At 43.0% G+C, this 121,896-nt stretch overlaps 1 protein-coding gene across 1 annotated transcript; it reads right to left on the bottom strand.

Annotated features, from left to right (window-relative positions):
- Positions 1-269: 269 nt before the first annotated feature.
- On the bottom strand, positions 270-75,031 carry LOC126426562 (uncharacterized). The gene is made up of 8 exons (XM_050088461.1): positions 75,019-75,031; positions 65,978-66,265; positions 44,888-45,161; positions 22,344-22,510; positions 11,379-11,506; positions 10,141-10,316; positions 5,287-5,495; positions 270-2,055 (listed from the first exon to the last, which is right to left on the bottom strand). Exons 1-8 carry the CDS (start codon positions 75,029-75,031, stop codon positions 554-556), a joined length of 2,757 nt encoding a protein of 918 aa, XP_049944418.1. The 3' UTR covers positions 270-553.
- Between the last annotated feature and the right edge of the window lie 46,865 nt (positions 75,032-121,896).

The following is a 121,896-nucleotide window of genomic DNA, read 5'->3' as shown; positions in this document are numbered from 1 at the left end:
GGCAAGAGACAAGCCATGACTCTGCAATTAATAATGTACTAAATGATTACATAGTTCGAAAAAATTAGGTAAATACTCAGGTCTGTTAACAGTTTAATATGAATCACGGGAAAGGACTGAGATACCAGTACATCCACTATAAGTGTACATTAGTTTGCCTTCACTTTATATAACAGTGGTTACAATAATTTACAGTAAACAGGAAGTTCTTGTATCGTTTTCGTCTTTGACAGACGTTAGATATAAAATGTCTTTATTTAAATTCTATAGTTTCGCCATATAACTGGTTAGAAGAAGCAGAGCAAGAATTTTCCTCTTAATTTAATACAGAATCAATTTCAGTCAGTAAATACTTAATCACAGTGCATTAAAATACGCATAGAAACTCTGGCATGTACAAATAAGGATTAAATGAATTATATAAAGAACAAATTAGAAATCTGAGGCACTGGTTGTACCATATTGGTCACAGTTAATGTTGCCGTATTGGCTAGATTCTACCTTTATACGCTCTACAATGAAGACAGTCCTTCGAGGAGAGCTCTCACGGCAATTACAACGATGCTTCTGCAGCCAGAGGCCGTTCATTCCTCCTTTTTGCCAGATTTCTCTCAGCTGAAGAACACAACTCCTGCCCTAAACTGACGATTTCTGGATTCCAACATGCTAGTATTCTGTACTTGAGAACAGGGAGCGCTGTTTCGTTACAAATGAAAAACACAAACAGCAGTGGTCCTTGCATCATTGTGGCAATATGCACGTAGTACACAATCTGTGCTATGTCTTGTACCTGGTGGAAAGCAATTCTAATGATTATACCAATCCCACTTAAGAAAACGGTCTTAACTGACAGGTAAACGAGTTGTTTCTTCGAGCCGAGTTTTGTGTTACTGGAAATACTGAGTTTACGCATGGATTTTTTGGTACGCAGGTGCATGCATCCAATCAGTCCGAGACAAACCAAATTGAAAATTATCGACAATGAAATCCCCGTGAGGTATACTATCCGGCTGTGTAAAAGAAAATATTTGCTGGTACTTTCCATAACTATACTTGCTGTGCACACTATAGTCCAGGTTATTAGCACACACAGCACCTGACGACAGAATACTTTTCTCGCTTCATCAGGTAGCAGGTCGTTAGGTAACCTGAGATGGCGAATGCATGCGTACATTTGGTAGCAGAACGAGTTTAGCCAGATACAGCTGAGAAGTGTGAGGGCGCTATCGATTAGTACCATCGTAGATAAGTCGGGGACACCTGCCACACGATACACGATCTCAGAACACAGGATCTGGACTATACCCGTAATCTGAAAGGACAAGAATATCATACCGGGCAAATTACGTAACTGGGGAAGGTACACATACACTCCAGCAGTCAAAATGCGGAAAATGATGTTCAGTCCTATAAATGACATTTCTAGAGGTTTTAAGTCGTCAATTTTAAAATCTTTGTATTTCAAAGTGGCACTGTTTAAAGTGTCTTTGTAACGCAGCGTTCTCTCCGTTGGTTTTCCGTACCATTTGTGGTTCGTGTCACCCCACGTTGCATTGGCCGTCGTCGTGTACGATCCATTTGTGTAAAATCTGACGACACACAACTCTGGCGGCGTAGAGGAAGAAAAATCGCGACACTTCAGCAGCAGAATAGCTCTGGAGACAGAGCAGATGGCGTCTGTGGCGTTCGACTGCAGGCAGGACTGATTGTCAGGGCTGTCGAAATAGCAGCGAGCATCATGGACAGACTGTACCACACTGAATGGGACGTCCTGGCAAATGCCCAGTGAGTTGACAGCCATCCAGGCTAAGAGGCAGAGGTTGACGTTCGCCCTCTGCGTGTAGGCCAAGTAGCTGGTGACGGGTATGTGGGGCGACCTCTGCACCACGTCGTCCCACAGCTGCTCGCGGCACCGCTCGCGCTGCTGGATGGTTTCCGGTGGCAGGTCTTCCAGTGGACAGCTGGGGTGGTCCAGGGCGTCCGCCAACAGCTGCATGCAGCCAGTCTCCACTGAGAGCGTGGCGCTGCTTTTGTCCTCCAGCCGCCACTCCTCATCTGCAAAACAGTTGCAGCAAGCAGGTGGTGCTCATGGACTTACCGTAGCTCAGCTCAGACTCTCCTTCAGGCGATAATATTGTGTCCTTGTTTAATTAAACAATCGATGGGCTGTAGTTAAAATAGGTCACAACCAACAAATATGCAGGGTATTTACCTTAGATGATTTAAGGTCTAATGTCAACATACATTTGGGAATTCAGGATGACAGACATCAGATATTCATTGAATGACTAGCACGAAATTAACTTCATCCATAGGATATACAGGAAGTCTCCCTGCCCCTCCTGACCTTGCAAAGTAGCGGAAATTATCAAGTTTTATTGATATCCCTGCTTTGAAGCTGAAACAATGATTGCTGTCAGTACTGTATTGTTTCGATTCAGTGTTACATTCTTTGAGCTGTGAATACAAGGCAAAACAAAAGCAATTTTGATTACCAGGCACAGATAAGACCTAAGAAACCTAATGATCATCAGTAACACACACGTTAATTTGACAAACCGAATAAGATACCTCTAAACAATATTAGACAAAAAACTATTACTGAAATCACACAGTCAGACAAAAAGCGCAAAACTTATGAGACTGATATATAAGATATTTCATCAATAACAAGTACTTAAGTGAATGTGCTACAGAGTTAGGACTGTCCTAGTTATACTATACGGGTGCACGGTGTGGGGTTACACAGCTAAGACCAACGCCAGAGCCCTTCAGATTCATCAAAGTAGATGTTTCAGATTAATTTTAAAAACTCTCAGGTCGGTGCCAACGACAGATTTCCATCAAGAACTTGAAATGGATACATTCCAGGACTTAATAAAAAACGCATACACGACAAATTTTTGAAGAAGTAGAATTATTAAGACCAGCTACATGCCACCTAGACTGCACTGACATAATCGCCCCTGAAATATGGCACAGTATGAAAGTTCAGAGATCGGTCTCAGAGGACCCACACTAACTTAGTACAAGGAAGCAAATACTGCATGTGTAAAAGTTGAACACAAAAGTAAAAAATATTGAAACACATAGTTTTTGCATTGATCAGAACCTAGGAGCATATGCTTTTAAGTTATTAGTGCAGAATACTTCTCTGTAGATCTCATCTAGGAAACTTTCTGCTACTTATGAGATATCTAGAAGCATTATTGAGCTACCCATCAGACAAGAAGAAACAGTGGTTTGTGGAGATTTAAATGTAGATTTCTTAAAAGATTTGCACACAAGAAGGAGCTAGAGTTATTATTTAGATGATTTAATCCAGTATCAATTCTTAAACTGATGTGCACTAATATAATGGGACACTGATTCACATTATTTTTATGGACAGTTTTCAGGCAGGAACAATTAATATGTAATGATGCAAAAAGTTAATGGAAATAATATGGCGCCTTACAACATTGAGGCAGATTCATATAAAGCTTTGAGGCAGTTCTTTAAGAGGAAGTTAAAAGGGGGTATGGTATGAGATATATATAGAAAAAAATGCTAATGTGAGATTCAGTCTATTCCATAGGAAATTTGAGTCAATATATTAAAGTTACTCTCCTAAAAAGTATCGAGAAGATCCACTAAAAAACAAGTAAACCATGAATAACCAGCAGTATTAAAAACTCATGTAATAGGTGCTAAATTTAGCTTCGCTGAGGTTGTTTGGTAATAGTTAGTTGCTATGGAGGAGAGAATAGTATGGAGTAAGAATACTTTCCAATACTTTGTTTAGTTCATAGGAAATGTGGTGTTAGTTTCATACAAGTACACCAATCCCATAGTTTCTTGGCCTCTACAAGGGTACAGACGTCTCGCTATAGCGCCATGTGAGACTGTCTCTGACTCTGCTGTAGAGGAAGGATTGGTAGAGCTGAGGGAATTTCGGTAAGAGGAGTGTGAGTAAGCTTGGCTAAAGGTGTGTTGATTGGATGCATTTCAAAGTGGTAATGGATGGAGACACAGTTGGTCATCCAAGTGTTGTGGGAGGAGTATTGTGGAAATGTTTGGTCATCACTTTCAGTTGGATTGAGGATAGGTGCAGCGATGCACCCAAAGAGGTTGGGTTAGGCAAGTATGATATGCATGATTGTGTTACTTCTAGATTGTGTGTGTTGACATAAGGTAATCTGCTAATCTTGCAGGCTGCCAATGAACTGACTCCATCACACAACTTTGGCAGGAGAGGATCTATTGATTTTCAGGTCTATGGTAGTAATATACATGAAAATTATGTGATTAATGTGAATGAAGAAATCATAGGGTCAGATACAGATTAATGTTAGATTCTTCAGAATACTATTAAGGATGAGGTGCTACAATGGGGATACATGACATGCATCCAATGGCAACCCCTCCTCAGGGATTCTGGTGGGGATTATGTGTCATTTTTAGAGTTATGGATGACAGTTGGATTGTGCACTATGATTGTAAGAATGTTTCATTAATGCATGGATGTCATGTTGAAAGAAGACGTGGCTGAAGAGGATTTTATTGGAGCTAAGAGAACAGACATTATGGACAGGATGTTATGCTGCTGGCATACCATGATGGGTTAGCTGATGATGCACGTTTAGGTGCAGGATTGTGTCTTGGACTAGGGATAAACAAAGGAGGAGTGGTTTTGGAGGTAAGTGACTTACACATTAACATGGAAAAGGAATAGGTCTGTTATCGTTAGCTGGTGGACACTATATATAGGTTTAAGCGACTTGATGTTGCAGAAAACAGTGTTTTTAAAACGTGTGTCTTTGATAGTGGGGATGGGACACAAGTAGTTGTTGAGATGAGAAGAAGGTAAGATCGATTTAGTGGATGATATCCTCACTTTGCATGTATGGAGTGATGACTGTAGATGATGCAAGTGAAAAATCATTGTACATTTCCACACAATTTATTGGGGTGGCTTTGTTTGTAATGGAGATAGGTTGGACGGTTTCTATAATTTTGGGTCTGACAGTCATTACACTGGATGAATTTTTACATCTATATTTTTGTAGCTAGGATTTAGATGATTCTACACAGTGGCAACGACAGATTATCAACACTTGGTTAATGATACGATTGCATATTCTAGGCGTGGATTTGGTAAAAATATGTTGTGTGACGAAGTATCTCACGAAAGATCTAAAGCTGAACATGTCGATAGCATTTTGAAGATCGCTTCTCAAATTAGTAAGTTCTCAACAGCCATGAGTGTACAAACATGGAGTGGGTGCGTCCCAGTGCTGAACCTACCTACAATGCTGATATGAGCTGGAATACGCCAGCTGTAGTACACTCCTTGCTTGAACCAGTGCTCCCGATAGAAGGAGTAAACTGCGTCAGCTAGACCAAACATCTGTGATGCTTTTGGCTGTTGCTCCTCACACTGTGCACTAAAGTCGTCGAGAAATGAGAGGTAAAATTCATGGTGGAACAGCAGCTCATGATTTAGCAGTGGTTTCCTGTAACAAACAAGCTCAAAGCTTAAAAGCAAATAAAGAAAGCTAATAAAATCAGCATACAAAATCATGAAATGTATATGCATTGATGTAAAATTATCCAGAATGTGACTTAGACATTAACATAGAAAGCGAATAGGTCTGTTATTGTGTGCATAAATGAAACTTCCTACCATGTGGAAATAGTATACTTGACTGGGACAGAGACTAGAGCAACATGGTATCACTCCAGGAGCACACATAAAGTAAGCGTTCCAGCTAATGGATCAACTTCGGATTATGAAAGCCCAGCGTGCAGCAGAGGAAATGACTAAAGAAGCAAGAGGCACGAAAGGAAACAAGCTTTTAGGTTTGCAGCATGATCAAGAACAGGATCCAGATAACGCTTATGGGCCTGGCGTTTCTAGGAGCTGGCAGGCCTCCAAGTGTGACTTAATATCAAAGGAGACGTTTCAACCTAATTTCCTGAAAATTACTTTTTTTTCTAAATATTTAACCCATTATCTCAGGAACTGTTACAGATAAGTACGTCTAATCGTAAACTATGTTACCTCTTAGTATACTGCTGCTGCTGAACCACCAAAACATTTCTACCTATGATGGTTTTTTTTTACTCACAGAAACAAACGTGGACTTAAAGAAATGAACACGTCATAAGTAACTAATTATTTGTCCATATAGTATGATTCTGGCCCTGTAATCAGCAAAGGAGTGAAACTATACTTCCCAAATATTTCAGATCTCTATCTGTCAAAGGTTCTTAGATAATGGGTCATCAGTATTGCAAATCAAATTTAACACTGTAGGTACAGAATGTACATACTGCCCTTAAAAGTGTGACGTGTTATTATGAATTGGGGCAAGTGTCGTTTAATATATGGGTGCTGTTTTATTTTGAATTATGGCTGGTATCTAAAAGTTAATGGGACGCATTATACCAAGAATCCTGGCTAGATAAAAGCGGGGGGTTTGGGGGGGGGGGGGGAGGTTGTAACACCAAAATCGATATTCACTGGACTCTGAAATACGAAAATGCAACACTAACAGAAAAATTTTCGGAGCCTGTTATACAGTGGACTCTGAAATACGAAAATGCAACACTAACAGAAAAATTTTCAGAGCCTGTTATACAACAAGAGCCATGGATACATATGCCACCACTTTGTTAATTTGTCACAGGAAACCGACACTGCCACTGCCTTCATCTCAAATTATTAGTTGACTGCTTTATAACCACATGAAACAGTTATGTGTTTTATTATTCAATGATAAGTCAGGGTTGTGCAGAATTTGTTTTCAGCAACCATACTTTTTCCTTAATCGTTTACCTAGACAGTTTCTACCCCATGTGCTATGACATTTCCGAATATCCGATTTTAATGAACTGAAAAGTAATTGTTTTCATTCCTTACAATTAATAAACTTTGTGAAGTAGTAAATTTCATAACTATTCTGTGGGCCTTATGTTTGAAGTATGCCAGATATTTTTTATATAAGGATAGTTAAATTGCAAAGTGATGATGTAAAGTGTTTTTCATAAGTGATGTTCTTATAGAAATCCCAGTACTGTATCAAAGTTACATGAATAAAACTGGGATCCTTCACAATAGTTTACTAGCTAATTAAATCAAAACGCCAGCACCAGGTTTAATTACTGTGCAGGTTTCTATATAAGAGTGTTTACCTTTTCATCCACACAGTTAAAAGTATTTCTCATATTGTGGATTAACTGAAACTTTTAACTTTGGTCTGAGTCAGTTTATAGAATAGTTTCTGGGTCCCCACGCCAGTTTTTGTGGAAGTTTTGTTGTATACATTGCAATAAAAGTGCTAAAGAAGTGCAGCTGTCATTCTTATAACTTGTGTGTTCTATAATAACTGATTCACTACTATGGCACAAGCTGTGACAGATCTACATATCACATGTTTCATTGCAGCTGTATAGTACAACGAATTGAATGCTCCTTGATGATACAAACAGCAATTAGAATAGAGAATCCAATTATCTGAATACAATTCCATTGACAGTATTTTCCAATAATGAAACGGACATGGGATCCTCATTTCAAAGTTAGTGCTCCACTGATAATAAACTTTAACTTGTAATCATCATTAGCTTTCTGCTTTAACATTAAGGCAGTATGTATTAATGAGAGTCAGTTGTAGCGAAATATCTGGCGACTGTTCTATTCACATAACTGCAATTTACTTATAATTAACAGAACCTTGGTTCGAATTCCGTTTGTTCTGTTATTGCCTTTTTTCAATAGTAAACTTCTCAAGCAACGAAACTCAGTCTTATACCTTACCCACTAAGCACAGTCACTATGATTTCCCAATCCATTCAGAGGAGTAATATTATGGGAGTCTTGTTAATTTGGTAAGAACCAGTAGTGTCGTACTTTGCTCTTCTCGTGACAGGGTTATAACACTGTCAGGTAAAGCGCTACATGATATTTTATTAAGAGATGTTTGTAGTATGATGGAGACTTACTTTGGCACGTTAATATTTCAAGAGAAAGCATTGTTCAGATCCCTATTTTTTTACACTGATGTACTATGTGCGCGATGTAGGGCGAAACCTTCATTAAATTCTCCTGTTAAGCACAACAAAATTGATACATTCTTTTGAATCATGCAACTGATAACGCTAAGGCTTCGCTGCGATCATTTAGTGATGATTCACATTACAAGAAATTGTAATTTAACATATGCAGTCTTATATTTCTTCCTGAGAATCAGTTCTGAGCATTTTTTATTGTCTCAGAGATGATCTGATGGCGAGAATAAGGAAAGGTGGCAAGTGCATAGAGAGAGATCAAACAGAAGATTACGGCAGAAAAAAGTGGGCACTTATTAGAATCATACATTGAACACTTCACAAAACCGTCCAAATAGTGCACAAAGAGAATCATGAATTAAAATCGGTTCCAAAACATACATGTCTGTTGTAAAAAAACTTTTTTAGGCTAATACCATCATCATCACTTCACTAGAAGGCTGGGGAGCAGATTTAAGGAGACTCCAACTAGTGTATGGTTCTGCATCATGTTTCGTTCAGTCATTCACACAAGGGAAGCTACAGGAGTTTCAGCACAGAACTACAGTATTATGCCAGTGGAAGGGAGGGGGAGGGAGGGGGGCTTCACAGAATGAAAGTTGAATTCAAACCGCCACCAAAAAGTTACCTTAAATTCGACAAATCCTGACTCACGAAAGTTTCTTCATGCATGCAGTGGTTTGTTTCACTCGAAGTTATTCATCGTATTAAATAAACAGTTACAATTAATAAACAAATGATTTGACTGCACATGACTGAATGTCCATATAAAGGACAAGTACAGCACACAAAAGAAATAAGTGTAAAACTGCAGTAAATTCAACATAAAACAGGTGCAAATGTTACAAGAAAGTCGCTGAAGGTGACTAATTTACTGAGTACCCAAGATCTCTAATGACTTTACCTATTTTGAACAAAAGCGTAGGTGTAAATCACTCATGGATCAGGGGAAATCACACTGAGATCAAAAAAGCAATTACTCCGCGGGTCTAACACTGCAGAATAAAATATATTGGGTATCTAGCTATATAACGGTCGTGTTGAAGACACATAGTCACCTGAAGACCAGAAACAAAGTGCAACTAGAAGTTCACAAATCACGCCCCGATCTTACGAAATTTAAGCCAAAATACTTCCTAACATGTACTTGAAATAAACAAAGTTATTCCGGAAATAAATGTAGCATTTAAGCTTCACAAAAAGCGTCCGAGATTATCTTAGCCTACGTTCCAAGAAACAGTGGTACTTACACGCGAGCGACAGCAGCAAGAGTGTTGGTACTGTCGGACAGCGGTGGTTCACTGGAGCGCCCAGTGGTGTTCCCGTATGGTGGGAGATCTTCCCGTTTCCTGAATGTAGCCAATCGCACACAAGGAACACTTGGAAAAGCTGAACGGGCGGCACGTTACACTACAGAATGGACCCAAGGAAGGTTCGTACAACGTCCGACATGGAATACGTCTCTCTGAAAGAGGCTGCTGACTTCGAAATAAAATAGGGGAACTCCAGCGCATTCTTTTGCCAAGCGCTTAGCCACTGCTCAACCAGACAACAGCAAAACATCAACTGCGTTGTACAACAATGAAGGATGTATTTTAAATATTTAGATGATGTAAATTCTGTATGCCAGGCAGATTGCAAATGAAGTAGTGTGAACAGTTGAAGAACAACTGCAATACTGAAGCACTTTATTTAAGTAAGTAAACCAGAAAATTTTAAGGAAGACGATTTTAAATTCAAACTCACCCAGGTGTTGATACTGGCATCTTTGTCGCCTTAAAGGCATTCCTGAGTAACGTCAGTTCACCCAGTCGAAACTCAAAGGTAACTAACGGTCACAGTCGTTATAGTGTGTATTCAAAGCAAACCTGATTTGGATCTTCAGCCCCGCGCTCATGGCGCCTGACGCGAAATATGAACAGAGATCAACTTTCAGACGTAGAAACAGGTCTACTAACTTTCGTTTATGCCGCGCAACTCCTTATTGGTGTTGCGATTTGTTTCCATCAATGTACGTCCCAATGGCTAAAACGAAATAAACTTTCACCAATGAGTACAAGAAATATTTGTACGTTCGCTGGCTCATACCTGACTATGTACCTCCCAGGGCTCTTCTGGTCTTCTTCCACCTTGTAGTTCGTTATCTGCTCGCTGATGGACTGCACGTCCTGTACCCAGCCCCTCAGTCTCGTGTGCAGCATGTCTGCCAGCCGTCCCATGTTCTCAATCCATTCGTGGAGTCGTTGGTCATTCGGGTGTGTATCCTGAGACACGAAGAAAAGAGTTAAAATAGCTTTCATCACTTCATAAAGAGCAGCCAGTTCGGATGTTGGCTGAAAATGACTTACAAGTTCGTGGAACCTTCCATCGGTAATGCTGGAATTCAAAATGGTGTTAGCCCACCCTTAGTCTTGATGACAGCTTCCACTCTCGCAGGCATACGTTGACTCAGGATTTGGAAGGTTTCTTGGGAATGGCAGCCCATTCTTCACAGAGTGCTGCACTGAGGTGAGGTGTCGATGCAGGTGTTCTATAAGATTCAGGTCTATCTATTTTATCAATCCGGCAGCCATGTCGTGCCGGGCGTTAGATTTTCGTCACCTGACTTTTTGCTAGTCTTATTTCCACGCCTGCTTCTCCAGTCATCACCTGGCAAGTATTTATTTATTTTGCAATATCTGCTCACTATCCTCCCATATGATCCCATCGACTGCATATGCTATAGTTTTCATATTATCTACCGTCGATCCTTGGCGATTTTCCTTACTGTGTCTTATATGGAAGCATCAGTATCAGTGCACAAGGAGGTATTCTTGCGGTCCATTATTTGAGTACTGTAGCTAGGCTGGTTGCTTAATCCCTGACTGCCTCCTTCCACCTACTCGTTAGAAGTAACACATTCCAATTAAGCAGATCCGCAGTTGGCGAGATAAAATACGCAACTGGAGAATCTAGACCCATTTCCACTAGATATGTAACCAAGAGACTTGGGATTGCAAAGTAGTACCTAATAGGAATTTCCAAGCTCTGTTGGGACAGTTCTGGGGAAATACGAAAAAACTATGCCGACGACCTATCCTGGTCAGTTTAGAGGTTGCCCTCTTTGTGTAATAAGCCCATGTGGATCCCAAGCGTAAGGGTGGGTCAGAGCTCTTGCAGAGAGGTAACATTACAGTTGGACAGACAATGACCAGGACAGTGTAAGGCATATAAATCAGGAAGTGGACTCCAAGAACTGACCACTTATGCGAGGCTGTGTGTGTCATTCTCTGGCAGCTCGTACATAAGACACAGCTAAAAAAGGACATAAAAAAAACATCACTTACCAGGTGTTCGAATGCGAGGGGAACGAAGAGTTGAGAGATGTGCTTCACACCAAGTGAGAACAGCTGCGCCTTCTCTCGCCAGTAGTTGGAGGCGTGTTCTTGGTAAACCTTCATCTCGGTCAGCAACTCTGGGCAAGGAGAGAGACGAAATAGTAGAGAACAGTCACATGCATCAGGTTTCCGTAGAAGCACAGCTTTCACTTTGTGACTACACCAGCTTACAGTTTGTATCGAAATGATATTCACTTTTTGAAACTAGATCAGCACTCAACTTCTGAAATGGTAAGAGTTGCAGCAGGGATACCTTGACCCAAAGTTACCAGACTCATACAGCTGGGATAGAGCAGATAAGGCATGAAGAGGTCGTGTTGGTGAACATTTAAGGGAGGACCGATGTGTCTGCAGCTTCATGCCTACCAGACAGCAAGCAGTCGTGGCCCGGCACCAGCATCAACCATTGCAGACAGCTTAGATGGCAGCAAGCCCATCAACCAAGTGACGCGTGGCTCACATGTTACTGAATATCCCAGACGGCAACCAAACGGCCTGAATTGTTGTCGGCAGAATATTCGGCAGTCGCCACGACAGGTGTCAGGTTCGCCAACGGTAGCGTGTGCACATCTACGACCACAGCTCTTGTACTGTGCCCACTATTTCACCTCCACGTGTCACGTGCCCACATGTAGATCGTGCGATGCGACCTTATTTACGGCGCTGCGACCTTATTTACGGCGCTGCACAGCCTCGGATTTGCAGTCCACAACGACATGTCTACGGATCGCTGACAAGTCGTCTGGGCTTTACACTGACCACTACTGCGGCTCATCAGTCAGAGACTATCCTGGGACCTCTAGCAGCCTGATCTCAGACGTCACCCTGTCTGCCGACCTCGGATCTTCGTCTACGATGCTACATTGACCCGGCAGCAGCCTTCACCATTTCACACCGTGGCGTGGCACCTATCACAGCAGACCACCAGGAATTTGGTATTCTAATGTGTCGTAGTGTTCTAGTAACCAGATACAGTTAGTGCTCCTCGTGAGACAGTACCCAGTGGTTGTGATTCAGCCCTACGTGGCTTACAGTGTACTGGACTTACGAGGCCTCAGGAATTCCATACAGTGGTTTGATTGACAGATATTTTTGTGTTTTTGTAACTAGGCTCCAAACAAGGAGAAGAGAGGCTTTTGTGTTTTCATCAATGATTCTTTTACTCACAGTCTACCTAGGTACCAATTCTTCCACAGCGAACCCGTATTGAGTCATCCCGACAACGAACATGATTTTAATAGTATCGTTCCAGCCCTCAACGTTCTTCATACATTGCCTAGAAGTAGAGGTAAGTTGAAGAAATTGAAATACACAGACAGCTCAAAGATCACCGTCACAACCTTATCGACAATCAGACAGATTTAATACATAACATAAGGTCATGGCGTCAGTTGCTTATTCTTCGAAACTCTTTTCACAGTAATGTTTTACATAACCTCAATTTTTGTAACTTTAGCATAAAACTCTCTCTTTTTATGCAAGTTACCCGAATCCTTCAGCAAAGGTAAATCTATTATGTTCACAACATCTCTCTCTGCCTTCTTCCAACTCATCAAGTCCGCCTCTCTTCTCAACCACTTTCCCCCCTTTCCCCTGAGCTTCCCTCCCTCCATGAAATACCAGTTCGAAAACACGGACCAGAGTTGCATATCACAATATTTTGATGTGTGGTTCTGATAGCAGTTGGTAACTAAGCTACATAAGTAAATTCTACATTTATGGACAATACTTTGTTTTTCTGAAGAATAACAGACTGTATGTAGTCAACTGGGACCAGAAACAAACTATACATCAGAACTGTTTTAAATATTAATGCCGATGGTGTCATCTTGGTGACGAATTTGTCAGCTGTAATAAAATGTCATATATTTAGTTTGTTTTTGCCCCAATAACAGTAACAGCCATGAGGATGTATAATTTGTCTATTTGACGTAGAGTTACTGACATGTATGAGATACAGCAATTTGTACAGAATAATGAGTAGCTCAGTTTTTTATGTGAGTGGGTCTTATAACGGTTTCAATGTGTTGTACTGTTAAATATGAAAACGAGAGAGAATCATGTATACACACACTCACACACACACACACACACACACACATTTTTATATTCTCTATATTTAGAATGGAAATTAAAGAGACCTTTGGAAATAAGAGAACGACTTGTATGAATATCAAGAGCTCAGATGGAAACCCAGTTCTAAGCAAAGAAGGGAAAGCAGAAAGGTGGAAGGAATATATAGAGGGTCTATACAAGGGCGATGTACTTGAGGACAATATTATGGAAATGGAAGAGGATGTAGATGAAGATGAAATGGGAGATATGATACTGCGTGAAGAGTTTGACAGAGCACTGAAAGACCTGAGTCGAAACAAAGCCCCCAGAGTAGACAATATTCCATTGGAACTACTGACGGCCGTGGGAGAGCCAGTCCTGACAAAACTCTACCATCTGGTGAGGAAGATGTATGAGACAGGCGAAATACCCTCAGACTTTAAGAAGAATATAATAATTCCAATCCCAAAGAAAGCAGGTGTTGACAGATGTGAAAATTACCGAACTATCAGCTTAATAAGTCACAGCTGCAAAATACTAACACGAATTCTTTACAGACGAATGGAAAAACTAGTAGAAGCCAACCTCGGGGAAGATCAGTTTGGATTCCGTAGAAACACTGGAACACATGAGGCAATACTGACCTTACGACTTATCTTAGAAGAAAGATTAAGGAAAGGCAAACCTACGTTTCTAGCATTTGTAGACTTAGAGAAAGCTTTTGACAATGTTGACTGGAATACTCTCTTTCAAATTCTAAAGGTGGCAGGGGTAAAATACAGGGAGCGAAAGGCTATTTACAATTTGTACAGAAACCAGATGGCAGTTATAAGAGTCGAGGGACATGAAAGGGAAGCAGTGGTTGGGAAGGGAGTAAGACAGGGTTGTAGCCTCTCCCCGATGTTGTTCAATCTGTATATTGAGCAAGCAGTAAAGGAAACAAAAGAAAAATTCGGAGTAGGTATTAAAATTCATGGAGAAGAAATAAAAACTTTGAGGTTCGCCGATGACATTGTAATTCTGTCAGAGACAGCAAAGGACTTGGAAGAGCAGTTGAATGGAATGGACAGTGTCTTGAAAGGAGGATATAAGATGAACATCAACAAAAGCAAAACAAGGATAATCGAATGTAGTCTAATTAAGTCGGGGGGTGTTGCTGAGGGAATTAGATTAGGAAATGAGGCACTGAAAGTAGTAAAGGAGTTTTGCTATTTGGGGAGCAAAATAACTGACGATGGTCGAAGTAGAGAGGATATAAAATGTAGGATGGCAATGGCAAGGAAAGCGTTTCTGAAGAAGAGAAATTTGTTAACATTCAGTATTGATTTAAGTGTCAGGAAGTCATTTCTGAAAGTATTCGTATGGAGTGTAGCCATGTATGGAAGTGAAACATGGACGATAAATAGTTTGGACAAGAAGAGAATAGAAGCTTTCGAAATGTGGTGCTACAGAAGAATGCTGAAGATTAGATGGGTAGATCACATAACTAATGAGGAAGTATTGAATAGGATTGGGGAGAAGAGAAGTTTGTGGCACAACTTGACCAGAAGAAGGGATCGGTTGGTCGGACATGTTCTGAGGCATCAAGGGATCACCAATTTAGTATTGGAGGGCAGCGTGGAGGGTAAAAATCGTAGAGGGAGACCAAGAGATGAATACACTAAGCAGATTCAGAAGGATGTAGGTTGCAGTAGGTACTGGGAGATGAAAAAGCTTGCACAGGATAGAGTAGCATGGAGAGCTGCATCAAACCAGTCTCAGGACTGAAGACCACAACATATTTAGAATGATTATATTGTAACATCAGTAACATATTTAACTAATTCGTTATAGGTGTTATACAACTAATGTTACAAGTGCAAATCAAATATGCCTTCCTCAATAAACATTGTACAGACCATGGAATTGTATTACTGCATTTATACATATGCCTTACATATTTACAGTACCTTATATATATTACATGAAGCTACACATAATGATCTGTAATTAATGTGAAGTATCACACCACAAACTTTTATCTCAATTTTTTGTTTAGTTGTTTTACCAGAAAAGCTCAAGTACAAGCATTTTCTGTATCACAACTTCCCATTTGCTATCCTGACAAACTAAGTCAGCACCCCTCTGTAATAAGTGAGATGTTGAGCTCAGAAAGAGGAAGAGGTGCTAGCATTGTGCAATGCATAGCTTGGGGGTAAGTTTTCTAGAAAAGGAAAAAAGAAGGAAAAAACATAATGTGAAGGTGTTATGTGGAATGTTGGATGTTTTATAATCACTATTATTATTTATATGCATAAGATTTTTTTTACCAAACCCCTTCTCTGTTCCATCTAAGTAATCTTTCAATGTATAAAATGTATTGCATAACAGGTACTTTTTAGTTACCTTTTTAAAAAGTGTATTTTTGCAATTTCTTTTATCTGTTTTGGTAATTTATTGTACAGTTTTATTCCTGGTAGAAAATGCTGTTTTGAGTTTTATGTTTATTTTTCTTGGCAAATGTAATATGACTCCAGCTCTTGTTCTATGGTCATATACAGAACTGTTTGTGCAGTTATTACCAATGTTATCTTTGATGTGTACAACTGAATGGTAAATGTATTCACATGGAGCAGTTAAAATCCCCAGTGTTTTGAACAGATCTTTGCAATGAGCTCGACTACCATTTTTGGTTATGATTCTTATGGCTCTTTTCTGGAGTATGAAAATTGTGTTTATATTTTGTGCATTTGTTCCTCAAAGAAGAATACCATAGCTAAGAACTGAGTGTACTTATGAATAGCATGTAACGAAAAGACACTGCATGTTACATACTGATGATGGGATTCTAAGGGCATAACACACTGATGACATTTTGTTTGCAAGTACCTTTGTGTGTTCACACCCCTTCAACTGAGAATCAATATTCATTCCTAGAAATTTTGCATTTGTTATGCAGTCTATAGAGGTGCCATCTACATTTAATTTAACATTGTCATTCTCCCTCTTCAAAATTCATGGTATTAGTTTTCTTTATGTTCAATGTCACTTAATTGCTTATTGACCAATCATAAACTTCCTTGTGAACTTCATTTGCTTTCTCTGCAAGTTCCCTTGTTTTCTCAGTGACTGTAATTTTGCTGTCATCAGCGAAGATAATTTTTTCACCATGAGTAGCGCTACTGAGAAAGTCATTGATGTATATTAGGAATAGTATTGCTCCTAATATGCTACCTTGCAGAACCCCTATATTAATGTATTTTGGTTTTGATAAGTGTTTTACTAAATGTTTAGATCTATTTGAAGTATGTGTTATCTCTACTCTTTGTACCCTACCTGCTTGGTATGATCGAAACCAATCATTAGATACCCTCTTATTCCTAATGTTTCTAATTTATTTAATGGAATCTTGTGGTCAACTGTATCAAAGGCCTTAGAAAGATCCAAACATATGCCTGTGACACACTCACCTTTGTCAAGAACATCAAGTACAACTTCTGTGAATTCTGCTCTGGCTGACTCTGTAATTTTGCCACTTTGGGAACCAAACTGTGATTCACTTAAAAGAGTGTATCTGTTCAAGTAATTCATTAATCTGTCTTTCATAATTACTTCTATTATTTTTGAGAATGGTGACAGCGGGGAAATGGGCCAGTAGTTTCCTTTGTCTTCTCTGTTACCTTTCGTAAGCAAAGGTACAACTCTTGCCCGATTTAACTGCTCTGGAAATGTCCCTGATGTGAAGGATTCATTTATTATATTTGTTAAGGGGCCTTTGTATAATCTCTATGCATTGTTTCAGTACACACATTGGTACTTCATCTAAGCCTACTGACTTTTATTTCTTAATTTTTGAACAGTTGTATTGACTTCATTCTCTGTGGTTGGAAGTAACATCATTGTATTTAGTGCAACATTATTTACAGGTGTTATATTTATTTTGGGGAATTTTTGCTGTAACTTCTCTGCAATACTTGGAAAATGCTCATGTACATAGTTTGCTAAGTGCTGTGGATCATTTATTACCTTATCCCCATCCCTTATCAGTAAGTTATTATGCATTTATTTGCCTCTCCCCATTTCCTTTTCTATAACATCCCAGACTGCTTTGCTTTTATTCTCTGCATTATATAATATTTTGTCATTAAATGATATTTTGCAGCAGTCAGCACCTTCCTATAGATCTTTTTGTATCTATGATAGAAATTTAAGCATTCTGAATCATTGCAACTCTGTTTCATTGAAATGAGGTATTTAAGTGTTTGGTAGGAGTTCTTAATACCTGCTGTTATCCATCTGTTGTTGCGAGGTGTTGATACAGACATGCATACTTTTGGATATGCCTTTTCAAAGTTTATTTTCATTTCTGATAGATGTCGTTTGTAGGCTTTAAGTTTAGGGAATGATTCGATGCCTGATTTTATTGTTGTTATTTGACAGAGATTGTCTGATAGTCCGAGATCTTTTAAAGCCACATCACATTTTTCCCTGTCCTAATTTGTGGCCTCATGGTCAATTACTGATGCAGTCATTGTAGTAACTCTTGTTACACTATTTACCAATACGGACATGGCAAAACTTTGAAGGATATTTATGAGGGTGCTACTGGATTCATTTATGATATTAGTGTTAATGTTAATGTCCCTGCACAGAACTATGTTGACCTTTGTACTTCAGACTTCATCTAGAACTTCTGTTAATTTATTGAAAAAAGTGTTCACACTACCACTGATAGATCTATGCATACCTAAATTGATTAATTTCTTGGTGATGTCAAGCCCTGTTAATTCAATAGCTGGTATTTGAAAGTGTTTGTCTTCATTTGCTGTACTGAGGTCATGTCATGATTTGAACTGTGTTCCTTTTCTGATATAAAGGCATGATCCTCCACCCCTTGAAGTAGCTCTGCAATGAGAGATTGCTCTTTCATATGATGATAAGACTACATGTTGGATTTCTGTCTCACCAGTGCCCAGTAACACAAATTACTGTGCAGTTCAAAGATTGGAGCTCAACTTCTAATAGTAGTATTTTATTTTTTATTGATTGCATGTTTTGATGGAGGATTGTTAAGTCTGTGAAATGCCCCATGTTACTTTTCCAATTGTTTGTTTTTCTTTGTGACATCTGGTATGTGTGATATTTGGAGTGTTAAAATCTGTCTTGTGAGAGACTTTTTCAGTATTTTTTAAAGTGTATGGATTTGTCCTAAAAAAGACTTATTTTTCCTGCCCACGGCAACAGGCATTTGGCTATGTGTGGGCCAAGTCCGTCCCATCCTCCCCCCCCCCCCAACTCCTATATACTTTCATTTTAAGACATCATCAGGTTGAATCTTTGTAGACAAAACGCGATACCAAGATATTGAGGAATTATGAGCTGCGTTTGGAGTTCTCTAAAGTTGCAGATACTGTCATAATGAATTCCACAATAGGCAGTTCATTCGAAGAGGAATAGAATCTCTAAAAAGGGAAATCACAGAAATGGAACAGAAAAATGTAGGTACAAGGAAGGTAGCTGTGAATAAAACTTGAGTAACAGAAGATACACTTAAATTCATCGATAAAATATAGAAGTATACAAATGCTCAGGAAAGGATTACGAAATAAATGCGAAGTGCAGGGATTTCAAAGAGAAAAGCGACCTCGAAAAATGTGAAAAATTGAAGCAGAAATGGTCATCGGAAGGATGGAAAGCATGTATAGAAAAGCCAAAACAACTACGACGAAATTCAAAGCAAATTTGCAATATTAAGAGTGCTAGAGGAGTTCCACCATTGAAACGAAGAAAGAGAGCGGATAAGTGTAGAGTACAGTGAAAAGCTCTATGAGAAAGGGAACCATAAGGGACCCAGTATGAAAGTCAACACAGAGCTTTGGACGACTTGCAACCAAATTCGGAAAAAGGCATTGGGAACATTCCTTCGAAATTTTGAAAATCATTGGAGGAAGTGAAAACCAAAATACTATTAAACCTGGTTTGCAGAATCCGTGGATCTAGAGGTACACCATCAGACTTTCGCAGAAACCAGTCATATAATTCTGAAGACAGCAACTCATGCACCTAAGTTGTTAACAAGAATAACATACACAGAAGAAGGAGAAGAAAACGAAGAAAATGCTAGATGACGATCAGTTTTGTTTTACGAATAATATAATACTGAAAGGATGACGTGGATAAGATTGGCTGATGACATTACCGTAAACAATGAAACGCAGGGTCTGTTGAATTGAATGGTCTAAGGAGAATACATTATAAATCTGAAGGAAACCAAAGACAGGCGAAAGCTGCAGACATGAAATTAGCGATAAACTTAACATCTAAACTGGGGAGCACAAAAGAGATGAAGTAAACGAATTGTGCAACCTTGTAAGCTAAATAGCACATGACAGACGAATTAAGGAAGACATAAAAAGCAACCTAGAAAAGGTAAAGAGGCCATTTCCGAACAAAAGATGTCTACTAGTAACAAACATTGGCCTTATTTGGGTAAGATGTCTCTAAGAATGTACAAATACATTTGGAGCACAGGATTTTATGAAGGTGAATCATAGAATGCGGGATATCCAGAAAATATGAGAATCTAAGCGTTTAAAAAATGGTTTTACAGAAGAATGTTGAAAATTTGGAAGACAGATAAGACAAAAAATGGAAACGATCTGCACAGGATTAGGGAAATAAAGGAGCATATGGACAACACTGACAATCAGAAGAGACAATAATTTGTTCTTGGTCTTGTATTCTTACTGTCCCCCCTTTGTTCTTGTGCATATTGTTTATTACTCGTATTTACTTATAGCTTACTCCAATTTTTCTCAGAATTTAGGACAACTAGCACCATTTTACATTGTCGACCCGGTTTTCTCCGTCAACAAATCCTATAAATAGATCTTGCTTCTCTTAATTCTTGCCCACATTATCAACTCAAAAGTCAGAACTGCCTCTCTGGTGCTTCCATCTTTCCAAAAGCCAAACGGCTCGTCATATAGCACATTATCAATTTTCTTTTCCATTCTCTTTTTCATTATTCTTATCAGCAGCGTGGATGCATGAGATGTTAAGGTGACTGTGCGATAATTCGAGCACTTACTTGAACTTTCTGCCTTCACGATAGTGCACATACTGTTTTAACGGAAGTTTGACAGTATATCTGTAGTCTCAAAAATTCTATACACCAACTTAAGTTGTCGTTAATTATCACTTTCTCCAATGATATCCAAAATACAGAAGGCATCCTATCTGTCCTTCATCGAATGTCTTCCAGAGCCCTGTTCAACTCTTACTCTTATGCTGGAACCTGCATGTCTTCCTTTGCGATTCCCATTTCTTGTTCAATCAAGTCATCAAACAAGTCGTCCCTCTTGCACAGGCTGTGAATATACTCTTTCCAGCTATCCGTTCTCTTCTGTATGTCCACACATCAAAAAAAAGATTTGGATCACCCCTGTTCCCAGAACTGCTGAAGATAGACATTGCCTGTGGATATTGTATCACAGACACAGTTCCTCTGACAGATCAGAGATATCACTAAACCTGCCCAAAGATGTGAACAACCGTGCATGAGCAGCGCCTATTAGACGGAGGGGGTCCGACAGCCGTTCAGTTCCAGTCCAGTTGTCTGTAGTTTATCCGTGCCTAGACGGTCAATTACGCGGTTCGAACGCTTCCGCATTGTTACTTTGTGCCAGGAGAGGCTCTCAACAAAGGAGGTGCCCAGGCGTCTCGGAGTGAACCAAAGCGATGTTGTTCGGATGTGGAGGAGATACAGAGAGACAGGAACTGTCGATGACATGCCTCAGTCAGGCCGCCTGAGGGCTACTACTGCAGTGGACGACGGCTACCTAAGGGTCATGTCACGGAAGAACCCTGACAGCAACGCCACCATGTTGAATAATGCTTGTCGTGCAGCCACAGGACGTCGAGTTATGATTCAAACTGTGCCCAACAGGCTGTTAGGCAAAAAATGCTGGTAAAGTTCCGCAAGTTGTCTAGCAAAAACAATTAGTGACAATGTAGTAGGAATAAATAAGCTAAAATAAGCAAGTGAACATATAAAAGACCTGCTTATCATAGTATATGTATTGGATTTGGCTGACGTTAAAACTGGTGTTCTGGTGGTTCAAGTGTGTGAAATACTGCAGTAGCTGGCCATGAGAGCATCACAGCGGGCCTCTGTGGCCGAACGGTTCTAGGCGCTTCAGTCCGGAACCACAATGCTGCTGCGGTCGCAGGTTCGAATCCTGCCTCAGGGATGGATGTGTGTGGTGTCCTTAGGTTAGTTAGGTTTAAGTAGTTCTAAGTTTCGGGGACTGATGACCTCAGATGGTAAGTCCCATAGTGCTTAGAGTCGTTTGAATCATTAGAAGAGCCTCACAGAAAATGTCTGGTACCAGCGTGAGGAACGTAGTAGTCAACATCCCCGCAGTCCGTCGGCTCTGTGGGGTCCAGTGAGTGACCTCCGCTGCCTGTGGCACACCTGAAGACACTAGTGGACTCTCCACCTCGCCAGACTCGAGTCGTTATCAAGGCCGGACGCGGTGTGATGTACTGCGGTGTCAGAATGGACCTCGCGGAGGTGGACCAACTCTTGGTGAAATGAGCTTATCTGACATGCACTGAAGTTCGTTTTCAACATTCATCCTGACTATTCAGTGTAACAGATACCAGAGGTGCAACCACATGATCAGTAGATTTGGCGTTTTTCCGCCAGTGCCGTTATTATTATTAGTGTTTTCTGTGTACTTTTATTAGCACGCAGGCATCACATCGAATGCAGGCTCATCATGTACGTCCTCATTATCGTAGGCGAGATGATCTTCATAGCATACCTTAATGAACACACTACGTTTTATTTAATATACGTTCAAGAAATATACTCACCAGTTTTGTTAGCGTCCCTTAATTTCCATGGAAGTCTCCGAGTTAAGACGTCACTGATGATCATGACCTTTGTGATGCGCCGAACAGCATGCAGCAACTGGGAGAGGACTGTACGCCTAAGATGATCCGTCGTGAGCGTGTCCACGTTCCATGCCGTGTGGTTCAACCTTTCAGAACAAAATGGAATCACCTGATGTAACAAATGTTACTCTAAAACTTGATGTTATTTTCTAGATCAGAATAGTGAAAGCATAACTAGCCCGGTCCCCAGTCCCCAGTTCCCCAATTCCCCACATTCCATGCCATGTGGTTCAACCTTTCAGAACAAAATGGAGTCACCTGATGTAACAAATGTTACTCTAAAACTTGATGTTATATTCTAGAAAGGAATGGTGAAAGCATAACTAGCCCAGTCCCCAGTTCCCCAATTCCCCACATTCCATGCCGTGTGGTTCAACTTTTCAAAACAAAATGGAGTCACCTGATGTAGCAAATGTTACTCTAAAACTTGATGTTATTTTCTAGAAATGAATAGTGAAAGCATAACTTGCCCAGTCCCCAGTCCCCAGTCCCCAGTTCCCCAATTCCCCACATTCCATGCCGTGTGGTTCAACCTTTCAAAACAAAATGGAGTCACCTGATGTAACAAAAGTTACTGTAAAACTTGATGTTATTTTCTAGAACAGAATAGTGAAAGCATGACTAGCACGGTCCCCAGTCCCCAGTCCCCAATTCCCCACATTCCATGCCATGTAGTTCAACCTTTCAAAACAAAATGGAGTCACCTGTGTAGCAAATTTTACTCTAAAACTTGATGTTATTTTCTAGAACAGAATAGTGAAAGCATAAGTAGCCCGGTCCCCAGTCCCCAGTTCCCCAATTCCCCACATTCCATGCCATGTGGTTCAACATCTCAAAACAAAATGGAGTCACCTGATGTAGCAAATGTTACTCTAAAACTTGATGTTATTTTCTAGAACAGAATAGTGAAAGCATAACTAGCCCGGTCCCCAGTCCCCAGTTCCCCAATTCCCAACATTCCATGCCGTGTGGTTCAACCTTCCAGAACAAAAAGGAGTCACCTGATGTAACAAATGTTACTCTAAAACTTGATGTTATTTTCTAGAACAGAATAGTGAAAGCATAACTAGCCCGGTCCCCAGACCCCAATTCCCCACATTTCATGCCGTGTGGTTCAACCTTTCAAAACAAAATGGAGTCACCTGATGTAACAAAAGTTACTCTAAAATTTGATGTAATTTTCTGGAACAGAATAGTGAAAGTATAACTAGCCCGGTCTCCAGTCCCCAGTTCCCCAATTCCCCACATTCCATGCCGTGTAGTTCAACCTTTCAAAACAAAATGGAGTAACCTGATGTAGCAAATGTCACTCTAAAACTTGATGTTATTTTCTAGAACAGAATAGTGAAAGCATAACTAGCCCGGTCCCCAGTCCACAGTTCCCCAATTCCCCACATTCCATGTCGTGTGGTTCAACCTTTCAAAACAAAATGGAGTCACCTGATGTAGCAAATGTTACTCTAAAACTTGATGTTATTTTCTAGAACAGAATAGTGAAAGCATAAGTAGCCCGGTCCCCAGTCCCCAGTTCCCCAATTCCCCACATTCCATGCCATGTGGTTCAACATCTCAAAACAAAATGGAGTCACCTGATGTAGCAAATGTTACTCTAAAACTTGATGTTATTTTCTAGAACAGAATAGTGAAAGCATAACTAGCCCGGTCCCCAGTCCCCAGTTCCCCAATTCCCAACATTCCATGCCGTGTGGTTCAACCTTCCAGAACAAAAAGGAGTCACCTGATGTAACAAATGTTACTCTAAAACTTGATGTTATTTTCTAGAACAGAATAGTGAAAGCATAACTAGCCCGGTCCCCAGACCCCAATTCCCCACATTTCATGCCGTGTGGTTCAACCTTTCAAAACAAAATGGAGTCACCTGATGTAACAAAAGTTACTCTAAAATTTGATGTAATTTTCTGGAACAGAATAGTGAAAGTATAACTAGCCCGGTCTCCAGTCCCCAGTTCCCCAATTCCCCACATTCCATGCCGTGTAGTTCAACCTTTCAAAACAAAATGGAGTAACCTGATGTAGCAAATGTCACTCTAAAACTTGATGTTATTTTCTAGAACAGAATAGTGAAAGCATAACTAGCCCGGTCCCCAGTCCACAGTTCCCCAATTCCCCACATTCCATGTCGTGTGGTTCAACCTTTCAAAACAAAATGGAGTCACCTGATGTAGCAAATGTTACTCTAAAACTTGATGTTATTTTCTAGAACAGAATAGTGAAAGCATAACTAGCCCAGTCACCAGTCCCCAGTTCCCCAATTCCCCACATTCCATGCCGTGTGGTTCAACCTTTCAAAACAAAATGGAGTCACCTGATGTAGCAAATGTTACTCTAAAACTTGATGTTATTTTCTAGAACAGAATAGTGAAAGCATAACTAGCCCGGTCCCCAGTCCCCAGTTCCCCAATTCCCAACATTCCATGCCGTGTGGTTCAACCTTCCAGAACAAAAAGGAGTCACCTGATGTAACAAATGTTACTCTAAAACTTGATGTTATTTTCTAGAACAGAATAGTGAAAGCATAACTAGCCCGGTCCCCAGACCCCAATTCCCCACATTTCATGCCGTGTGGTTCAACCTTTCAAAACAAAATGGAGTCACCTGATGTAACAAAAGTTACTCTAAAATTTGATGTAATTTTCTGGAACAGAATAGTGAAAGTATAACTAGCCCGGTCTCCAGTCCCCAGTTCCCCAATTCCCCACATTCCATGCCGTGTGGTCCAACCTTTCAAAACAAAATGGAGTCACCTGATGTAGCTAATGTTACTCTAAAACTTGATGTTATTTTCCAGAATGGAATAGTGAAAGCATAACTAGCACGGTCCCCAGTCCCCAATTCCCCACATTCCATGCCGTGTGGTTCAACCTTTCAAAACAAAATGGAGTCACCTGATGTAACAAAAGTTACTCTAAAACTTGATGTAATTTTCTAGAGCAGAATAGTGAAAGCATAACTAGCCCGGTCCCCAGTCCCCAGTTCCCCAATTCCCCACATTCCATGCTGTGTGGTTCAACCTTTCAGAACAAAATGGAGTCACCTGATGTAACAAATGTTTCTCTAAAACTTGATGTTATTTTCTAGAACAGAATAGTGAAAGCATAACTAGCACAGTCCCCAGTTCCCCAATTCTCCACATTCCATGCTGTGTGGATCAACCGTTCAGAACAAAATGGAGTCACCTGATGTAACAAATATTACTCTAAAACTTGATGTTATTTTCTAGAACAGAATAGTGAAAGCATAACTAGCCCAGTCCCCAGTCCCAAGTTCCCCAATTCCCCACATTCCATGACGTGTGGTTCAACCTTTCAAAACAAAATGGAGTCACCTGATGTAACAAATGTTACTCTAAAACTTGATGTTATTTTCTAGAACAGAATAGTGAAAGCATAACTAGCCCAGTCCCCAGTTCCCAGTTCCCCAATTCCCCACATTCCATGCCGTGTGGTTCAACCTTTCAAAACGAAATGGAGTCACCTGATGTGGCAAATGCTACTCTAAAACTTGATGTTATTTTCTAGAACAGAATAGTGAAAGCATAACTAGCCCGGTCCCCAGTCCCCAATTCCCCACATTCCATGCCGTGTGGTTCAACCTTTCAAAACAAAATGGAGTCACCTGATGTAACAAATGTTACTCTAAAACTTGATGTAATTTTCTAGAGCAGAATAGTGAAAGCATAACTAGCCTGGTCCGCAGTCCCCAGTTCCCCAATTCCCCACATTCCATGCCGTGTGGTTCAACCTTTCAAAACAAAATGGAGTCACCTCATGTAGCAAATGTTACTCTAAAAATTGATGTTATTTTCTAGAACAGAATAGTGAAAGAAAAACTAGCCTGGTCCCCAGTCCCCAGTTCTCCAATTCCCCACATTCCATGCCGTGTGGTTCAACCTTTCAAAACAAAATGGAGTCACCTGATGTAGCAAATGTTACTCTAAAACTTGATGTTATTTTCTAGAACAGAATAGTGAAAGCATAACTAGCCCGGTCCCCAGTCCCCAGTTCCCCAATTCCCCACATTCCATGCCATGTGGTTCAACCTTTCAAAACGAAATGGAGTCACCTGATGTAAAAAATGTTACTCTAAAACTTGATGTTATTTTCTGGAACAGAATAGTGAAAGCATAACTAGCCCGGTCCCCAGTCCCCAATTCCCCACATTCCATGCCGTGTGGTTCAACCTTTCAAAACAAAATGGAGTCACCTGATGTAACAAATGTTACTCTAAAACTTGATGTTATTTTCTAGAGCAGAATAGTGAAAGCATAACTAGCCTGGTCCGCAGTCCCCAGTTCCCCAATTCCCCACATTCCATGCCGTGTGGTTCAACCTTTCAAAACAAAATGGAGTCACCTCATGTAGCAAATGTTACTCTAAAAATTGATGTTATTTTCTAGAACAGAATAGTGAAAGCAAAACTAGCCTGGTCCCCAGTCCCCAGTTCTCCAATTCCCCACATTCCATGCCGTGTGGTTCAACCTTTCAAAACAAAATGGAGTCACCTGATGTAACAAATGTTACTCTAAAACTTGATGTTATTTTCTAGAACAGAATAGTGAAAGCATAACTAGCCCAGTCCCCAGTTCCCAGTTCCCCAATTCCCCACATTCCATGCCGTGTGGTTCAACCTTTCAAAACGAAATGGAGTCACCTGATGTAGCAAATGCTACTCTAAAACTTGATGTTATTTTCTAGAACAGAATAGTGAAAGCATAACTAGCCCGGTCCCCAGTCCCCAATTCCCCACATTCCATGCCGTGTGGTTCAACCTTTCAAAACAAAATGGAGTCACCTGATGTAACAAATGTTACTCTAAAACTTGATGTAATTTTCTAGAGCAGAATAGTGAAAGCATAACTAGCCTGGTCCGCAGTCCCCAGTTCCCCAATTCCCCACATTCCATGCCGTGTGGTTCAACCTTTCAAAACAAAATGGAGTCACCTCATGTAGCAAATGTTACTCTAAAAATTGATGTTATTTTCTAGAACAGAATAGTGAAAGCAAAACTAGCCTGGTCCCCAGTCCCCAGTTCTCCAATTCCCCACATTCCATGCCGTGTGGTTCAACCTTTCAAAACAAAATGGAGTCACCTGATGTAGCAAATGTTACTCTAAAACTTGATGTTATTTTCTAGAACAGAATAGTGAAAGCATAACTAGCCCGGTCCCCAGTCCCCAGTTCCCCAATTCCCCACATTCCATGCCGTGTGGTTCAACCTTTCAAAACAAAATGGAGTCACCTGATGTAACAAATGTTACTCTAAAACTTGATGTTATTTTCTAGAACAGAATAGTGAAAGCATAACTAGCCCGGTCCCCAGTCCCCAGTTCCCCAATTCCCCACATTCCATGCCGTGTGGTTCAACCTTTCAAAACAAAATGGTGTCACCTGATGTAGCAAATGTTACTCTAAAACTTGATGTTATTTTGTAGAACAGAATAGTGAAAGCATAACTAGCCCGGTCCCCAGTCCCCAGTTCCCCAATTCCCCACATTCCATGCCGTGTAGTTCAACCTTTCAAAATAAAATGGAGTCACCTGATGTAACAAATGTTACTCTAAAACGTGTTGTTATTTTCTACAACAGAATAGTGAAAGCATAAGCATAACTAGCATGGTCCCCAATCCCCAATTCCCCACATTCCATGCCATGTGGTTCAACCTTTCAAAACAAAATGGAGTCACCTGATGTAACAAAAGTTACTCTAAAACTTGATGTAATTTTCTAGAGCAGAATAGTGAAAGCATAACTAGCCCGGTCCCCAGTCCCCAGTTCCCCAATTCCCCACATTCCATGCCATGTGGTTCAACCTTTCAAAACGAAATGGAGTCACCTGATGTAAAAAATGTTACTCTAAAACTTGATGTTATTTTCTGGAACAGAATAGTGAAAGCATAACTAGCCCGGTCCCCAGTCCCCAATTCCCCACATTCCATGCCGTGTGGTTCAACCTTTCAAAACAAAATGGAGTCACCTGATGTAACAAATGTTACTCTAAAACTTGATGTTATTTTCTAGAGCAGAATAGTGAAAGCATAACTAGCCTGGTCCGCAGTCCCCAGTTCCCCAATTCCCCACATTCCATGCCGTGTGGTTCAACCTTTCAAAACAAAATGGAGTCACCTCATGTAGCAAATGTTACTCTAAAAATTGATGTTATTTTCTAGAACAGAATAGTGAAAGCAAAACTAGCCTGGTCCCCAGTGCCCAGTTCTCCAATTCCCCACATTCCATGCCGTGTGGTTCAACCTTTCAAAACAAAATGGAGTCACCTGATGTAGCAAATGTTACTCTAAAACTTGATGTTATTTTCTAGAACAGAATAGTGAAAGCATAACTAGCCCAGTCCCCAGTCCCCAGTTCCCCAATTCCCCACATTCCATGCCGTGTGGTTCAACCTTTCAAAACAAAATGGTGTCACCTGATGTAGCAAATGTTACTCTAAAACTTGATGTTATTTTGTAGAACAGAATAGTGAAAGCATAACTAGCCCGGTCCCCAGTCCCCAGTTCCCCAATTCCCCACATTCCATGCCGTGTAGTTCAACCTTTCAAAATAAAATGGAGTCACCTGATGTAACAAATGTTACTCTAAAACTTGTTGTTATTTTCTAGAACAGAATAGTGAAAGCATAACTAGCCCAGTCCTCAGTTTTCACATTTTCCTTTGATAGAGGTGTACAGGTCGTTAGAGATGACTCAGCGTATTTGACTGAGCGATTCCTGTATGAGAGTTTGCTGAGTAATTTTGGTGAACCAAGCAGTGTCTGTTGGAATACACGAGTGCCTGTCCACATATTCGCCCGAAACTATGACATAGCAAGGACATGCTCCAGCTCGGGAGGATCATCATTATCGTATGACTCATTCTGGAATATTCTCGAAGGTTCCAGACTATTCCCAAAGATTCCAGAACATCCCACATCATTTGGAACATTCTGGAATGTTGTGGAACGCACTCTAATACTATATAATGTTCTTGAATGTTCTCTAATTCTCTCGAATGTTCTGGAATATTCTTAAATTTCAACACTGTGAAACTCCCCAGCCTTTATATCTTCAAAAGCACACTCTTCAGGTAAAAACAGGAACCTCCTTCATGGATGGGGGATAGAGGGCTATGGCACCTTATAACCCCTTTCATCGTACTTTGACTCATTTCTGACTTTTACCGCCGCGCATATTGTACACTTAATTTTATAATATACAGGGTGTCCCAGCTATCTTGTCCACCCAAAATATCTCTGGAACAATAACAGCTATTGGAAAACGACTTTCACCGGTATCAATGTGGGGCTTGGGGCCCATGAATGTACATATTTGGAAACATTCTAAAACGAAAGCATATTGTTTTTTAACACAAACTTATGTTTTTTTAAATGGACCTCCTATATTTTTTCTTCAGCAATCCATAGCATGAGAAAGCACATACACAATGGCGTTGATTGCATCGCAATATTCCCATTACACCCCGAAATATTAAGACGCGAAGTTGACGCTTGAAACACCCGACATGCGCTGCTAGCGTACGTCCTGAGGCTCAGGCATGAACCCCATGCTGCCCGTAATTGCGATGTGATTGACATGCGTAATCATACTTCCAAACTTATCAAGAGGTCCGAAACGAATAATAGGGTCTGCTGCCATCCTGCTGCGATTACGGGCAGCATGGGGTTCATGCCTGAGCCTCAGGACGTGCGCTAGCAGCGCATGTCGGGTGTTTCAAGCGTCAACTTCGCGTCTTAATATCTCGGGATGTAATGGGAATACTGCGATGCAATCAACGCCATTGTGTATGTGCTTTGTCATGCTATGGATTGCTGAAGAAAAAATATAGGAGGTCCATTTAAAAAAAACATAAGTTTGTGTTAAAAAACACATATGCTTTCGTTTTAGAATGTTTCCAAGTATGTACATTCATGGGCCCCAGCCCTACATTTATACCGGTGAAAGTCCTTTTCCAATAGCTGTTATTGTTCCAGGGATATTTTGGGTGGAAAAGATAGCTTGGACACCCTGTATATTATCAGAATTTACCGGTTCCCGTGAGATCACCGAAGTTAAGCGCTGTCGGGTGTGGCCGGCACTTGGATGGGTGACCATCCAGGCCGCCGTGCGCTGTTGCCATTTTTCGGGGTGCGCTCAGCCTCGTGATGCCAATTGAGGAGCTACTCTACCGAAGAGTAGCGGCTTCGGTCAAGAATACCATCTTACGACCAGGAGAGCGGTGTGCTGACCCCACGCCCCTCCTATCCTCATCCTCCACTGAATATGACACGGCGGTCGGATGGTCCCAGTACGCCACTCGTGGCCTAAAGACAGAGTGCTTATATTATCAGAATTTATATCTCGGTGAGTTTTCTTCTCACGTCTCTTTACGTGGCCGTTATCTGAGCTTACAGTCTCTGACGTCATTTCCAGATTATAAGACGAAGCGTTAGGCACCGAATAGCTTCTGTCAACGACCAGACATCCATAAAAGAAAATTCTTCAGTAGATTGTACTTTCAAGTCAGATTCATTATGAACTAAACGGTTCCTAATTAGTTAACAGTACGGGTTCTGATCTTAGCATCTGTAGGGAAAAAAGGGAGGAGCATTTATAGCCACTGCCCAGTTGGAACAGAATGATTCATTCAGCTCCTGAATGTTCAGCAGTGGCATAAACTCGACTGTGGACAGAGATTAGGTCAGGGTTATAATACATTCGGCGATGTTTCGCCATCATTACCCCTGTTTTTCTGCCGAACAAAGAGTGAAATGTCAAATGAAGATGAGTATATTTTTGAAATTGTGATGTTTGTATCAAAAACGTTGTGACAACCATGATGTCACTGCCGGCCATCTTCAGTATTGAGATAACAGCTGAACTGCAAATGCCAGACAGCAATGTCCTATTAATGAATTATGTTCGTTACAGCGTTTTGAATACAAATACCACAATTCCAAAACTCTTCGTTTTCTCATCCTACATTCTACATGTTCCACGGAAAAATAAGAGAATGGCACTGGTGGAGTAAAAGTTATTTCATTACGTAAAGAACTTGCGCTGCACTGTTCGTTGATTGATTTCTTAGCAGCAGTAACTGCACGCTCTACCTACTCACCATAGACTGACATAATGAACATCATCTTCCCTGCAAACCTGAGACAGCATCCCTTCATAATGAGCGAGATGCTCACCTCAGAAAGATGTTAGTATTTCCCATTGCACAGCTTTGGTATAACGTTCCTCATAAAAACGTAACATAGTGTGAAGGTGGGTTATTATTTACTTATAAATAAAAAGACATACAACACAAAAACAATCTTCTTCATTAAATCAAAATAAAATCATCCACAGCACCAAAACCACTATGCACCAATATCAAAAGTCAGGTCTGTAGCAACTCATTTGAAACTCACGGCCACGTTTCCGCATTGCACAAACTGGTAGAATCCTCACAAAAAGATTGAATGAGCATCTGGATGCACTCCGTCTGCACACCTGAACAAATCCGGTTTCGCCACATCTTGTCCAACAAACTGACTGTGCCAGCAGTATATAGCAGAAGCTCCAGGTTTGCTAACAGTGACATGATACATGAAACTGAAATCTTTATCAGACCCATACAGTATCAGACCACCTATTCAATTATCAGAATGAGTCAACAAATAAATTTGTCCTTCAGAATTTCGAAGCTAAACTAGGTCGAAACATGTAATCAATCAATCACCCTCCCCATACCCCTCCCCCTTTTAGATGCAAAATACATTCAATCTACGTCAGTATCGCAGCGGAGAATAAATCTTGAACTACGTAACTAAACATCCAAACGTTCTATCGTTAAAATAATTTTATACTCATATTAATATCATCATGTTAGCTACAATAAATCGGGAATGGTTTTACGGCAATTCCAGACGATGTTAATTTAGGAGTAGAGCTGAGTCAGCAGTTCACTTTTATTTTTGCATGTTCATATTGATGCCAGATCTGATCTCATGTTTGCCCACACATCGACTGTATTATATATAAACAAAAACAAGTAATACCTATGAGTGAGTGATATTACGTCTTTGCATGAAAATCTTTGTAACAATCACCAGTTGTACAGTGAATGCAGGATGCTGGCGATGTATCGCGACAGTCGGTATGTGGAGTCGTGTCCAGTGAGAAGTGTGAGATCTGTAGGCGATCGGCAACCACAGTGGAAGCTGCTGGACAAATACTTCATAAACGTGACTGGTTGCAGTTTTCTGAATATGTACTAAATAAACAGTCATTCGTTCTTAAACGTCCGTCAAAGATAAGCTTAATCTATTATTTAGTTGCTTTGCATAGCTTACTAAACTTCCACCCTGAGATACTTAAGCGATAAAGCATATTGGTTAACACACAGTTATTCACCGCTTTTTAAACAATCTTTAATCTCCTGAGGCAGTTTATTGTCCAGTTTTATTCCTTGGATAGGTATTGTTCCATTTTCACAGACAGGGCTGTTTGTGCAGTAATTATCAAGTTTTTATGGGTATAGTTAATTGATAAACGTACTCCCCACTGTTCTTGCTTTATGTTAACGATATACCATTTTATTTGCATCAGGAGACAGAGTTAGCTCTGTTTGCAGATGATACAAGTACTATTGCGAAGTCAGGCAACGAAGCATCAACAGAAAAATTATTAATTTAAGTTTTTGTGAAAAGTTATTGACTTGTTTTGGACAAATAGGCTGACTTTAAAATTTAAAAGAAAAAAAAAACACAGCTCATTCAGCTCTAAACTGTAAAAATATCCCACCACCTGTTTACCTCGTATACCAGCAAGAACTAATAGTAAATGTAGAAAGTGTTGAGTTCTTGAGTATGCATACTGATAAAAATTTAAACTTAAAAAACCATGTAGTAGAGAAGCTAAAACAATTAGCTGATATTGGCGTGAGCATAACTGCGAAATTTTTGGACATGGAGTTGGTAAGTTAACATATTTTGTATCTTTTCATTCACTGGTGACTTACAAGATGATATTCTTGGGTAACTCCTCACTTAGACAAAAATACTCATTGCACAAAACAAAGTACTTAGATTTATGTGAGGGCTTCACACATGTACTTCATGCACTCATCTCATTCAGCAGCTGGGAATGTTAACCAGAGGCCCATAGTAGACTTATTCACTTATGAAATTTGTTATAAACAATCCACCTGAATTTGAGAGTAACAGAGATCTTCACCAGTAATACATGAGAAGGAAAAATGTTTTACACTTCAATGAATCAAACCTTGACACAGAGAGGGGTACAACATGCATCTGTATAAGTTTTTCACAACCAACCCCTTGAAGTAAAATGTAAGGCAATCGGAGTGTTTTTAAAGAATACTCAAGGTGTTTCTCCTTAATTCCTTCTTTCCCATAGATAAAACCTTGAACAGCAAAAATGTTAACAAATTTATACAGAAAAGCCCTGCAAACGAAAACCATTTACCCTTATGAATAGTTTCTTTTAATTAAAAACAAAGGTGTTGTATACATCTTAAAATGAGATGTTATATATCAAAATGTTTATAGTCAGTATGATCTATGGAACTTGAGATGTTACACACTTTTCTTTTTCTGATGATATAAGTTAAGGACATCCTAACAAATGTAGCAGACAGCTTTGTAGTCGTTTCTCATGTTAATGACTATAGTTAGAGATTCCAGTTATGAATTGAATAACGCAGTAAATCATGTTCTGGAGGAAAGTGGCGTTTGCTTTACAGTTTATGAGCTAAGATGTAGAATGAAACAGGATACATAGACTTTCTTATGAACAAATAACGTCCTTTCTGGCGAACAACTCATACAGTGGTAGTTGATTTACATGTGACAACAGATTGTACTTTTGTGACCCAGTGTGGATTATTATCTGTCACGAAAGGGACCACCTAGAGACTGAATCAAACTACATTTACAATTAAAACATAAAGCGCCAGAGCTTCACTGAACACGGTTTAACGTGCCATTATGCAACATTTCAAAGCAGTTCATTTCTGTAAAAATATAGTATTTTAACAGAAAGTGAGTTACCTATGCCACGTGTGGTATCAATTCCCAAATATCGGGCATGCTTTCGTTTAATGAGCTGGGCGTTCACGTACCAACGTCACAGAAGCTCAGATCCCTTATGAGATTGTCGGTTGCCAATATGAACACCTTTGATAACAAAAGTAGCAGCCGGTCGCAGTAGGCAAAACAAAAGAAGGAGCTGTGGACAGTTTTGCAAACTGAAGCTATTTTTTTCTGTAGTCAGTGTCCCCTATCTTGGGGAAGTGCTTTATGTCCACTTGTATAATACGAACATACACTCCTGGAAATTGAAATAAGAACACCGTGAATTCATTGTCCCAGGAAGGGGAAACTTTATTGACACATTCCTGGGGTCAGATACATCACACGATCACACTGACAGAACCACAGGCACATAGACACAGGCAACAGAGCATGCACAATGTCGGCACTAGTACAGTGTATATCCACCTTTCGCAGCAATGCAGGCTGCTATTCTCCCATGGAGGCGATCGTAGAGATGCTGGATGTAGTCCTGTGGAACGGCTTGCCATGCCATTTCCACCTGGCGCCTCAGTTGGACCAGCGTTCGTGCTGGACGTGCAGACCGCGTGAGACGACGCTTCATCCAGTCCCAAACATGCTCAATGGGGGACAGATCCGGAGATCTTGCTGGCCAGGTTAGTTGACTTACACCTTCTAGAGCACGTTGGGTGGCACGGGATACATGCGGACGTGCATTGTCCTGTTGGAACAGCAAGTTCCCTTGCCGGTCTAGGAATGGTCGAACGATGGGTTCGATGACGGTTTGGATGTACCGTGCACTATTCAGTGTCCCCTCGACGATCACCAGTGGTGTACGGCCAGTGTAGGAGATCGCTCCCCACACCATGATGCCGGGTGTTGGCCCTGTGTGCCTCGGTCGTCTGCAGTCCTGATTGTGGCGCTCACCTGCACGGCGCCAAACACGCATACGACCATCATTGGCACCAAGGCAGAAGCGACTCTCATCGCTGAAGACGACACGTCCCCACTCGTCCCTCCATTCACGCCTGTCGCGACACCACTGGAGGCGGGCTGCACGATGTTGGGGCGTGAGCGGAAGACGGCCTAACGGTGTGCGGGACCGTAGCCCAGCTTCATGGAGATGGTTGCGAATGGTCCTCGCCGATACCTCAGGAGCAACAGTGTCCCTAATTTGCTGGGAAGTGGCGGTGAGGTCCTCTACGGCACTGCGTAGGATCCTACGGTCTTGGCGTGCATCCGTGCGTCGCTGCGGTCCGGTCCCAGGTCGACGGGCACGTGCACCTTCCGCCGACCACTGGCGACAACATCGATGTACTGTGGAGACCTCATGCCCCACGTGTTGAGCAATTCGGCAGTACGTCCACCCGGCCTCCCGCATGCCCACTATACGCCCTCGCTCAAAGTCCGTCAACTGCACATACGGTTCACGTCCACGCTGTCGCGGCATGCTACCAGTGTTAAAGACTGCGATGGAGCTCCGTATGCCACGGCAAACTGGCTGACACTGACGGCGGCGGTGCACAAATGCTGCGCAGCTAGCGCCATTCGACGGCCAACACCGCGGTTCCTGGTGTGTCCGCTGTGCCGTGCGTGTGATCATTGCTTGTACAGCCCTCTCGCAGTGTCCGGAGCAAGTATGGTGGGTCTGACACACCGGTGTCAATGTGTTCTTTTTTCCATTTCCAGGAGTGTAGTTCACTCAAGTGAACGGAATGGTGATACCTGAGAGCTTCACGTCTACGTCCAAGGAGTTGCTGGGAACATTCCTATCAAAACGCCGAAGCTGACGTCTTCGCATATCCAGGATCAGGTGCCAGAAGAGAGAGACAATGTAGAAGCTGCGAGTGTAAGCCAGAACTGACGTCAGTCGTGGCAGTCAGGCGGTGATCGTGGTGTGTGTGTGTGTGTGTGTGTGTGTGTGTGTGTGTGTGTGCCAGTCGCTTCTACGTAATCAGCACAGTGAGACGCGTTGAGGTAGAGAGGTTAAATAATGGCAGAAATCATCTGTTGTGTTTGGATGTGACCGTGACCATACTGCAAATGGAGTTAATGGATTTATTGATGTATCAATGGGAACTGCTGAAGTGCCCGCAGGTAATGACGTAACACTCACCGAGATGTAACACAGCATAATAACAGGGGCAATAAAAATATTCTTGCTGACAGGGACCGGAAAGAATGTCGCCTTAAGTCAATGACTGTGTGTTTCAAAGCTGACACAAATTGGTGCTGTCAGTGAATGAAAGCTCATCTCGACATGTTACAGAGCATTCATCACGAAGGGAATTGTGGAGTCTGGGCATTTCGAGTAGGATGCCTCGCTGAAGGTGGTTGCTAACAGCGGTACACAATGAGACACGACATCTACATCTACATCTACATCTACATCTACATGACTACTCTGCAGTTCACATTTAAGTGCTTGGCAGGGGGTTCATTGAACCACAATCGTACCATCTCTCTACCATTCCACTCCCGAACAGCGCGCGGGAAAAACGAACACCTACACTTTTCTGTTCGAGCTCTGATTTCTCTTATTTTATTTTGATGATCATTCCTACCTATGTAGGTTGGGCTCAATAAAATATTTTCGCATTCGGAAGAGAAAGTTGGTTACTGAAATTTCGTAAATAGCTCTCGCCGCGACGAAAAACGCCTTTGCTTTAATGACTTCCATCCCAACTCGCGTATCATATCTGCCACACTCTCTCCCCTATTACGTAATAATACAAAACGAGGTGCCCTTTTTTTGCACCCTTTCGATGTCCTCCGTCAATCCCACCTCGTAAGGATCCCACACCGCGCAGCAATATTCTAACAGAGGACGAACGAGTGTAGTGTAAGCTGTCTCTTTAGTGGTCTTGTTGCATCTTCTAAGTGTCCTGCCAATGAAACGCAACCTTTGGCTCGCCTTCCCTACAATATTACCTATGTGGTCTTTCCAACTGAAGTTGTTCGAGTTGGGCGAGTGACCATAGACAGGAATTGGACAGCAGCTGAGTGGAGGCATGGAACGTGATTCGACGAGACGTGATTTTTCACCTGCTCAAATGATGTGGGGTGTCGGCTGCACTGATAGCCACGTGAGGCATCCCACCTGGAGTGTCAACCTGAACCAGGATGATTATCTCCACATCTTCAGCGACCCAGTGCTGCACTACCTCCGACGTATTCATGATGAGTATACCGTCATTGCTCACATCTTACAAGATGACAACACCCTTTTTCTTAGGACGTCACCCACATGTTGAGGAATTGAAAAACACTCACACACCCCACCGCCTACCAGCAGGCTCTTTACATCATCTAATGTTGTAATTAGTGTGTGGTGCCATTTGGAAAAGCAGCTGTAGGATAGCAGTAGCCATACACACAGATTGGTAGCTCTCTGGGATCAAATCATCAATGTCTTCAACTGTATTCGTCGTACCTGGAAAAACTTATAAACTCTCTCCTTTGTCTAATACAGGTCATTAAGGATCCTAGAAGCCGTCTAACAAGGTTGAACCGTGTCGCGGCTCTCGGGCGCAAGACGCTGTCGATGACTCCTCTGGTTGAGGTTGGCACTGTGTGCGACCGCGAGCGCCTCCTGTAGGATTGGGTCCTGACGGGGGAGTGAGTGCGAGTAAAGGGAGTCTGGGGCGGACAGCAGGGGAGAACGGACATGGCGGCCGCACTCTGAGGCCACGAGAGAAGAGTTGTCGTGCATGGCCGAGAAGGGAGCGTCGAGCGAGGCGGCAGTCAGCATCGCTCTCCGGGGGACAGAGACTTGCGGCAGTCCAGCGAGCAGACACCAGCTCCGGGAGCAGTGCTCCGGTTTTTGGACGTGACGTGGGTCGTATTTTGGCGCAGTATAGTTTGCTTGGTACGCATCTGCTGCTCCCTCTATGCCCACGTGTGTTGTTCTGTCCGTATGTTGCATGGGGGCTTAATTATATACACTCCTGGAAATTGAAATAAGAACACCGTGAATTCATTGTCCCAGGAAGGGGAAACTTTATTGACACATTCCTCGGGTCAGATACATCACATGATCACACTGACAGAACCACAGGCACATAGACACAGGCAACAGAGCATGCACAATGTCGGCACTAGTACAGTGTATATCCACCTTTCGCAGCAATGCAGGCTGCTATTCTCCCATGGAGACGATCGTAGAGATGCAGGATGTAGTCCTGTGGAACGGCTTGCCATGCCATTTCCACCTGGCGCCTCAGTTGGACCAGCGTTCGTGCTGGACGTGCAGACTGCGTGAGACGACGCTTCATCCAGTCCCAAACATGCTCAATGGGGGACAGATCCGGAGATCTTGCTGGCCAGGGTAGTTGACTTACACCTTCTAGAGCACGTTGGATGGCACGGGATGCATGCGGACGTGCATTGTCCTGTTGGAACAGCAAGTTCCCTTGCCGGTCTAGGAATGGTAGAACGATGGGTTCGATGACGGTTTGGATGTACCGTGCACTATTCAGTGTCCCCTCGACGATCACCAGTGGTGTACGGCCAGTGTAGGAGATCGCTCCCCACACCACGATGCCGGGTTTTGGCCCTGTGTGCCTCGGTCGTATGAAGTCCTGATTGTGGCGCTCACCTGCACGGCGCCAAACACGCATACGACCATCATTGGCACCAAGGCAGAAGCGACTCTCATCGCTGAAGACGGCACGTCTCCATTCGTCCCACCATTCACGCCTATCGCGACACCACTGGAGGTGGGCTGCACGATGTTGCGGCGTGAGCGGAAGACGGCCTAACGGTGTGCGGGACCGTAGCCCAGCTTCATGGAGACGGTTGCGAATGGTCCTCGCCGATACCCCAGGAGCAACAGTGTACCTAATTTGCTGGGAAGTGGCGGTGCGGTCCCCTACGGCACTGCGTAGGATCCTACGGTCTTGGCGTGCATCCGTGCGTCGCTGCGGTCCGGTCCCAGGTAGACGGGCAGGTGCACCTTCCGCCGACCACTGGCGACAACATCGATGTACTGTGGAGACCTCACGCCCCACGTGTTGAGCAATTCGGCGGTACGTCCACCCGGCCTCCCGCATGCCCACTATACGCCCTCGCTCAAAGTCCGTCAACTGCACATACGGTTCACGTCCACGCTGTCGCGGCATGCTACCAGTGTTAAAGACTGCGATGGAGCTCCGTATGCCACGGCAAACTGGCTGACACTGACGGCGGCGGTGCACAAATGCTGCGCAGCTAGCGCCATTCGACGGCCAACACCGCGGTTCCTGGTGTGTCCGCTGTGCCGTGCGTGTGATCATTGCTTGTACAGCCCTCTCGCAGTGTCCGGAGCAAGTATGGTGGGTCTGACACACCGGTGTCAGTGTGTTCTTTTTTCCATTTCCAGGAGTGTATTATGCAAATACTTTTTAATTTTTTGATTTAGTAGCTGTCTGTCCGATTACGTAGCCTCGTAAACGGTTGGCCCTGACTAGTTTTAGTACGCAATCTGACTGCATAGAACAACAACAAAGAATGAAATGAAAATTTCCGTTAATACAATCAATTAATTAAGTCCCCAGCAACTATAAAACCTACGAACCCAACAAAGCACAAGTATAACTGTTCTGTGTGTGGAAGTGTGATTCAATGTACGCATCTGGCACGGTTTTTCTTCAATAAGACAAGAAATTTTAAATATCATCTATACTGAAGTTATTAAAAAATAGAAATACTATAATTGCGCAAGAAAACCAGAATTACACTCTAATACAAGAACACAAGCCAGATGCTTTGTTGACTGAACCTGTAATGACGCATTATTCAGGACATTGAAATAATGAGAAAAAAAAGAAAAGGAGTTTGTTACCTTCATTTATATTGATGAAAAGCACTCTAATCATTACAATATCTCCACACCGACTCGCTACTACCACATCTCAACCAGAACTCCCTACTACGACCTCTCGACAAGAACTCTTCACTACGACATCTCAGCAAGCACTGACTACTACGAGTTCTCAACAAGCACTGCCCTCCGCTACTTCTCAATAATCACTGCCAGTGGAGGCGGCGAAACAAAACTCTCTGGCGCTGTGGCTCAGTGTAGCCACCTTTCAATGTGCATTGAAAAGGTTACGCTCCGGCTGGAACAGTTGCTTGTGCTTTACGTTCGTCCACCATGACTCATTTGTTTTCCTGCAGACAGCTGTAATTTCAGAGATTTTTCTTTTTTCGTCGCGATTTTCTTAGCCCGGTGGTGCTTTAGTATCCGAGAACAAGACAGCTAACGTGTGACCTGTTTTGGGTTGTGGAGTCCTGTTGGGGCAACCTAGTTATCAAGCACACAAATATATTGCTGCCGAGTGACGTTAGTCCTAATCTTGTGGAACTGAGCTTTCAGTGACTGGCTCGCCTGGAAATTAATTAATTTAACCTTTGTGGTGTGTTTTTGCTCTAAATGGTGAATTTCTCGTCATTCATTTGTGTATGTTTCTCCGTTAATAACTGTAAGATAGCAAGGTCCTGAAGGGCTTGCGTATCGTGACTGTATTTTTGGCAACTGTTTAATTTGATTTCTTGTTTATCGGTCTGGTGAAAACTTATGCCAAGTTTACTAATTTCCGCCTGTGGCCCGGAAGTTGGTTTGAAGGTAAATCCATTGGTAAATCTTTACTGGACCTAACTGTTAGCCGGCCGCGGTGGTCTCGTGGTTCTAGGCGCGCAGTCCGGAACCGCGGGACTGCTACGGTCGCAGGTTCGAATCCTGCCTCGGGCATGGATGTGTGTGATGTCCTTAGGTTAGTTAGGTTTAAGTGGTTCTAAGTTCTAGGGGACTGATGACCACAGAAGTTAAGTCCCATAGTGCTCAGAGCCATTTGCACCATTTTGAACCTGACTGTTAACTGATCTTGCGTTGAACGAATGCCATTATTAAATCGTTTCTTGTGTGCTATAAATTGTTTCACCATAGACAAGGAGACAGGGCACATTCTGTGGTCGAGGGGTAGGCACGGTTGCTGCTTTTCGCGTGGCGTCTTGTCGCTCGCTATCATTTCCCGCGTTTGTACGGGCGGCGTGAGATTTGTTTGTTCGCGGTTGTACGGCCGCTAGTCAGCTGTGCCTGCTCCCGCTTCAGGGGGTGCCGTGTTTCGTAAGGCGTACGCCGACCGTCAGTCACTGTTACTCCTGTATTGCTGTCGGTCGCTTACCGAAACGTCAGTCTGTTTTGGCACGGTGGCCACTGGGCCGTGACGATGTCGGTTGATGACCAGCGGTGGGGCGGTCGTCCGCTCCGAGTGGCTTCGGTCGCTTGCACTTGGCAGTTACCTTCTGGTTAAGCAGATCAAACTTGTTTATTTGCTGTAAGTAGTTTGTGAGAAAAGTTGTAACTCAGCTTTTCATGATTTTACACAATTCAAGCATTTTGGTAAGGCATTTTCCTATCTGTTTTTTATTTAAATGAGAATTCTTTATTGGGCTTATTCACCTGTTGAAGCTTAACATAAAATTTGTAACTTAGCTTTCATGATTTTTCTTAATTTAAGCATTCTTGTAAAGCAGTCCTTTCTCTACGTTTTATTGATTGGTAATTCTTTATTGGGGTTACTCACTGGTTGATTTTTTTTTCTTTATTGTAATTTTTATCACCTTACACAAGGCGGGCTGTCAGCAGCTGGGTACGCCGCTCTTCAGCCTTGAGATTTACAATAAGTAATAAATAGAGGGGACACAGAGAATACAATCAAAAATGGCGGGCAAAACAATGTAGACACCAAAAAACACGGAGCCGTTCACGCCTGACGAGAAAACATCACTACTGACACTAGTTGACACGGCGCACAAAACAGGGATGATGGCGATGGTACACGTGAACAGTGGCGGCGTTCCGGCGAACAAACACTAAACACAAACGAAGGCACACACACGAGACACTAAAGGCGATGCCCTCCGGCGCGCGAATGTTCACTGGGCGTGTGCGAGTCCGGGGACCTGCCAAGAGAGGAGGAGGAGGAAGGGGGGTGGGAGAGCGAGAGGGGGGAGCAGAGATGACACGGGCAGGGGAGGTAGGGGGAGGGAGGAAGGGGGAGGGGAAGCCCGGGGCAAGAGGGGTGGAGGGACGGGACAGGGGAAAAGGAAAGAGAAGGGAAGGGAAGAGAAGGGAGGGAGGGTGCCTAAAGGAAAGGACACCGGAAGTGGGGGGGCAGGGTCAAAGTTGATAGGAGGGGTAGATGGAGGGGAGGAGGACATCATCAGGGAGGGGGAGCTGGTGGAAGCCACCTTGGGAGAGGGTAAGGAGGGTTGAGAGATGGAGACCGGGTGGGACGTGAGAATACAGGCGCGGCAGCGGGCGGGGGTGGGAGAGGATCGGGGAGACGAGTGCGTGAGGAGCATCGAGTTTACGGGAGGTGTACAGGATCCGTATCCTTTCAAGGAAAAGGAGGAGGTGGGGGAAGGGGATGAGATCGTACAGGATCCGCGTGGAGGAGGGGAGACGGATGCGATAGGCGAGGCGGAGAGCATGACGTTCAAGGATTTGGAGGGATTTATAAAAGGCAGGGGGGCAGAGATCCAAGCCGGATGGGCACAACAAAGGATAGGGCAGATGAGGGATTTATAGGTGTGGAGGATGGTGGAGGGCTCCAGACCCCACGTACGGCCGGATTCACTGGTTGAAGGTGAACGTATATTTGTAACCCAGTTTATGTCCTTGCTTAATTGAGATTTGTTAAGGGGACCCGGAGGTGGTCAAATCCAAAAAAATTACGATTTTTTTTTTTTGCTACCGAAAGTTAATTGGAACATTCCTCTTTGAATTATTGTTCTACTCGCCCTAGAAGTGGAGTTATTACCATTTTCCCCCACGCCTGCAGAGGAAATGGGCGGCCGCTGAATGCATCTAACACCCTCTCGTGACTTCCTGGCGAACTGCTTGGGATTTTCTCGGCCTGTTACGCGTACAGCGCCTTATGTTACGCATACAGCGAGTGTGCAAGGGTTGGCTACATTGTTTTCTGTGACAAATATTACCCGTATTTCCTTACAGCTTACTCCTATTTTCCTCAGAATTTCGAACATCTTGCTCCATTTGATATTGTCGTACACTTTTGTTCTGGTTACGGTGCCACGTTTTAGTAACCATGTATATAAGAAGAGGAAGAACGTAGGGAAAAGAAAATTAACACTAATACCAAGTTGCGATACTACAATGAATAAGAGCGCGGAACATCGTCTCTTTGCTGTTTACCGTTTCGAATTAGTTCAGTGCTGCTCCTGTTGTTGGTAGTATTATATTTCTTGTGTAAAGCGGGTAATATGCAGTATGTACAAGAATCAGGAGGGAAGAATAAAACCAATTTTTCATGACTTAGCACAGCCAGAATTGTTACACAAATGTCTACACGGAAAGACGCAGAATCCTAATGAGAGCGTAAACAATTTGATTTGGAAAGTGATTCCTAAAAGGGTGTTTGTAAGCATAAAAACACTGCACTTTGGCATTTATGATGCAATAGCAACCTACAACCAAGGGAACAGTGTGAAGTGTGAAGTTCTGAAGGCATTAGGATTTACAGCTGGCGTGAACACTGTACGATTGACAGAGAAAGGATAAGAGGAGCAGAAGGAAGAGAAAGGCATATCAAGTATGATGGAACAACAGGCCAGAAAAGAAGACAGAAGAGGAAGCTTTTGGAGGATGAAGAAGAAGACCCTGATAATCCATCCTATAGTGCAGGAATGTATTGAGAAACTTTGATAGCCATTTCCCGTAAATTAGAATTTTTCGAATATGAGGAACATTTTCTCAAAATCCACTCAAGCTAGAGACATGAAATTTTTATACAGCACTCCTAGTGGTCCAACTTACATTGTAAGACAGCCATTTGGCAATATGTACAGTAGTTTCATTGCAGTTTAATTATAAAGCAATTATTTGTAAAAAAATTTGGGTCATTAATAAAAAAAATAATTGGAAGGAAACTAGAAAAGATACTCAAAAATCCCTCTGTCATAACTGCAATACTAAACCACTCTATATGTAAAAAAAAATTTCAGATTTTTATATTTGGTAGATTATTCATAAATGTTCCTCAAACTTAGTGATTTTGACATGGGCAGCATAGGCACCACCGGCTCCCCTTAAGAGTCTTTATTGGTGGAAGATCATTAAAGCTTGAGTGCTTGTAATTGTGAATACTGTTGTCTGTCTGTGTTGTGGGCTACCCTTCCACTTCCACAGCCGAGCTGTCCCATCTACCAGTACAAAGGTATTAGCGTCACGTCCACCAGAAAGAGACCAATGTTTGGTCAAGTGTTCTTAGTAATGTATATTAGTCTCGGAAATAAGAAAAAGTAGATGACAGCATACAGAAAAAGTTTAAGAAGACGAGGAGAAGACTGAGTGTAGGATCAGTGTTTGGGGCCTTCAGTGGCGTACGTACCCCTGAAGAGAGCAGGCGCGAATGCAGTCGGCAGCGATGCGGCTCTCGAGAAACCTGGTGAGTTCGCTGGCCGTGGTGTTCCTGAGGCGGCGAACCGCCGCCAGGGCGCCGTCGCACCCCTCCCCCTTCCCCTCCCTGTCAGCAGGTGGTGGGTCACCCTCTGCAGGTGGCGGCTGTCCACGGCTCCAGCTGCGCGGTATCAGGCGTGCCACAGCCGGCACCGCAGTGGACGCTGGCTCCAAAGTCTCGCACGTTTCGTACAGAGGATAACTGTCTGTGAAACATAGTTGAGATTTGGAAGCTGACTACTCAGACAGGTTATAATGACAGCTGCTACCAACACTACCTGCCATTGAATTTGGAACACCATAAACGTGGCAAACAACAAATATCAGTATGTCAAAAACTGCACTCCACACTCCCACAGGCAGATGATCAGCACTTCAGCTGACTGTCAGCACAGAGACCTCTGCAGCGGCTTCCCTTGAGGCGGGAGCAGAGAGAGGCGCGCTGCAGGGATGCAGCTAACAGAAACACTGGACACAGGAGCGGCACCGCGTCCTCCTTTCAGACGAGTCCCCATTCTGAACCACAGCACCACAATGGGCATATCCGTGCATGGAGGCTCCAAGGATGGCAGAGATGGCCAGGTAGCATTAATCAATCTCACAAATGGCCAGAACATAGTCTAATTGTGTGGGGTGCCATTTTGTACACAGCACATGGTCGGTAAGTTCAAGAGCAGCCAGTAGATTTCTGACTCTTTAAGACTGTTAGCTGTGATAAATGATGACTAACTGAAAACCTCAGCTGCCGACAGGTGTTGTTGATATACCTCGATGTGGGCAGCTGAAAATGTGTGCCCCGACCGGGACCCGAACCCGGGATCCCCTGCTTACATGGCAGACGCTCCATCCATCTGAGCCCGGCCATTGACCTTCGTCTGTGCGAATGCGCACAGGTTGCCCAAACTCTTACGGGGATCGCCAAAGCGTGCGCGAGTAATGAGTGGCTGGGCAAATGTCTATAAGGTACAATACAAATGTAGAATTGTGGACAGTTGGGAATGTGAGTCGCACGGGAAGCGTGCACGGGATAAGTCCCTGCAGTCGCGCTATTCACGTGTGTCCTCGGTGGCTCAGATGGATGGAGCGTCTGCCATGTTAGCAGGAGATCCCGGGTTCGGGTCCCGGCCGGGGCACACATTTTCAGCTGTCCACATCGAGGTACATCAACAACACCTGTCGGCAGTTGAGGTTTTCAGTTAGTCATCATTTATTCCAGGAAAAAGCTGCACGGTCATCAACAGTAACTGTTCTTTCGAGAACAAGTTACTGTCTTCGTATATACTGTTAGCTGTGTTCTGTTTTCAAGATCTCTGTGACATTATACATATGTAGGCATCGTGCCTGTACTGTCCCAACCAACCTTATACAGAGACTGTTGAACGGTTGCCCTGATCAACAAATTCTTCCCATCTCTCACCCACTGAAAACGTCCAGTCACGGGGTTTCCGAGCGACCAGCACGCTGCCACTGACCAGCCTCGGAGCTCTGGCACAGAGATGGGGCAACGCGGGATGACAGGCCCGTATCTCTCATCCCAATTCAGTGCGATTCCATGCCGAACCGCGTTGCAGTCACTCTCCACGTCATGGGTACCAGCACTGCATACTAAATTTTGCACCTTGTATACTCCCCCCTCCCTAATCACATGTGAATGTAATCATTTATTTTCCTACTGTACTGCACATGCTCAATAAGTAAAACGCCGTCATTTGCTATCCATTCTGGCGTCACAGTTTCAATGGCAACAAGTTTATTCGCACGTCCATAATTTAGAGACACTTTGAAATGTCTGGCAAAGGGTACTCTCCACTGTGCTACCGAGCGAGGTGGCGCAGTGGTTAGACACTGGACTCGCATTCGGGAGGACGACGGTTCAATCCCGCGTCCGGCCATCCTGATTTAGGTTTTCCGTGATTTCCCTAAATCGCTCCAGGCAAATGCCGGGATGGTTCCTCTGAAAGGGCACGGCCGACTTCCTTCCCCATCCTTCCCTAATCCGATGAGACCGATGACCACGCTGTCTGGTCTCCTTCCCCAAACCAACCAACCAACCAATCCACTGTGCTACATGGCAGGGCTGCTTGCACTTTCATACCCTCAGTGTGCACTGGAGAAGTGATTTCTCAACTTACCCTGTGCTAATTAGTTCAATCTCGTCTTCAAGATCCCTAAGGGACTGTAGTACAGTTGCGGATTCTTAACGGAGTGCTGGTTCTTGCTACCTTGTCTGCTCTTATGGGATGAATGACCTTTGAATTTACTGCATTCACTTGACGCTCTCGCGAAACTGAAACAAGCCTGTGAACATTTGCCTACTCTCTTTGTATAATTTCAAAATTCCCTGGTTGTCCCGTTTTGTGTGATTCTCATAGAACCAAATGATATTCCAGGTTGGCTCGCACGAGCCTTTTGTAAGCAAGATCATATATAGACTAGCTGCATTTCCTCAGTATGCCAGCGACGAACTTTACTGGGCCTCCTACTTCAGTTACGATTGAGGCTGTGCGGTCGTTCCATCTCATACCTCCCCAAATCGTTTCACTCTGGTCTTTGTACGAGTTTACTGAGTTCACAATGTCGACTGATTTCACATTTCTGAACGTTTAAAGCAAGTTACCAGTCTTTCCACCACTTGAAAATGGCGTCGAGGACTGACTAGGTATATGAGCACCTTTTTCAGATAGCACTTCTCCTTACATAAGCGCATCACCCTAAAAATGTCTTAGGTTACTATAAGTATGGTCTATTACATAAGCTGCGACATGGTCGTGAAAGGAACAGTGACCCGAAAATGTAGAATAAATTACTCTTATTTCACGTCTGTGGTCACAAACTTGCAAGTCCACAGACTGCTGGTTTCAGTCAACTGTGACCGTCTTCAGATCTGCAGCAAAATATGGATTGTCTACAGCGTAAAACTATAAAATAGGGCATGACGGAAAGTATTTCTGGCATACATGCGAAAATTGTGCACCTTACTGGAGCCAAAGTCGCATCGTCAAACGCTAAATACGAAACCAGCGACAGCAACGTCACACAAATATAAGTTATTGTAGGCATACACATATTCTTCAATGATAATCGTACGATAAAAATAGGGAAACAATCGGTAAAATCTGTAGCGGGCTTATAAGGTCCTGTGTCACCGGTGGATGGCGGTCTTACTGTCTTGGTGTAAGGGTAAAATTTTTGTATCCTACAATGACATCATTGCAGTGACCGCCTGCTTAGCTAGGTTTCAGCGAGCTTGCCTCCCACGCCGCAGGCCCCGGGATCGATTCCCGGCCGGATTTGAGATTTTCTCCACTCGTGGACTGGGCATTGTGTTGTCCTCATCATCCGGCACGGAAGTCGACCACTGTGGCATCGACTGAAATAAGTCTTGCACTCGGTGGCCGAACTTCCGCAGATGGGGCCTCCCGGCCAACAATGCCACACGATCATTTCATTTCATTTCATCATTCCAATGAGATCATTGGAGTGGATCTGGAATGTGTGGCAGGTGGACTTGAAGTCCCATACCACCCTCTGAACAGTGGAAGTTCAAGATAGTGGGCAAAAGGTAACGCAACTACATAGGTACTGATATTGACGGTCGTGTTATGGTCGTCAAATATCGAGTGATCATATCAAGACAGAAATTTTATGAGTGGCCATAATTGGGCTATCTTTAGTCGTGGTGCGAATCTGACGCCTCGTGAGTGGTAAGAGGGACAGGGTGGCAGTGCCAGTACCGGGGTGTTGTTGTACTCAGGTGGTACAAGCCAGTGACTGCGTCACGCAGGACAACCACTTTGTCGTAGAGACGCCTTGCCTTCTCTCGAATGGACTTCTTCACAGATACCATGTTTGTTTCCTAGTGGAGGGGCATGCTGGCAGTATATCCAAGTCAAAAACGGAATAATATTCCGGGGTAGTTTCGTTTTGGGTAAATGCAATTGTGCAACAATATTATTTTCGATGAGTAGATTCCACCCCTATCTGCGATACAGAAGTCATTGGACCTAAATCGTTTCGATCCAAAAATTACGTTCTGTGCATATCTGTGTGGTGCTTACATTCTCGTGTTTACCAACGTCTGTCGTCTAGAATTTAGCTGCACGTCTCTTACTTTATTGTAGTTTAACTACGTGTTAGCTTTTTTTCGATTTACTGCAAGAAGTAGCATCATGTAGGATAAAGGTGTACGTGCTTTAATTTTTTTTTTTTTTGTGGGATCTAAAATTTAAAAAACCTCTCTCACACCGGCCTGATTTGGCTTCACTGATCAGGATAGTAAAAACATGCGTATGTTAAGGGAATTTTCAATCACAAAGCAGGCTTATCACAGTCACACAGTTCAACACTGTTCTATCCTGATTAAATTGAGCTTAACTCAAATTCCATAAGGCAGTGAAGCAATTTCGAAGTCTCGGTGCGACGAAAATTGTCAGTCGATCTCCTGGAAACATTTGTAATAATTATTAACTTTCGGTGACCACATGGGGAAGACCGGAGATCTGCTGGTAAGACCGTGTTAGCCCATTTATTGAAAGTAATAAACTGGACATCTTGAGTATACAAAACGGCAGGTTCGTTCAGTGTAAATCAGACGTTCCCCACCGATCCCGTGCAACACAGACACTGTCAATAATAATCAGTTAAATAATACGCGAACACACTTACTTTAGTTTAGTTCATGTATTAAATTCCTTCTCATACAGAATCTGATCAAGATGGCGACTAGCTCAACAATACATACATATACATCCTCCTACTTTCACGACTAATCGGCAAGAATTCCTCCATTCTTTTCGTAAGAGAAAACATAGATAGCAGAGAAGCTATTCCATGGAGTAAATGGACGCTCCAAGGAATAATTGGGTTTGAAACTACTTTGCATTGATAATCGGTAAGATAAGAAGAGATATTTCGAGATATGTACTGAGTTATATAATTTATAAAATTTTCTGAAAATATCGCGGAGAGACCGCTGCAAGAGACATTACAGTGCCATAGGCTAGTGAGTATGGGAGAAACATCTCAGAAGTATGGGTTGGTGTTTCATTGGGGCGATTGTAGCGGCGAGGCCAGTACAGTAGCAGATGAGGCCCTCCTGTGAACTTGGAGATTGTGCAGTCGCGAAAAGAGAATCGTAGAACAGGGAAGGAATATTTGCGATCCTCTGGCAGAATTACAAACGGCGTATTTTGAGTTACAAGTGACATGCAAAAGGAGAAAACCTCATAAATCACATCCCAAATTTCGTTTACCAATCAGCCTGACTTGTCATCTGAAATAGGAAGAGCCTCAAGAAGTTTATGGGCATAGTACTGCACAGCAGACACCTAGGAACTATTTTAAGGCTACGTCGAGAAAAGACAGAATGTAATTGATTCCTGCTGCTATGTCGCATTCACGGGAAGGGTTTCGATTAATGCTACAGGGAAAACTATATGTAGAATACCATGTCACAGGCAACGTGAAACTTAGTATCAAGCTTAGACAGGTGCAAGAAACACACAAGATTTTTTGCAGAGATTTTGATGAATGACTTCAGGTGCTTACATTAGGAAGAACAGTAAACAGCCTGGCAAGGAACTTAGGATATTTCACTGGAAGTGAGAGGGAAAAGATAGGAGAAGCAAGAGCACACAGTTATGTGGGGTTTGTAGAGGTTTTGAAGCGGCATGACCAGTCCTGATTTGAAACAGCTGTCGGCTGTGTAAACAAAGAGCTGAGTGGCTTGCTTTTGCTGCATCAAAGTCTCATATTTGTGATGTACCTGAGAAAGAGCTGAGTGGCTTGCTTTTGCTGCATCAAAGTCTCATATTTGTGATGTACCTGAGAAAGAGCTGAGTGGCTTGCTTTTGCTGCATCAAAGTCTCATATTTGTGATGTACCTGAGAAAGAGCTGAGTGGCTTGCTTTTGCTGCATCAAAGTCTCATATTTGTGATGTACCTGAGAAAGAGCTGAGTGGCTTGCTTTTGCTGCATCAAAGTCTCATATTTGTGATGTACCTGAGGCTGCAAGGATGAAATCACGATAAGCAAATGATAGCCAGTACGTTACTTGGAGGGGTCACGACTGTTAGTTGAGTATACTGCAGGAAGTGTGACGGGGCTACATGTATACGAGGTTGAATCCCTATAGTTACTGGCGCCAGACGAACAAATTCTTTTAGGTTGTTGACAGCTTAGATGCTGACAATCTTGAAAGAATTACAACAGAAAAGTTCCCAGAAAGATAAAACTAATTGTTTCGTCAGAACATTAAGGACTTAAAAAGAAGGTAGATGCTCTTCCTGTAGGCCTACAACATGTGGATAGCTCTGAAGTAATAAATTTCCTGTACCTCTTTGAACGCCTTGCAACTACATGGATACAGAAGCTCAAAATTTGGTATTGTAGACTAACATTATTTTTGACTACAATTAACAAGGAGAAAGGAAGAGTTGCAACATACGTAAAAGTTGAACACAAAGTGAAAGATGTTGATAGAAGTACTTTTTGTGTGGGTCAGAATCTAGAAGCGTGTGCGTTTAAGTTGCTACTGCATTATACTTCTCTTGAAACTCTAACAGTCCACAAACCTCTCTGGAAAACTCTGAACTATTCATCAGAAATCTAGATGCAATTTTGAGAAGAAACATTTAGTGGTCTGTGGAGATTTCAAACTAGAATTTTTAAACGATTCTGAGAAGAAAATGAACTGGAATTATTATTTGGCTGTTTCGATCTGGCTTCAGTACTGAATTTCCCAATTCACCTTCGGTAACGTATCAGGACCCTAACAGATAACGTTTTCATAGACCCTGAACAGTATGAAACAAGTAACCCATACCAAATTGTTAATGGGTTATCCGAGCGTGTTAAACAGTTAATGGAAATAAACCATATGGCAGCTTGCAGATCTGAGGCACGTGATGCAGAGTAGTGAGGCTTATAAATGAAGAAAAGGTTTGAGTATCTTCACAGTAAGTTAAAAGAGATGGAATGGGATGAGCTATATACAGAAAGAGATGTTAATGTAAAATTCAGTGTACTCCATACTAAATTTGTGTCAGTATTTGAGAGTATCTTTCCTAAAAAATTATCCAGGATATCCAATAAAAAAAGAACCAAATCGATCATAAAAATAACTGAGCCATGGATAACCAAATAGATTAACATCTCATTTAAGAATAAATGGGAAATTTATAAAAAAAACTGACGTTACTTGCATTCTACAAAAAATACTGTACTGTTTTAAGGAAAATAATTATAGACCTAGGACAACTGCCCAAAATTTAATCCTTGTACCACTGAAAAGATGAGTGAAATAAATATTAGGGATAGTGGTGCTGAGAAACCAGGTGAAATCGTTAAAGATGAACAAAGCTCCTGGACGCAATGGAGTCCCTATCAGATCCTATACTGAATTTGCGGTTGAGTTGTCTCCATAACCCATCGTTGATCCCTCGATCAGAAAACCGTTCCCAGTATTTGGAAGTAAGCACCCGTCACACCCTTTTACTGGAAGGGTAGTAGAATTGATCCATAAAACTAATGTCCAGTATCCTTGACATCGATTTGTTGTAGAATCTTAGAACATATTCTGACCTCAGACATCTCGAGCAAAATGACGTCCTCCCTGCCAATCAGGATGGTTTTCGAAAACATCGATCATGAGAAATCTAACTCGCATTTTTATCACATCACCTACTGTACTGTCAGTAAGGTAGATGCAGTATTCCTTGATTTTTGAAAAGCATTTGAGTGAGTACCGATCCTACGCTTATTGTCAACAGTACGATCACGTGGGGCATCAAAGGAAATTTGGGACCGGACCGAGGATTCTTTTGGTATGGACGACGGAGCATGTTATGTTTGATGATGAGTTGTCATCAGATCTAGAAGTAATTTCGGGTGTGCACCAAGGAAGATTGTTGGGATGGTTGTTGTTCATGCTGTGTCTTAATGACCTTGTGAACAGTATTAATAGTATCTTTAGAATTTTTGCAGAAGACGCAGTTCTATAAAATGAAATACTGTCTGAAAGAAGGTGCGTGAATTTTCCCGTCGGATTTTGATAAGAAGCCAAAGTGGTGCAAACACTGGCCACTTGCGTTTTATATTCAGAAATGTAAAATTGTGCACTTCACAAAACTTAAAAGACATAGTATCCTATGAATGTAAGATAAATGAGTCACAGATGGTATCGGTCAAATCATGCAGAAACGTGGATCTAACACCTTGTAGATATATGATGTGGAATCATCACATACGCTCAGCAGTGGGTAAAGCAGGTGGTAGACTTCAAATGGTTCAAATGGCTCTGAGCACTATTAGAACTACTTAAACTTAACTAACCTAAGAACATCACACACATCCATGCCCGAGGCAGGATTCGAACCTGCGACCGTAGTGGTCTCGCAGTTCCAGACTGAAGCGCTTACAACCGCACGATCACACCGGCCGGCACAGGTGGTAGACTTCTGTTCATTGGTAGAATACTGGGGAAACACAGTCAGCCTACAAAGGAGATTGGTTACTGATCACTCGTGTGTCGCATTCTAGAATACTGCTCACATGTGTGGGATGTACACAACATTGTAATAACAGAGGATATCGAAAGCATACAACTAAGGGCAGCACGAATGGTCGCAAGTTTGTTTGAAGCATGGGAGAGTATCGCAGAGATGCTGAGGAAAACTGAACTCGTACACAAAGCTAGATGTAAACTGTACCGAGAAGAGCTGCTAACAAAATTTCAAGAACCGGCTGTAAGTGATGACTCTAGGGATTTATTTCCAGTCCCTATGTATGGCTCACATAGAGACCGTGAGGACAAGATTATACTAATTACAGCACGCAGAGAGGCTTTCAAACAATCAAATGCCCCAATGACCACCTTAAAGTCAATTAAGAAAGAACATGAAGTAGGGAAAGTTATCTTGGCAGTTGCAACATCTTTGCCGACGAGCTAACACGAAAGAGTTTTGTCAACAACTACACTGTACACCACTGAGCATATTTGCTAGCGAAAGAGAAAGAAGAAACATCGTATTTCAGCAATGGAGAAATATCCATGTGACAAATGTGAAATTAATATCTCAAAAGTTAAGTCCAAAGTAATGTCATCAGAGATAACTTTTATGTGGAAGAGAGTTGTAAGCGCAACGAAGAAATTAAGTGCGCCTACAATGCTCTTCCACAGAAGAAGTCGCTTGCTAGAACTCATCCAGTGCAGGCGTACGAGGGCAGTTCTGATCTGAATTATTGAGATTGCGAATCGTGACGAGATTGTTTTCGAGTTTAGAAGTGTTTGTTGCGTGACGGGATTCACGGCTTAAGAAACTGATTTTATGAACTGAGGCAGGAACAGATAGACTCATTAAACGTGCACTACGGGTTAATTGAAATCTAATAACGGAATTAGTGAACGAAACTTCCTGGCAGATTAAAACTGTGTGCCAGGCCGAGACTCGAACTCGGGACTCGCGACTCGCAGGAGAGCTTCTGTAAAGTTTGGAAGGTAGGAGACGAGGTACTGGCAGAAGTAAAGCTGTGAGGACAGAGCGTGAGTCGTGCTTCGGTAGCTCAGTTGGTAGAGCACTTGCCCGCGAAAGGCAAAGGTCCCGAGTTCGAATCTCGGCCTGGCACACAGTTTTAATCTGCCAGGAAGTTTCATATCAGCGCACACTCCGCTGCAGAGTGAAAATCTCATTCTGGAATTAGTGAACACTGGACTTGACTTGAAATCAGTTGGACCTTAAGGAGAAGTGAACATTCTATGAAAGAAAACACGCAATTAGTCTTGAGTAAGACCCAAGTACACGACAGCATGAAGATAAAACATTTACGCTAAAGTGTTGGATTGTGGTAATTGCCAAGAGACTATAACTCAATCGGACTGACTTAACTAAACTATTCCGTGTGCATGTGCTGCCGGAGTTATACGTATTTAGTGACAAAATAACAATAAACTGTTCGTTACCAGTTAAATACCCGGTGTGGACTACATCATCAAATAGCTTGATAAATGACTAAATCAACGACTACTCATGAAAGACTATTTGATTGAAGTGCAAATATTCACGTCATTAGTTGAGGAGTGAACTTTACAATATTTTCGTATTACGACGCAATCTTACAAAGACTGAATCAAAGGGTATCTCTGGATCTCGCTGCATACCAGCAAAACAATTCCATAGCAACGAGACAACAGCGTAAAAAAAATGGCTCTGAGCACTATGGGACTCAACATCTATGGTCATCAGTCCCCTAGAACTTAGAACTACTGAAATCTGACCAACCTAAGGACATCACACAACACCCAGTCATCACGAGGCAGAGAAAATCCCTGACCACCCCCCCTCCCGCCCCGGGAATCGAACCCGGGACAACAGCGTAAGAAAGAACTGTTAACTAAAATATTTCCTCGCAATCAGTGGTGTGTGCTATGCGAACGAGAGAAGAATTAATAACTACTGCAAATCCGGGCAATTAACAATACAATATTAATAATAAAAAGCATCGATTATCCGAGTTCCTATAAGTGGAAACGCTGCGGACTTGTAATTGAGATACGACGACTACGCAGGGAACGCCTTTTCGGAAGTTTTTCAGGTTTTTCTCTTTTTTTCTTTTTTTTTTTCTCCCGTTAATCTACGGGGACTGGCGTTATATCGCATCGTGTCTCTAGTCTGGCGCGCGAGCTGTGGCAGTAGCAGCTCCACGGCGTCGACTACATCAAACCACGGTTTGAGTCCGGGCGCACGCTCCACACGCACCATTTTGGCGCCTACAACGCGGGGCTCGAAGACGCCAGCTGTCGTCTCATCTGGGAGACATCACAGCGCCTAACGTCACCAGTCGACGCCTCGACGAGAAGACGAAGCTAGACGGAACATTGCAAGGACGAAGTGCTAGTTATGAGCAACAACTACACATTGTTTGTTTACAGGACTTAACTGGACTTGACGACGCCGGACATCACACCGTCCGACGTTTCTTCTCAACGACAGCTGCAGAGACGATATGGGGGGCTGACTCCTCTACAACGCAGACAACGCTCCACGACGTCAAGTGAGCTACAAGCAGAACGACGCCGCGCGTCCAACAACAGTCAACAGTGACCACACCCCACGCCACGACAATCCATCACGACAGTAAAAGTAAGCAGTCCACAAAATAAGTGATCATTTGAGTATGTTAGAATAGATTTTCTGCTGTAGTGCTAATTGAGATTTCATTGTGGTTGTGTTCAGTAGTTATCATGATGCCTAAAAGAAGTTTAAAACCGCGTAGTGATGTAGAAAAGAGAATTCCTGGATTAGAAGAGGAGATTAGTGGTTTGCCAGAACAGGATGAAAGTAACAGGAATATTGTCAGTGTAGGGGGTGACACGTTTACTGAACAAGAGAAGGAAGCGATACCAAGTGTATCGGGGAGTAGAACAAGGGATAAAGTCGTAGAAATACCAGACAATAATTCTGATGTTAGCGAAGTTACCGATCGAGAGTGTAGAATTAATGCCGCACCGAACATCTCTGGAGGTGTAGACATATTTAGTACTATGTTATCAAAATGAAATATGATGAGTGAGCAAATGTCAGAAAAGCAGGCAATAATAAATTTTCTGATGTACTCGAACAGCAAGCTATTAAATTCTCAGAATAGCAAGCATCGTTTAATAGTAAATTTTCCGAAATAGCCGAACAACAGGCAATATTACAGGCAACCGTAAATAGTAAAATTTCTGAAGTAGAGAGTCGGGTAGAGGATGTTGAAGCTAGATTTGAGGATCAAAAGTTAAAGTAGATAACAAATTTGAAGATGTTGAATCCAGGTTAACCAAACAAGAAAAACAGGATGTCAAAATTATCGATTGTATCGATAAATTGCGAGAAAATCTGAGTAATTTATCGGAACAATGCGATGTGGTATCCATAAGGGTTAATTCATTAACAGATAATTATAGTAATATCACGGACCATCTGAATGAAATTCAACAACAGACTGTTAAAAGGATCGATAATTATTTACTCGGTCAAGGTAAACTATTTGAAGAATTAACATAAAAGTTTATTGAAGAATTCAATCAAATTAAAACTCAAGTTGTTCGTGATTGTTATATACAGCTCGCTCAAGTATCAGAGCGACAAGTTAACAATGACGCAAAACCAGAAAATGAAGATATAGGTAGTCCAAGGAAATTCAACTGCGAGACAAAGCGTCCATATATATATATATATATATATATATATATATATATATATATATATATATATATATATATATATATACAGTCTAACACCTTTACTAGTGATCCGTGGGAATTAGCTCACATTGGGAAGTAGAGGATGACCCGCATGTCCCACGTAGTTGTGTTTCTTCTTTAAAGGTGGAACACAGCATATTTAAGAGTAGGCAATTTCCTACATTCTCTAGTGAGAAAAACAACATTAATCCCAAAGTGTTCATAAATTCATTTAAGAGAATATTTCCGCGCAGTTGGTCAGAATGTGATAAGATCCATGTTAAAAGAATCTTCCGTCGGTTCTTGGTAGAACAACATTATAATAATAAATGAAAAGCACCAGTTTGCTTTTGTTCTACAATATTATTTTTATTGCTAACCGGTTTTCGGCTTACAAGGCCATCTTCAGGCATTTACTGAGTATTATCACCAAAGAAGTTAAATGTTAGCAGACAACATTGGAAGAGAAGTAACACATCTAGAGTAAAGTAGAAACATACAGTGAGTAACATCTTTGCAATGAAATAGTAAAAACTGAACAGTACATAAATAACAATGGAGTTGACAGGAAAACCCTTAGCACAAAATAAGAATAGCATGCCTACATAACAGTTTCTATTGATAAACATAACTATTGAAATAAGATAAAATTAGTACTAGACAAGGCTGCATCAAGAAGTATGAAACATGGAGAGTGATACACAACCAATTAAAAAAGAAGAGACAGTTGTCAATGTAAATACAGAATACACGAGGAACTTAAGCCATATCAATACGATAAACAGAAATTACTAAATGCAGGAAAATTGAGGTGTTTGAGGGAACCTACAGTTTGAGAGTGTGGTGGTACTGCATTTTTACATTAACATTATAATCAAAGCAGTGGCTGTATACCAGTTTACATTAAATAAATGAGCAAAGTAAAATATGAACAGTATTTGATGAGACAACTACAAGGGGAGTTAAACATGGACAGTAATACAAGTAATACTCAGTAAATGTCTGAAGATGGCCTTGTAAGCCGAAAACCGGTTAGCAATAAAAATAATATTGTAGAACAAAAGCAAACTGGTGCTTTACATTTATTATGATAAGATCCAATTTATCATGTCTAAGATAACAGGAGAAGCTGCATTATGGGCCGCGGAAATTAGCGAAACGTGTAATACGTGTTAAGAATTTGAAAGGGTTTTCTTGGCAAAGTATTGGTCCTTGAGTCGTCAAGAACGTTTACGGAAAGAAGTTTACCAACCCGAATTTTATAACCCTAGAAAAGAAATATTAAGGCAATATTTTGAACGCTATGTAAATAAAACTGGGTACTGGACAGAACCTATTTCAGGTAGAGAGGTAATCCGTATATAGAAGGGCAGGCTGCCTTTCAGTATAAGGGAAAAACTTATTCATGCACCGGATTATAACGTAGAACAGTTCTCAGCAGTAATTGACTCGATAGATGTGTTAATGGAAGACGCCAGACAATCGCACAACAACCATAGTAATTATAATAGTGGGAATAATGGTAATAACAACCACTGGAACCAAAATAGGTCTAATACTAATAAGAGTTTAATTAACTGCGACCACAACTTCAAAAACGGTAATGCACGAAACGATCGTAGGCAAAAAGAAACTCAAAATTGGAATGGAAATTATAATCGTACTAAAGGTGCTTTTACACCAAACAATAACCAAGGGCAGGGACAAAATAGTTTTCAACGAGTAAATGTAGTAACCATGAATAGGAAAAGAAAGTATGGAGGGCGGCAATCGCCAAACCACCAATGTTGTGGCGATGGTCAACAAAACATCTGTGCTCCGATGGCGCCTTCGAGTAAATCTAGATGGGGAACGTGTCAAATGACTAATGTAGATTGGAATAATCCCAATACTGCCAGTAGTCCACGTAATGCTAATCGACCTATACCATTACCTGATAATAGGAATGTAAGAGGAGATAATGTGTACCAACAAAATGGGAATGAAGTGATTTAGTTGAGATACACGAACCACCGAGGAACCTAGCTGGCGGGCGGTCAAACGAAAGGTAGTCATTTTAGGTCTTCGTCGGATGGCTGGTTATGAGGAGGGTGGCAAACTTAACGGGTTAATCAATGTCATTAATTAGAATAACGGCTCTGACATCAGAGACGGATTAATGAAGGAACCAAGGGCTGAAGTCACCAAAGAGGATTTTACGTTACAGGCGATAGTAGATGCTAAGATTAATAGTATTCCTATAAGTATTCTGATTGACACAGGTGCAACGGTCAGCGTAATGACGCGTAATTGTTTAAGTATGGTTGGTAGGCAACAGAAGCTACTCACTTTACCAGTGTCGGGATGTACCGTTTCGGGGGCTTTTAGCGCTAAAGCGCAAAAGATAATTAAACAAGTACGGGTAGCAGTAGAACTACAAGAAGCAACTTTGGAATGTAATTCCTTGATAGTGTCTAAAATGACTACACCGTGCATCTGGGGAATGGATTTTTTATGTGAATATGGTGCAATCCTAGACATTAAGGAAGGTGTTTGTACCTTAACTGTTAACGACAAGCCATTAAGAATAATGTTAAGAAAGAAGAGAATAATTTTAGGAAAATATTGTCAAAATTTGGTTGTAAATTATGTTCCAAGGAATACTGTGCATTACGTAGGTGACGACCGTGACAAATTAACGGATGTTGACACTGAGATGTTAAGAATTGACGAAAAGGTTAGGGAATCGGAATACTTGTCAATTCAACAGCAGATAGAGTTAAGTGAAGTGTTAAGATCATATTTGCCTGTATTTAATAAGAAGCCAGGCATAATTAAGAACTTCGAATATCACATTGAGATCTATCCTCATAATACGTTTTGTAAGACGACATACTCGGTCCCTTGGTCAAAAAGAGAAGCAGTGACGAAGGAAATCAAGATGATGTTAGACCGGGGTATTATAGAAACTTCAAATTCCGAGTACTCCAGCCCTCTTTTAGCTGTAACTAAACCAAATGCAGAAATACGTTTAGTTTTAGATGCGAGAGATATCAATTAAATAATTAAACCAGTAAGAACTCGTCCCGAAAACCTTGAAGAACTCATACAAAAATTCCATGGAGTGAAGTTTTTGACCTCTCTTGACCTCAAAAGTTCATATTGGCAAACAAAGATCTCTAAAGAATCAAGAAAATATACCGCTTTTATCTATTTAGGTAGAAGCTATCAATTTAAGGTAATGCCGTTTGGGTTAAACATCAGCGGTGGTGTATTTATATCAGCTCTAGACAAGGTGCTCGGTCCAGATCTGTTGGAACGAGTTACGGTGTATGTAGACGATTTATTAATTGCCACAGAAACCTGGGCAGAACACCTTGAATTATTAAATCGTGTATTTGCAAAATTCTTGGAGTATGGAGTGACAATCAATTTGGCTAAATCAAAATTCGGTAGAAATCAAATTAAATTTCTTGGTCATATAGTTACACCAGAGGGAATAGTACCAAACCCTATGAAGTTAGACGCAATTAAAAATTGTCCGAATCCTAACAATAGGAAGGAACTAAAATCATTCTTAGGATTAGCGTCCTTTTTCAGGAAGTTTATCTCGCATCAGTTGTTAAATAAAGAATGCTTGTTACAATTGTTGAGGAAAAGTATACCATTGCATTGGACTGATGCTTGTAGTCGAGCTTCTGAAGAAATACGTAGCGCTCTAGTTAATGCTCCGCTGCTGCATCATCCGCGAATGGAAGAGGATTTTTTCATTGCGACTGATGCATCAGAGACGGGATTGGGGGCTACGTTATTTCAGATGGATGACGAAACTAATGTAGATACTATTAAAATAACTGCCTTTGTTTGAAACTTCCTGCGCCCCATTCGTGAATGGAACGGAAAGAAGACTTAATAACTTTTACAATGGACCGTACCCTCTCCCATGTACTGCACAGTGATTTGCAGAATGTGCATGTAGATGTAGAAGATGTCCAGACATATGCCTATTCTAATACACATTAATGCTGAGGGTGATAAGAATAAAATTATATGGGGTATTGTGTAATGGGAGAAAGGGCAATCGGTCAGTGTACGAGACATTACCACAGTAAAACTAAATGCCAAGTTGTGACAGATAATTCACGAATTTCCAGTGTAATATGTCATCTCCTTAGAGACATATGCAGTGTGCCACTGGCACAGTCATATTCACCAGACAGGTCAAAATATGCAACTGATAAACCTCTTCATAAAAAAGGCGACAAGACAGACTATTATAGTTCAATTTGCTTATTGATATCCTTCTCCAAAATAATCAAGAATGTAATGTCCTCAACAGTAGCCTCAGACTCCAGTGGAAACAATTTGCTTAGGAAATCACAGTTTGGATTCTGGAAGGGCTGCTCAACTGAGCATACTATTTATACATTCACTCATGAAGTATTACAATCCTTGAGTAATAAGATATCGCCAGCTGGTTTTTATTTGTGAGCTTTCCAGGGCATTAAATTGTGTAGATCATATTACTCTCTGCGAAGAAGTTACATTTTATGGATTTGAGGGATTTACTCACAATTAGTTAGAATCTTACTTACCAAACAGAACAAAAAATTTGCGCTCAATAATTCAAATGATGTTGGGAGTAGAGAAAATTTTGTGACTGCAGGCAATCACAACAGGAGTGACTACACGTTCAGTTTTGTGTACACTCTTATTTCCTATATATGTCCCGTTAACATTCATCAAGCAGTATTAGTACTTTTTGAAGACGATAGTGGAGGTACAATAAATACTATAGAGACAAAGGAACATAAGAGATTGTTAATAACGTTTTCCAAATAAATACTAGGTGGTTCTATGAAAATAAACACTTTCCAAATTTTAAGAAAACACCTATTCAGTTGTGTAGCACAAATAGATCGATATCAGCAACCGATGTAGCACAGGACAGGGAGTCAGTAAACAGGGTTGAATATCACAAATATTTTGGTGCACATGCTGATGGAAAGTTGCACTGGAAGATGCGTGTCAGTGAACTGTTCAGACAGTCCAGCTACTTTTGTTATACGTTAAAATTACTTGTCTTGGGAACAAAGGACTCAGTCTCCTGAGATATTTTGCAGTTTTACGGTGTACAATGTCTCATAGAATAATTTTCTGGGGTATCACATCACTTGGTTGTAGAAAGGCGAGCAGTGAGATTTGTGTTCAGTGTTCCTCTGGGGTCGTCCTGTGGGTGCCTCTTCAAGCAGATAATCATTTTAACTGCACCATCACAACACACAATTTCACTAATGAAATACGTGATAAAGAATCCATCACAATTTTAGAAAAATAGTGATGCCCATAGCAAACAACATTACAAGAAAGAAATGACGTTTGCTGCTTGTTATAAACCTATGCAGCAGAAAGCGCCGGAAGCTCTTTACGACCGTTCGCAGATGGACCGGTTGTGTATAAGAAAGGAATAACGCCAGAAGACAAATAGGTTTGTAGAATGTCCCTGCAGGAGACTGATGAATGTTGTAGGCTCTGCCAGTCCACCCTGAACGTAAATAAATGTAGCATATTGCGCACACATAGCAAAAGAAATCCACTGCTCTACACCCACGTTCTTTATAACAAACTCCTGGAAACATTGTCTACAGTAAATAATCTGGGAGTAACTACCCAGAGAGACTGTAAGTGTAATGACCACATAAAATGTACAGCGTGTTACAAAAATGTACAGCACAAATTGGCTCTCAATGGCTCTGAGCACTATGGGACTTAACATCTGAGTCATCAGTCCCCTAGAACTTAGAACTACTTAAACCTAACTAACCTAAGGACATCACACACATCCATGCCCGAAGCAGGATTCGAACCTGCGACCGTAGCGGTCGCGCGGTTCCAGACTGAAGCGCCTAGAACCGCTCGACCACACCGGCCGGCAAAACAAGGTAAGAGAGGCACACAGTTTCTAAGTGAAGTTGCATGAGTAAGACTCAGAAATTATACGTTGCTTCATATCAATAATAATCATGTACACATATCCCGCAAACCGACTCGTTCCATATCATTTCGATAAAAGAATCAATGAAATTATATATGGAACATCTAATCAACTATGCGAATCACACACATCTGGAGATGGTTTTGAGCTCAATGAGGAGATATGTGTGACTGACATATAGCCTTTCCAAATTGCACTTTGTTACATCTTCTCACTCGCAAAAGGCTGAAGACGATGGACCTAAAATGTCGAAAATTAAGTGCTGTTTCTTGATAAGCAAAGCCGTCCTTCAGTGTCAGGCTGAGGAAGACTTATACTCCTGCATGACAGTTGTTGTTGTTGTGGTCTTCAGTCCTGAGACTGGTTTGATGCAGCTCTCCATGCTACTCTATCCTGTGCAAGCTTCTTCATCTCCCAGTACCTACTGCAGCCTACATCCTTCTGAATCTGCTTAGTGTCTTCATCTCTTGGTCTCCCTCTACGATTTTTACCCTCCACGGTGCCCTCCAATGCTAAATTTGTGATCCCTTGATGCCTCAAAACATGTCCTACCAACCGATCCCGTCTTCTAGTCAAGTTGTGCCACAAACTTCTCTTCTCCCCAATTCTATCCAATACTTCATCATTAGTTATGTGATCTACCCATCTAATCTTCAGCATTCTTCTGTAGGACCACATTTCGAAAGCTTCTATTCTCTTCTTGTCCAAACTATTTATCGTCCATGTTTCACTTCCATACATGGCTACACTGTATACAAATACTTTCAGAAACGACTTCCTGACACTTAAATCTATACTCGATGTTAACAAATTTCTCTTCTTCAGAAACGCTTTCCTTGCCATTGCCAGTCTACATTTTATATCTTCTCTACTTCGACCATCATCAGTTATTTTGCTCCCCAAATAGCAAAACTCCTTTACTACTTTAAGTGTCTCATTTCCTGATTTAATTCCCTCAGCATCACCTGACTTAATTCGACCACATTCCATTATCCTCGTTTTGCTTCTGTTGATGTTCATCTTATATCCTCCTTTCAAGAGACAGTGAACTCCGTTGAACTGCTCTTCCAAGTCCTTTGCTGCCTCAGATACAATTACAATGTCATCGGCGAACCTCAAAGTTTTTATTTCTTCTCCATGGATTTTAGTACCTACTCCGAATTTTTCTTTTGTTTCCTTTACTGCTTGCTCAATATACAGATTGAATAACATCGGGGAGAGGCAACAACCCTGTCTCACTCCCTTCCCAACCACTGCTTCCCCTTCATGCCCCTCGACTCTTATAACTGCCATCCGGTTTCTGTACGAATTGTAAACAGCCTTTCGCTCCCTGTATTTTACCCCTGCCACCTTTAGAATTTGAAAGAGAGTATTCCAGTCAACATTGTCAAAAGTCTACAAATGCTAGAAACGTAGGTTTTGCCTTTCCTTAATCTTTCTTCTAAGATAAGTCGTAAGGCCAGTATTGCCTCACGTGTTCCAACATTTCTACGGAATCCAAACTGATCTTCCCCGAGGTCAGCTTCTACCAGTTTCTCCATTCGCCCTATTTGCCCAAGACAGCTCGCCCTATTTGCCCAAGAAATTCACAGTGCCGTAGACACTGGCGAGCAGATTGATGCCGTATTCCTGGACTTCAGGAAGGCATTTGATACGGTTCCGCACTTACGTTTAGTGAAAAAAATACGAGCTTACGGAATATCGGACCAGGTTTGTGATTGGATTCAGGATTTCCTAGAAGAAAGAACACAACATGTCATTGTTAACGGTTCAAAATCTGCAGATGTAGAGGTAATTTCGGGAGTACCGCAGGGAAGCGTGATAGGACCTTTATTGTTTACAATATACATAAATGACTTAGTTGACAACATCGGTAGCTCCGTGAGGCTATTTGCAGATGACACGGTTGTCTACAAGAAAGTAGCAACATCAGAAGACTCGTACGTACTCCAGGAGGACCTGCAGAGGATTAATGCATGGTGCGACAGCTGGCAGCTTTCCCTAAACGTAGATAAATGTAATATAATGCGCATACATAGGGGCAGAAATCCATTCCAGTACGATTATGCCATAGGTGGTAAATCATTGGAAGCGGTAACGACCGTAAAATACTTAGGAGTTACTATCCGGAGCGATCTGAAGTGGAATGATCACATAAAACAAATAGTGGGAAAAGCAGGCGCCAGGTTGAGATTCATAGGAAGAATTCTAAGAAAATGTGACTCATCGACGAAAGAAGTAGCTTACAAAACGCTTGTTCGTCCGATTCTTGAGTATTGCTCATCAGTATGGGACCCTTACCAGGTTGGATTAATAGAAGAGATAGACATGATCCAGCGAAAAGCAGCGCGATTCGTCATGGGGACATTTAGTCAGCGCGAGAGCGTTACGGAGATGCTGAACAAGCTCCAGTGGCGGACACTTCAAGAAAGGCGTTACGCAATACGGAGAGGTTTATTATCGAAATTACGAGAGAGCACATTCCGGGAAGAGATGGGCAACATATTACTACCGCCCACATATATCTCGCGTAATGATCACAACGAAAAGATCCGAGAAATTAGAGCAAATACGGAGACTTACAAGCAGCCGTTCTTCCCACGCACAATTCGTGAATGGAACAGGGAAGGGGGGATCAGATAGTGGTACAATAAGTACCCTCCGCCACACACCGTAAGGTGGCTCGCGGAGTATAGATGTAGATGTAGATAATTCGCGTTAGTATTTTGCATGACAGTACGTGCAATAGAAACCGCATCTCAGTAGTTCGGAACCGCAAGGCGGATAGCGTCGTGAGGATCCAGACTGTACGAAGGAGTACTCACCAATATACTGACAGTAAGTCCTCTGCACCACTTTTTCGCCGTAACTGATCCGCTCCGGACCGCGGCCGATGCGGCTGCACACGCAGTCGAGCTGCGAAGTGCCATTGGCGGCCAGGAGGAGCAGCAGCGGCGCAGCGGGCAGCATCGTCGCCAGCTCAGGCAGTGCGCGCCTCGCGGCAACGCCGGCCCCAATATAGCGGCAGGCGTCGAGGAAGTCCTTCGCCCGGATGATTAAAACCACAGGAAGTGCGGCGTCCCGCGTCTCCTTCGCAGCTGCACTCCCTTTTCCTGTGTGGGTGACCAGCCGCCAACACACTCACGCACACGCCTACACGTCTGCCGCGCCTTTTTAGGACGACAGTGAGATCCAGGAGCAGAGCTGTGGGCGATGTCCAGCAGTACTGGTTCACAGTTTCGACACAAATATCTCCAGCGCTACCATTATGGAGAGTGTAGGTAGCTGCACTTAACGTAGAAACAAATTTAAGCAAATTCACAGTGACTGATGCTGAACCTGTCGTGCTGAGAATACACCGCTGTCCGCCCACTTAACTGAGTGGCTGCCATGCAGTGGGCCCAGGTTCGACTCCCGGCCGGGTCGGGGAGTTTCTCTGCTCCGGGACTGGGTGTTGTCCTCATCATCGTTCTTTCCCTGTAATATTAGATTTACCGCTCTGATTTGTGTCCGAGGCTCAGTATATGTTTCGAGTAGCTGTTCGCCTGGATGACGTCGAGTCCAGAATCGACGGTCGATAGGTTTCCATCGATCGACCGTCAGATCCAGACGACCCCGTGGCCAAACACGCAAGTCGTTTGACAAAGAGCAGATTGTAATGGTCCAGTGTGTGGGAACGAGCATCTCGTAAGCGACGAATCTGGTCGGCTGTTCGCGTGCTACTGTCGTGATCTGCGAACGCTTGTCGAAGGACGGCCTCACCACGAGTAGGGAGCAAAGTGCTGGAGGTCCGCGCATCATCGCAGGACATGGAGGTCGGTGGGCTGGCCGCTCTCCAATGCTGGACTGTGGCAGACCTGAAGACGGAGCACACTTGCGTTGCTGTCACAAGTGTTTCGCCGCACACCGTTCAGTAAATATTTATGAACATGGAGCGCCGCAGCAGACGACTCTTTCGTGTCTCCATATTGACCCAGTGACTGCACGAATTACGATTTTAGTGGCCAGGAGACCGTCGAGATTTGACCGCGGATCGATGGAAACCTGTCGACAGATCGACGGTCGATTGTGCATGCGACGTCATCCAGGCGAACGGCTGGTCGGAACGTGCATTGCACCCCAGACACAAGTCAGTGGGGCAAATACACTCCTGGAAATGGAAAAAAGAACACATTGACACCGGTGTGTCAGACCCACCATACTTGCTCCGGACACTGCGAGAGGGCTGTACAAGCAATGATCACACGCACGGCACAGCGGACACACCAGGAACCGCGGTGTTGGCCGTCGAATGGCGCTAGCTGCGCACCATTTGTGCACCGCCGCCGTCAGTGTCAGCCAGTTTGCCGTGGCATACGGAGCTCCATCGCAGTCTTTAACACTGGTAGCATGCCGCGACAGCGTGGACGTGAACCGTATGTGCAGTTGACGGACTTTGAGCGAGGGCGTATAGTGGGTATGCGGGAGGCCGGGTGGACGTACCGCCGAATTGCTCAACACGTGGGGCGTGAGGTCTCCACAGTACATCGATGTTGTCGCCAGTGGTCGGCGGAAGGTGCACGTGCCCGTCGACCTGGGACCGGACCGCAGCGTCGCACGGATGCACGCCAAGACCGTAGGATCCTACGCAGTGCCGTAGGGGACCGCACCGCCACTTCCCAGCAAATTAGGGACACTGTTGCTCCTGGGGTATCGGCGAGGACCATTCGCAACCGTCTCCATGAAGCTGGGCTACGGTCCCGCACACCGTTAGGCCGTCTTCCGCTCACGCCCCAACATCATGCAGCCCGCCTCCAGTGGTGTCGCGACAGGCGTGAATGGAGGGACGAATGGAGACGTGTCGTCTTCAGCGATGAGAGTCGCTTCTGCCTTGGTGCCAATGATGGTCGTATGCGTGTTTGGCGCCGTGCAGGTGAGCGCCACAATCAGGACTGCATACGACCGAAGCACACAGGGCCAACACCCGGCATCATGGTATGGGGAGCGATCTCCTACACTGGCCGTACACCACTGGTGATCGTCGAGGGGACACTGAATAGTGCACGGTACATCCAAACCGTCACCGAACCCATCGTTCTACCATTCCTAGACCGGCAAGGGAACTTGCTGTTCCAACAGGACAATGCACGTCCGCATGTATCCCGTGCCACCCAACGTGCTCTAGAAGGTGTAAGTCAACTACCCTGGCCAGCAAGATCTCCGGATCTGTCCCCCATTGAGCGTGTTTGGGACTGGATGAAGCGTCGTCTCACGCGGTCTGCACGTCCAGCACGAACGCTGGTCCAACTGAGGCGCCAGGTGGAAATGGCATGGCAAGCCGTTCCACAGGACTACATCCAGCATCTCTACGATCGTCTCCATGGGATAATAGCAGCCTGCATTGCTGCGAAAGGTGGATATACACTGTACTAGTGCCGACATTGTGCATGCTCTGTTGCCTGTGTGTATGTGCCTGTGGTTCTGTCAGTGTGATCATGTGATGTATCTGACCCCAGGAATGTGTCAATAAAGTTTCCCCTTCACTGGGACAATGAATTCACGGTGTTCTTATTTCAATTTCCAGGAGTGTATATCTTCAAATGAAATTCGTCAGTCTCATCGATCCGGATCCAGTTGTTTACAGAGGATAATTGTACGTGTGTGATCTCACAGACTGTCGTCGCCTCATCGCTGCCGTCGTCGCCTTCTGGAGCTGCTGCCTTCCGCCTGCCCACCCCGAGGAGTCGCCGCTGCCGCTTTTCGCTCCAGGAGGACCGCAGCTGCCACTACCTGCTGGGTGGCGCCATCTTCAGTGCCGTCGCCGCGCCAGCCGCCGCCCCGGTGGGGCTCTGCCCCGCCCCAGTTGCTGCCGTCGCCGCCGTCCCCAGCCGTTGGTCGTCGTCCTGAAACCCTTGTAACGCATTTCTATCTTCACGGCGCTACTCATCGAGCCACATACGTTATCTCGCATCTCTAGCTGCTTCTCTCACACAATTAATGATAAAAATTCAGGAATTCAAGGTCGCCACGAGCCCAAGCCCTTCCTAACTATTTAGAAAAAAAAAAAAACGGAGCTGGAAAATTATTAGTTTAATTACTTTAATAATTTAATTACAAGCACGCAAATTTCTTTAAGCAGCCAGATACATAGCACTCCATGTCGTGCATGCAGCAACTTGATTAATTCAGCCAGCCAGCCGGGGTGGCCGAGCGGTTCTAGGCGCTACAGTCTGAAACCGCGCGACCGCTACGGTCGCAGGTTCGGATCCTGCCTCGGGCATGGATGTGTGTGATGTCATTAGGTTAGTTAGGTTTAAGTAGTTCTAAGTTCTAGGGGACTGATGACCAAACTAACCTAAGGACATCACACAACACCCAGGCATCACGAGGCAGAGAAAATCCCTAAGCCCGCCGGGAATCGAACCCGGGAACCCGGGAGATCTAATAAACAGACTGCCTACACTACACTTGTCCATACTCTCTTAGAATACTGCTGCACCGTATGAAATCCTTCCCTGATAGGATTGACTGGGTACATCGGGAAAGTTCAAAGAACAGCAGCACGTTTTGCATTATCGCGAAATCAAAAGATACAGGATTCGGGGTGGATATCATTAAAACCAAGGCGTTCTTAATTGCGGCGGAATGTTCTCCGAATGCGAAAATATTTCGTTGACGCTGACCAACACCGTACTAAAATAAGGGAAATCAGAGGTCGCAGAGATTGGAGTAATAGAGAATTGTGATGGTCGTTCGACGAACCCTCTGCCAGGCACTTAAATGTAGATGTAGGTACACGTTGTTGAAGATCTCGAAATTCTATGAAAAGCACCAAAGATCACGCGATGAACGATTGTTTCCACTTGTTTTTGACGCCTGTCGGACATTTCAGTTCCTCTTAGGTGAGCGACTGACGATGTGACGCCCCGTACTGTGGCCGCGGTATTTTAGGGTGCCGGTACGAGCACGGTAGGAGCCGGAGCCGGTAGGAGGAACAAAGTTAGAACAGGTGGACGGTTTCAAGTACTTAGGATGCATATTCTCACAGGATGGCAACATAGTGAAAGAACTGGAAGCGAGGTGTAGCAAAGCTAATGCAGTGAGCGCTCAGCTACGATCTGCTCTCTTCTGCAAGAAGGAAGTCAGTACCAAGACTAAGTTATCTGTGCACCGTTCAATCTTTCGACCAACTTTGTTGTATGGGAGCGAAAGCTGGGTGGATTCAGGTTACCTGATCAACAAGGTTGAGGTTACGGATATGAAAGTAGCTAGGATGATTGCAGGTACTAGTAGATGGGAACAATGGCAGGAGGGTGTCCACAATGAGGAAATCAAAGAAAAACTGGGAATGAACTCTATAGATGTAGCAGTCAGGGCGAACAGGCTTAGATGGTGGGGCCATATTACACGCATGGGAGAAGCAAGGTTACCCAAGAGACTGATGGATTCAGCAGTAGAGGGTAGGAGGAGTCGGGGCAGACCGAGGAGAAGGTACCTGGATTCGGTTAAGAATGATTTTGAAGTAATAGGTTTAACATCAGAAGAGGCACCAATGTTAGCACTGAATAGGGGATCATGGAGGAACTGTAGAAGGGGGGCTATGCTCCAGACTGAACGCTGAAAGGCACAATCAGTCTTAAATGATGATGATGATGATGATGTTGATGATGAGCCGCTGCTGGACTTGTTCGCCCACAGCCGTCTATTGGCTAGCGTTGCTACCTGGGCATGACGGGGCCCCGGGTTCGATTCCCGGCCAGGTTGGGGATTTTCTCTGCCCAGGGAGTGGGCATTTCGTCGTTCATCGTCATGCGTGACAGTGGCTAGAACGGGCTGTGTAAAAAAAAATTGGACTGTGTAGAAATGGTGACTTCGTACGGGCGCTGATGGCCGTGCAGTTATGAGCCCCACAAACCAAACATCATCATCGCCCACGACCGGGCTGTCGCAAGCGGGAAGCGGCGGACAGCGCAGGCGAGCCCTCAGCTGCGGTCGCAGAGCGAACGGCTGTGACGCCAGCACTGGTGGCCGCGCTTCCTCCACACACATTCACACTCCTAGGCTATTCATGGCGCGCTTCGCAAAACGTCCGGTTTCACAATACGAGGTGTGGCTAGAAAAAACCGGACTAGTACTGGTGAAACAATAAAACGAATGCAATAAGGCTGAAAGTCGCGTGGCCTGTCACGTGACTCTCGCTCCGCCTACTGCTCGAGTTTCATCTGCCTCCTGCACTCAGTCTGCCCGTGGCGTCTGTTTTAAGTAGTTGACCTTTTGTCTGTGCGTCGGAAAATGTTGAGTGTACAGAAAGAACAGCGTGTTAACACCAAATTTTGTTTCAAACTAGGAAAATCTGCAAGTGAAACGTTTGTAATGTTACAACAAGTGTACGGCGATGATTGTTTACCGCGAACACAAGTGTTTGAGTGGTTTAAACGATTTAAAGATGGCCGCGAAGACACCAGTGATGACACTCGCACTGGCAGACCATTGTCAGCAAAAACTGATGCAAACATTGAAAAAATCGGTAAACTTGTTCGACAAGATCGCCGTTTAACAATCAGAGCAGTGTCTGAGTTAACAGGAGTTGACAAGGAAAGTGTTAGGCAGATTCTTCATGAAAGTTTCAACATGAACAAAGTGTGTTCAAAAATGGTTCCAAAGTGTCTCACAATTGAACAGAAGGAACGCCGAAGAATGATTTGTTCTGACATCCTGGAAAACATTGAAAGTGATCCCACCTTCTTACAAAATGTTATTACTTGCGATGAATCGTGGTTTTTTACTTACGATCCCGAAACTAAACGCCAATCGATGCATTGGAAAACTCCTGGTTCTCCACGACAAAAAAAAGCACGAATGTCAAAATCGAAATTCAAGGCAATGATGATTGTTTTTCTTTTTGACATCAAAGGGATTGTGCACATTGATTGGTTACCAGAGGGACAAACAGTGAATCAGCATTACTACATTAGCGTCCTGGCTACCCTACGTGAGCGAGTACGGAGAAAACGGAACGATTTGTGGAGAAAAAAGTCATGGATCCTTCACCAAGACAATGCCCCAGCTCACAGTGCGTTGTCAGTGAAGACGTTTTTGGCAAAACACAACATTCCCATCTTAGATCATCCGCCCTACTCACCTGATTTGGCCCCCTGTGACTTTTTTCTTTTCCCTAATGCCAAGTCAGCTTTGAAAGGAACTAGATTTGAGACTGTTGAAGCAGTAAAAGAAAAAGCGACGGAAGTAATGTATGGACTTACCGAAAATGATCTGCAGCATTGCTATGAACAGTGGAAAATCCGTATGGAGCGGTGTAGAGACCGAGGAGGAGAGTACATTGAAGGAGATAACATGAAATTGTAAATAATTGTAAATAAATGTTTTTTCCAGCATCAGTCCGGTTTTTTTCTAGCCGCACCTCGTACGACTTGGAAGGCGAGAAATCACAATCCTGCAACACTAGCTTCCTATTAAATGCTAAACGCACACTGGTAAGGTTCGTATGGCTCTGAGCGCTATGGGGCTTAACATATGAGGTCATCAGTCCTCTAGAACTTGGAACTACTTAAACCTAGCTAATCTAACGACATCACACATATCCATGCCTGAGGTAGGATTCGAACCTGCGAGCGTAGAGGTCGCGTGGTTCCAGACTGAAGCACCTGGAACCACTCGGCCACACCGGCCGGCACACTCGTAAACCAAAACATTATGACCCCCGCCCATTGTGAGGTTGGTTGCCACCTTATGGCGTTGCTCGAACCACATGTGGTGAGGAAAGTATGTAAGCAGGGCGAAGACAGATGGGGAATGATTCTAGCGATGATGGGGGCCGGAAATGGGGGAGTCCATGAACATGAAAGAGTACCTGGTAAACGGTGTATCTGGTAGAATGTTCACTTGCTACTATCATTAGCATCTACAGAAAGAGGTTGAAGAATGGTGAAAGTATCACTAGGCGATAAGTGGTTCGACATCCACAACTCCTCCCAGATGTGGGATTCGGCAGCTTAACGCAAGACAAGTGGTGACCTGTGGCATCTCTGCTGGTGCCAGCATCAATGTTTCAGAGCACACCATTCATCATACATTGCCGAACATAGGGTTGGTTGGTTTGTGGGGGTTAAAGGGACCAGACCGCGATGGTCATCGGTCCCCCAAACATACGGCTCCACAGCAGACGACCGCTACGTTTTCACGTGTTGGCCCAACGACATCGTCATTTACGATTGCGGTGGACTCAGGATCATCGAGATTGGATCAATGGAAACGTGTCGGCTCCACGGACGATTTACGTTTCGGTTACAGCAGCTTGATGGTCGTCTCCACAAACGTCGTCATCCAGGCGAACATCGGCTCAAAGCATGTGCCATGCCACAAACGCAGGCTGTTAGGAGCAGTATTACGCTATGGGAGACATTTTCTTGCGCTTGCTTGGGACCTGTGCTAGTAATCAAAGACACACAGACAGCTGCGGACCATCTACACCCTTTCGTGGCTGATATCTTCCCTGATGGTTATGTCGCCTTTCAGCAGAATAATTGCCCATGTCTAGAACCTACAGGGTTATTACAAATGATTGAAGCGATTTCACAGCTCTACAATAACTTTATTATTTGAGATATTTTCACAATGCTTTGCACACACATACAAAAACTCAAAAAGTTTTTTTAGGCATTCACAAATGTTCGATATGTGCCCCTTTAGTGATTCGGCAGACATCAAGCCAATTATCAAGTTCCTCCCACACTCGGCGCAGCATGTCCCCATCAATGAGTTCGAAAGCATCGTTGATGCGAGCTCGCAGTTCTGGCACGTTTCTTGGTAGAGGAGGTTTAAACACTGAATCTTTCGCATATCCCACAGAAAGAAATCGCATGGGGTTAAGTCGGGAGAGCGTGGAGGCCATGACATGAATTGTTGATCATGATCTCCACCACGACCGATCCATCGGTTTTCCAATCTCCTGTTTAAGAAATGCCTCTGCTTTAGCCCTTTCCGTAAGATTTTCCAAACCGTCGGCTGTGGTACGTTTAGCTCCCTGCTTGCTTTATTCCTCGACTTCCGCGGGCTACGCGTGAAACTTGCCCGCACGCGTTCAACCGTTTATTCGCTCACTGCAGGCCGACCCGTTGATTTCCCCTTACAGAGGCATCCAGAAGCTTTAAACTGCGCATACCATCGCCGAATGGAGTTAGCAGTTGGTGGATCGTTGTTGAACTTCGTCCTGAAGTGTCGTTGCACTGTTATGACTGACTGATGTGAGTGCATTTCAAGCACGACATACGCTTTCTCGGTTCCTGTCGCTATTTTGTCTCACTGCGCTCTCGAGCGCTCTGGCGGCAGAAACCTGAAGTGCGGCTTCAGTCGAACAAAACTTTATGAGTATTTCTACGTATCTGTAGTGTGTCGTGACCATATGTCAATGAATGGAGCTACAGTGAATTTATGAAATCGCTTCAATCATTTGTAATAGCCCTGTAGAATCGACCTACGCTGTTTTGCAGAGCATTATAGTGAAACCACTTAGATTTCTTGGCCACCAAATTGCTATGACGTGAATCCCATGGAACGAATCTGGATCGCTATCAGGCGCCTGACAGCGTACGCAAGTCAGCAGCCAGTTATGAGGATTACATGACTTGTGCGTATCCATCTGGTGCCACATTCCTTCAAAAATCCACCACCAACCCGTATAATCGATGACACGCAGAAATGGTGATGTATTGCGTTACAAAGATGGCCCAATAAGATATAAAGCAGACGGTCAATGTTTTGGCTCATCAATGTACCTTCAGGTCGACAGTTCGCTGATGCTGGGGGCGGTCTGTCCTTGAAACACTATACTTGTGACACTGTTGTCGCCTGTGTGATCTACACAAACCCAACTCGGTCATATCCCACTAAATAGATTTACCAGTTCAGCACGGCAGCTCGTAACGGGTAAGGAATGGACCCAGAACCACTTGCCATAAACTGTCAAAATTACTCCGCCCTTCACCACAAAAACAGCTCTCTCACTAGGATGATAAAGTGACTGGAAGATACTAAGAAAACTTTATTCTCGTTTGAAATAGATACCCCATGTAAACAGTTATAATTCACTGTGACAACAGTCTTACCCTCGATTTTGTTGTTAACGTCTTCAGTCTGAAGACTGGTTTTATGCAGCTCGTAATGCTATTCTATTCAATGCAATCCTCTCTGAGTAACTACTGCAACCTAAATCCTTCTGAATCCGGTTTATATGTTCATCTCTTGGTCTCCTTCTACTATTTTTACCCTCCATGCTTCCCTCCAGTGCTAAATTGGTTATCCCTTGATGCCTCAGAATGTCTCCTGCCGACCGATCCCCTCTTCTAGTCGGCTTGTACCACAAATTGCTCTTCTCCCCAATTCTATTCAGTACCTCCTCATTAGATTCATGATCTACCCTCCTAATCTTCAGCATTCTTCTGTAGCACCCCATTTCAAAACTTCTGTTCCCTTCTTGTCTAAACTCTTTATCATTCGTGTTTCACTTCCATACATGGCTACAATCCGCACAAATCCTTTTAGAAAACATTTCCTGACACTTAAATCTATAGTCAATGTTAACCAATTTCTGTTCAGGAAAGCTTTTCTTGCCATTGTCAGTCTTCATTTTATATCCTCTCTACTTCGACCATCATCAACTATTTTTCTGCCCAAATAACAAAACTCATCTACTACTTTAAGTCTCTCATTTCCTAATCGAATTCCCTCAACACCACCTGATTTAATTCGACTGCATTCCATTATCCTCGTTTTGCTTTTGTTGATGTTCATCTTACAATCTCCTTTCAAGACACTATCTATTCCGTTCAGCTGTTCTTCCAGGTCCTCTGCTGTCTCTGACAGAATTACAATGTCATCGGCAAACCTAAGAGTTTTTTATGTCACTTCTAAGAGTTTTTGTTTCTTCTCCCTGTGCTTTGAATCCTACTCCTAATTTTTCTTTTGCTTCCTTTTCTGCCTGCTCAATATATGTTTTAAATAACATCGGGGATAGGCTACAGCCCTGTCCCACTCCCTTCAAAACCATTGCTTCCCTTTCATGCCCCTCGACTCTTACAACTGCCATCTGGTGTCTGTAAAAATTGTAAATAGTCTTTCGCTTTCCGTATTTTACCCCTGCCAGCTTTAGAATTTGAAAGAGAGTATTCCAGACAACATTGTCAAAAGCTTTCTCTAAGTCTACAAATGCTATAAACTCAGATTTGCCTCCTCTTATCTATGTTATATGAGAAATCGTAGCGTCACTATTGCCTAGCGTGTTCCCACACTTCTACGGAATCCTACTGATTTATTCCTTAGGTCGGCTTCTATCAGTTTTTCCATTCATCTGTAAAGAACTGGCGTTAGTATTTTGCAACCATACCTTATTAAATCGACAGTTCGGTAATTTTAACGCCTGTCAGCATCTGATTTCTTTAGAATTGGAATTTTATACTCTTCTTGAAGTCTGAGGTTATTTCGCCTGTCTCATACATCCTGCACACCAGATGGAAGAGTTTTGCCACGGTTGGCTCTCCTGAGGCTATCAGTAGTTCAGATGGAATATCATCTACTCCCAGGGCCTTGTTTCAGCTTTAGTCCTTCAGTGCTTTGTCAAATTTTTCAGACACAGCGGACGCTTCTGAACCACTACCTACTAGAATATCTGCAATGACACCTACTAATTGGGCAGTAATTATGGGATTCGCATAATTCATAAAATTACCATTATCCTCTTCTTTTTCCAAAAGATCATTGATTATCTTCTTTCTACGAAAACCAGAACAATCCTTTGATTCCTTACTACAAGTAACAGTGGGTAAACAACGACGAAAATAGGTCAGTCTATCGTCAAGCGATAAATTGCACCGGTTTTGTACTTGAAAACTTCTTGTGCGTTCATATTACTAAGCTTCTCATCACTAATAACTATTCCGGGATCCGCCCCGGTAGCTGAGTGGTCAGCGTGACAGACTGTCAATCCTAAGGGCCCGGGTTCGATTCCCGGCTGGGTCGGAGATTTTCTCCGCTCAGGGACTGGGTGTTGTGTTGTCCTAATCATCATCATTTCATCCCCATCGACGCGCAGGTCGCCGAAGTGGCGTCAAATCGAAAGACCTGCACCATGCGAACGGTCTACCCGACGGGAGGCCCTAGCCACACGACATTTCCATTTTTTTTATAACTATTCCAGAAAAAAATTCATCTTTACCACTGTCTTCACTTCCAAAAATAAATTTCCTAACACCTTCCTTATTCGTTACAGGCACTTCATCAATTTCAGTACTCTGTTCATCGATCACATTGTCACCACCATTCACCTCTTTTAAACCTTCTTGCAATTGTTCTTCACTCTCAGGAGACCACTAACTTCATACCTCGTTGCTGAAATTAAGTGTACCCATTGTGTCATCCTTGAATGTACATCAAATACTTCTTCTGTTAATAAATACTTAAATAATTCTGAAATGTCACAAATGCTGTCCTAATTCTGTTTCCTCATCAGATTAACCTTTAATAGGAAGAATAATTTTTCTTACTTGAATGGAAACATGTGTCTGACAGACACAGTAATGAAGAAAACTTAATAAATTCTGCTTTTCTCGAAAAGTATTACTTTATGTGTTAGTACAATGAACAAACTGAGCAATAACTCACTGGAAACCTTTAACAAGTAACAATTCCAATACTTATTACTTTTATGAATACCCACATAAGAGCAAGCAAGGGATAAGCTTCAAACTCATAAATACTTTTAGCTAATTAACCCATTAAACAATTAACACTCATTTTTCTGGAGCATTTCAGACACGCAGGTCTATCACACTTCGCAGACTTATAAGCAGTGCTCCTGTTGTTCTGCACTTCCGCTTTGTTTCCAGTATGTCACTCTTCACCGTCTTTTGTTCTTTCTCCTTCTTCTATGAATATCTTCCAAGATGTTCAGTTATTATTTTCATACCTCCTACCAAATTGGAGATAAGTAACCTATTTTCAAAATGAGGCCTCATTACACCGACTGACAGTTCCTTGACGAATCTGTACCTGGTGAAAATTTTACTGCTTTTAAAGCAGAAGTAGAAAACGCAACTGTTCACCGTAATAATGTTTATTAATGTAAAAAAAACAATGCTGAAGGCCAAGGTCTGCATTTTCTGTTGGATGAGTAATTAGCACATTTTTGGGCCAGTGTGTCTACTCCACCCTTGGTGCTGCTGTAGAAGGACACAATTACCGTTTTCCTTGTCACTTCATCCACTCCTTTTGAGAAATGCATACTGGACAACAGTATTGCTGTTTTGTTCTTCCTAGGCACTACTCATAACTAAGTAATTTTATCACTGAATGCATAAAGAGAAGGGCCAACGAACCTATTCTCAGAAGGCAGGAATTCAATTGGAATTTCCGGTTTATTTTTCTATAGTGTACCTAGATACTCGTATGTTAACCGCTTGCTCTGAAGTTCTGAAACCAGTTCTACAGAGGAAAACCAATTTTCAGCAGTTACATTTCTGTTACTGTTTATAAATGGCTATCAAAGAACTGATTGCGTAAGAACACCAAATTTTATTTCTTCAGTCCAGCAGCATCAGAACGTTTACCAATATATATGTAGGCATTGTATAAGTATGATGTGTGGGCATCTGTCAGGCACAAGACTTTTATTCTAGACTTGATAGGCTTTTGGGGGAAATGCACTCTGAAGCCAGATCTTGCATGAAACGGTACGCGCATTTCATTTACACCGGTAGATTCTCCAAGGGAATACAGTTTTTGACAGTTACTGATACATTTGGAAAAATTTCTGAAATTGATGCTGTTTTGTCTTCGTTCTTCCATATTTCTCTTGATTCAGGGTCATCGAATCGCAAAAAGAGTAACAAGATTTGGAACACCTTTACTGACAATGCAGCTCTAAATATAGGTCTTCCAATACAGTCAGTAGAGAAGAGTGATAGCATATCTTCATGTCCAAACTTACAGATGGAAGTCAGCATACAAAGGGCCTAACTGCTTTTTATTTCATACATATCAGTAGATTTGTAGCTACTTTTCTGATGTACTTCAATCCTGTTTCTGTACTGTTCCAGTTTAACGTTTGCCGATTTCACGATTATTTTGACGAGTTTATCATCAAATATCAAAGACAAAAATCTTCTATTGTAGGATTATCACCTAAATTTTTTAACAGCCCTTGTTATACCCCCTAGTCCTCGGATTATGTTATGATGAGATAATCGTCTATCTTTAGTTGGTTCTCTTGATTCCCAACAAAATCCTTTTTTGCCTTTGAAAACAAAAGGAACTGTCTCCACAAGGCGTGCTGCCGTCGCAAGGCGTGCTGCCGTCGCAAGGCGTGCTGCCGTCGCAAGGCGTGCTGCCGTCGCAAGGCGTGCTGCCGTCGCAAGGCGTGCTGCCGTCGCAAGGCGTGCTGCCGTCGCAAGGCGTGCTGCCGTCGCAAGGCGTGCTGCCGTCGCAAGGCGTGCTGCCGTCGCAAGGCGTGCTGCCGTCGCAAGGCGTGCTGCCGTCGCAAGGCGTGCTGCCGTCGCAAGGCGTGCTGCCGTCGCAAGGCGTGCTGCCGTCGCAAGGCGTGCTGCCGTCGCAAGGCGTGCTGCCGTCGCAAGGCGTGCTGCCGTCGCAAGGCGTGCTGCCGTCGCAAGGCGTGCTGCCGTCGCAAGGCGTGCTGCCGTCGCAAGGCGTGCTGCCGTCGCAAGGCGTGCTGCCGTCGCAAGGCGTGCTGCCGTCGCAAGGCGTGCTGCCGTCGCAAGGCGTGCTGCCGTCGCAAGGCGTGCTGCCGTCGCAAGGCGTGCTGCCGTCGCAAGGCGTGCTGCCGTCGCAAGGCGTGCTGCCGTCGCAAGGCGTGCTGCCGTCGCAAGGCGTGCTGCCGTCGCAAGGCGTGCTGCCGTCGCAAGGCGTGCTGCCGTCGCAAGGCGTGCTGCCGTCGCAAGGCGTGCTGTCTCTTGCTGACGCTGATGACAATAATGAAAGTTTTTAAAATGTTAACGAATTTGTTACAGATATTAAGATGAGTATGGCAGATTTAATGATCATGAGATAAAAGCATATCTTGCACTGGTATGTTACACAGGCCAGTGAAGCCAAACTTCAAATGATTTAATGAAAATTGCTTCATAAATTTTTGTTGTTATTTACATGCAATTACACACACACACACACACACACACACACACACACACACACACACACACACACACACACACACACACAGTAGAAGTTTTCTCCTCTGTGCTGGTATTGAAAAACCTCACTCATATTGCACTTTCAGATATTTAGCTAGCTGCAAGAAGCAGAAAATGTGCTTTGTTGGTGCTGCACATTTTTCTATTTTTTGACTCATTAACACATGCTGCAGTGTTCTTCAGCACGCCAGTGTAGAAGTTGGCACAGAAACAGCTAACTAAAAAATCCGTGCAGTTGGCACGTTTATTTATATGTAAAAGTCGACTTCGGTATTTTACTTTGTGCGAGACTCCATGTGCCGAGTGTAAATTCTAGATTCGCATATTTTACTGATCACGTCAGTTCCACATAATCTTTTATTGATTATATCAATACCCATTTGTATTGTGGTCTATTGTGAAATTTGAACATTCGCGAATGTCACAGTAAACCCTTACAGTTATTGTTAATTGTAGGCTTAAACTCAATTGCGCTCTTATAAAACTTTTGAGAACAGTGGGCCTATCCTTTTGAAAACAATCTTCCTCTAATTGAACTGTATAATTACTTGAGAAATAGGTTACTTGTGAGAAATTTCTGCTACAGTCGGACGTTCGAATCCTGCCTCGGGCATGGATGTGTGTGATGTCCTTAGGTTAGTTAGTTTTAAGTTCTAGGGGACTGATGACCACAGCAGTTGAGTCCCATAGTGCTCAGAGCCATTTGAACCATTTTGAGAAATTTCAGTCGCTTACAAAACTATGTTTTCCCAAGATACCGATACGAGTGTTTTTGGATAACTTATTTCGTAGAAAATCAGCGTTTGTCATTCATGGCTACTGCCAAAGACTGGATCACCCTAAATTTCACCGTATATAAACGCAAACAAACGTGCATTTTTTAGACTTTTCATAACCTACTTCTCCTGTGCATAATCTAACTTCTTGTAAATCAATGTTTGTGATTTAGGTACTGTAGCAGATATACAGTGTTCCGTTAAAGAACCTTAAAATGTTTACTCTGCTGCCTTAATAGAAATGTCTTTTACTGTATTTACTTCAGTTCTCATGGAAATAAGTAGTTTTTTAGCTCAATGGACATAAAAGATTTTCACTCTGCAGCGGAGTGTGCGCTGATATGAAACTTCCTGGCAGATTAAAACTGTGTGCCCGACCGAGACTCGAACTCGGGACCTTTGCCTTTCGCGGGCAAGTGCTCTACCAAGTGAGCTACCGAAGCACGACTCACGCCCGGTACTCACAGCTTTTAATCTGCCAGGAAGTTTCATATCAGCGCACACTCCGCTGCAGAGTGAAAATCTCATTCTGGAAACATCCCCCAGGCTGTGGCTAAGCCATGTCTCCGCAGTATCCTTTCTTTCAGGAGTGCTAGTTCTGCAAGGTTCGCAGGAGAGCTTCTGTAAAGTTTGGAAGGTAGGAGACGGGATACTGGCAGAAGTAAAGCTGTGAGGACGGGGCGTGAGTCGTGCTTCGGTAGCTCAGTTGGTAGAGCACTTGCCCGCGAAAGGCAAAGGTCCCGAGTTCGAGTCTCGGTCGGGCACACAGTTTTAATCCGCCAGGAAGTTTCGACATAAAAGATAATCAGCAGGCTCAGTTTGAAGTTATTTGTTCACTGTCCTGTAATACATTGCACCAGCCAAAATACAGCCCCGCAGTGAATGCTGTTCTCAAACATGGGATAAGTTGGTTGACTTTTCTAGGCAGCTGGAAATCGCCTTGACTACTGTCAAAGGACGCAGCTGCTGCGAGTCAGTGTGGTGAAGAGTTCCAGAGAGTCATGTACCTGTGGTACGAGTACCAATGGTGACTCAAGTGCTGTCCTCTCCTGTGGACTCTGTCTCTTCTGCAGAGAGTACAGAATCTCTCATTACTCGTCCACTTGACTGTGAGTGGCGTTTCAGTGGTAGATCTAGGAATCCTCCACAGTGTCGACAGGGACCGTGGAGGACTCAGGGTGCTGTACTGATTCTCCTAAATAACAAGTTCGAGGTGCTGTCTTTCACTGAAACTGAAAGTAAGCCAGTGGGACTGACTTCAACTCTCTTTGGGAAATTGTTTTGTCCTGTGTCAGTAGGAGGTAAACGCAAAAAAATGTAGAGATCTATTAACTGTTGGCAGTTCAGTTGTACAGGGAATGATGGTAGCCCTTAGGGAAATGGCAGCAAAGGACAGGAAAGGGCATGAGGTGCACTCGGTGTGTATAGCTGGAGGCCTCATTCATGTTGAACAGGCTGTTCCAGGAGCCATTGAGGGAACGAGGTGCAAGCAACGGCAGATTGTTGCACATGCTGGCATAAATGAAGCCTGTTTTCTGGGCTCTGAGGTCGGACTTGGATCATTCCAGCAACTGATAGAGAAGACCAGCCTTGTGCACAGAGTTTCAGCATGTAACACCATGGCTCTAATGCCGTACAGATTTATTTTGCCTTTTGCTTTGGTTTAACGTTACATCGCTGAGCTTCTGTAAATGTGTTCGATTGAATAGATAACACAAGATTTTCCTTTTCCTTTTTTAAAACTTTGATGTCGTGGCTTGATTCTGCGCAATGTAGTATATCTGTCATTTAAATTCTTTGTCCCATTTGGAGGGAACAAAACTTACTGTATATAATTGTAATTTCTGTGTGAATAATTTTTTGTGGAAATGTCAGTATGTGCAAATGTTCTGTTTTATTTAATGTATTTGGTTACTGTTATGTAAACTGCTGATCCTCGCTCAGGGTTCTTAGTTATTCTGTGTATAAGAGGTAATGTGGTTCCCCTCGGGAACGGAACTGTGTAGCGCGCGCAAATTGTGGTTCGCCTAGGTAGAAAAGGTGGAACAAGAGTCAGTCGGGGACGAGCTACCAAACTGAGCACTACCATGTAAAAGTTGTATATTGTGCTGGTTCCGAGAGAGGCTTTTTCTGCTACTTTCCAATGCCTCGGATGGATAGAACGATTCTGGAATTGCTATTCATCATCGCCACCAAGAAGGGCCGCAGTCCAGCAATTCTGTCTGCAAATCCGCCTACCAACATGCAGTTGCCACCACATTACGCAATCACTGTAAACGAGTACTATAATAATGTACAGTGAAGGCTCAGCTTATTGGGTAATTTAGTGTGCACAAATATAAGGTAATTTATAACTGAAGTTATGTACCTACCTTGATTTTTTTTCTATCACAACACCTCTCAGGTTCTTCTCCATTTGAATTATGATTACCGAGTGTCTTATTTTGTGGAAAAAATGAAAGCCTCAAAGTTAGACAGTTAATTACATAATGTTGTTTGATCTTTGATAAGAAGGGAATATTCAGATTTACTGTGGATTTAGTGAAATTGTGGGAGGCAGTAAATGTAGTTCTGTGAAGTTTCAAAGTCACCTATTTAATCATTTACTTGGAAGTAGAAGACTGTGGTAATAAAGACAATTTGCTGTGTCTTTTATAAATTAAAGTTCTTAAAATTGAGGCTTACAAAGTTTTGCTTAGTTAATGATCATAGTGCTACCTGTAGTAAATTTTAAAAGGTGAGTCAGTTTCTTGTAAATTTGTCAACATTGTGTTTCACTGTAGTAAAAGTCGAAAACTCCAATAATAGAAAATTATATGTTCATGATTAGATTAGATTAGATTAGATTAATACTAGTTCCATGGATCATGAATACGATATTTCGTAATGATGTGGAACGAGTCAAATTTTCCAATACATGACATAAATAGGTTAATTTAACAACATACTTAAGTTAATATAACAACTTTATTTTTTGTGTTTTTTTGTTTTTCTTTATTTTTTATTTTTATTTTTATTTTTTTTAATTTTTTTTTCTTAATTTATATCTAAGAATTCCTCTATGGAGTAGAAGGAGTTGTCATTCAGAAATTCTTTTAATTTCTTCTTAAATACTTGTTGGTTATCTGTCAGACTTTTGATACTATTTGGTAAGTGACCAAAGACTTTAGTGCCAGTATAATTCACCCCTTTCTGTGCCAAAGTTAGATTTAATCTTGAATAGTGAAGATCATCCTTTCTCCTAGTATTGTAGTTATGCACACTGCTATTACTTTTGAATTGGGTTTGGTTGTTAATAACAAATTTCATAAGAGAGTACATATACTGAGAAGCTACGGTGAATATCCCTAGATCCTTAAATAAATGTCTGCAGGATGATCTTGGGTGGACTCCAGCTATTATTCTGATTACACGCTTTTGTGCAATAAATACTTTATTCCTCAGTGATGAATTACCCCAAAATATGATGCCATATGAAAGCAATGAGTGAAAATAGGCGTAGTAAGCTAATTTACTAAGATGTTTATCACCAAAATTTGCAATGACCCTTATTGCGTAAGTAGCTGAACTCAAACGTTTCAGCAGATCATCAATGTGTTTCTTCCAATTTAATCTCTCATCAATGGACACACCTAAAAATTTGGAATATTCTACCTTAGCTATATGCTTCTGATTAAGGTCTATATTTATTAATGGCGTCATACCATTCACTGTACGGAACTGTATGTACTGTGTCTTATCAAAATTCAGTGAGAGTCCGTTTACAAGGAACCACTTAGTAATTTTCTGAAAGACAGTATTGAAAATTTCATCAGTTAATTCTTGTTTGTCAGGTGTGATTACTATACTTGTATCATCAGCAAAGAGAACTAACTTTGCCTCTTCATGAATATACAGTAGAATGGCAAGTCATTAATATATAATAAGAACAACAAAGGACCCAAGACTGACCCTTGTGGAACCCCATTCTTGATAGTTCCCCAGTTTGAGGAATGTGCTGATCTTTGCATGTTATGAGAACTACTTATTTCAACTTTCTGCACTCTTCCAGTTAGGTACGAATTAAACAATTTGTGCACTGTCTCACTTATGCCACAATACTTGAGCTTGTCTAGCAGAATTTCATGATTTACACAATCAAAAGCCTTTGAGAGATCACAAAAAATCCCAATGGGTGGTGTTCGGTTATTCACATCATTCAAAATTTGACTGGTGAAAGCATATATGGCATTTTCTGTTGAAAAACCTTTCTGGAAACCAAACTGACATTTTGTTAGTACTTCATTTTTACAGATATGTGAAGCTACTCTTGAATACATTACTTTCTCAAAAATTTTGGATAAAGCTGTTAGAAGGGAGATTGGACGGTAATTGTTGACATCAGATCTATCCCCCTTTTTATGCAAAGGTATAACAATAGCATATTTCAGTCTATCAGGGAAAATGCCCTGTTCCAGATAGCTATTACACAGGTGGCTGAGAATCTTACTTATCTGTTGAGAACAAGCTTTTAGTATTTTGCTGGAAATGCCATCAATTCCATGTGAGTTTTTGCTTTTAAGCAAGTTTATTATTTTCCTAATTTCAGAGGGAGAAGTGGGAGACATTTCAATTGTATCAAATTGCATAGGTATGGCCTCTTCCATTAACAGCCTAGCATCTTCTAATGAACACCTGGATCCTACTATATCCACAACATTTAGAAAATGATTATTAAAAATATTTTCAACTTCTGACTTTTTGTTCGTAAAGTTTTCATTCAATTTGATGGTAATACTGTCTTCCTCTGCTCTTGGTTGACCTGTTTCTCTTTTTAATAATATTCCAAATTGTTTTAATTTTATTATCAGAGTTGCTGATTTCAGACATGATACACATACTCCTGGATTTTTTAATAACTTTTCTTAATATAACACAGTAGTTTTTATAATTTTTGATAGTTTCTGGGTCACTACTCTTTCTTGCTGTCAGATACATTTTCCTTTTCCGGTCACAAGATATTTTTATACCCTTAGTAAGCCATGGTTTGTTACAAGGTTTCTTACGAGTATATTGAACTATTTTCTTGGGGAAGCAGTTTTCAAATGCATTTACAAAAATGTCATGAAATAAATCAAATTTTAAATTGGCATCAGGTTCACGGTACACCTCATCCCAGTCTAGCTGCTGTAGGCTTTCCCTGAAATTTGCAATTGTTAAATCGTTGACTGAACGTACTACTTTGGAGGACTGTTTAGTATTGCTGAATGGAGCTATGTCATATATTGTAACTAGCTGTGCACCATGATCAGAAAGACCATTCTCAACAGGCTGAGCATTTATCTGGTTAAACTTATCTTGGTCTATAAAGAAGTTACCTATCAGTGAGCTGCTATCCTTTACCACCCGAGTAGGAAAATCAATAACGGGTGTCAAATTGAAAGAACCGAGTAATACTTCAAGGTCATTTTTCCTATTACCCTCTTTCAGAGAATCTACATTGAAGTCCCCACAAATAATAATTTTCTTCCCCCTGTCTGACAGATAGCACAAAAAGGAGTCCAAATTTTTCAGAAATGGATGAAAATTTCCTGATGAGGACCTATATACAGTTACAATTATAAATGTGCCTTTATTTAATTTAAGCTCACAGGCACCTGCTTCTATATGTTTCTCTACACAAAACTTTTTTGTTTCTATACTTTTTGCACAATGATAACTTTTGACATACACTCCTGGAAATTGAAATAAGAACACCGTGAATTCATTGCTCCAGGAAGGGGAAACTTTATTGACACATTCCTGGGGTCAGATACATCACAAGATCACACTGACAGAACCACAGGCACATAGACACAGGCAACAGAGCATGCACAATGTCGGCACTAGTACAGTGTATATCCACCTTTCGCAGCAATGCAGGCTGCTATTCTCCCATGGAGACGATCGTAGAGATGCTGGATGTAGTTCTGTGGAACAGCTTGCCATGCCATTTCCACCTGGCGCCTCAGTTGGACCAGCGTTCGTGGTGGACGTGCAGACCGCGTGAGACGACGCTTCATCCAGTCCCAAACATGCTCAATGGGGGACAGATCCGGACATCTTGCTGGCCAGGGTAGTTGACTTACACCTTCTAGAGCACGTTGGGTGGCACGGGATACATGCGGACGTGCATTGTCCTGTTGGAACAGCAAGTTCCCTTGCCGGTCTAGGAATGGTAGAACGATGGGTTCGATGACGGTTTGGGTGTACCGTGCACTATTCAGTGTCCCCTCGACGATCACCAGTGGTGTACGGCCAGTTTAGGAGATCGCTCCCCACACCATGATGCCGGGTGTTGACCCTGTGTGCCTCGGTCGTATGCAGTCCTGATTGTGGCGCTCACCTGCACGGCGCCAAACACGCATACGACCATCATTGGCACCAAGGCAGAAGCGACTCTCATCGCTGAAGACGACACGTCTCCATTCGTACCTCCATTCACGCCTGTGGCGACACCACTGGAGGCGGGCTGCACGATGTTGGGGCGTGAGCGGAAGACGGCCTAACGGTGTGCGGGACCGTTGCCCAGCTTCATGGAGACGGTTGCGAATGGTCCTCGCCGATACCCCAGGAGCAACAGTGTCCCTAATTTGCTGGGAAGTGGCGGTGCGGTCCCCTACGGCACTGCGTAGGATCCTACGGTCTTGGCGTGCATCCGTGCTTCGCTGCGGTCCGGTCCCAGGTCGACGGGCACGTGCACCTTCCGCCGACCACTGGCGACAACATCGATGTACTGTGGAGACCTCACGCCCCACGTGTTGAGCAATTCGGCGGTACGTCCACCCGGCCTCCCGCATGCCCACTATACGCCCTCGCTCAAAGTCCGTCAACTGCACATATGGTTCACGTCCACGCTGTCGCGGCATGCTACCAGTGTTAAAGACTGCGATGGAGCTCCGTATGCCACGGCAAACTGGCTGACACTGACGGCGGCGGTGCACAAATGCTGCGAAGCTAGCGCCATTCGACGGCCGACACCGCGGTTCCTGGTGTGTCCGCTGTGCCGTACCTGTGATCATTGCTTGTACAGCCCTCTCGCAGTGTCCGGAGCAAGTATGGTGGGTCTGACACACCGGTGTCAATGTGTTCTTTTTTCCATTTCCAGGAGTGTATATGGCAACTCCTCCTTTCTCCATATTTTCTCTCATTACATGTGCAGAGAGCTTATATCCACTTACATTTACCTTATCCATATCAGTAACAATGTGATGCTCAGACAGGCATAGTATATCTATTTCATTCTCAGCTTCTAAATCTTCTAAACAAACCAGAAGCTCATCTACTTTATTCTTTAAACTCCCAATATTTTGTTGAAATATACTTACATTGTTTTTAATTATACTTTTACGAGAACCTTTCCTTATTCTAACATTTGCAGTACTCTCCTGTCTGAGTTTCTCATTGTGCTTAGGCCTAGTTCCTATACCAGTGGTCACATGGTGTTCAGAGAGGCAGATTATGTCAACTGGGTTGGGTGACTAACTCATCAATGCAATTACCTAGGACTGAGGTACAACTTGTTGGAGATAAAATTTCTGGTGATTGGTGAAAATTTATAATTGACAGCTGTGATTGGTGATCCAATGTGCTAGAATTGTGCTGTTTAATTTCTTTCCTAAACTGAAGATTTGTTTCAATCCTGACCTCTCGTAGAACTTGACATCTTTCTGTCTTACCTATCCTAAAAAAGGTGCTGCTCCAACACCTGTAACCACTGGTATTTTACCATTCATGGCAGTGCCTCCCCCCCTTAAATTTCCTGCTATTACCCCAGCCAGTTTCCCCTTCCCTTTCCTGTTGAGATGTAGGCCGTGCCTGGTATAGTCCCACCTACTGAGATGATCAACAGGAACCACACCAATATGAGCCCCCGCACCCGACCCAAGCAGCCGTTCCAACTCCAAATTAACTCTTCCAACAGAAGAGTTCAAATGAGGCCGGTCATGGCGTCTCAGGACAGATACAAACTCAACATTGGTGTGTCTCGATGCCGACGCAATCTTTACCAGGTCACACTCTATACTGTACCCAGGATCTCTGTCGATGCTGTTCCCTGACCCTCCCACAATAACCACGGTGTCTTCCCTGGTAAATCCTTTACAGAGTGAACCTAAATCCTCTGTCACCTGATCCAGACTAGCACTTGGTTTGAAAAAATTTGTGACCTGGTATTCTGGTCCTAATTCCTCCTGCAGAAGTTGGCCTACACCTCTGGCATGAGAACTGCCTAACAACAAAACTTTCTTCCTTTTCGATGACTTTCCTACATTCTTTTTCAATTTCCTATTGAAAGTTTGTTGTGCCCTGTCTACACCTACCTCTGCTTGAGGCTCATCAGTTTCTAACTGAAGCAACAGGTCAAACTTATTTTTGACATTCACGACAAAACTGTCAGACTTAGTTCTAGGCCTGTTCCTTCTGCTACCTGTTGCCACTTCCCACCTCTCTTTGCCCTTCTCCCTCCTTAACCTGTCCAGATCTTCCCTAGCCTGATCTAGCTCAGCCTGAAGGGCAGCAATTTTCCCCTCCTGTTCCACTATCTTCCTATCTCTGCTGCAAATCCTACATAACCACTGATGAGCCTGATCCACTTTCCCAAGACCCACGCCACTGCAGTCCCCCCAGTGAAAAAAACTACTGCATCCATCACACCAAACCCCGGAACTAACAATTCTACGGCAAGTCAGGCACTTCTCACTCATGGCAAAAATAATACTTTAGCTAGAATAAATCAATTAAATTACCGAAAATCAAAAAAGACGTTACAAGAATTAAGCCTATTCACAAATGTATATAAGCAAGTTTCTGATTTAAAATTCCGCTGTTTTTCTGAGAACTGTATTAAAACAATGAAGGTATACGCTATTTATTATATATTTCACTCGATGGAATGAAAAAAAGGACAATTAAACGAGATACTTTAACTTTGATTCTCCAAAAACGTTACGAGAATTAGGCCTATAAACAAATGTATATAGGCAAGTTTCTGATATAAAGTTACGCTGTTTTTCTGAAATCTGTATTAAAACAATGAAGTTATACGCTATTTACGGTAGTTTACTTATTTGTTACCGAGAAACTAGTTAAATTACTGTGAAACAAGAAACAAACACGTTTACATAATTTAAGGGTAAGCGCGACTTCGCGAAGTTACGATCTTTTCGTGTTTTCTGAAAAAATACGCAAAGAAAAGTCAAGCCTTTAACGTCAAGACTAAACTATACACTAATGCACGTATTTAATTTGTTGTCGGCGTTAAACTAAATTATATTCCTGTCTAAATCACTTAACTTTCTGGAAATGGTTTCTGGCGTCACTTACTCGGCGGCCATCTTGGAAGTCATAGTGTGTTGCTAAGTGTTTGTCTCTCTTGTGTATTGGAAGTGCATATTAATAGTATAACAGGATCCACAGTGTGTCTATTGTGCTAATGCCAGGTAACAAGTAACGGGAAGACCACTATTTATGAAAACCATAATTTATTTATTCAAAAGATAGTGGGAAGCAATCTGTTAGTGGATTCCGATTAACTTTCATTTTAAATAGTAAAGTATTTAACTGAGAGAGACTTAACCTATATCCAATTTATGATCCTGCAGTGAATGTTAATAGTAATGTTATAAAGACCAGTCAGTTTGAACAAGCCCTGAAAGTAATAGTGTGTTTCGGTATCTGTTATATTTTTGCAAATAGTTTGTACTGCTCTAGCTGTTAGCTTCAATCTTACCATAAACATATGTATGTGTCAGAGTTCATTGCACTCGTGTGTGACAAAGTATAGGTTTTGTTTATCCGTTAAAGTTACTAATAACTATTTTCCTGAACAAGAATGTTAATCATTCTCTTGCCTAATTAGGCTGGCGACCGTTTTCTTTATCCATTAAACATTGCAGATAGGCAAAAATTTTGTTTGTTACTGTTCAAATATTTACGTAATTCTGACTTTCACTTCCGATAAGCCACCTCCGTTAGGTACAATGTGGTCAACACAACAAAATTCCTCTCAGAGGGTAACACTGCTCTGTTGCTTTACACCATAATTGTTTTAACTAGATAGTTATATTTCACGACCTGCCTCCTACTTTAAGGTTATGGTATAGCAGTAGAGGACAGGAGTGTTATAAGCAGAGCTCACAATTGATGGAGTCAGGTGAAAGGTTTTGCAGGGGCCCTAAGGTTCTGAGGATTCCTTGAAGCTACGCCTGGACATCGGGAATGGGATTACCTTGGCAAACTTTGTATGTGGTGGTGTCTGAAAGCTGACGCAGTCCCTCAGCCACATACTCCCGACGATCAAGTACCACGGTCGTGGAACCCTTGTCCGCCGGAAGAATGACGATGGGTCGGTCAGCCTTCAGATCACGGATAAGCTGGGCTTCAGCAGTCAGTGTCCCCAGGTTTCTTCCATGTATACAACCTTTTTTTATGATTCTTGAACCAAGTGTTAGCTGTGATTAAGTTGTGCTCTGTGCAAAATTCTACCAGGCGGCTTCCTCTTTCATTTCTCCCCCCCAATCCATATTCACCTACTACGTTTCCTTCTCTCCCTTTTCCTACTACCGAATTCCAGTCACCCATGACTATTAAATTTTCGCCTCCCTTCACTATCTGAATGATTTCTTTTATTTCATCATACATTTCTTCAATTTCTTCGTCATCTGCAGAGCTAGTTGGCATATAAACTTGTACTACAGTGGTAGGCGTGGGATTCGTGTCTATCTTGGCCTCAATAATGTGTTCACTATGCAGTTTGTAGCAGCTTACCCGCACTCCTATTTTTTTACTCATTATTAAACCTACTCCTGCATTACCCTATTTTATTTTGTATTTATAACCCTGTATTCGCCTGACCAAAAGTCTTGTTCCTCCTACCACCGAACTTCACTAATTCCCACTATATCTAACTTTCACCTATCCATTTCCCTTTTTAAATTTTCTAACCTACCTGCCCGATTAAGGGATCTGACATTCCACGCTCCGATCCGTAGAACGCCAGTTTTCTTTCTCCTAATAACGACGTCCTCCTGAGTAGTCCCCGCCTGGAGATCCGAATGGGGGACTATTTTACCCCGGAATATTTTACCCAAGAGGACACTATCATCATTTAATCATACAGTAAAGCTGCATGCCATCGGGAAAAATTACGGCCGTAGTTTCCCCTTGCTTTCAGCCGTTCGCAGTACCAGCACAGCAAGGCCGTTTTGGTTAGTGTTACAAGGCCAGATCAGTAAGTCATCCAGACTGTTGCCCCTGCAACTACTGAAAAGGCTGCTGCCCCTCTTCAGGAACCACACGTTTGTCTGGCCTCTCAACAGATACCCCTCCGTTGTGGTTGCACGTACGGTCCGGCTATCTGTATCGCTGACGCACGCAAGCCTGCCCACCAACGGCAAGGTCCATGGTTCATGGGGAGGTTATAACGGATATTCCTTATATACTTAATCCTAAATGTCAGAAATATCAACTTCTCTCCCTCAGCATAAATCCTGGGAGTAATAATAGACAAAAATCTGAGCACCTAGCTGCAGTGTGCAAGAGGACATCACTATTTTTGCCTGTCCTCCCCTCCCCTTTAGACCTCAAAAAGGAGCTTATACTTCCAATTGATTATAGAGATGTTTTACTGCAAGGTCACTCACAGGAGAGCTCACGAGTCCTGTTACTGGCTATGGGCGCCTGTGAATAGACATATATTGGGACATGGGAGCAGTTTCACTAATTGGGACATTTTATATACAAGTAACGACTCATTTTTCGATCCTGGCAGGATTATTGTGATATCGAATTATGAGAATCAACTGAAATCACATTTAAGAGACAAAAATTGGGAGATTACCCTCATATGTGGCATCTTGGCTAGCCTACTAGATGAGTGGCCTGCCAAGCGAGTGCTTTTAGTTCAAATGTGTTCAAATGTGTGTGAAATCTTATTGGACTTAACTGCTAAGGTCATCAATCCCTAAGCTTACACACTACCTAACCTAAATTATCCTAAGGACAAACACACACACCCATGCCCGAGGGAGGACTCGAACTTCAGCCGCGACCAGCCGCACAGTCCATGACTGCAGCGCCCCAGACCGCTCGGCTAATTCGCGCGGCGAGTGCTTTTAGTATTCGCACAACAGAAATATTTTTATGATCTATCATACCCATTGCAACTATGCTCGAAATTAGAGCCCTTGTACCTAGCAGTTAATTTATTCTCGTCTTTACTTCTTAACGCAACGGAATGGATAACGCATCTGACTAATAGCTTGTGCACATTTCTGATGGACTCACTCCACCCTGGCAAGACCACATTTCCTCTCTGTGGCATATATTTTAATCAAAGCTTGGGCATACTAGCCAAAAATGGAGCTTATGGTATAATGCCTCAACACAAATGGCTACCCACAACTCAATAATCAAGATAACCATTTGTTTCATATAGCTCCTCTTTTATTGTAGTAAAATCTTTCACGCTAATGTTGCATAACTTCTTGTATTACACTTAAACACTATAGTTAAACGCCGGCCGAGGTGGCCGAGCGGTTCTAGGCGCTACAGTCTGGCACCGCGCGACCGCTACGGTCGCAGGTTCGAATCCTGCCTCGGGCATGGATGTGTGATGTCCTTAGGTTAGTTAGGTTTAAGTAGTTCTAAGTTCTAGGGGACTGATGACCTCAGAAGTTAAGTCCCATAGTGCTCAGAGCCATTTGAACCATGTTGAACTATTATATGGTCTCGTAATGTTTCTGTTTATTGCTACTGTGCACTTTCTGGATTGGTAAGGAATCTTTCGCTACTTCATCATCTCCCATACTCTCATAAGCTCATTCATTAGCAAAATAACGAATTTACTGACTATCGGGCTGTTGTTGTTGTGGTCTTCAGTCCTGAGACTGGTTTGATGCAGCTCTCCATGCTATTCTGTCCTGTGCAAGCTACATCTCCCAGTACCTACTGCAACCTATATCCTTCTGAATCTGCTTAGTGTATTCATCTCCTGGTCTCCCTCTACGATTTTTACCCTCCACACTGCCCTCCAATGGTAAATTTGTGATCCCTTGATGCCTCAAAACATGTCCTACCAACCGATCCCTTCTTCTAGTCAAGTTGTGCCACAAACTTCTCTTCTCCCCAATCCTATTCAATACCTCCTCATTAGTTACGTGATCTACCCACCTACTATCGGGCAGTGCTAAAGAAAATCATGCTGGACCCATCGTATTTGAAACTAATTCGCTACTGTCTCATGCAAATCACACAAATATACAAAATAAATCACATTGGCAGTATAAAACACATCACAAAAACAAAACGTTTGGTTATCTCCTTTTTATGCTTTCCCACGTCAATCAATAGTCATCCCAGATTGACCTGTCACAGACCCACGTAATTTCCCTACCACAAACTCTGGAGGATTTTTGCACATCTCTCTCTGCAATGCAACCCACATAGTGTTGCAGGGTAGATGGCTCACTCACCTTAATTCTCTCTGAGTATCAGAATATCGAGCTAGTGTCACACGAATGTATCTCGTAATGGAAATTTTTTTGGTATCTTAATTATCTCACTTGTGTTCACTGAGACAAAATGTTTCAACTTGCTACCTACTCAGCGGGATCAGGAACTATGACTATAAATAAAGAAGTTTTAACTGATTAAGGTATTCAGTAAAAGTTCACGCGCACAAACACAATAATATTCCTGATATTAATAGTAACGTTCCTGTCAGAAACACTACTACGAGCAGTACAGAGGCGACCTCTGCGGTAAGTTCCAAGTAAAATGTTCCCTCGCCCTGACTTCTTATAATTGAAGTTAATTGTTCGCCACAGAAGTGGAAAATAATCGCACCGTTTACCGCGCGGTTTTGTCAACATTACAGGCGGCATACAAACAGTCACTTCCGTGACATCTAAGCGATCCAGGGCGGTGTACGGTCCTCGCGAGTTCACTTCATACTACCGTCGAAAACGCGTTTAGTAGGTGCCTACCTCAGACGCACTGCGTATGCCGGCGTTTCACAGACGGCGACAGATTTATAGCAGGGTGCGAATTGTCTCCGTCGCTACTCTCTCTCTCTCTAGCCGTATTTATTATGGATGGGCGCAGCGGACTGCTGTCAAAGGCCCTAGGCACAAATAGCAGCACGTGAATGGCCCCTGTCTCGGACACGTATTAATTAATATCTCTGTTATGTAACAATTTACAATGTTCGTAAATTTTATGTAATTAAAGTTAAGTTTGCTTTAGTTGCTGACAAACATTAGGCTCGACTGCAATTTAACTTTTCCGGCTAGAATGTTCAGAACGGAACCTACAATAGAACATGACTTCTGAACTACCTCTTTAAGTGTCCTCGTATTGATTGTTTTACACTAACGTCTTGAAGCTTGGCGCAGCTGTATTATTACATCAATGTAATCAAATGCTGCAATTATATTCTTCATTTGTGTGGCCATAGGGTCTGTAGTTGCTTTATAATTCTTGATGGTATTTTTGTTCTGTCGTTGCAACTACAAGAATGCGTGTCTTTTTTTTTTTTTTTTTTTTTTCACCAGACGCATTTCGCTTTATTGAGGTAAAACATCATCAGTGGTCTGGAATTAAGCTGTTTACATTTTGATCTGCTTTTAGATCGAAAAACAGTTCGATAAGAATAGGTTGATCTGTACTCACGGTGATTTTTCTGCTGATTTCTCGCTTACATCGAGAAATGCCGTCTGCTAGCAAATCGTAGTTTTTCTGTGTTTCACACTGATAATTTTGGTCTAATTTTTGGATGTTCTGCAGCACTATGCATTTCTTATGTTTTTCACAACACACTTTTATGCACACCACTGCATTCTGTTTGTTTTTGTACTTCAGGAATGTATTGTTGTTTGTGTTTCGTGTTATTGCCAACATAACCTTTCCACTACTTTGTCTTTGACCTACAAATTCTTTTTTTTTTAAGTTAGATTATTGTATTTGTGTAAGTCTGTTTAATTATGTTCCTGTTTACATGTACTGTGTAAGAGTAGAGAAGGATGTCCATCCATCAGCACGGCTTTAGAAAGCATCGCTCCTACGAAACGCAATCCACCCTTTTTTCACATGATATCTTGCGAACCGTGGATGAAGGGTATCAGACGGATGCCACATTCCTCGACTTCCGGAAAGCGTTTGACTCGGTGCCCCACTGCAGACTCCTAACTAAGGTACGAGCATATGGGATTGGTTCCCAAGTATGTGAGTGGCTCGAAGACTTCTTAAGTAATAGAACCCAGTACGTTGTCCTCGATGGTGAGTGTTCATCGGAGGTGGGGGTATCGTCTGGAGTGCCCCAGGGAAGTGTGGTAGGTCCGCTGTTGTTTTCTATCTACATAAATGATCTTTTGGATAGGGTGGATAGCAATGTGCGGCTGTTTGCTGATGATGCTGTGGTGAACTGGAAGGTGTCGTCGTTGAGTGACTGTAGGAGGATACAAGATGACTTGGACAGGGTTTGTGATTGGTGTAAAGAAGGGTACCTAACTCTAAATATAGATAAATGTAAATTAATGCAGATGAATAGGAAAAAGAATCCCGTAATGTTTGAATACTCCATTAGTAGTGTAATGCTTGACACAGTCACGTCGATTAAACATTTGGGCGTAACATTGCACATTGATATGAAGTGGGACAAGCATGTAATGGCAGTTGTGGGGAAGGCGGATAGTAGTCTTCGGTTCATTGGTAGAATTTTGGGAATATGTGGTTCATCTGTAATGGAGACCGCTTATAAAACACTAATACGACCTATTCTTAAATACTGCTCGAGCGTTTGGGATCCCTATCATGTCGGATTGAGGGAGGACATAGAAGCAATTCAGAGGCGGGCTGCTAGATTTGTTACTGGTAGGTTTGATCATCACGCGAGTGTTACTGAAATGCTTCAGGACCTCGGGTGGGAGTCTCTAGAGGAAAGGAGGCGTTCTTTTCGTGAATCGCTACTGAGGAAATTTAGAGAACCAGCATTCGAGGCTGACTGCAGTACAGTTTTACTGTCGCCAACTTATATTTCGCGGAAAGACCACAAAGATAAGAGAGATTAGGGCTCGTACAGAGGCATATAGGCAGTCATTTTACCCTCGTTCTGTTTGGTGGTGGAACAGGGAGAGAAGGTGCTAGTTGTGGTACGAGGTACCCTCCGCCACGCACCGTATGGTGGATTGCAGAGTATGTATGTAGATGTAGATATACATGTAGATGTAGAAGGAGTAGCGACGGAGGCTTTTTTTTTAGTGGGTGAAACCATGATGTGTAGACATAGCTATATAGCAGTGTGATGGAGTGTGAGTTAGAGGAGAAGGTGAGGAGCGAAGAGTGAAATGAAACTGTAAGTGGGGAGGGGGGGAGGGGAGGGGGGTTGTGGGAGGGGTGAAGGGTGGAAAAGGCTCTTTCCTCTTTCATGCAATTTCATGCAGTTTTATCAGTCTGGTTTCCAATAATTATCTGCTCACAGAGTAACTGTTCATTTTGTGTTAATGCTTTTTGTATATGGAAATTTTCTTGGAAAGGGAGGAGGTGTCTGTCTTTACTGATTTTGATGATATTCATATCTTTTTCAATATTGCTTGGTCTATGGTGTTCTTCTTTTAGATGACCCGCAGATATTGAATGATTTGTACCGTATTTAAATACTCTGATGTGTTCTTTATATCCTGTGTCGGATGTCCCGCCAGTCATTCCAATGTATATCTTCCCACAATCTCTGCAACTGAGCTGATACAGGGTGTTTCAAAAATGACCGGTATATTTGAAACGGCAATAAAAACTAAACGAGCAGCGATAGAAATACACCGTTTGTTGCAATATGCTTGGGACAACAGTACATTTTCAGGCAGACAAACTTTCGAAATTACAGTAGTTACAATTTTCAACAACAGATGGCGCTGCGGTCTGGGAAACTCTATAGTACGATATTTTCCACATATCCACCATGCGTAGCAATAATATGGCTTAGTCTCTGAATGAAATTACCCGAAACCTTTGAAAACGTGTCTGGCGGAATGGCTTCACATGCAGATGAGATGTACTGCTTCAGCTGTTCAATTCTTTCTGGATTCTGGCGGTACACCTGGTCTTTCAAGTGTCCCCACAGAAAGAAGTCACAGGGGTTCATGTCTGGCGAATAGGGAGGCCAATCCACGCCGCCTCCTGTATGTTTCGGATAGCCCAAAGCAATCACACGATCATCGAAATATTCATTCAGGAAATTAAAGACGTCGGCCGTGCGATGTGGCCGAGCACCATCTTGCATAAACCACGAGGTGTTCGCAGTGTCGTCTAAGGCAGTTTGTACCGCCACAAATTAACGAAGAATGTCCAGATAGCGTGATGCAGTAATCGTTTCGGATCTGAAAAATGGGCCAATGATTCCTTTGGAAGAAATGGCGGCCCAGACCAGTACTTTTTGAGGATGCAGGGACGATGGGACTGCAACATGGGGCTTTTACGGTTCCCCATATGCGCCAGTTCTGTTTATTGACGAAGCCGTCCAGGTAAAAATAAGCTTCGTCAGTAAACCAAATGCTGCCCACATGCATATCGCCGTCATCAATCCTGTGCACTATATCGTTAGCGAACGTCTCTCGTGCAGCAACGGTAGCGGCGCTGAGGGGTTGCCGCGTTTGAATTTTGTACGGATAGAGGTGTAAACTCTGGCGCATGAGACGATACGTGGACGTTGGCGTCATTTGGACCGCAGCTGCAACACGGCGAACGGAAACCCGACGCCGCTGTTGGATCACCTGCTGCACTAGCTGCGCGTTGCCCTCTGTGGTTGCCCTACGCGGTCGCCCTACCTTTCCGGCACGTTCATCCGTCACGTTCCCAGTCCGTTGAAATTTTTCAAACAGATCCTTTATTGTATCGCTTTTCGGTCCTTTGGTTACATTAAACCTCCATTGAAAACTTCGTCTTGTTGCAACAACACTTGTTCTAGGCGGTGGAATTCCAACACCAGAAAAATCCTCTGTTCTAAGGAATAAACCATGTTGTCTACAGCACACTTGCACGTTGTGAACAGCACACGCTTACAGCAGAAAGACGACGTACAGAATGGCGCACCCACAGACTGCGTTGTCTTCTATATCTTTCACATCACTTGCAGCGCCATCTGTTGTTGAAAATTGTAACTACTGTAATTTCGAAAGTTTGTCTGCCTGAAAATGTACTGTTGTCCCAAGCATATTGCAACAAACTGTGTATTTCTATCGCTGCTCGTTTAGTTTTTATTGCCGTTTCAAATATACCGGTCATTTTTGAAACACCCTGTAGATACCACATTGTTGGTACCTGTCTGGTTTTGATTTTAGTTTTGGGATGTGCTTTAGTATGGAATTGTTTGTTTTGTAAGCAATGTTTATGCCTTTTTTCATAGTACTGCAGAACATTTGAAAATTAGACCGAAATTACGGCGTCTGCCACAGAAAAACAACGATCTAGCACACGGCGATGAAAGCGAGGAATCAGCCGAAAAATCACCGTAAGTACAAATCAACCTATTCTTATCGATCTGCTTTTGATCTAAAAATAAATCAAAATGTAAATAACTTACTTATAGACCACTGATGATGCTTTACCTCAATAAAGCGAAAACTGTCCGATGAAAAAAATCACGCTTTTTGTAGTTGCAACGCCAGAACAAAAATACCCTCAAGAGCTGTAAATTGTAACTTGCTATACTAAATACAAATGATAATCAATGTACTACGAATATGGATGTTTCTGTTCAAAATTTGGTTTTGAGTAAAGAACTTGAAAACTAATAGACGTAGCTTAATGGAGTCACGTAGTTAAAGTGTTTATATCAAACTGAGGCTACGTACGAATTTTGATCTTTCTGAGTTTAATATTTAGGCACCGGCCTTGCCGCAGTGGTTATACCGGTTCCCGTGAGATCACCGAAGTTAAGCGCTGTCGGGCATGGTCCGCACTTGGATGGGTGATCATACAGGCCGCCATGCGCTGTTGCCATTTTTCGGGGTGTACCCAGCCTCATTATGCCAATTGAGGAGCTACTCGACCGAATAGTAGCGGATTCGGTCAAGAAGACCATCATAATGATCGGGAGAGCGGTGTGCTGACCCCACGCCCCTCCTATCCGCAGCCTCCACTGAGGATGACACGGCGGTCGGATGGTCCCGGTAGGCCACTCATGGCCTGAAGGAGTGCTGAGTTTAATATTTAGCGCCTTCAATTTTTTTGAAAAAACGACGATTTTGACCAAAATAATCCACCGATCTGAGATCGTGACATACATTTGAACATTCTGAACAAGTTTTAGCTCTCTAGCTGCTTTATTTAGTGCCACTTGTTTTTTCTTAAAATACAGTAATATATTTTGCGAAGCTTATTCATCAGACCATTCTGAGACTTCACTGTGTTAACATCAATATTCTGGAGCACGCAGTGACAAAGTCTGGGAAAGCTATTTCAATTTTTAATTTCACTCTTAGATCATGGCGTGATAATTTGTATGCCACGCTGAGGCGCGGTATGGTGACGTGGAGCTAGCAGCAGTGGACTGGGTTAAGTCCCGGCACACCCACTCGACTCTGTATCTCTCACAATGGTACAGCTCTTGTTTCGCCACCTAGTGAAGAGGGCAGGATTTTTATCCTTCGTACAGTTTTCGCTGGTGTCTAGCAACGATTGCCTACGACTCTAATCAACTGCGTATTTAACACTGCCAATCGCGACGAGAATCACTGCATCTTCGTCAGTCACCATATACAGAGCGGTCCAGAGAAATGTAGACACCCCTTGATAATCAATATTAATGGAACAAAATGATATACCATTACAATTCCTGTGCAGGGGGGGGGGGCAGGGGGGGGGGGGATGTTACTTTAAAAGTTCGAGGTGAAGCAGCCAAACAACATGGCGCTGAACTGTTGACCGAACCACTACATCAGGTGCTGACAAGAATAAAATACCTGTTAGATCTGTGGCTGATCATGCTGTACTTGATGGCCCATCTGCTTTCGCAGGATGTAATTTGAATTTTGGTTTGCATGTTAATGATACGTTTTCTCATGCCAATAGTTGGTTTGCAGTACCTGTTGTTGAGGAACATCTACATCTACATCTACAGTTATACTCCGCAAGCCACCCAACGGTGTGTGGCGGAGGGTACTTTACGTGACACTGTAATTACCTCCCTTTCCTGTTCCAGTCGCGTATGGTTCGCGGGAAGAACGACTGCCGGAAAGCCTCCGTGCGCGCTCGAAACTCTCTGATTTTACACTCGTGATCGCCTCGGGAGGTGAGAGTAGGGGGAAGCAATATATTCGATACCTCGTCCAAAAACGCACCCTCTCGAAACCTGCCGAGCAAGCTACACCGCGATGCAGAGCGCCTCTCTTGGAGAGTCTGCCACTTGAGTTTGCTAAACATCTCCGTAACGCTATCACGGTTACCAAATAACCCTATGGCATAACGCGCCGCTCTTCTTTGGATCTTCTCTATCTCCTCCGTCAACCCGACCTGGTACGGATCCCACACTGATGAGCAATACTCAAGTATAGGTCGAACGAGTGTTTTGTAAGCCACCTCCTTTGTTGATGGACTACATTTTCTAAGGACTCTCCCAGTGAATCTCAACCTGGCGCCCGCCTTCCCAACAATTAATTTTATATGATCATTCCACTTCAAATCGTTCCGTACGCATACTCCCAGATATTTTACATAAGTAACTGCTACCAGTGTTTGTTCCGCTATCATATAATCATACAATAAAGGATCCTTCTTTCTCGCAATACATTACATTTGTCTACATTAAGGGTCAGTTGCCACTCCCTGCACCAAGTGCCTATCCGCTGCAGATCTTCCTGCATTTCGCTGCAATTTTCTAATGCTGCAACTTCTCTGTATACTACAGCATCATCCGCGAAAAGCCGCATGGAACTTCAGACACTGTCTACTAGGTCATTTATATATATTGTGAAAAGCAACGGTCCCATAACACTCCCCTGTAGCACGCCAGAGGTTACTTTAACATCTGTAGACGTCTCTCCATTGATAACAACATACTGTGTTCTGTTTGCTAAAAACTCTTCAGTCCAGCCCCACAGCTGATCTGATACTCCGTAGGCTCTTACTTTGTTTATCAGGCGACAGTGCGGAACTGTATCGAACGCCTTCCGGAAGTCGAGGAAAATGCCATTTACCTGGGAGCCTGTATCTAATATTTTCTGGGTCTCATGGACAAATAAAGCGATTTGGGTCTCACACGATCGCTGTTTCCGGAATCCATGGTGATTTCTACAGAGTACATTCTGGATTTTCAGAAATGACATGATACGCGAGCAAAAAACATGTTCTAAAATTCTATAACAGATCGATGTCAGAGATATAGGCCTATTGTTTTGCGCATCTGCTCGACGACCCTTCTTGAAGACTGGGACTACCTGTGCTCTTTTCCAATCATTTGGAACCTTCCGTTCCTCTAGAGACTTGCGGTACACGGCTGTTAGAAGGGGGGCAAGTTCTTTCGCGTACTCTGTGTAGTGTCGAATTGGTATCCCGTCAGGTCCAGTGGACTTTCCTCTGTTGAGTGATTCCAGTTGCTTTTCTATTCCTTGGACACTTATTTCGATGTCAGCCATTTTTTCGTTCGTGCGAGGATTTAGAGAAGGAACTGCAGGGCGGTCTTCCTCTGTGAAACAGCTTTGGAAAAACATACTGGTGTAATTAATGTTCCTGCTCTTGAGAATTTTTCTGAACGTGATATTATAGTTCACGGTACTTACCACCTTAGGGAAAAGGTAATAAGGATTTTGCAAAGTCCTATTGTCTATCGCCCTCTGCTTTTTGTCTGTATACTCATAATAATGTCTGACGAAAATGTTCATGTTTGGAGCAAAGGTAAAGGTGTATGTGAACATGTAAAAATGACTGGTGATTGTACAGTATATTATCATAAATGTAGTTAATTACAGTACGTACATACAGCCACTTCGGTTGCATAAAAATTTTTTGTCAATTGACCACGGTTTCGACTGCGCTAGGGCAATCTTCATCACAATAAAAAGTTACACAGAATACCTAAAAATATAATGACATGGATTGAAATAATATGAATTTAGTAGGATTACTTCCATAAAATATGTACAAACGGAATGTACTTACATGTAATCACAGCCGGCCGCGTTGGCCGAGCGGTTGTAGCCCCTTCAGTCCAGAACCGCGCTACTGCTACGGTCGGAGGTTGGAATCCTGCCTCGGGCATGGATGTGTGTGATATCCTTAGGTTAGTTAGTAAACCTAACTAAGTTCTAGGGGACTGATGACCTTAGATGTAAAGTCGCATAGTACTTAGAGCCATTTGAACCATTTTGTAATCACACCGGGGTTTAAAACGCCTGAGCAAAAGTGCTCTTGCCAAACAGAAACGTCAGAGGAATAAACCCAAAATGTAAAAGTATAGCATGATTGTCAACCAGATAAAGTGCTGCACTGAATGCAATGACAACCGCAAGGTCGCTTATTACCAAGAGTGGAAAGCAGCCGCTGCCGTCAGACATTTTTTTTCAGTTTTTTCGTAACTGTCCGTGGTACTTGATCATAGCGCACGTCCCGTTTAACTTCGTTGTTGATCCCTTCACTCAGTTCTTTGATCACAGGGGCCAGCCACCTGTCTGACCGAACACGCTGAGCTACCGCGCCGGCGTCTAAATGGCTAACAGGCCGAGGCAGCCACGACGTGGGCACGAAAACAGATTCGCGCCACCTTTTTTTTTTGGGGTCATCAGTCTACTGACTGGTTTGATGCGGCCCGCCACGAATTCCTTTCCTGTGCTAACCTCATCATCTCAGAGTAGCACTTGCAACCTACGTCCTCAATTATTTGCTTGACGTATTCCAATCTCCTTCCCCCATGAACCATGGACCTTGCCGTTAGTGGGGAGGCTTGCGTGTCTCAGCGATACAGATGGCTGTACCGTAGGTGCAACCACAAAGGAGGGGTATCTGTTGAGAGGCCAGACAAACGTGTGGTTCCTGAAGAGGGGGAGCAGCCTTTTCAGTAGTTGCAGGGGCAACAGTCTGGATGATTGATTGATCTGGCCTTGTAACTTTAACCAAAACGGCCTTGCTGTGCTGGTACTGCGAACGGCTGAAAGCAAGGGGAAACTACAGCCGTAATTTTTCCCGAGGGCATGCAGCTTTACTGTATGATTAAATGATGGCGTCCTCTTGGGTAAAATATTCCGGAGGTAAAATAGTCCCGCATTCGGATCTCCGGGCAGGGACTACTCAAGAGGACGTCGTTATCAGGAGAAAGAAAACTGGCGTTCTACGGATCGGAGCGTGGAATGTCAGATCCCTTAATCGGGCAGGTAGGCTAGAAAATTTAAAAAGGGAAATGGATAGGTTAAAGTTAGATATAGTGGGAATTAGTGAAGTTCGGTGGCAGGAGGAACAAGACTTTTGGTCAGGTGATTACAGGGTTATAAATACAAAATCAAATAGGGGTAATGCAGGAGTAGGTTTAATAATGAATAAAAAAAATAGGAGTGCTGGTTAGCTACTACAAACAGCATAGTGAACGCATTATTGTGGCCAAGATAGACACAAAGCCCATGCCTACTACAGTAGTACAAGTTTATATGCCAACTATCTCTGCAGATGATGCAGAAATTGATGAAATGTATGACGAGATAAAAGAAATTATTCAGGTAGTGAAGGGAGACGAAAATTTAATAGTCATGGGTGACTGGAATTCGTCAGTAGGAAAAGGGAGAGAAGGAAACGTAGTAGGTGAATATGGATTGGGGGGAAGAAATGAAAGAGGAAGCCACCTTGTAGAATTTTGCACAGAGCATAACTTAATCATAGCCAACACTTGGTTCAAGAATCATAAAAGAAGGTTGTATACCTGGAAGAATACTGGAGATACTAAAAGGTATCAGATAGATTATATAATGATAAGACAGAGATTTAGGAACCAGGTTTTAAATTGTAAGGCATTTACAGGGGCAGATGTGGATTCTGACCACAATCTATTGGTTATGAACTGCAGATTGAAACTGAAGAAACTGCTAAAAGGTGGGAATTTAAGGAAATGGGACCTGGATAAACTGAAAGAACCAGAGGTTGTAGAGAGTTCAGGGAGACCATAAGGGAACAATTGACAGGAATGGAGGAAAGAAATACAGTAGAAGAAGAATGGGTTGCTCTGAGGGATGAAGTAGTGAAGGCGGCAGACGATCAAGTAGGTAAAAAGACGAGGGCTAGTAGAAATCCTTGGGTAACAGAAGAAATATTGAATTTAATTGATGAAAGGAGAAAATATAAAAATGCAGTAAATGAAGCAGGCAAAAAGGAATACAAACGTCTCAAAAATGAGATCGACAGGAAGTGCAAAATGGCTAAGCAGGGATGGCTAGAGGACAAATGTAAGGATGTAAAGGCTTGTCTCACCAGGGGTAAGATAGATACTGCCTACAGGAAAATTGAAGAGACCTTTGGAGAGAAGAGAATCACTTGTATGAATATCAAGAGCTCAGATGGCAACCCAGTTCTAAGCAAAGAAGGGAAGGCAGAAAGGTGGAAGGAGTATATAGAGGGTTTATACAAGGGCGATGTACTTGAGGACAATGTTATGAAAATGGAAGAGGATGTAGATGAATATGAAATGGGAGATAAGATACTGCGTGAAGAATTTGACAGAGCACTGAAAGACCTGAGTCCAAACAAGGCCCCAGGAGTATACAACATTCCATTAGAACTACGGATGGCCTTGGGAGAGCCAGTCATGACAAAACTCTACCATCTGGAGAGTAAGATGTATGAGACAGGCGAAATACCCACAGACTTCAAGAAGAATATAATAATTCCAATCCCAAAGAAAGCAGGTGTTGACAGATGTGAAAATTACCGAACTATCAGTTTAATAAGTCACAGCTGCAAAATACTAACGCGAATTCTTTACAGACAAATGGAAAAACTGGTAGAAGCGGACCTCGGGGAAGATCAGTTTGGATTCCGTAGAAATGTTGGAACACGTGAGGTAATACTAACCTTACGACTTATCTTAGAAGAAAGATTAAGAAAAGGCAAACCTACGTTTCTAGCATTTGTAGACTTAGAGAAAGCTTTTGACAACGTTAACTGGAATACTCTCTTTCAAATTCTGAAGGTGGAAGGGTAAAATACAGGGAGCGAAAGGCTATTTACAATTTGTACAGAAACCAGATGGCAGTTATAAGAGTCGAGGGGCATGAAAGGGAAGCAGTGGTTGGGAAAGGAGTGAGACGGGGTTGTAGCCTCTCCCCGATGTTATTCAATCTGTATATTGAGCAAGCAGTAAAGGAAACAAAAGAAAAATTCGGAGTAGGTATAAAAATTCATGGAGAAGAAGTAAAAACTTTGAGGTTCGCTGATGACATTGTAATTCTGTCAGAGACAGCATAGGACTTGGAAGAGCAGCTGAACGGAATGGACAGTGTCTTGAAAGGAGGATATAAGATGAACATCAATAAAAGCAAAACGAGGATAATGGAATGTAGTCAAATTAAATCGGGTGATGCTGAGGGGATTAGATTAGGAAATGAGACACTTAAAGTAGTGAAGGAGTTTTGCTATTTAGGGAGTAAAATAACTGATGATGGTCGAAGTAGAGAGGATATAAAATGTAGACTGGCAATGGCAAGGGAATCGTTTCTGAAGAAGAGAAATTTGTTAACATCGAGTATAGATTTAAGTGTCAGGAAGTCGTTTCTGAAAGTATTTGTTTGGAGTGTAGCCATGTATGGAAGTGAAACATGGACGATAATCAGTTTGGACAAGAAGAGAATAGAAGCTTTCGAAATGTTGTGCTACAGAAGAATGCTGAAGATTAGATGGGTAGATCACATAACTAATGAGGAGGTATTGAATAGGATTGGGGAGAAGAGAAGTTTGTGGCACAACTTGACTAGAAGAAGGGATCGTTTGGTAGGACATGTTTTGAGGCATCAAGGGATCACAAATTTAGCATTGGAGGGCAGCGTGGAGGGTAAAAATCGTAGAGGGAGACCAAGAGATCAATACACTAAGCAGATTCAGAAGGATGTAGGTTGCAGTAGGTACTGGGAGATGAAGAAGCTTGCACAGGACAGACTAGCATGGAGAGCTGCATCAAACCAGTCTCTGGACTAAAGACCACAACAACAACATTCCAATCTCTGTCTTCCTCTACAGTTTTTGCCCTCTACAGCTCCCTCTAGTACCATGGAAGTCATTCCCTCATGTCTTAGCAGATGTCCTATCATCCTGTCCCTTCTCCTTATCAGTATTTTCCACATATTCCTTTCCTCTCCGATTCTGCATAGAACCTCCTCATTCCTTACCTTATCAGTCCACCTAGCAGCAAGTAATCGAAATATAGAAATGAAGCATTGCAAGTACACTTCAGTACACCCAATTTATCTTAAGAAAGACTCCGAGCGGTCTAAAGGCGCTGCAGTCATGGACTATGCGGCTGGTCCCGGTGGAGGTTCGAGTCCTCTCTCGGGCATGGGTGTGTGTGTTTGTCCTTAGGATAATTTAGGTTAAGTAGTGTATAAGCTTAGGGACTGATAACCTTAGCAGTTAAGTCCCTTAACATTTCACCAACTTTTGAACATTTAAGAAAGACTTTTTCATTCAGCTATCCATTCTAGTGAAAATCTCAAATCTGAAATCAGTCTGATTAAAACTATTGCAGTCTATAATGGCCATGACCCTTCCATAGTAGATAACATTTTTAGTAGTGAAACAAATAAGAGAATCATACCCTAGGCATTTCTAATGATGAACACAATGAAAAGAAAAAAAGTTGCTCTACACCATTTCTGTGTCCAGTTCCTTACAAAATATAGCGTCTGCTCAAAGTAAGGATAACTGTAGAGAAACTTTTTCCACTAATAAGTCTTTAAAAAGTAACATCGTACATTACTTGAAACCTACACTTTCACCTTTGCAAAATTCTAACATTATTTGCGCCATTTTTCCCGCCTATTATATAGGGTGGTCCATTGATAGTGATCGGGCCAAATATCTCACGAAGTAAGCATCAAACGAAAAAACTACAAAGAACGAAACTCGTCTAGCTTGAAGGGGGAAACCAGATGGCGCTATGGTTGGCCCGCTAGATGGCGCTGCCATAGGTCAAACGGATATCAATTGCGTTTTTTTAATAGGAACCCCCATTTTTATTACATATTCGTGCAGTACGTAAAGAAATAAGAATGTTTTAGTTGGACCACTCATTTCGCTTTCTGATAGATGGCGCTGTAATAGTCACAAACGTATAAGTACGTGGTGTCACGTAACATTCCGCCAGTGCGGACGGTATTTGCTTCGTGATACATTACCCGCGTTAAAATAGACCGTTTACCAATTGCCGAAAAGGTCGACATCGTGTTGATGTACGGCTATTGTGATCAGAATGCCCAACGGGCCTGTGCTATGTATGCTGCTCGGTATCCTGGACGACATCATCCAAGTGTCCGGACCGTTCGCCGGATAGTTACGTTATTTAAGGAAACAGGAAGTGTTCAGCCACATGTGAAACGTCAACCACTACCTGCAACAAATGATGACGCCCAAGTGGGTGTTTTAGCTGCTGTCGCGGCTAATCCGCACATCAGTAGCAGACAAATTGCGCGAGAATCGAGAATCTCAAAGACGTCGGTGTTGAGAATGCTACATCAGATCGATTGCACCCGTACCATATTTCTATGCACCAGGAATTGCATGGCGACGACTTTGAACGTCGTCTGCAGTTCTACCACTGGGCACAACAGAAATTACGGGACGATGACACATTTTTTGCACGCGTTCTATTTAGCGGCGAAGCGTCATTCACCAACAGCGGTAACGTAAACCGGCACAATTTGCACTATTGGGCAACGGAAAATCCACGATGGCCGCGACAAGTGGAACATCAGCGACCTTGGCGGGTTAATGTACGGTGCGGCATTATGGGAGGAAGGATAATTGGCCCCCATTTTATCGATGGCAATCTAAATGGTGTAATGTATGCTGATCTCCTACGTAATGTTCTACTGATGGTAGCGCAAGATGTTTCACTGCATGACAGAATGGCGATGTACTGCCAGCATGATGGATGTCCGGTACATAGCTCGCGTGCGGTTGAAGCGGTATTCATGACAGTTCGATTGGTCGTCGAAGCACCATACCGTGGCCCGCACGTTCACCGGATCTGACGTCCCCGGATTTCTATCTGTGGGGAAAGTTGAAGGATATTTGCTATCGTGATGCACCGACAACGCCTGACAACATGCGTCAGCACATTGTCAATGGATGTGCGAACATTACGGAAAGCGAACTACTCGCTGTTGAGAGGAATGTGGTTGGTTACACGTATTGCCAAATGCATTGAGGTTGACGGACATCATTTTGAGCATTTATTGCATTAATGTGGTATTTACAGGTAATCACGGTGTAACAACATGCGTTCTCAGAAATGATAAGTTCACAAAGGTACGTGTATCACATTGTAACAACAGAAATAAAATGTTCAAACGTACCTACGTTCTGTATTTTAATTTAAAAACATACCTGTTACCACCTGTTCGTCTAAAATTGTGAGCCATATGTTTGTGACCATTACAGCGCCATCTAACACAAAGCGAAAAAAGTGGTGCAACTAAAACATTCAAATTTCTTTACGTACTGCGCGAATGTGTAATAAAAACTGGGGGTCAATATCTAAAAAAATAACGCAGTTGATATCCGTTTGACCTATGGCAGCGCCATCTATCGGGGCAACCATAGCGCCATCAGCTTTACCACTTCAAGCTAGACAAGTTTCGTTCTTTGTAGTTTTTTCGTTTGACGCTTATTTCGTGAGATATTTGGCCCGGTCACGATCAATAGGGCAAACAGGCCGAGCTATTTCGATAATATTCAAAGAACACTTTCTAGGGAAAAAAGGCAGCAATGTTCATAATTCAACTTTCGCCGGCCATTTATTAATGGCAGGGCATAATCCTAAAGATGTAAAACACGTCCAGATCTTGCACTCAGAGAAAAAAGGCTTTAAGCTTTACATCTTAGAAGGGCTAGAAATTTTTAAACACCTGTCTCTGATGCATGGTCTCATCCTTAATGAACAGTTGCAATTACGCAACAAAAACTTTTTTCAAGGTACAGAGCCGCTAACTAAAATTGTCGGAATGGCGATACTCTCCTCAGTTGTAGTCTCCTAAACATCGTTTTTCCTTACAATCTTATGGTTTCTCTGTATATTACCTGAACTATGTTTTATTTTGTAAAGAAGAGGCCGGCCGGTGTGGCCGTGCGGTTAAAGGCGCTTCAGTCTGGAACCGCGTGACCGCTACGGTCGCAGGTTCGAATCCTGCCTCGGGCATGGCTGTGTGTGATGTCCTTAGGTTAGTTAGGTTTAATTAGTTCTAAGTTCTAGGCGACTGATGACCTCAGAAGTTGAGTCTCATAGTGCTCAGAGCCATTTGAACCATTTGTAAAAAAGACTGCTACGTTACCTTGTAGCTTTCATACACCGGTTCCTGTTACCAGTAATGTTTAAATTGTCCTTGCAAAGCCTCATTAGCTCTTTCGTTGTCTGTATTTCGATGACTTTCTGCTGGATGGTGCGAATCTGTTTTCGTGTCCACGTCGTGACTGCCTCGGCGCGTTAGCCGTTTAGTCTGACGGTAGCTCCTGTGGTCCTAAGCGACCCTGCGGTTCTCATTATGTTCAATGCAGTATTTTGTCTGGTTGACAATCATGTTATCTTTTACATTTCAGTTTTATTCCTATGACATTTCTGTCTGACGAGAGCACTTTTGCTCAGACGTGTTAAACCATGGTGTGATTGCATGTAAGTACATTCCGTTTGTACATATTTTATGGAAGTAATCCTATTAAGTGTATGTTATATCAATCCATGCCATTATATTTTTAGGTATTCCATGTAACTTTTTATTGTGATGAAGATTGCCCTATTGCAATCGAAACCGTGGTCAACTGACAAAAATTTTTGTGCAACCGATGTGGTCGTATATACGTCCTGTAGTTAAAGAGCGTACGTTTGCTGTATGACAGCCAATCAAATTTTTTAAAAAATAAACGTAATTATTATAAAAGGACTGCAGATTGATCTTGTCGAAAGCTGTCAATGTTACCTGTGTGATAGGCGACCAGGACGCCTCCATGGTTTCTCGTAGCTCGTTCAGTGTCGTTGGCTACTGTCGATAAGCTTCCTTTTTCAAGATCCCTCACAGATAGAAGCCAAGAGGTGTAAGGTCTGGAGGCCGTGGTGGGTACTCAACAGCTCCTCTTCGACCTATCCATCCATCATCCAGGTAGATCTTCATCCAAGTAGGCTCCGACATCTCCGCGACAGTAAGGTGGAGCGCCATCTTGTTGTAGGTAAAATCTTTCATTTCCAAACACTGCCATCTGCTGGAAAATCATGGAGGCTAAAACATTAGGCTCACCGCATTCTTACCTCCATCGTTCACCGCGGTGATACTTCCCCGTGACGTCACTCTGATTATGTGGAGACGTAGTTGTTTCGTAAAAAATGCCAGCTTGCGTTGTTTACGGATGTACTAATCAATCCGATCGTAGTCGAAAGTTTAAAGGCATCGCATTTGATTCGTTAAGTGGAGCCATTCAAGCAATATTTTCTTTTGTATACACGAATTATGGTTGCACTGTTTACTTTTTTGTAGTGGTTTTATTTCTGTCATTTGATTTTAGATTTACCTTACTTTTCTTAGCGTCTGTTCTTTCTCTCCTTTCCTGTGTTTTTCATTGCCTTCCAAGTCACTAACGCTCCGACATACCAGTATCAATGGTTTCGTCCCCGCACAACACACGGCTACGTAATCGCGCCGATTGTTGGATCAGCATCTCATGCCCTAAATTCTTCCCACCGATAACTATTCATGGTTCTCATTTGCTCCATCTTTAGAAAAAGATTGTGGCTAGAACAGCCGCAGACAGCGGTCATGTGTTTGTGAGTTTTGTGGGTATGATTGTACAAAGGTGTGTGTGTGCTTTGCTTCTTCTGTGAAGAAGGCTCTGGCTGGAAACTTACGTGAACACTTTTCACCGTGCCTGCCTGCTGCTCGGCACGCGAGTGGCAATCTATCCGTTTGACAGCACAGTTATCCCATCATAAAGTTTGTTGTAAATAATCCACACACTTCACTTCAGAAGGAAGAATGTTGAACCTAATTGCAAAACCAGAAAAAAAAATGACATTCATTACGCCACATTAAGGTTGTCTGTAGCAGAAATGGGAGTTCACAATGCTGCAACGAAATGTTTTGATCACTTACCCATTGATATATAAAGTGCCTGAGAGACATCACTAAACTCGAAACATTTCTCTTTGCCAACTCCTCCTATTCCGCAGAAGACTATCTGTTGCTGTAATGTGTAAATGATGATGGGTAGCAATTACTATCATCTGTATGTCTTTATTTCAAAAACAAAAAAAAATAGTAAATCAACATAGTGGCATATTTACAAAAAAAAAATTATGCCTGTAAATAATGACTCGTTCCACACCACTACGATTTATCATGCAAATGATACACCGAATATGAAACGAACTAACTATTGGTATATCACAAAGCATGAGTACAGGCGTACATACTTTGAAAACTTCAAAATGAAATTCAAAAGTAAAACAAGCTGATGATCAAAGGAGATGTGCATTCTAGTTGTGCTATGTTTGGCTATTCCTGAAAAACTGACAGAGTTAATGGCGAGAAATATTCGGTGAAAAGAAGTAAACAGGTTGCTGTTGGAAAAGTAGGCCTACGTCATAAACAGGATAGGCAATCATTGCCAAAAAATACTTACATACATGTTAAAGCAAAATATCCATGTTGTGGAGTCTTAAGCCTTTGAGACTATTCCCTTAATCTCAGCCGGCCGCGGTGGTCTCGCGGTTAAGGCGCTCAGTCCGGAACCGCGCGACTGCTACGGTCGCAGGTTCGAATCCTGCCTCGGGCATGGATGTGTGTGATGTCCTTAGGTTAGTTAGGTTTAAGTAGTTCTAAGTTCTAGGGGAGTGATGACCACAGATGTTAAGTCCCATAGTGCTCAGAGCCATTTGAACCATTTGAACCTTAATCTCATTTATAGTACTCCACAATGCTGGAAGATGTTTAAAAAATGATATCGTTTTTTTACTCTGTAAGTTCTATTATTGGCCACACACTGAATGACGCATCATACGTAAGATTTCAAAACGAGAAGATGTGTAAACTGTAGTGAAACTAATGCACTGATAATCTAATAGAACAAGAACTCTGTTCTGCACGGTGGTGTACCTCTGTGCAGTTCTCTTTCTTTGACATTTCAATAATCATTCACTTTCTTCAGATACACAAGATACGATAGCGTGCCTTGCTTCTGTCCTAATTGCACACGTTTAAGGGCCAGCAAAGGACCTGTAGGTAAGCTCTTTGCAAATGTGCACACTAAAACTGTTGTCCATGTGAGCTGAGATAAATGTAACGAATAAGAAGCAGTACGAGTATGCAAACAAGCATCGGTTTCGGACTTCCAGCTTCATTATTTGCTATCGATACAAGTACAGGAAAAGCGGAATCAAATGGATTACGAAAGCATGCTTTTCACATCATTCCCTTCTGTTTCTGGTTATCCGAAATATAGCAGCAAAAATGAAGTTACGTTAACGAGGTCAAATACTAGGACAAATACGCGTTCAAGAACAGGAAAACGCTGGAAATTGCCTTCCTTACACTTCGTTATTCGTGTAAGCTCTGTGATTTTTAGTATTCAATACAGATGTTGCGCGCACACGACAGAAATCATGAACAAGAAGCACTCGTAAACACTAGTCTGCTGATATTTTAGGCTACAGGGTGTGGTAGATAAGTAATGAGACTCAGTCTAGAAAAACAAATTTATTGATCCGATTTGTACAAAACGTTAATATTCTTCAAAGTACTCGCCTTGGGCGTCGACACAACGTTGCCAGCGCGTTTTCCAAGCTTCATAGGCCTCACTGTAGTCCGTTTGAGTTATCCCAGTTAGTGCCTTCGTAACAGCAGGTTGGATGTTCGGAATATCGTCGAAACGATGACCCTTCAGGCATCTTTTGACCTTCGGAAATAGGAAGAAATCAGGAGGACTCATGTCAGGGCTGTATGGTGGCTGTGGCAAAACTTCAACTCCAATTCGGGTCAAGTAGGTTGTCACGAGGAACGCTGTGTGCGCCACAGCGTTGTCGTGGTGGAGACGCCAGCGTTGAGCGAGGTCCTGTCGCTTCCGTTTGACGGCTCTGTGCAATCGCTGAAGGACTTCTTTGTAGAGTTCGGCATTGACAGTCTTCCCCTGAGGGACAAACTCTTTGTGAATTAACCCCCACTTGTCGAAAAACACAATCAGCATTGTCTTGATGCGGGACTTTGACGTTCTTGCTTTCTTCGGCCACGGGGATGCCGGTGTGTGCCACTCCGAGCTCTGGGCTTTCGTCTCCGGATCGTACTGGAATGTCCACGATTCGTCGCCTGTTACTACGTTGTCTAAAAAGTGTGGATTACTTTCCAAATCATTCAATATCTCACGGCAAACGTCCACTCGTTGTTGCTTTTGTTCGGCAGTGAGCACTCGGGGAACCAATTTTGCGCAAACTTTCCTCATCATCAAATCTTGCGTAACAATTTGGTGAACTGTAAATTTATTCGCGGAGACCTCATCGGCGATCATTTTGAGACTTAAACGACGGTCGGAGTCCAGGAGTTCTTTCACTTTGGCCACCGTTTCATCCACACGACTCGTTGAAGGGCGTCCAGATCGTTCCATGTCTTCAACGGATTCCCTCCCGTTTTTAAATTCATTAAACCACCGGAACACTTGAGCTCTTGATAGGGAGTCTTCTTTGTAGGCCTCCGTAATCATAGCAAAAGTTTCCGAAGCAGTTTTGTCTAAGCGAAAGCAAAATTTGATTGCATACCGCTGTTCTATCGAGCGATCCATCTTCAGCGTTTTCACAAGTGTCATGGGCACACAAACAACGTAATACGCGAAGCTCGACCCTCACTGCACCAGAGCTCCGACGCGACTGCGAACCCGTTCTATTGTTAGCTCAGATCAACCCACCACGTGACGTACAGGTGGAGACCGCTCTGCGAGCGACTGGGGCGCCGCGCGGCGGCCAGTCTCATTACTTATCCACCACACCCTGTATTTAATATGGCGGCAGGCCCCGCCCACTCTGGCATCAAAAGTACAGGGAAGTCTATACTGCCATCTCCCCTTTTTTACCTCCATATGGAAAACGCACGCCAGCATCCGGTGAGAAAACAGTGGACTACGCTACCGCGTAGAATTGCACCGATACGTCATTTTGTTCCAAGGATTTTAACTATCAAGGTGTGTCTCCATTTTTCTGGACCCTTCTGTATCTTGGATATTTTCGGCCGCCATGCCGTAGGGCTGTTGATATTTTCAAATTATCGTGAATCCAATATACTGATACTTAAAACACTGTCGTACACGGTCCTCGATATATCGAAAATAGGTATCAACATACCTACGGAAAAAGTACCGACGCTGCGGCCAAATAAACACACACATTGTAAATATACGCTGGTTTTAGAATTAAATATTTAAGTATTGATTTATTATTAGATATTCTGTACATCAACAATCTGGCAGCCTGCTTATCCCCTTTAGAGCAAGAATTGAAAGGAAAGCGAGTCACGTTCACACTTGGTGATAACCACTTTGCTAACCATGGTAACTGCATGTAAGCGGCACAATAAAAGGTGTCCGATGGGTGCGTCGTTCGGTTTCGCCACATATCGGATCTGTGTGGAATACTTCACACCAAGTAGATAGTGTCGGAAGTTCCATGCGGCTTTTCGCGGATGATGCTGTAGTATACAGAGAAGTTGCAGCATTAGAAAATTGTAGCGAAATGCAGGAAGATCTGCAGCGGATAGGCACTTGGTGCAGGAAGTGGCAACTGACCCTTAACATAGACAAATGTAATGTATTGCGAATACATAGAAAGAAGGATCCTTTATTGTATGATTATATGATAGCAGAACAAACACTGGTAGCAGTTACTTCTGTAAAATATCTGGGAGTATGCGTGCGGAACGATTTGAAGTGGAATGATCATATAAAATTAATTGTTGGGAAGGCGGGTACCAGGTTCAGATTCATTGGGAGAGTGCTTAGAAAATGTAGACCATCAACAAGGGAGGTGGCTTACAAAACACTCGTTCGACCTATACTTGAGTATTGCTCATCAGTGTGGGATCCGTATCAGGTCGAGTTGACGGAGGAGATAGAGAAGATCCAAAGAAGAGCGGCGCGTTTCGTCACAGGCTTATTTGGCAACCGTGATAGCGTTACGGAGATGTTTAATATACTCAAGTGGCAGACTATGCAAGAGAGGCGCTCTGTATCGCGGTGTAGCTTGCTGTCCAGGTTTCGAGAGGGTGCGTTTTTGGATGAGGTATCGAATATATTGCTTCCCCCTACTTATACCTCCCGAGGAGATCACGAATGTAAAATTAGAGAGATTAGAGCGCGCACGGAGGCTTTCAGACAGTCGTTCTTCCCGCGAACCATACGCGACTGGAACAGGAAAGGGAGGTAATGGCAGTGGCACGTGAAGTGCCCTCCGCCACACACCGTTGGGTGGCTTGCGGAGTATAAATGTAGATGTAGATGTAGAAGTACCCTGTTTGTTTGTTTTTTTTTTCATTTCTGGAAACGGCAGCGACCTAGCAGTTGTAGTGTAGTGCGAAAACTGCGTCGTACGTTGCAGTTTCTGTTGGTAGCGCCGATTACGTGAACATTTAGCCACACACATTTCCGCCCACCGCAAAAACTATTCCTGTCATTTCGATTTTTGTTCATCAGTTACGGCAACTGCTTTTGAAGAGTGCCGATGTGAGGAAATATCACACTAGTTGCGTTAAAAATTGTTTTTTTAACGCAACTGGCGTGCAGCTTCTTCACATCCGAAATCTTGTTATTCGATTAACTTATACGTTTGTGACTATTACAGCGCCATCCATCACAAAGCGAAAGAAGTGGTCCAACTAAAACACTCATATTTATTTACCCACTACACGAATATGTAATAGAAATGGGGGTTCCTGTTTTAAAAAACGCAGTTGACATCCGTTTGACCAATGGCAGCGCCATCTGGCGGGGCAACCATAGCGCCATCAGGTTTACCACTTCAAGCTAGACAAGTTTCGTTCTTTGTAGTTTTTTCGTTTGACGCTTATTTCGTGAGATATTTGGCCCGGTCACGATCAATGGACCACCCTGTATACTACAGTAAAATTAGATCGGACGTCAGTATATCTTAAAGCTGTACTGTCAGTAAACCTATTTCGTGAGTTTCTGAATGAGTTATAGTATACTAAGTAACGAATTTTGTCATACAGCAATCCATTTGAGGCGCTGACAGGTGAAACTCCCCATTGCACCCTCTCAGATTTAGTGGTAAGCTGGTCCAGTGGATAGACAGACCGTCAAAAACTGAACACAGATCAAGCATGAAAACTGGAAGAAGGTGTGCTGAATTGTTAGGAAAGAGCGAAATATAAACTGTGAACGGTCCAAAAACAAAAAATGCAACAAAGAGCAGCCTGAAGAAGTAACGGCGTCGTGGGTAAGCGTTCACGGCCGACTTTTGTGGCCGAGCGGTTCTAGGCGCTTCGGTCTGAAACCACACGGCTGCTACGGTCGCAGGTTCGAAACCTGCCTCGGGCATGGATATGTGTGACGTCAGATGTTAAGTCCCATGGTCCTTAGAGCCATTTGAACAATTTTTAAGCGATCGTGTTGTTGGACTGCAAGCAGGCGAGCTGTGTTCAAAACTGCCTAGTGCGAATTTTTTTTTCCCGCAAAATTGTGACGTATCCGTCCGGTCATTGAAATGTTTGTTCTCTTTCTGTAATGTTGACGTCATACTATACATTGGTTATAGAATTTGAGTCATGCGATAAGAATACGTTACTGTCGCAAGTAAATCTGATGAACAGTGAGAGAAGGCGAGATATCACATAGACATTTCACAGAAATGAAACCAACAAATAAACATGTGGGAACTATGTTACAACAAAGGAATTCAAGAGTCAAAACTTCGTAAATGAAATGCAACTTCAAAAACGTTAAAAATGTGTTTTGATAGAGCACAGGGTAAACTACACTCCTGGAAATGGAAAAAAGAACACATTGACACCGGTGTGTCAGACCCACCATACTTGCTCCGGACACTGCGAGTGGGCTGTACAAGCAATGATCACACGCACGGCACAGCGGACACACCAGGAACCGCGGTGTTGGCCGTCGAATGGCGCTAGCTGCGCAGCATTTGTGCACCGCCGCCGTCAGTGTCAGCCTGTTTGCCGTGGCATACGGAGCTCCATCGCAGTCTTTAACACTGGTAGCATGCTGCGACAGAGTGGACGCGAACCGTATGTGCAGTTGACGGACTTTGAGCGAGGGCGTATAGTGGGCATGCGGGAGGCCGGGTGGACGTACCGCCGAATTGCTCAACACGTGGGGCGTGAGGTCTCCACAGTACATCGATGTTGTCGCCAGTGGTCGGCGGAAGGTGCACGTGCCCGTCGACCTGGAACCGGACCGCAGCGACGCACGGATGCACGCCAAGACCGTAGGATCCTACGCAGTGCCGTAGGGGACCGCACCGCCACTTCCCGGCAAATTAGGGACACTGTTGCTCCTGGGGTATCGGCGAGGACCATTCGCAACCGTCTCCATGAAGCTGGGCTACGGTCCCGCACACCGTTAGGCCGTCTTCCGCTCACGCCCCAACATCGTGCAGCCCGCCTCCAGTGGTGTCGTGACAGGCGTGAATGGAGGGACGAATGGAGACGTGTCGTCTTCAGCGATGAGAGTCGCTTCTGCCTTGGTGCCAATGATGGTCGTATGCGTGTTTGGCGCCGTGCAAGTGAGCGCCACAATCAGGACTGCATACGACCTACACTGGCCGTACACCACTGGTGATCGTCGAGGGGACACTGAATAGTGCACGGTACATCCAAACCGTCATCGAACCCATCGTTCTACCATTCCTAGACCGGCAAGGGAACTTGCTGTTCCAACAGGACAATGCACGTCCGCATGTATCCCGTGCCACCCACCGTGCTCTAGAAGGTGTAAGTCAACTACCCTGGCCAGCAAGATCTCCGGATCTGTCCCCCATTGAGCATGTTTGGGACTGGATGAAGCGTCGTCTCACGCGGTCTGCACGTCCAGCACGAACGCTGGTCCAACTGAGGCGCCAGGTGGAAATGGCATGGCAAGCCGTTCCACAGGACTACATCCAGCATCTCTACGATCGTCTCCATGGGAGAATAGCAGCCTGCATTGCTGCGAAAGGTGGATATACACTGTACTAGTGCCGACATTGTGCATGCTCTGTTGCCTGTGTCTATGTGCCTGTGGTTCTGTCAGTGTGATCATGTGATGTATCTGACCCCAGGAATGTGTCAATAAAGTTTCCCCTTCCTGGGACAATGAATTCACGGTGTTCTTATTTCAATTTCCAGGAGTGTATGTGATTGTGAATCTGCTGCGTTCATTTGTTATTGCTTATGCGACAAACTTATGTTTTCATCATTTCTTTGGGAGTGATCACACTCACATTGATACTATCGCTCTACAGGCGTGCAAGTTAGGTGCGTCGGTAAGAGATTCCTGTCACACGACACAGGTACTGTCACTAATGTCGCTATCAAAAACAAGACGTGTTTTCTGGTGAGGGTTCGCTTGACTTGTCGCCTTGTCATCAAAGATTGGCAGTTCCCGTTCGAAAGCCACTTCCTTTCGGCTGCTAAACAGTAGTTGTGTATGATTAACTTTTATTATAGGTCTGTTCCTCACACCTCGCTGTTGCAGACGGACGTTCACCACGACACAGACCACAGCTTAACCACGACGCGAAGGTTCATCAGTGCTCGATGTTGCACTTCTTGAGCCTGGGTCGTTCACAGTTTCTATTTCGCTTTTGTTTTCACAGTTCAGTACACACCTTCTTCCTGTTTTCATGCTTGATCTGTATTCAGTTTTTGACAAGCTGTCCAGTGGACCCTCTTAACACTAAATCTGAGAGGGATGCGACTGAGAGTTTTCCTTGTGAGTATCATTAGGACCTAAAGCACACCACCGTCGATTGCATTTATTCATGCTTCTGAAATATATTGATGTTATGGTGAGTCAGGTTTATCTGTGTTGTAGACCAACATTGTATATAGTTATGAAAATTCACGAAAAGCTGTATCCACTGGTTTCTCTGATATTGTGTGAGATCGACGGTGGTGTGCTTTAGATCCTTATGGACCTCAGAGCCTCATTTGTATTCTAGTCAAGTGACCCTGTTGGTATATATTACTACTTGCGTTTGCCGGCCGCGGTGGTCTAGCGGTTCTAGGCGCGCAGTCCGGAACCGCGCGCCTGCTACGGTCGCAGGTTCGAATCCTGCCTCGGGCATGGATGTGTGTGATGTCCTTAGGTTAGTTAGGTTTAAGTAGTTCTAAGTTCTAGGGGACTGATGACCACAGATGTTAAGTCCCATAGTGCTCAGAGCCATATGAACCATTTGAACTACTTGAGTTTAATAATTTCCACAAACGGCACATTGTGTTTGAAGTTGGTTGTGTACTATGCGAATGCCGGCCGGGGTGGCGGAGCGGTTCTAGGCGCTACAGTCTGGAACCGCGCGACCGCTACGGTAGCAGGTTCGAATCCTGCCTCGGGCATGGATGTGTGTGATGTCCTTAGGTTAGTTAGGTTTAAGTAGGTCTAAGTTCTAGGGGCCTGATGACCTCAGAGGTTAAGTCCCATAGTGCACAGAGCCATTTTTACTATGCGAATATCGGCTATCGTGTGCAGTGTTAACACGAACTATGCTGAATCTGTTTCAAAACAGAAAAGTAAAGCTGTGAGGGGAGTGGTCGTGAGTCGTGCTAGGGTTGCTCAGTCGGTAGACTGCTTGCCCGCGAAAGACACAGGTACCGGGTTCGAGTCTCGGTGCGACACACTGCCATAATCTGTCAGGAAGTTTCACATCAGCGGACACTCCGCCACAAAGTGGGAATCTCATCCTGGCAACAGAAAAGTAAATTACCAACAATAGTTAGCCGCCAAGGAAATAGGGTCTGCGACAACAGTTCCTACGACAGAGAGTAACGAAATTAAATGAGCGGACTATAGGCTAACATTAACAAGGAAGCGTACAGTTAGCACAAGTCGTGTGGGTGCAGCGTAAGTATATCTGATTTTCAACCCGGAAGTAAATTCTTGAATTAATACGTTTGTCAGCGATCTTATATATTTGTCCGAAAAATGGGAAAGCGCGAAAAATGCCCACTTAAGCAAAAATACGAAATGGAGAGTTGCGAGGTCTTACACGTTATTTCATTATTGCCCTAATCTATATTTTACTATGTACAAAATTCCACAAAAACACTTCTTTCCTTTGTCAGATGAGTTACTCATATTATTATTATTTGCAGTAGCTGTAGTTATAAAAACTTGTTGATAAGCGTAACTATTATATAGCAGATGCTATTAATTTCACACTCCCAAATTTTTCTGACTAAAAATTTGTGAACACCCAGAATGTATACTGGCGAGCCGCCACTGTTGCGAAGCTACAAATGAACGTCACTTGAATGATGTTTTCATCCATACATATTCTCCATATGTGGAACATTCACTGTATGGAATGTCAATGAAACT

Source organism: Schistocerca serialis, chromosome 11 (assembly GCF_023864345.2).
Source record: "Schistocerca serialis cubense isolate TAMUIC-IGC-003099 chromosome 11, iqSchSeri2.2, whole genome shotgun sequence".
Taxonomy (NCBI): domain Eukaryota; kingdom Metazoa; phylum Arthropoda; class Insecta; order Orthoptera; family Acrididae; genus Schistocerca; species Schistocerca serialis.
The sequence above is the reverse complement of the archived record's forward strand: the minus strand, read 5'-3'. Positions and strand labels throughout refer to the sequence as shown.

Excerpts from the sequence above, each read along its gene's own strand:
- LOC126426562 (XM_050088461.1), bottom strand. Across the intron at positions 45,162-65,977 it reads GACTTACTGTCAGTATATTG|ACAGTTATCCTCTGTACGAA; the intron begins GTGAGTACTCCT and ends TATGTTTCACAG. Across the intron at positions 11,507-22,343 it reads AAGGGACGCTAACAAAACTG|AGTTGCTGACCGAGATGAAG; the intron begins GTGAGTATATTT and ends CTCCTTGCCCAG.